Source organism: Dipteris shenzhenensis, chromosome 31 (assembly GCF_047967505.1).
Source record: "Dipteris shenzhenensis isolate YYH24624 ecotype China chromosome 31, Dip_SZ_1.0, whole genome shotgun sequence".
In the NCBI taxonomy this organism is placed as follows: domain Eukaryota; kingdom Viridiplantae; phylum Streptophyta; class Polypodiopsida; order Gleicheniales; family Dipteridaceae; genus Dipteris; species Dipteris shenzhenensis.
The window spans coordinates 37361173-37505351 of record NC_141626.1 but is presented as its reverse complement, the minus strand read 5'-3'; the positions used below and the strand labels follow the sequence as shown (position 1 = coordinate 37505351).

The 144179-nt window shown below is 42.9% G+C and overlaps 3 protein-coding genes and 1 pseudogene across 7 annotated transcripts in view; 2 read left to right on the top strand and 2 right to left on the bottom strand.

Annotated features, from left to right (window-relative positions):
* Nucleotides 1–9924: 9924 nt before the first annotated feature.
* On the bottom strand, nucleotides 9925–11151 carry LOC147881416 (endochitinase 4-like). Its single transcript, XM_087369677.1, has 3 exons — nucleotides 10598–11151; nucleotides 10408–10513; nucleotides 9925–10314 (listed from the first exon to the last, which is right to left on the bottom strand). Exons 1-3 carry the CDS (start codon nucleotides 11031–11033, stop codon nucleotides 10008–10010), a joined length of 849 nt encoding a protein of 282 aa, XP_087225803.1. The 5' UTR covers nucleotides 11034–11151; the 3' UTR covers nucleotides 9925–10007.
* Nucleotides 11152–41398: 30247 nt separating this feature from the next.
* Nucleotides 41399–108824, top strand: LOC147881414 (serine/threonine protein phosphatase 2A 55 kDa regulatory subunit B beta isoform-like). Of its 3 annotated transcripts, none has more exons than XM_087370085.1 (14): nucleotides 41399–42376; nucleotides 48735–48838; nucleotides 49055–49150; nucleotides 49362–49481; nucleotides 50928–51143; nucleotides 51408–51499; nucleotides 76892–77010; nucleotides 82457–82580; nucleotides 82719–82842; nucleotides 90333–90401; nucleotides 106831–106922; nucleotides 107105–107182; nucleotides 107366–107436; nucleotides 107606–108824. In XM_087370085.1, the coding sequence occupies exons 1-14, from the start codon at nucleotides 42268–42270 to the stop codon at nucleotides 107725–107727; spliced, it is 1536 nt and encodes a 511-aa protein (XP_087226211.1). In that variant the 5' UTR covers nucleotides 41399–42267; the 3' UTR covers nucleotides 107728–108824. The 3 variants fall into 3 exon arrangements, with proteins under 3 accessions (XP_087226211.1, XP_087226212.1, XP_087226210.1); XM_087370086.1 differs by having other exon boundaries at nucleotides 50928–51146; nucleotides 107105–107178; XM_087370084.1 differs by having other exon boundaries at nucleotides 50928–51146.
* On the bottom strand, nucleotides 52652–66932 carry LOC147881415 (uncharacterized; annotated as a pseudogene).
* Nucleotides 108825–143184: 34360 nt separating the features above from the next.
* LOC147881413 (uncharacterized) overlaps nucleotides 143185–144179 on the top strand; it is a 2444-nt gene continuing 1449 nt past the window's right edge. Inside the window, exons 1-2 of one of the 3 annotated variants that reach the window (XM_087402431.1) lie at nucleotides 143185–143283; nucleotides 143889–144179. The exon at nucleotides 143889–144179 is cut by the window's right edge and continues 1449 nt beyond it. In XM_087402431.1, the coding sequence (XP_087258557.1) occupies nucleotides 143895–144179 (285 nt within the window). In that variant the 5' untranslated portion in view covers nucleotides 143185–143283; nucleotides 143889–143894. The other 2 variants (XM_087402430.1, XM_087402432.1) reach the window with 2 other exon arrangements.

Genomic DNA, 144179 nt, shown 5'->3' with positions numbered 1-144179 from the left:
AGAGCAAATGCTTCTCTAGAGTTGGTGCATGTTGACTTGTGCGGTAAGATACCTACACAGGCCTTGGGGGGATCTTTCTATTTTTTATTGATTATCGATGACTATAGTAGGAAGATGTGGGTGTACTTTCTTCACAAAAAGGCTCAAGCTTTTGGTAAATTGAAAGAATGGCTACAGCTTGTTGAAAATGAAATAGGGAGAAAAGTGAACAAAATAAGATCGGATGGTATGGTGAGTTTGTTTCTATAGAGTTTGGAGATTTTTGCAAGAGCAAAGGGATCAAGCGACAAACGATATCACCATGTATGCCTCAACCAAATTCGGTCATTAAATGCCGAATGCGGACCACCGTGGAGATGGGGAGGTGTATGTTGAAAGGTGCTGGACTGCCAAACCACTTTTGGGTTGAGGTTGTCAATATTGCGGTTTACATCCTTAACCATAGCTATACAAAGGCACTCAAAGGTAAAACACCACATGAGGCTTACAGCAGTAAGAAGCCATCTCTTCTACTTCAGAATGTTTGGGTGTGAATGCTGTGTGCATGTACCAGACAAAGAGAGAAACAAGATACAACCAAAAAGCACCAAATGTATCTTCTTAGGCTATTGTGATGAGAAGAAAGCCTATAAGTTGTATGATCGAGAGGTAAAGAAGATCATAGCGAGCCGCAATGTGGTGTTCAGGGAGCAGCCACATGCAGTGGAGGTAGAGAAGAGCTCTTCCACTTTATCATCAAGTGAAGAGGTAATTCACTATGGACCTGTCCCAGGAGCTATAAAGGAGGAGGAAATATCAGATGATGAAGGTATAAGTCACAAACTTGTCGTTACACCACCGGAAAAGTCATTGCTGCGATGGGTAAGGCAGCTCTACGACCATGATAACTAGATGCCTATGTCTATTGAGCAACATGCAAATGGACCAAGGCGGTCTCAGAGAATCGAGGAGCAAAGGAGGGCTTCTGCTCACATAGTCAATATGGCCTTGATGGTTGAGATTATTGCAGAAGTAAAGGAGCCTGTGAGTTTGGAGGAAGCACTTGTAGATCGAGATTGGAAAAACGCTATGCAAGTAGAATATGCCAGCATTATGAAGAATGAAACTTGGGAGCTGGTAGATCAGCCACCTAACACAAAGGTTATTGGAACCAAGTGGGTTTGGAAGGTAAAGTACAAGGCCAATGGGACTTTGGAAAAGTACAAAGCTAGATTGGTTACACAAGGATTTTTGCAGGTTGAAGGGTTTGATTTTTAGGAATCTTTCACTCCGACTGCCAGAATGACCACTATTCGCACAGGACTATTGGTGGCTACTCATAAAAAGTGGCCAGTTTATCAAATGGATGTTAAATCAGCATTCTTGAATGGTGACCTCAAGGAGGAGGTGTACGTGGCTCAACCACCTGGGTTTGAGGCCCCCCATTCTAAGAACAAGGTATGTAAAGCTGAAGAAGGCTCTGTATGGGCTGAAATAGGTCCCAAGAGCATGGTACCAACGGATAGACAAATTATTTCATAAATTAAACTTCAAAAGATGTGCCTCACATGCTAACTTGTATGTGTATAGGAAAGATGTGCCTCACATGCTAACTTGTATGTGTACAGGAAAGGTGGAAAATTTGCTATTATTGTTCTATATGTGGATGATCTCCTTATTACAGGTGACTATGAAGACATGATCCGGCAGACTAGAAAGGCGTTGAGCATAGAGTTTGAGATGACAAACTTAGGCTTGATGCACTACTGTTTGGGGATTGAAGTTTGGCAAGAGCCAAGCAAGAGGCTATCTATGGAGGATGCCTCACCACTAGCAGACAACAGGAGGTACATGAAGTTGGTTGGCAGTCTCATTTATCTGTGCAACACCAGATCGGACATCAGTTTTGCTATTGGCGTTTTGAGTAGGTTCTCCAATAAGCCCCAGGAGAATCATTGGAATGTAGGGATGCGAGTGCTCAAGTATGTGAAGGACACTCTTGATTATGGCATCACCTATGGTACGGGCACTTCCTTGGCTAGTCATTATGACTCAGATTGGTGGGTTGGAGATGTTGATTCTAGGAAATCAGTTTCTGGATACTGTTTCTCTTTAGCTTCAGGTATCTTCTCTTGGATCAGTAAGAAACAACCAATAGTGGCACTGTCTTCTACCGAGGCTGAGTACAAGGCAGCATGTTTTGCTGCTTATGAAGCAGTGTGGTTGAGGAAGATCTTATGGCATGGGAGTGCAAGAGGATGAGGCAATTGTGTTGAGGTCCGACAATCAAAGTTGCATGGCCATTGCTAAAAATCCAGTGTTTCATGCGCGCACAAAACATATAGAGATTATCACTATGTGCGTGATTTGATTGATTTGATTGAGGACGATGGGATAGTGGAATTAGTCTAATGTCCAATAGAGCAAAATGGAGTAGATATCGTCACCAAGGCACTTGGGAAGGATCAGCTTCAGGGTCATCTTCAGAGACTCGGCATTGGGCCGAGAAGGTAGTTTAGACATTAAGGGGGGGTGTTAGATATGCTCAATGCCCCACCCTCCTGGTAACCACCAGTGGTCCAAGGTGCTCAAGTTGTAAGGCCCCCATATGAGGAGAAGCCACATGTGAGCCTGGGACATTGGATGGATCGTGACTTGCATGTCATATGAGGTCGATCAATGAGACCATTGATGGTAGAAAGGTGATTGTGTGGGAGCACCTTACTCTTGACGATATAGGAAATATTCCCTGAATATTCCATGGATGACTAGTTTGTTCCATCGACTAGGTTGACTGGTCAGCTTCACCGACTAGGTTGACTGGTCGTTTCCATCGACGACGTTGATCCGACTACCGCCCTCATAGTTATAAAGAGGCGACCTCCCCAATCCATTGTACTAGATCAGATCTTCCAATAGAGATCTTCTAGCTAGTAGCTCTTCACCTAGTATCTGTATCGATACACCCCCTATCTATTGAATTCGACAAACTCTTTTCAATATAATAAAATGGTGTATCTATACAAACCCTATATATTTAATTCCACCAACTCTTTCCATATATTGCATATTGAGTGGAGGTGCACAATATTTTAAGCTTTATTAGACCATATTTGTGTGGGGGTGATCCATTTTTTTGCATTTACCCATGATATGTCGAGTAGAGGTCACCACTTACAACCTTGGGGAATTTTTAGCTTATTATGTGGAACTTACACATCTAGTATTCCCAAAATACCCTCAAAATACCCAATTTATGAGTATACTAAGTGATATTGCGTGGAGGTGACTAGTTCAAAAAAAAAGTCCAAACAAAGAGAGAAAGTCCAAAATTATTGAATACAATGTTACAAGAGATATGGCACTTGGCATTCCTAAAATTTAGTTTCTAGGAAAAGTTTGTGAAGCATGTTGCTTTCGAAAACAAAAGAAAACCAATTTTGGGAGAAGCAACTCTCAAGTAAGAAGCATTTTTTGATTTGATACATACAGATATATGGGGTTATACACACCGTAGCATCAACAGTTCACTTTACTACTTGACTTTCATTGAGACTACAACATATATTGTTGGCTCTATTTTCTCAAACAATATCTGAAGTGTTTTCTAGACTTCAAGAATTCAAAGCCATGGTAGAGAGCTAGACAAGCAAAAATATCAAAGACATGAGGTCAAATAGAGGACGTGACACATGTCTTTAGCATTCATGAAATTTTGAGAAGTAATGGCATTCAAAGACAAGTCACATGCGCAGATACTCCTTAGTAGAATGCAATAGTTGAAAGGAAGAATGGAAATTTAGCAGACAATGCTAAAGCAATACTTAGTGAGAAACATCTTCTGAATTAGTATTGGGCAAAGGTAATTCACACTACAAATTACTTGCTTAGTGGGCTTCCGCGTGAATTAATTTAGGGTATGATACCTTGTGAGGCCTTCATTAGATACAAGCCATGCATTGGGCATCTCCTCATGTTTGGTTGCATAGCATATGCCCACATACATAATGATCATCACACGGAAAGTGGGATGTCAAGTCACATAAATGCATCATAGTTCTCTACAGTGAAGAGAGTAAAAAACACAAGAGATAGACACATTGATCACTCAGTCACCTACAGAGAAGGTTGATGAAGAAGAGCAAGAATTACAAGTGAATTCACCAAAAGAGCAGCAACTTAGATGGTGTACAAGAGAAAGCAGACCACTAGCCAGGTTGACATATGTTTAGAAAGGGAGATTGAAACATCCAATTATGTTCTTATGACTATCGTCATGGCTATAGAAGAGATAGTGTACTTTGAGGATGCACTTGATATGCCAAAATGGCAAAATGCTATGAATGAAGAGATACAAGCTTTGTATAAAAACAACACTTGGGATTTATGTGACCTTGAGATTTATGCGACCTTCTACCTAGAAAGAACACGTGGGATAAAGACAACACTTGGGATTTATGCGTACCTTCCACTAGGAAAGAAGGCAAAACAAATGGGTTTACAAAGTGAAGTAGAACCCAAATTGAAGCTTGAAAGATACAAAGATAGACTAGTTGCATAAGGTTTTACAGAGCAATATGGTCAAGATTATGATGAGACTTACGCTCCAGAAGCAAAGATGGATTCCATATGAGTTTTGATATCACTAGCCACACCCAGTAGATGGAATGTGTACTCGCTAGAGATCAAAAATGATTTTCTCAATGGTTACCTAGACAAGGAAGTCTATATGCAACAACTAGCAAGGTGTGTTGAACCAGGAAAAGAGAATCAAGATTGCCATCTCAAGAAAAGTCTCTATGGCTTAAAGCAAGCACCTAGAAGTTGGTACAGTAGAATCGACAAGTATTTTTCTAATCTAAGATACATCAAGTCCAATGCAGATCATACTCTCTACTACAAAGTTCAAGGGGAAGATATTACTATTGCACCTTTGTATGTAGAGGATCTCATTGTCATAGGAAGCAATGAGAGCTTCATAAAAAAGCTCAAACAAGACTTATTTACAGAGTTTGACATGAAAGATATTGGACTTATATACTATTGTTTTGGTATTGAGTTTTGGAGAGACTTGGACAGCACCTTCATAAACCAATAGAAATATGTGGATAGCCTCCTAAAGAAGTTTCATATGGCACATTGCAAGATTGTAGCCACTCCATGGAATAGAGATTGAAACATATCAAACATCTAGAAAATCCTATAGTCAATGGCAAGTACTATTGGCAGCTCATTGGATCTCTAATATATGTGACAATCACGAGGCCAGATATTTGTTATGCAGTTAGCTCACTTGCACAATTTATGGCAAATGCAAAATAGCCTCACTAGAATGCCTCACTAGAATGTAACCAAGAGAGTCTTGAGATACATCAGAGGTACAAGACAGTTTGAAATAGAATATAGAGGAAGTCATCCAAGGTTGCATGAATATTGTGATAGTGACTATGTAGGCGATCATGAGACCAAGAAATCCACATAAGGATATGCATTTTTCCTTGGTGATGATGCTATATCATGGTTGTCAAACAGGCAACCAATTGTTTCTTTATCTTCTAGCACAATGGGTGCATGTGAGACTATGTGGCTCAGAATACTATTGTCAAAAACAGATTACTTTGACAAGACTAAGCCAACAATATACTTTGATAATTAATCGGCTCAAGCATTACCCAGAATCTAGTATATCAGTCTAGGACAAAGCACATTGATGTCAGAGAGAAATTCATTTTAAAAATACTGTTAGTTGGTGACATCACATTGCAACATTGTGACAATAAAGAGAAATGTTGTAGATATCTTTAACAAACCACATGGGAAAGAGTTTTTGGAGAGACACCAATAAGCTCTTGGTTTGATGCAGAGGAAGGACATTCCCATTAAAAGGGTGTGATGGAATGTAAGGTTGAGTCCTTCTTCAATTCCCCATAATCATCATCTTGAGGGAAGTCCTACTTTATGATGTTGATCTTGAGGGAAGTTGTAGAGGATTCATCTCAACATCTCATTCATGTGTTATCATATGTGCATAGCACTAACACATAGAATCCTAAAGATGTTTGTATATATTGATTCTTTTCTACTAATCTAGTGTAGAATTAGCTATTTATGGTGTGCTCTCTAGTTGTGACCTCTCTACTCATCTCCTCTCCCTCTCCATATTTGTTCAGTCCCATCGTGGTGGGAACCCAAAAGCACCGGGAAGGTCTTTCTTCCCTAGGGTCGGGACGAATTTCATTAATAGATTTTTGCATCAACAAGGCTGAGAAGGTTGGATTCTGGTTACCGAAAGATTATATAAAGAAATAATTAAATATCTTACTTTTCATCTTTATTATGATATATGACTTATTGCACTATAAATAAAATAATAAAGACCATACCTAGATTACAAGCATCTATATTATGTGTTTCTATGTGTTTTGGGCTTGCATAAGATAGAATATATGCTCACTCAATTAGGCGCACAAGGTGCCTCAATACTTACTCGGCCAAGAATTAACATAATGTGAACCAACTCATGTCTCTTGAAAGGCTATGTCAACTACAAGATAAACATATTACCTCTATGAGAGAACCGATCTCTTAGTCACCATAGTTATATGATTTATTATGAAAGTTATTTTTGTTAACTTATGGTATGGCAGAATATATGTACCATAGACAAGGTGTAATTCTTTTGTGTTGTTTGAAAATGGGGGGTACCAAAGACAACTTGAGTGATAGTGGGGTGTTCTAAGTGATAAGGTTGGTAATAATGATGATGGATTTGATGCAAAAGGTGTGGGAGAGATATCTTCTGCATGTTTTGCATAGCCTATTGTGTTGGAACTATTTCTCTTTGAATCAGAACTATTGTGTAGAAACTAGGGCCTCTTTGGAGCGCCAAATTGATGTGTGCTAGTGCACATTTAAAAAGGGCTTCAAAAAGCCCTTGTTTTTCACCCATTTTGAACCATTTGTTTTGCCAAGAGGGCCAAAGGGGGGAAAAGTAGGGGCCAAGCCCCCATGAAGGAACATAAAAGCAGGGGCTCTTCAGAGGTACAAAAACCCATTTAAAAAATCACATGTATAAGGATTGAACTAGGTTTGAAACTTCCACACTCCACTTACAAATGTATACCAGGACTCAAGTGATAACTAAAACTACTACACATTAATTGTGGGGGCATACTTTGGATCCAACTGATTACTATGGTCCATTTGGAAGTAGTAACGTGATAAACTTTCCATAAATTTTTATCAATAAATTAAGTAGTTAATTCATACCATTGATCCTATCAATCTATAACCTAATCTAAGAGACCATCAAATGAGCTCAAGCTATTTTTACAACACCCGTAGAAGTTATATTAGTTGTTGGCTTCTGTGGCATATCAGCTTCTGTGTTGCCCTTTGTTCTTACCTTGTGCTTATGTATGCTTATCTTCATGAACCTTTCAAGAAAAGCATAGTTTCTATTCAAGCAACCTCACCATCTAGTTGCATGTTAAGCAAATGCAATTGGATAGCCATAATACGTGTAAAAGATCATGGTGTCAAAATGCATTCTTAATTGGACATACAACTTCAATACTTCAATACTTTGCAATGCTCATTGGCACAATGGGTGATTTTTCAACCTATCTAAGTCTTATTTACATGAGAGCAAATGCTATATGTGGAATACCCTCTACATAGGCAATATTATATACTCAGATAACATTAAGACCATATCCTACAAAAGTACTCAACTTATTGATGGAAATTTGACTCTTTTGCTCCTCTTTGGTTAAGTAGCCTTGCAATGCTTATATCGTCTATTTCCGCTCAACACACACACACACACACAAAGGGCTCGCCCTTCTATTATGCTTCTTGCAATCACATTGTCGGAGTCAAAACTTCGCTTCAAAGGCAACCAATTCCAATGAACGCATGAGTACCCAACTGCCAGGGCAAGACTAAGGCCTCAATGGCTGTGCCAACTAAGTGTGACAAGGCATCAAAGCAAGTCCCCAAAGGTGCGCAAATAGCCTCAAGGCATTCAAATGCAACACAAAACTGGACCTCTGGCTCCTTCCCAAGCACACCTTCTGTAACTAAGTGTCTTTTCACAACCTATAGGGCCGAGAGAGAATTTCAAACAACAAAATGCATAGCAATCACCTCAAAAATAAAAATGGAAATCAAAAGGAAGTCAGACTGACTATGTGCCTTGTTCGTAGAAGAGGGGCGAGCTTTGTCCTCTCAACTATCCTCTATCTAGGCCCCTACTGATGTACAGGTGACTTCCAGCCACCATAGGGAGAGAGAGAAAGAGACAATGAGAGACTGGGAACTTAACTGAGAGGGAAGGGCAAGGCTCAGGGATGCAGAGGCCAGGGGCAAGAGAAAAAGAGCTAATTTACCATGGCAAAGTCCACCTATAGCCTACAACTGATCCATACAGCCTCAAAGAATAGCCCTGCCTCGAGATGCATGCAAAAAGTAAACTAGTGACAATTATGGTCCATATAATAGTAAAGCATCTTGAGGATGCAAAAAGTAATCCAATAGCTTAGGATGTGTGCAAATAGCAAAGCAGCATCAATTATGGTCCATACAATAGCAATTATGGTCCGTACAGTAGTAATGATAGTCTGTACAATTTAGTGGCATACAATAGAGTTTAATGCCCATACAACAGTAACATACAGTCCATACGGGAGCCTTGGAAATGGCGCCTGTAGTCTATACAGATGTATGGACTGCTTCAAATTTTGTGAAGAGCCAAAATGCGGGGAGAGCAATGAATTTTGGGATGCGTGCCAAAGACATTAGCTACACTTATATACTAGATTGATGGAAATTTTCACTCTTTGGCTCCTCTTTAGTTAAGTAGCCTTGTAATGTGATTGGAAGTAGATATTATAATATGAACAATATGTCAAGTGGAAAAATCATAGTCTCAAACAAACTTAAATAGAACCAAAGGTGTAAGGAACACTAAAACGTGTAATACTTTATACCAATCATATCATTTTACATTTGTAAAGCCCTAATGACATGGTGGGAAAAGAGGTTTTATGTGTAAAACTAATTACCCATGTCAATTATCATAATGTTTGATGGAAATGGGGTGGAAATGTGGCCCCCAAATGCTCATAAAGTGTTTCTTTCCACAAAACTATTGACTTTGGGAGCTCAATAGTTTTATGGGGAAAAGATGGGGTACCACATGCCGCCTTGGTATTAAGTAACCATTCGCTACATAACTACCACAATGACATATGGCCTTAAGTTCTGCATTTGTAGGATTGCATGTACCTTGTTGCACACTAGTACATCCGAACAATCATACTTTCTTGTCTTTCATAGTTATGATTGTGTGCATGACTAAGTGTAAGTGTTGGCTAGGTTTATTTCCTCATAAGATTAAGCCTTCTTATTGGAGATAATTATGACATTATCAAATCACAACTTAAAGCAGGGTGTGTTCTCTAATTAGCTTATAAATATACCTTTTTCCCCACACTCTTTGTGGTTACACATGTGTGTGTTTGTGTATGCACACACACATACACTTGTGCTAGTGTGTGCATGGGTGTTTTCTAGGGCAAAAAGATTTTAAAAAATAGTGAATACAACAAGGTGTGAATCTATTAAGTGATGCAACTACTCAAGGACGCTGCGACAGCCCAGTGGTAGGGCTACCCAGCCGACAGCCCTCATTCGATCCCGAAGGGGAGTAGAGGTAGGGCCGTGGCCCCTCGATAGTCTCAACTGTGTGTGTGAGTTGGGTGGGTGAGTTTTTAAAAAAAGGAAAAATTTTTGATGCAACTACTAGTCACCTGCCTCCAAATATTATTACACCCAATTTCTAACATAAGGTTGCCTCCAAATATTATTACACCCAATTTCTAACATAAGGTTATAGTCTAATAGAGAAGTTTGATTTATTTGGCAGTGATAAAATGCCTTTAGAATATCAAAGGAGTTTTTCGATGCCTTATTGTTTCGTTTTTTTACGAGTCGAAACATGGATTTCTTATTATCGCCATTGCAATCTAGCACGAGAGATTGTCTCCTGGCTGCACTCCTAACACAGAGCAAAAGGAGGTGTAGAGATTGATTCGGTCTTGCTGTTCCTGTACATTGGCTCCGCTGCCGCACTCTATCCCTCCGTTGATAGCGTTAATGGTGGCGCCGAATCCTTGGTTGTTCACCATGGCGTCGTGGCATGTGGGCGATTGCTGCGTCATCCAAAACCAAAGGGCTGTCTTGAAGGAAATGGTAGCATCCTGCGCTACAATCTCCGGGTCGTTGATGCCGTCGAACCCGAGGGCTTGTCCTGCGGCTTGGTAGTTGTAGTTCCTGCACAATTTACGCCGGCGTGCCATCAGTTCTCACGGAAGCATGTATCAATACTGGAGATATGTACCAATAGGAGTTGTGTGGCATGCATACCATGTTAGCTGAAGCGGTCCGCGTCCATAATACTGATGGCCCGAGGCACACGGCGCCGACGAGCCGCAATAAGTGTCCTTGGCAATCTCCTCGACGTAGCACCCACCTGCAGCAACAATCGCTGTTATGTTCGAACAGATATGCCATAACTGCCGGTGAAAAGTTGCAGCACCATGGGTCCATGACTTACTTCCAGTCTCGTGCGCGACGTTAGCAAAGAAAGCTGCTAGCTCTCTTTTCTCGACGTCCGAACCCCCGGAAGTTCCAAAGCTGCCGTAGGTCGCACAAGCCGCAAGGAACGCGTCGTAAGTGTAGAATCCATTGGAAGGGCAGCCTGAAGCGCTGCGTTGCGAGAGGAACTGATCGAAGATGCTACTGGTCACAATGCTAGACACTCCGGATCCGGATCCGGATCCGCTTCCACTTCCTCCACTGGTACATGGCCCGCTTTGACATCCGGATCCGCAGTAGGCCGCGTCAGAGCCGCAGTAACCAAATTGACTACAGCAAAGATTGTTCGCGCAAAGTGCGCCTCCCGCTTGGCTCCCGCATTGCTGTGCCAAGATGCCACAGCAGAGGTGGTACAACACCACCATAACCAGGGCGGTGGAAGCTTTTGCGTCCATGGTGAACAATTCGCAAAGGAGAGGGATCCCAAGTCGGATACTAGATGCAGGGACTCGGGAGGTCGCACAATGACAGTAAAGATTGGGAGCGTGTATGGGGAATTCGACGGAGCTTGCAGGAGTGTATAAATCGTAGGATCAAGTCTAGCCGTGGTTCTGAACGCGTATATATAGCGAGTATATAGCACATGAGGGGCAGCTGCAGTCCAAAGATCTCATCACAACTTACAAGTCAAGTCGTGCCGGTAGCATCCAAAGGGCCTAGTCTTAGTCATAATGTGCACAGGCTCACAAGTTCACTCGTCAGGACACACAAGTCAAGTCGTTGACGTCTTCACAGGACAGTATCCACAAAGTCTTCTGTCACCGAAGTATCAGTTACACGTTACACGCTTTTCAGATGTGGCGAGCTCACTCCGTCATCGATATTAGAGTGGATAAGCTTTCGGGAACGAAAAACCAGATGAAGCAGTCTGTGCGTTAGCTACGCCTACCTTTTGAAACTTTTTCGAGTTGCGTGGTTCTTCATCCCTTCGGTAAATTAGTCGCCTTCCATTTTGAGAAAAGCACTATCCACGGATTTTCTATCCACGAATTTGAATCTAAGGGTTAAAATAACGTGTGAAAAAGTTGGTCCGAAGTTGGCATACTTTGAATTCTTTTCCTTTGACCAAATAACCTTCTAGAAACCATTACATCCATTGATATATGGGCATCCATTGTGGCAATCCATCTCATGTGTGAGCAATGATCGTCCACCTGCTCGAAGTAGTGCAAAGGTCAAGTTGAAATTTTTATAACCTTCCCATTGAATTTTATTAGGTTTCTAGCCTCCAAGGCTTTGGCCTAGTGGTTTGGACATTGGGCTTCCAAACCCCAGATCATGGGTTCAAATCTTGGAGGTTGGGGGCCTGAACCTCCTAGCATGTGGTTGGGGGTGGGGTGTGTGGTGTGTGAGTTTAGCACAGCTATGGACCTTGTGCCCCCAGTCTAGGGCGGGTGCCCCCCGACAGGACCACGTGTGGGTGAGCGTGATGTGGGCACGTATAAAAATTAAAAATAATAATAATAAAGTTTCTATTTTTTTTAAAAGGAGCTTGTCTCAAGATCAAGAAAATACCATTTACAAAACTCAGCTATCATAAAGGGGCATGCTCATGGCCTACACCAATAGATCATAGAAATACTTAACCGTTTACATGTAGAAGTGCACACCATGACTACTCACAGGGTCCTTAACCCCCCAGCATCCACTTAAAATCCCTTAGGTTAGCTTTGATCATAGCTACCAAAACACACTCTCTGAATTCGAGACCAACCTGCACCTTGAATCCTTAGTTCCCAAATCGACATGAAGACGGCAGCATGAACATCGAGCCAGCAAGAGGCAAGGGTTGAGGGGAGGCAAGTCGCCTCTCCTAGTAGAACCAATCTAATTCGCCTTAATGTAGAACTTAGCCATTATGCATGCCTTCCCAATGGCACATTCCACCTTCATCCAAATTTCTCGTGTGACTAGACATGACCAAAAGAGATGTTTCAAGGCTTCAACAACCTTTCCACACAGTGGATAAACCGGCTAGTTTGGGATATGTTTTGCCAGCAAGCCTCTGACTGGCAACCACTCGTTCAGGATCTTCCATAACATGAAGCTCGCCTTCCCGGCCGAGCATAACTTCCATGTCTCCTTGAATCTTTTCTGCCACCAGGCTGTACCTCTTCTGACCTACCATTTTTTGTTAAGGTCGCTGAGCGAGGATCCATCCTTGATGTAGTTAGTGGGCTAGTGGTCAGGGACCCGATCTAGGATGGTGAAAAGCAAATCCAACTCCCCCTGGTTAAGGGAAAATTTCATGCGAAGTTGCTCAAGCGGGCACCAGTCAGCCTTTGGTCCCATCCCATAGGTCTTTCCATGTCTTAACACCCTTTCTCGAATAGGCTCTAAGCTCTGGGCGGGTCATGGACATCAAATGGCTCTTTCCAGAATGCAATGCTCCACCAAATTGACTCTGCTAAACTGGCATCGCCACGAAGCCCCACTCGGTCTTCCCATACCATATAGCCACAACACTCCTTTGAGACTCCTTTCACGCCGTAACCATTCCTAAGATGAGGTCAGGCCCCACTACCTTCACTAGGAATCCTAGGCACAATCTAACATACCACTGTAAACCTTTCCAGGAGCCTGCCACTTTGGATTTTCATGATTCGATGAAGTGTAGGGTGATCTCCACCCAAGGGAGTGACTTTAAAAGAGCCATGGCATCCACTTACCACTAAGCACCACATTCCTACTCCTAATGTTAGGGAGGCCTAACCCCCCCCAACCTTGGGGAGTTTCAAAGGTCCCCAAGGCACATAGTGCATCCGCCTCTTCTCTCCTTCTTTCACGAAGAGTAAAGCACGAAAGAGTCTTTCGACCTCCATCCACTAGCATTTAGAGAAATGCCAGATTGAGGCAACATAAGTTGTCGTTCATGATAGTATGTGTTGGATGACCAAGGTTCATGCATTTTGTCCTAGGCTCACTCCATGCCATAACTTGAGTTTCGCTTTAATCTTGTCTAGAAACCAATTAAACCTTTGTCACAAGGTTTAGCCCTACGCCTATTTGGCACGAAGGTGCCTTACTATGTCACTCTTCTTAATCAATTGCAACTGCTTATCCTCTAGCTAGGCGGGGGGGGGGGGTCCATCCTCAATTCTAAGAGCAAATGTCTTCTACCAACTACAGGTAAAACCTAATGCCTTGCAAAATAGGTTGAGAATCTCGAACAGTGTCGCTACACTTTGATTGTCTTCAGTGGAGCATTCAAGCGTGCCGTCTACGAAGAGTCGAGTACCAAATTGTTTACCTGAGCGAAATTGAATTCCTTCAAGGAGACCCTCGTCCACTGCTCCTTTGATTCCGTGGATTAGAGGCACCATTCCAATCATAAAAAGGAGAGGTGCCAAGGGGCAACCTTGGCGGATCGACTTCTTGAGGTCAAAGCACCCAACCGTGCTGCCATTTAGGCAGAGAACTGCAGATGCATTTCCAAACAGGTTCATGACCATTTTTCCAAACGCTTCACCAAATCCTAGTTTGCTCGAGATTGCTAGTAGAAAATCCCACTTGACTCTGTCGTAAGCCTTGTCCAGGTCAAAGCCAAAGAGCAAGACTTTTTGGCTAGATTTCCAAGCATAGTCCAGCGTTACGGAGACAAGCTTCTCTTTCTTTGATGAACCAACATTGCTCTAAGTCAATAACTAACATACAAACTTCATGCACTCTGATGGGCGATTAATGAAGCGATGGATGGTTATGGCTCTTTTGGGATTTTCTTTAAATGGCTTTTTATTCAAAAACATGTTTTAAATTAATTTAAGTCCATTTACATGGCTTGAATCATTAAAGGCCTCTACTTTTATTTGCAATTAGTTAACCAAGGATATACCACTTATATCTTAGTTTTTGCGTTATATACGATATACAATTATTTATCACATGATGGTAAGAAAAGCATGTTTTGATAAGCATTGATCACCAAGGGAAAAAAATCCTTGATTGAGCATTTAAATAAAAAAATGATTTTATTTAAAGAAATCAGTTAACTCAATTTAAATCACCATTTTAAAACAAGTAATTTGAATCCCTTGAAAATTGTTGTGGCTCTTTGACATGAAGTCCCGCATCATTCATGTGATGTAATGGACCATGATTTGTTGTAGACATGTGGCACTCCATGGTGATTAGAAGAGGTGGCTATTGGTGCATGGCTTTAACATGGCTAACTCCATCGACCAATTGAGTCACAACAACTTGATAGAGGAAGTTCTCTAGAGAAATTGCAATAGCTGTTTATCGTGCCTACATATATAGGGCTCAGTACTTTAAGCAATATCTCTTTGTACAAACTCTTTGGATTCGGGATTGTCTTCTTATTCAGCTCAGAGTACTTATAGATGCCATTGGTTAAGGTTTTTCCAGGAGTCTTGTAAGCCCACAAACCCGTAGGGTTGAGGCAGCCCATCAAGGTTCAATTTGTCAGGTTGATTTCATGTAATTTGAACTAATTAGTTTAGAGTTGGTATAATCACCACTTAATTTGAGTGTTGTTCATGTATAAATTAGTCATGGTATTACTAGATGTGATACAAAGCAAGTCGCAAGGGACTGCAAAAGATTAAAAAGGAGTCATGCAATTTGTGAGGAGTGTTTTTGAGAGCCTAGTCATGTAGAGATTTTATCGGTAGAGGCTCAACTAATTTTTGTTAGAAATTGTCATGAGGTTCATGAACATAGTGAATAAGGGAGTTTTGAGAGGTTCATAAGAAATCTCATCAAATTGACATGAAGGCTTTTGACAGTCATGGAGTCCTCATGATTGTGAGCGATGGATATTTTGGTTACATTTGACAAAGTAAATTTTATGTGGAGTGACCTTTCAAAGAAAGAGAAAGAAAGAGAAAAATCTAAGGGGTGTAAGTTAGTAGGAAGAAGGTGTTAGTAGGGGTTAATGTAAGATCCTAGTGGTGTTAGTGTTAACTAGTAGAGTTAGTACAGTGTATTCTCATGCTCCTCTCTAAGTTCCATATTTGCCTTGAATGGGGCTTTTATTGGATTCTCATTAGACTATGTCTTTGCATGCCATGTTTGAAAGTCTAGTTGTGTATGACATTTTGTCTTGCTTCTCTGAATTGAAGTTCTTTTGATATCCATTTTATGGATTATATTTCATTGAGGGATTTTCTTGGATGTTTTTTGGCCCAATAAGCCTTATGGCACCATCTAGAACTTTATTTGTCTAAGTCATCAAATTTAGAGGAGTCTGATAATAAACCATACAAACTCCTGAAATGAGGACATGGATGAAGAATTTTATAGCATCTTGGGTTCTATGAAAGTCCTCTAAATTAAAATTGATATTGCATTCAGAGGCTCAAATGGCTAAGTGGTATTAGTGTTAAGTATAAAGAAGAAGAAGACATAAAGAGAGGAGGGAGATTTGGAGTTAGCTAATGAAGGGTTAGTAATGAAAGTCAAAATAAATCTATGAGATCACAAGAAAATCATCCAAATGCCATCATGCAATCAAACTCATCATTTGGAGTTGGTGGTGTAGAAGCACGATGGAGGAGTGCCATGGGACAACATTGGGGGTTGGGGGTTGATATTTCTTTGATTGGGCGTAAAGCTTGATGAAGTAATTAGGGTTGCATACTATTTTGTTAGTGAGGAGTCTCTTTCCATGGTAGCAACATGTTGTTAAGGTCTCCAGTATCTTCTGTCACATAGCAGGTTCTTATGGATATAATCCATTTGTAGTAGTAGGTTCTTGTGGATCTTCTTGTGTATCTTTTGTCACGTAGCAGGTTCTTGTGGATCTCCATTTGTAGTAGTAGGTTCTTATGGATCTACTGCTATGGAATTGGATTGAATGCCACATTGAAGGGGTGGTTTTGTATTTCTACGTGGGAGAATTAATCAAGGCCTTGAACTAATATTGCCTTGCCCTTGAAATAGTATTGAACTAGTTCTTGTGGATCTACAGCTATGGAGTTGGATTGAATGCCACATTGAAGGGGAGGTTTTGTATTTCTACATGGGAGAATTAATGAAGGCCTTGAGCTAGTATTGCCTAGCCCTTTGGGGGCATTGCAGTAGGTTCTTGTGGCACTAGTCCATTGTTACTAAGTAGGTTCTTGTGGCACTAGTCCATTATTACTGAGAGTAGGTTCTTGTGTAGTTACTGCCAGTGTATTCTTGGTGTTCAAAGTTATAAGCTCGAATCTCCATCTGACTTTTGTGGCTCTAAAAGGGTGAAGTTGACCGTGATACAAGCACGAGAAGGTGGGCAGCTATGTCGATAACGATTTGGGATCCACATTACTGCATATTGCCATAGTTCCTTCCTAATCCCATCTTTCTGGTGCATTTGTCAATTACATTCTCTAGCCTTTCACCTTCCATTGTCTCACCATGATAAAGTGATACATGTCCTCTACAAAAAATGTGAAGTGTCTCAGAGATCTTTGTTTTTGTTTAGCCCAAGTTGCTTCTGAGAAAGTTTCCAATGAAATTAATTCATCATTATTATTGGAAGGTTCTTGTGTGACTTGCATTGTGTTTGGCATGGTTGGTGTGACATATGTAGCTGTCACAAAGCTTGATGCTGAATTTTGTACTAAGGTTCAAGGTTCTTGTGTAGCTCCCAAAGTACATTTTGTTCTTGTCTTGGTAGATTCTTGTGTTATTGTCGCTTTTTTGGAGACAGGTTCTTGTGTAATCGCCATTTTCCATGAAGATGATGCAGTGAATTCAATGGCTTTTTGATAGACTAGTGGCCGAGTAGGTTCTTGTGTGACTGTCTCTCTTTTTGAGATAGGTTCTTGTGTAGCTACCCGATAGGAGGTAGTCTTTGTGTGTGATCCTCCTTTATTGGTCCTTTTCCCTTGTCCTTGTGAGTGGGTTCTTGTGGTTCTACCTTTTTCAAGGTATGTTAAACAATTGGTTAACAATATGCCACCATTGGTTAGTGATGTCATTTGATGGATAGTGGCATGTCCATAGAGCTAGGATTGTGCCTTGGATTCAAATAGGCCCAAGTTGATTGTAAATAATGAGGGAAGAGAGTGGTATAAAGAGGTTAGGGTTGGCCCTCCCTTCAAAAGGTGGCATGTATAAAAGGCCAATTGGTTGACTTTAGTCTTCACTTGGTAGTTGCACACATTGGAATACAATCTCTCCTCCTCCTCTTTGGGGTTGTCTCTTGTTACCTCAATGCTCATAGTGCCTTTCGTGAATGCCATGTTCTCTTCCCCCCTTCCCTTCTTCTTCGTGTCCTCCTCCTCTCCCTTCTCCACTCCCCTCTCCTCTTCCTCTTCTTTCCTTATGGATTCACGATTGCTACAAGCTAGGAGTCATTAGAGTGACACTAGTGGATGGCATTTGTATCTATTACTCTCAACTAGAGTAGCACGGAGGAGTACTCCATCAGCATTCCTGTAAGATCCCCACGACACATGAGTCACCGCAGGAGACTACACATTTTTGGTGCCATTGCCGGGGAGTATTGCATTTGCTTCTCTTGTTACCCACCCATTGCCCAATGCTGGGCATTGTAGAGAAAAGTTGTTGGTTAAATGGTGTATAGGAAGGTGTGAGTGAAAAAAAGATGTTGAAAGACATTTGGAGTAATTTTAAAGTGATTTTGGTGTTTTTAGTGTTTAAAGTTTGCAGAAAGGTAGATCGGGTGATTTCTAAGGTGTGTATGACAGCAAATCCCAACAAAAACACCAGGAAAAACACTAAGACATAATGTTAAGAGTGATTTCCAAAATGGTTTGAAAGGGAAAACTATCACTTTTTGTAAGACACCCCATTTGTCCAAAATTGCATGTCTGTGTGTCACTACGTTAGTCTTAACACAAAAGGTCGTCCAATTTTTTGCACCAAGGAGGGCACCAACGCCCTCCTCTTCACACACTTTTGGGCACAAAGTGTTTATCGGCGCCCTCCTCTTTACACACTTTTGGGCACAATGTGTTTTTTCCTCTCTCTCTCTCTCTCTCTCTTCCCTTGAGGCATCTAGGGTTGTTCCTACCGCATTAAAATTGCTCTTCTTCTTCTTTTCACTCTCTCTCTTTTCACTCTCTCTCTCTCTCTCTCTCTCTCTCTCTCTCTCTCTCTCTTCACACTCTCTCTTTTAAAATTACTCCCTCTCTCTCTTTTCACACACACTCTCTCTCTTTTAAAATCTCTCCCTCTCTCTCTTTTCAGACACACTCTCTCTCTCTTTCTCCCTCTCTCTCTCTCTCTCTCTCTTATTCCCTCTCTTTTGCCCTTCTATTCTATTTCTTTCTATCACTCTCTCTCCATTTGTCTTCCAAAAAGGGAATTAATTACACATTAAATTTGATTTGTCAGAGATTTTCTATATAATTTCCTCCATCTACCCTCCTCCCCCCCCCCATGTCCCACTTTTCGACTTGACTGCTCACTGCCTATCTCTCTATGAACGTCCCTCGCCATCAGACATGCTGTGGAGAGAGAGAGAGAGAGAGAGAGAGAGGTGCACCTCCCCCACATGAGCCCAAAACTACCTTCAAAGGGATGGTAGGGCCCTTTTGGCCAATTTTTCTTCTCCCCTCCCTCTTTCTAGGGCCTCTGCCCCCCACTGTTCTGGTCCAGCCTGCCAAATCACTCCATTTGAACCAAATCCCATGCATTTTCCCTCTTCCCCCTCTTTCTCTGCTCGCTCCTGCTCTAGCTTGCTTGTTGTAGCTCCTCTCTCTCTCTCTCTCTCTCTCTCCCCCCTCTCCCTCTCCTGTGCCTCTATTAGAACTGCTCTATCCCTCTCCTTCTCCCTCTCCTGTGCCTCTATTGTTGCTACTCTATCCCTCTCCTCCCTCTTTTGTGCCTCTATTGGAGCTGCTGTGTCCCTCTCCTTCTCCCTCTCCTATGCCTCTGTTGCTACTGCTCTGTCCCTCTCCTTCTCCCTCTTTTGTGCCTCTACTGGAGCTGCATTGCCCTGTGTAGGAGTCCCATTCTTGCTGTTGCAACCTCTGCAAGCATGGTGAGGAGCAAGGCTACAAGACCACACAATGATGTGACCTCTTGTGTCTTCCACAACACCAAAAATGCATTGGATGAGTGGATCCCTTGCACCTATAGCTTAAATGACTGGATAGTGATGAAAGGATCGGCCAAAGGTCTACATAAGCTTCCCAAGAGCAAGAAAGGTGAGATCTTGCATGAGTGGAAGGGATGCATCTTGAAGTTCAAGTTTGGGAAGAAAGGATCGCTCGCAAAAGTGCAACATGTTTACATGGGAAAAGATGTGCAGCTTCCTTTATCATTCAATCAATCTAGGATACCATCACACTGTGAGCCTTTCTATCTATGTACCTTTTTCACCTATAAGTGTCATGAGTCCATTTGGAAATTTTGTGTTTGGTTTCTAAGAGCTCTTATTCATGGTGGCAGATGTTTTCCCTTCGGACTTTTGCATGGGCTGCAATTCGTGGCTCCATATTGGCCTCTACATGCCATTTCTTATCCAATGTATGTGTGATGAATGGCATAAAGAGCATTAGATTGCTGATGTTTTTGCATGGGCTTATGTCTTTGTAGAAATAGTCAGCCCAATTGGTCTTGTACTGCATATGGTCCGATAAAAGAAGCAGAAGATTGGGCACAACTATATTGTGGTGGTCTACCATGTCCACCTTCGTGAGAAAGTGAAGGATGCATGCAGACACTAAGTTCTTAATACTCTTGTGTTTTCAGCCATCCCAATCAATGAGACAAGGGAGCTTAACTTCCAAGCTCTACACTTTCATGAACGACTCTATCATCACAAGGAAACCAAAAATTGATCGAATTGTGTCAATGCTGAGTTGGAAATGGTGGGTCTTCCCTCTTCGTCCACAAAAAATGTGACCCTTGTGTCATTGTTGAAGTTATCAACAAATGGTGCCACCAGCTTGAGATCCAAGTAGCAAGGTAGATAGTCCACCGGGGGCATGAGCCCAACTGCCTCTAGATACGATACAACTTTGAGATCATGGAGGGCTTGATAGCATGGGACGATGTGATAAAATAGGAGGGCATTGATTGGCTTGCTACTACAAGGAGTGAAGTATGACTCCTCCAAGAGCTTCTAGCCATTGATGTTCGAAGGGGGATGTATTGCCAATGGTCACGGCATGCTCCATGTAGAGAGCTGCTGCTACAATTGTTGTCTTTCTTCTATTGGTCGGCCTCGTGGTGGATTATTGGCCCAACTCTTCTAAGGTTCAGGCTTAGGATTGAGGTCTTCTTTTGTAATGGGGCTTGGCAAGGGAAGAGAGATGGAGGGATTAACTGATGAAGCTGGATTAGTGAAAGAAGGGGGGAGCTGCAATAGTAGATGGAGTGGTGAGGCTAGTAGAAGGAGTGGCAAGGCTAGCCATGCCGTCATCATAAGGTGTCTTGGAATCCATCTCATCAAAGGAGTAATAGATCTAGAAAAGATCACTGAGGGAGTCATCGAAGCTTTCAAAGCTAGAGTTCATAAAGATTTGATAGATACTCGGTGTTGAATGATTAATCCCACGTGTGCTAAATTAATATTTCAATGGGGCGCTAGGTTATTATCTCAGTGCGCGCTAAATTAGCTTCTATCTATACAATAATGCCCTCAAAATATCACTCAGATATATCTTTTATAGTAATATGCCAAACCAAGCAATTGTCTTATCTTGTCATTTGTTAGCACCAACTACTGCTCTCAAGGTCTATGACTTTTATATCAAATCCAATGACTCCTCACTCGTTCTTCCACAACATCAATCCCCAATAGGATAGCCAAATGTTTCTGATCTTTCCTCTTCATCCCTTGATTTGACAAGTAAGCCTAGTGCTTGGTGTGAGTGTGAGTGCACAGTGCTAAAACGTAGGTAGTGCTCTAGTGGAAGATGCCCTCTCTCGCACTCCGAGATATGCTTGGTATGCAAAACCTACTTGGTGCCTCTAGGTATAGCCTTGCAAACTCACTAATATGCTAAAATTTGCAAGGGGATTTAAAACTTATGAGCAAATTGCCATTTAATGCCCACAATTGAACTTTCACTTCCTCTGGCAAGTGAGGGATAGTGGCAATTAGGAGTTCTCTCAAAATAATATGGACCATGGCAAGTTGCTTGTGGTGACAAAAGTTTTCAAAGTCAAGGGAGTTCATGGAATCTTGGCAAAGTGGTAGCAAGAATAAACAATTAGGTGATAGGATTGCCCTTACTCTCTTCTTACTCTCTTCTTAACATAGCCCAATTAGAACTATTAATCACCATGATAATTGATTAGTCATTAAGTTGGCCATCACTTTCACTCACTATTCATCACAGATTACTCCTAGATTTGACAGAATGTTACAATGCCTCCCCAACGAATCCACTACGTAAGTCAAATTTTGAATGATCTAACTCTATTAACCCTACCAATTGTTTTGCTTTGATTCATGGGAGAGCTAATTCCAAACCCATGTGTTTGAACCATTAATGGCTTAACAAGTTTCATTATCTAGATTCCATAAATCTTTCAATGTAGAATCTAGTTTGAAAAATCCTTGAGTCAGTAACTATCCAAATGGAAAAATTCCTAGAAGCACTCGCTATAAAATAACCAGTTGCTGAAGTGGAACCTTGTATGCCCAAAGTTGCCGCAGTCTTTTCGACAAAATTTATAGATATCATAGTGTACAAGGTTGATCTCTAAATAATTCATAGTGTATTATTTGCCATGTGCATCCCTTTCACTTTTGCATGCATGGGTATTCACAAAATATACACATACTATACTCCAAGATGGGTATTCATGTATTATACTCACATCCCTTTCACTTTTTCATGCATGGGTATTCACAAAATATACATATATTATACTCTAAGATTGATCTATTACAAAAAAACAACCAAATTCATTTCTTATTTGTTATGTCCTTTTCTAGTTACTTTTTTAGTGTCTACATTTGAACCAATAAGAACAATGTCACTCTTAACTTTTAGAGACATTTTTTCATTACACATATGAGTTCTTTTTATGCAAGAATCATCAATATTACATACATAACATTACCCTTAAGCAAACAACATATCTATGCCCCTTGTTATCTCCTTTCACCTCAATTCCTAATAGAATGGGTATGCATGTAGATGTTCTATGCTTATGGTACAATTGATATGCATGTGCTACTTTGTTTAGATGCTCAAATAATTTTTTTAGTTAGGCCTTGATAGATATGTGAGCTTTAAACCTTAAAAACTTTCTAGTGCTTGTGCTTATGCAGTAAAAAACACCTAAGTGGTTCAGACATTTTACTATGCCAGTAGAATCTTAACAAAGCATGAAAAGAACTATGCAGTCTCACTGAGAGGGAAGCACTTGGAATGATATATGCATTGCACAAATTTAGGCATTATTTATTGGGCAACAAAGTGAATTTTCATGTAGACAATCAAGCTCTCATTTACTTCGTGAATAAACAGCAATTAATAGGAAGATTGGCCAGATGGATGCTCTTTTACAGGAGTTTGACTATAGCATTGTGCATAGGCTTGGAAAGCAACATGCCATTGCTGATTACTTGAGCAAGCTATAATCAGGGGAAGCTCCAACAAGTGTACCAGATGAACTTCCTGATGCAAGCATTTTTATGGTAAGAATTGAAGAACCACCAAATTGGTATGGTAAAATGTTGTTCTTTCTTACTGATGGTTTGATCCCTAAAACATTAACTAGGGATCAGAGAAAGAAACTTGTTTTATAGAGCAAACGTTTCCCAGTAATTGTTGGTGTTTTGTATAGAAGAGGAATTGACCAAGTGATCAGAAGATGTGTTCAAGATCATGAGCAGAAGGAACAAAACAATTAGGAAGATGACTAAAATGCACATGATGTTGCATAAAAGGTCTACAGCCTATTACCCAAAAGCCAATGGATAGGCTGAGAGCTCCAAGTGTATAGAAGAACAGTAGTAGCTGATCACCCAGAGGATTAGGATCAGCACTTGGATTCAGTGCTATGGGCACTTAGAATAGAACACAAGGTTGCAACTAGATTAACACCTTTAAGATTGGTGTATGGCTGTGAGGCAGTAGTGCCTATGGAATTTCTTGCAGTAGGTAGCTTGAGAGTGGCAATAGATAATATACTATCCCCAAAAGATTCCATCAATGCCAGATTAGAACAACTTCTACAATTGCATGAGGATAGGCTCACAAGCTCACATACTACTGATATTATTTAGAAAAGGAGGGCAGCATGGAATAATAGAAACATGAAGTTTAAGTTGTTGAAGAAGCGTGATTTAGTGTTGATGTTCAACACAAAGTTGGGAAAAATGCTAGGGAAGCTTAAGCTGAGATATGATGGCCCATTAAAGGTACTTGAGGCTTTGATCAAGGCACCTTTCAATTGGCTGACCTTCATGGCAATGCATTTGACAGACCAGTGAATGCTTTCAGGCTAAAACCTTATATTGGGCCTGACCCCACTCAAGCAAAGATAAATACAATCTCTCTGCAACTCTCTACTGACATCAATCAAGATGATGTTTGTGTTTTAGCTATTCAGGTTGAAGGATTTATGTACAACAAACTCCGACAGAAGTTCATAGACAACCTTACTCCAACCACCACCAAAATATTAGGGCTCAGGCAACATACAATTCTGCTTCAGCAAAAACAGCAAAGAATGACTCCAAAGAATACAACCAGCAACCACTTTTGTGGGTTGCAGCTTATTTCCATAAATTACAATGATACTATATCAGGTCACCATGTTTTACACAAGGTGGCAATGCATACACAATCTCCACTACAGTTCCTGAAGGCAAGCTCAATGACAAAGCTGAGCTTCAAAGAACAACATTTTAAAAAAAAAAGGATCCAACCAAAGTCCGACGCCAGTCTGACAAACACAAAAGAAACGAGTTGTCTCATATCCAACAAAAGTTTGTTATGCTCTAAACCATATAGATATAATCACATAAGTGGTGAAGTTACACAAGAGTTAGCAGGCATGGCCACAGTGGAAAGCTTGGACCCCAACGATGATCCGACGCTAGTCCGACCACAAAGGGTCCAACTCCAATCCAACTACTACGATGCCCACGACTGGTAAATCCGAGTATGATCCCAATCCGACTAGTATGTCTGACTCTAACTCCGATCTGATGAGTCTTTCTGATTTTGCTCTGACAACACAGTCTGGACTCATACGTCCAATTCCAATCCACTTTAGGGAAAAGAAAAGACTGCGCATCCGATCAAACCACTAATTCGGCATCCAACCCAGCTCCAATGTTCAATCGAGACTCCGACAATGCCCCAACTTTCCACCAAAACCAACACAATCTATGCCATGCATACTGGATTCTCCAGACTGACCAACAAGATATTGGAAGTGTAAAATGTCAAAGGTTGGGAGAATTTGAAGCTTAGTTGTGTGAGTATGGAGGAAACCAAGCCCAAAAAGCAGTCATTACTATAGTTGGTAAAGGTAATATCATTGGAAACCTTATTATTTAGGTGGATAGAACTTATTTTATCTCATTGTTTTGCTTTTCATGCCATGAAGCAAGTTCGTTCTTTTGATCCTATTCCTCTTGTAGTTGTTGCTTGAGCTCTGTCAACTATTGTTGCCAAGTATTCTGAAATTCATGCATTAGTTGAACATGCTCTTGAAAAATAGTCTTTAGTTGTTGCAGATCTAGTGTTGATCTTGCATTTGGCACTATGGGTGTTATACTCCATGATGCAGTTCGTCGGGCAGGGGTCGACAAGGACGATAATTGTGGTAGTGAGAGCCTTATCCGAGGGAAAAGGCTTGTCAAAAGGACTCAGGTTAATACCTCATACATATTCTAGTCTTTAACATTCTCATCTTCTATCTCACAATCTCCACTCCCTCATTTCTATCTCACACCCTTCACTTCTACCTCACAACCTCCATCACATTCTAGTCCATACCTATCTTATACTTTTAGTACTCCGTACTACTTGCAATGGGCTTTCCTAGAGGCACCTCACAAAATCCCTTATCCACCCTTTGAATTAGTAAGAGAGAAATTGATTCCATTATAGTAGCCCCTAGATCTTATCACATCACCCTTTATAGTAGCCCCTATACAACATCAACTCACCTAACTTAATGTTATGAATTAAAGGCCTACACACACTACATTTTATTGTAGCAATCAACTTTCCTATCATAGCCTCTAGACCTCATTTTTCCTAGACTAATGCATTGATTCAAGGGCTTGCTATTGTGACACAAAATTTATCGTTGCAATCTGAGAATACCCATTGATATCAAGGGCAACTTCACCAAGACAAGGCATCATAAAAAAGCACCTCCCTTTCAAATTTTTTTCCTTTGCCTAAGTCTTTAAATTCTATTTCTACTCTCTTTAGCTGCACTAAAACTTGTGTTGTCCCTCCTTCAATCAATACATTTTGTGACACCAATTAGAAATCTTGACTCTACTCCGAATTATGATCACCCTAGCTATGTGAACACAATGAGATGTATGAGTGGTTAGTCTTTATGATGGTGGCATTGTAAAAATTGATTTTGTAGGAAGAAATTTTGTGCAAATGATGGAATAGCTAATGGATATATATAAATGTTATGACTTGTCAATGCATGTCTAAGATCCAAATTAAAAGTGTCTAATACTTTAGCTATATCTATTGTCATGTCTTGTGTAGACTTCATTCATTACATTGGAATTTTTACATGTAAACCCTTCACTTATGCATAATTCAAGCTTCAATTTAAAGAAGCAAAATATTCAAGTTTAAAAAGCTTCAAGAGGAGCCACTGTATGTTATGGTTAAGAATATGAAATTTGAAAGTATTGAGATAGTAAGGCTGATTGGTGAACTCGTCCCTAGGAAGTTCACAAAGCAGTATGTAAGATACCATGTAATGAAGTGTTGCCAAGCAAATGACTCTTAAAGAAAGAAATATAGGAAATGGCATTTGAAACTAGCAACTTATCATTAATATTTAAAAACTCTACATTAGTGGAAAGACTGTTGTCACTTTGTCTCCTAAGTCCAGGTACTAAGGGTGTTGGTCACCTATAGTCGTATCGTTGCTCGTTGTAGCATAGGTGTTCACAAGTGTAGCATAGGTCATTGGGTCGTATTCTGGTGAGAGGTGTAGGTTGAAGCATGGAAAGCAACTCTCGTACTCACATAGCTGAAAAAGAGGGTTGGATCATAATGATGGGTGGAGGCTCTTGCCTCCATGGGAGTTCAAGGGTTTAGAAGGGGGCTACAGGGTTCAAAAGGGGGATAAGGTTGAGAGAGCTAACTAGGAGTTACATGGTTCAAAGAGGATTGTAGGGTTCAAGAGGAGTCCAGGGTTGAGGAGTGGAGAGCTAGTCTCCTTCGCAACTTCAAGGGGTAAAGGATTGAGAAGGAGGATCAAGGAAGGAGGGAGGAGGTGGCAGGAGGAGGAGGAGGAGGAAGGAGAAGAAGGGTGGAAGAAGAGGAGGAGGGAGGAGGATAGGGGAGGAGGAGGAGGAGGGAGGAAGAGGAGAAGAAGGGGGGAGATGGGAGATTGCAAGGTTAGAGCATGCTATCACACGATAGTGTTGAGGGAGCATGGACCCAAGGGAGATCAATCACATGAACATAACAGTGAACTTGAACACTGAACCCCAAAGATTGGGAGCCTCATTCCATTGAGAGAGATTTATACATGTTGGTCTCCACACAATCTGCTCTTTTGTAGAGGACCTTTTGGACAAGGGTCCCTCCATTTTTTGGGGGGGGCTCTTGGGTCTCTACACAAAGTGGGGGAACCTCATTATTCCATCCACAAAATGGGGGGAGCTTTTGGGTCTCTACACAAAGTGGGGGTACTTGGAGTCTCCACAAATTGGGGGAACTTCAAAAAGTGTAGGCTTTTAGTCGTTCTCTCTCTAGTTTTAGTCTTTCTCTCTCTAGATCTTGTTTTTGCAAGTATGATTAGATATTTTCTAGATAGGAATTTGGCTATCCCCATCCTTTAAGATTCATCATACCATCTTTCAGGTTCAAGATATTACAAGAGGAACTTTGCCGCTACTCTACACACACAATGATCTCATCTTCATTGCTCTAGAATGTACTTTTGTCCCTTGTTGCCATAGAGTGAACATTCCCCCAGATCGATTTGAATACCCATCCTCAGGTATCCAATTATTTGATTGGGGATAAGGTTGCTCTGATGTACCTTCTTTTAATGTGAATTTGTCATCGAACTAGTCATGTCTTATTGTTGAGTGTGTGCAAAATTTTTCTTTTCTTGTAGATTGCATGTGTACTAAATTTTTCCTTCTGATAATGCTTGTCATTTCTCATCTTTGTCTTGTACATGTAGATGCACATGTTGAGAGGCCTTGTCTTTGATTACCTTATCATGCATCAAATTTGGCTCACAAAAGCATACTCTTTTACTTGATGCATTCTTTTTGTATAGAATGTATGTCTCCTTGGATCTTGGAATTTGATTCATTATTTTTCAAGAGGATTCCTTGTAATAGAGAAAGAGTTGAGTGTACTTGGTTTGTACTAATTTGCATTAATATCATATATGTTCCTTATATCAACTTACTATTGTCACCTAAAGATTGTGAAAGTGCATGCTTGGAGCTTGTTGGGTGTCTTGTGCTACCTAAAGTAGATATTCAATATGAATACCTATTCACCTAAGGACTCTTGAGGACTATGCCTTGATTTTGAGATTGAGTGCTTGACATGTTGGTGGCTTTCCTTTTCAATGGGGTTTTATTTGTACATCTATCGTGTCTAAAATGTAAAATCTTGTGCATGCGTCTATGGACCTAACCTATGTGTCTAGGTGCCAACTTACAAGGCTACAAGATTTGAGAGAATCATATCTGCAAATTTTATTCATTAATGCCATGGTTGAGAAACCCTATTATTATTCATGGTTCGGTCCCCAAATGGATTTTTACTAAATGCCACTACTTTTTTTGTTTTTATCCTTTGTTCTTTCAAAGACCAAAATCATCATTGGGAACATGTTTCTTGGAGAAATTTCTGTCATGTTGGCCTTTGAATTTTATTGAAACTTTTCTATTCTTGTACTTGAGTCGATAGACATGATGGCAAACTGGACTAGTATAGAGAGTTGACACTTGAGTTCATATGTGGGTATGCATCTTGCAAAAGTGCAACTGCTTCATTTTGTATGATGGATGGATGGATTTTGTCTTGTCCTTTGATGACACGTGCCTCTACTGAGTTATCTATATTTGTTGATGCATGTAGCCCTACATCTTTTGTACTTTGGATCTATTTGATTCTTTTCCTATGTTGAAAGTATTCCATTGTTGACCAAGATGGTATGTAGCTCTTTTTGTTGAGGAGCATTTGTAATTGATGACTTCATGCACGGAGTCACTCTTTGTAGGCTTTGTACACTGTTGTCGAGGTACCCATATTTCTTATATCCCATTGCATGGTCTATCAATAGATGCAAGTATTGTTGGGGTCGAGGGATTCTCAACTTTTTGATACATCTTTTGGGGATTCACGCCCACCTTAATCTTCGATCCAAGTGTTGATGTTTATTCGGTACAAAGCAATGCACATCTATATTTTTGTATCCATATATATTTTGTCTTTGGTTGTTGCTATTACACCCACTTATATGTACTGGAATGCTCGTTCTAGCTAAATTGCTCCTTCCTTTCTCGTTGATGGGTCCATGCTGACATTTTCTTGTTTTGCAATCTAACTATGTGATTTTCTTTGGAATCCTCTTTGATCTTTATTGTGGAGGATATCCTGATGTGAGATCTAATTTTAGAAATGGAGATTACATTGTGACAGATCTCACTAAATACAATTGCTAGAATTCCCAAGTCTAGTTGTGTGTGGAAGCGTCCTTTAAGTGCATTTGGTGAAGCTAGGACATTGCAAAATAAAATTGGGAGCTAACACGATAAATCATGAATGGCTTTGGACACTATCCCTATGAAGCATGGCAAACATACAACATAGACCAAGTTTCATGCTCCTCCAAGGGCTACATAGATGTAGTGGTCATACAAGAGTACATACAATGAGGTGCAATTATTGAAAGCTATGTGAGTTGAGGTTGTCTAGGGGCTACTATAAGGGATGCCTTGACAAGATCTAGGGGCTACTATAAGGGAATCATTTGTTGCCATCTATTGCTCTTGTTGATTCAAAAGGTTGGATAAGTGATTTTGTGTGATGCCTAAAAAAAAGCCTATCATAAGTACACCTGAGATTTTATTCTTATTTTTTGGAAGATTTTGTTTCTTGACTTGCTTGTTTATTTTTGTTAGTCACCTTCTTCATTTCTTCTGTATTTCTTGTTTTCTTTCTCTTTTGTTTATTTGACCTATTTCTGAAAGCACTGGGTTTGCCCAAAAGTCTCAGTGGGTCTTTATAAACCCAATATAGGTGCTTATGCTTGGGCACTGATGACATAAGTGTTTCTTTGCTTGCTAAGTATGTATTCCTTTTGTTTTTCAAAAAAGTTTTTGTTACCTCTTTTTTCTTCTTTCTTTTTCTCTTTTATTTTATGTGTAGATTTTTGAACTTTAGAACAATAAAAGTTCAAAATTTGTATGATTGGACCTATTCTAGTCTTACAAAGGTATATTAGCTAAGCTCTTGTATACATCATCTAAAAGAGTGACGAGGTGCCACTGCCATATATTTGTCAAGTCACCCATGTTGGGATCAATTAAATCCATCCATGTACAAGAGTATGAGGCAGCTGCCTAGGATTTACAAAGTTAAAGTCGTACAAATTACTAAAAGGAAAAATAGATATGAATTAGAATGTGATGGAGGTTATGAGATAGAAGTGGGGGAGTAATATAGAAGTAAGGGAGTGGAGATTGTGAGATAGAAGATGATAGAGTGTTAAACCCTAGAAGATGGAGAAGATGAGGGTAGCATCAAGAGGTTGGAAGTTTGAAGATGTTGAAGGTTGGGAGGATTTGAAGTTTAGTTGGGAGAGTATAAAGGAAATTGAGCCAAAAAAGGAGTCATTATTGTCATTTGTAAAGCTACTATCATTGGAAACCGTTATTATTTAGGTGGATAGGGCTTGTTTAAAAAACGTATTTCTAATTTTAAAATTGAGATTACATTACGACAGATGTTATAACTACAATTGCTACAAGCCCCAAGTCCAGTTTTGTATTGTGTAGCTTGGACATAACTCAACAAAAACATGTTGACACAAAATGTGAAAGCCTCCTTTAAGTGCATTTGGTGAAGCTAGGATATTGCAAAAGAAATTGGGAGCTAGCACAAACTATCATGAAGAAGAATTAACCTAGAGGGATGGAGGATGACTTAGGTGGACATCCCATCTTCTCTATCCCCCAACTTGAAAAGCATGCTTAGGCCCTTAGAGAAAGATTTGTAGACCATTAGATGCATGGACATGACAAGGGTGATGTGACTTCTCATCCCCTTTTGAGACAATGAGTCCTTTGAGGCTCCCACTGATTTATTTTCTTGGGAGGAGGAGTTAGATGATGACCATTTTGTTTTCCCTCCCCTCCATTACAACTCTCTTTTCATCACACATAGACTTCCTCGTTCGCTAAACTTCCTCATCCTCTGCATGGCAGTTTCAAATGTTCATGATGCTTGGTTCTTTGATAGTGGTGCTAGTGAGCACATCACTTCATGTAGGAAGTTATTCAGTGTTGGGGTAAAGGGCAGTGTGCCTACCCACTTGTACAGTGCCCATGTATACTCATATATAGAGGAATAAGCTAGAGTAGCTTTTGTTCCACCATATATGGTGTCTCTTATCCCTTCCTAAGTGCTCCCTCGTCCCCCTCAACTGGTATCAGAGCACCAGGGCTTTGGGCCTGTGGTGTGTGTGGGCATAGGCAGCGCTACGAGCTTCGAGTCGAGGTCTTTCGTGAGGAAGACGGGGCTGCCATAGCCGGAGCATCGGAGCTTGGATGAGCTAAGAGGAGGAGAAGACCTCTAGAGTGCATATCAAGGCTGTATTTCAGCACATCAGGGCATTTCAACCCATCATGCTGTAACATAACACTATCATGGTCATACATCTGGCATATTTAGTATAGAACTCATATGCATGGCAGTCTACACCATGTACACCATCCTGTACTTACAAGTAGACTGACTTCGAGAGTGATGATTGAATGATAGAGCATGCTTGCTCATCCATGTCATCCCAATCACTCTGATTAATGCTATTAGGCTTAACACCTTTGCATTGAATGGGCTTATGCTGCCTTTTCTGCACTAACACATCATAAATCTGCTCTTTCCAATACTGAAAGTTTGATCCATCCAACCTCTCAATATCAAAGAGGGCACTACCAGCTGTAGATGCCATATCTGTGGCACAATAGCTCACAACCAAAGAGCAGTATAGTGCAATAGGCAACCCAAATGACCAAAAATATAGTGTTGTCCAAACCAATCAGGTCTCCAAATAAACTGGCTGATCAAATGCTCAAAAGCACTCAGCCATAAAGAGGCATAAACAAGAATATATGCATAACCTACCAATGCCTGGCAATCCAAGTAAGAAATGCACTGAACCAAATGAGCAATGCCTACTCAACCAATGGCAATAGGAGCCCAGCTCAACTATCTATAAACATCAGTGCGGCATCCACCAATCCAAATCCATAATGCATTGAAATGGCATTTACTACATCACCAATGCATCACCTCAAGTGTGCAATCCTTTGGCAACAAAATCACGCATTCACCACTTGCCAAATGTGCCAAAGTGACTTGCCAAAATGCCGATAATGCCCTTGGACTGAAGTGAGATCCCAATCACTTTTTGTAATGTATTGTTGTGCAAGAGAAATCACATCCAGTTTGGGCAAGATAACACGTTGTCCTTGTCTTTGAACAATGATATCTTTTCACTGAAAGACCGGATGCCAAAGCTGTAAACAGCAAAGTTGTAGCTTTAGAAAGATATACAACTTATCAGTTGACCTCAAGAGCCAAATCCTTGTGGATTCTCATATATTCTCACCTGAAAAATAGCTTCCTGCACATTGGTCACAACTAGACTGCAACTTTTTGTGGTTTTGCAGAGGCTGTAACTCCTGCAGCTTATACCGGATCAACTTGCTTCCAAAAGCAAAGTTGTAGTATGTTCTGTGAACTACAACTTTCTAGTTTGGCACAAAGTGCAATTCTGCACCAGGAAAGAGATATTCAGTCCTGAAAATGACTGTTTTGTCATAAAAACAGCAACAGCAGCAATTGTAATGTCTTGACCAATGGCAAACACAATGCCATAAAATCAGCCCTGAAACAGCTCCAAACAATGCCAATCTGACATAGGCAAATAACCATGCATCAAATGAACTGTCAATGCATCTCAACTAGGCATGTACCATTGTCAAAGCATGTGTGAACTTTCAAGCATCTCATCAAGGGCCTCCTGCAGAGAGAGCACTCCTAAACTCGTGAGTCTCAATGCCGACCTACTGTGGCTTGAGGTGCCTAACCATACCCCTAGCCAAGCCAATCACGGAAAATATTGCCTATCTAGGTGTCCAACATGGACATAAGCACCAGAAAGATAGGCAACATGCCTCAAATGCACTGATTTGACCACGAAGCTTTACCATGTAGGGTGACAACTATAGCCACTGATGACCGACTCCTTACTGCTCTGCCATACAAGCGACTCCTACAAGCACTCCACATAGAACTGCAATCTCTACGACCTTACTCACCCATAGCCTGTTTCGTGCCATCCTCTCAAGGGCCCCTCTAGTGTCCACGGCTCCATTAGCCCTTACAAGTGCCTCAGACTTCAAATACTCTCCTTCTCACGAGCCATCTGCAGCAGCTGCATCTACAAAGAGCTTCCCTACAGCCCTCCATGCAACGCCTCACCTCCAATGACGAGCAAGCCTCACTTGAAAGGGGATCTATGGCCGCTCCACGGTTCTATAAGCTGGCAACACACGACATCATCGATGATCTCCATCGACAGTCTCCTTTCAACGCTAGGCGATCAACTCCACAACCCTTCTCATAAATGAGCTCAAGGGCTCACAGGCAATCCGAAATGCCACCACTAGCTGCTCAACAAGCTCCTAGACGGCTTTTGAACAAGCTCTGCAAAATGGCAAAGAAATATGCCCAAAACAAGACGTGAGGAGCTCCAAGAATGGTAATGTGCATGTTCAAGGGGGAATTCCATGAGCAAGTCTAGCTCTTGGACTTGTGTTAGATGTTTCTATTGTGGAATGTATGGCCACATGAAAAATTATTGCTGGAAATGGCTAAGAAAATGCAAGAAGAAGAGCAAGGTTAAGAATGATAGGAAGGAGGAGAAGATACATTTTGAGCTTCAAGGCGTGGATGCCAGGGTTTCCACTGACAGTAGCAGTGATGAAGGCATTCTTTTGTCTATGTCTGACACATCCTTCTTGGCCATTGATGTACCCATTCTCGGTGATTGGATGCTAGATCCATGTGCTTCATGTAATATGACCCCTCATAGGTCATGGTTCAGTGCATATCAGGATTGCATTGTGGAGAGTGGTTTGATGGGCATTGATCATTCTATGGATGTCTATGGTTATGGGGATATCCACCTTGTTATGGCTAGTGGCTCTATTCTTAATCTACAGAGGGTTAGACATATACCAAGACTTGCTACGAGCAAGATCAGTATTGGACAGTTGGTTGAGGCAGGTTATCATGTCTCTTTGGGTGATCATGCATGGAAGATTGCTAGAGGCAATCTGGTTATGGCTAGGGGATCACAAGTTGGATTCCCTTATGCATTGCATGTATCAGGTGTCCAAGATAAGATGCTTATGATTAGTAAACAGCCATCAGTTAGTCTATGGTATGCTAGACTTGGACATATGTCTACTGCAAGTATGGAAGCCCTTACAACATTGAGATACAATCCTGTTATGGATGTCTCTCAAATTTTATGTCATGATTGTGATGACGGTCAGCAGTCAGGATCCTCTTTTGTGAGAAAGACAATCAGTGAGAGGTATGTTGAGCCATTGCAATTGGTTCATAGTGCAGTTTGCGGGCCTATGCCTACCGTTTCACTGGGTGGCACCTCTTACTTTGTGACATTTATTGATGCTGCTACAAAGTACATATGGGTATATCCGATTCGGCAGAAGCATGATGTATATGATACATTTCAGCGCTTCTTGGGTAATGCTGAAAATCAGTCAGGAAAGAAGCTATTGAGCTTGATGACTGATGGTGATGCAGAGTTTACCTCTTCTAGATTTCAGCATCTATGTGATACACTTGGTATCAGAAGGGTGTTGACCACTCCTCATCTTTCTGCTCACGATGCCTTGGCAGAAGGCATAAATCGCATTCTATTGGACAGGATTGGTAGCATGCTACGGTATGCAAGTCTTACCGAATGCTATTGGGCTGAGGCATGTAAGACAGCTGCATACTTGATTAACAGGTCACCCAGGAGATCTCTGAATGGTAGAGTGCCATTTGACTTCTTGACAGGCAAGGCACCATTTTATGAGCATTTACGTGTGTTTGGCTGCGAGGCTTATGCTCATGGTTCCCGATCGAGGAGGTGTATCTTCCTTGGATACAGTGAGTCCAGTAGGGACTACAGGTTATGGGATTCTTCAACTAGAGAGTTGATACGTAGCCATAATGTCTATTTCAGAGAGGATGCTATGTTTAGATAGCCCAGGACTATGGATAGCAAGAGAGTGGTGTTCCAGGAGGGTGTAAGTGCACTGATACCTCCGAATTCTTTGCAGGGGCAGCCCATATCCCTTGGAGTGGGAGGTTTTTCCCATGGTGAGTAGGTTATAAAGTTGGGACAGCCACGATTACTTTTTTATTTTGGTCAGAGACGGTCAGATGTCTCGAGTATACCACAAGTTTATACTCCTATGGAGATTGTTGATGCATCTTCTATGGACAGTTACAGTTTGCTCCCAGGATGCGGAGTGCCTCTTGTAGATGAGGATGAGGCTATGCATGGTGAGGAGGATACCTTGGCTAATGATGCCTGGTATGATCCATTGGTTGGTTATGGCAAGATAGATGTGGTTTCTACAGTTATTGACTCGGGTCATATTGCGCATGGGCAGGAATAATTGATATGTTTGCTTTGTAAGTGCCTCCATGGCCATAAGCAATCCCCTCGAGCTTGGCTTCATAGGTTTGATACTGTTATGAGAGCTTAAGATGTGATGCGCATTGAGACAAGTTATGGTCTCAGTATTTAGGAGGTTGCTATCCTTTTGAGGTTACTTGCCATATGGTTCCTCATGGACAGAGATGCTTTGCAATGGGAGCTGCATGGTCTTGATGATGTTTGTCAGATACTTGGTTGTTTTAGTATGGAGAGGGGGAAGTTACTGAGTACTCCATTGCCTGTATTGGCTCCATACTTGAAACACAGTAGGTTTGACAATCACAGATTAGTTGAGCAGCAAGTTATGGTTGATATGGCAGCCATAGTACTTCATGCATCCATGACTGTGTTGAGACTTGGTTCTCACATGTTTACCATTGGGGCTACACTTCTGGTTCTTGCTTCCGTTGCAGTGGGAGTTGGTAGCATGATTATGGCAGATTTTGGTAGTAGGGAAGCGGTTGTGGACATCAGGTCCTTATGCTTCCAGGAGCAGCATGCAGGCGATGCAGGTTGGGTAGACTAGTAGAGGTCTGTTGTAGGTCATGTGCTTATGGTCACAGGTGGTACATAGACATTTTCTTTGCACAGTGACAGTTCGGGTGCTATGGACTTAGCACAGGAGCACATGGTGGTGAGAGTTCACTCTCCCAATGAGATCTAGCATGAGATCTTGGTTGACAGGCATCTACAGCTTGTCATTTTCTATCCTACAAACTTGATGGCTGCTAGCAGCTTATCCTCTATGCACTTTGCACATTGTAAAGTGCCGATAGGCATAGGATGATGGTCTGGTCATCTTGTTTTTCAGCCTATGGCTGATTGTATTATATGTGTACTATACTCCCTTAAAGGCACGCTGCCTTTAAGTGGGAGGTTGTTGGGGTAAAGGGCAGTGTGCCCACCCACTTGTACAGTGCCCATGTATACTCATATATATATGATAGAGGAATAAGCTGGAGTAGCTTTTGCTCCACCATATACGGTGTCTCTTATCCCTTCCTAAGTGCTCCCTCTTCCCCCTCAATTCAGCTCATTAGAGCATACATCTCAGGGGCAGTGTCACATGTTCCAATAATGCATCATATACCATGAAAGGTAATGTGCAACGGACATCAACATCCGTATGTCACCATTGTATTGGAACCAAAGTTTGCAAGGCCCTAAAGTTAAGCATTTTTTATGTCCCTGCAAAGCTCCACGTGTGGATGCTGAATGTTTTAGGCTTATGGATAGAATATCCCTAGTCAGTCACTTATCTTAGATTACTCATTCATTATTAAATTATAAAAATTATTTATCATATGATTTTTAAAAATTTATTTTGAGTTATAGTTTTATCATATAAAGTTTGAGATAACTTAACCTTATATTTAAACAATCAAATTGCCACTGTGCATCATGCACTCATCAACAAGCTGCTCTTACTTCTGTCTCTGGTGGTGTTGTCACTCTAGAGAATGTGCTTTATATTCCAAGCATTCGCAAGAACCTCATTTCTATTTCACTCATAGCCACATGTGGCTTTCAGGTTCTTTTTTATGGTGTTAGGTGTGCAATGTATGATGCTACACATGCCTTTACCCATTTGTGGCATAAGAGGTTTGGACACCTCAACTTTGGAGCTTTGGTGAAGTTATATAAGGATGGTATGGTTGTTGAGCTTCCCAAAATGCATATGCCTTCAAAGCATGTTTGTGAACCATGCTTGCTTGGTAAGATGCACTATGTTGCGTTTTCCAAGGATGGGAGAGTTGGTGCCTCATGCAAGCTTTATATGGTTCATAGTGATGTTTGTGGACCCATGAGGGTTGCAGCTCTTAGAAGATTATATTATTTTGTCACTTTTATTGATGACTTCACCAGGTACACTGGGACTTTTGCCTTGAAATCCAAATTTGAAGTTTCTTCACGCTTCAAGAATTTTATTGCCTTGGCTGAGAATGAGAGTGGGTTGCACATTGCTCACCTTAATACAGATTTGGGGGGGGGGGGGGGGGGGGGGTGAATACATGTCAAAAGGAGTTTGCTATTTTTTTTGCTTCACGAGGCATACATCATTGATGCACGGTGCCTTATACTCCTCAATAGAATCCCATGGCTGAGCGAAAGAATAGGTTAGTGATGGAGATGGCTAGGTGCATGTTGAAAGGCAAACATTTGCCTAACAAGTTGTGAATGGATGCCATCAGTTGTGCCAATTACATTTTGAATGTTTGCCATGCTTGATAGGAGTATTGCCCAAATCCTTTCATGGTTGCTAGTGTTAGCTCCCAATATCTTTTGCAATGTACTAGTTTCACCAAATGCATATAAAGGATGCTTCTACATTGTCTTTTTTAGCAAAAAATTGTTTGTATATATACTCTAGGCATATTGGTCATACAAGAGTACATACAATAAGGTGCAATTATTGAAGGTTAAAAGAGTTGAGGTTGTCTAAGGGCTACTATGAGGGGTGATTTTACAAGATCTAGGGGATACTATAAGGGAATCAATCGTTGCTATCGATTGCTCTCTTATTCATTCAAAATGGTGGATGAGACATTTTGTGTGATGCCTCTAGAAAAGCCTATTGCAAGTAGTACAATTTCTAAAAGGATAAAATCAATCTGGATTAAATTGTGATGGAGGCTGTGAGGTTGAAGTGGAGGATGTGAGATAGAAGGAGGGAGTGGAGATTGTGGGATAGAAGATTGTAGAGTAATAAAGCCTAGAAGATGGAGGAAATGAGGGGAGTAGCGAAAGTTTGGAAGTTTAAAAATGTCAAAGGTTGGGAGAATTTGAAGCTTAGTTATGAGAGTATGGACGAAATTGAGCCCAAAAAAGGAGTCATTAGTGGAGTTGGTAAAGATAATATCATTTGAACCCCTTATTATTTAGGTTGGATAAAACTTACCAAAAAAACTTTTCTATTTTAGAAATAGAGATACACATTGTGATAGATGTCACTAACTACAATTGCCACAAGCCCGAAGACTAGTTGTGTATTGCATAGCTTGGACATAACACTCAACAAAGACAAGTTCACACAACTAGCAAAAAACACCTTAAAGTGCATTTGGTGAAGCTAGGACATTGTAAAAGAAATTAGGAGCTAACACAAGCAATCATGAAAGGATTTGGGCATCAAACATGGCAAACATTCAATATTGACCAAATTTCATGCTCCTCCAAGGGGTATCGAAGAATATTGGTCATACGAGAGTACATGCAATGAGGTGTAATTATTGGAGGTTAGGCAAGTTGAGGCTATCTATGGGCTACTATAAGGAGTGATTCGACAAGATCAAGGGGCTACTATAAGGGAATCCATTGTTGCCATCAATTTCTCTATTGTTGATTCAAAAGGCTGGATAAGGATTGCGATGCCTCTAAAAAAGCCTATTGCAAGTAGTATGGAATACTAAAAGGATAAAAATAGATCTGGATTGGAATGTGATGGAAGTTGTGTGATAGAATTGGATGGTGTGAGATAGAAGTGGGGGAGTGGAGATTGTGAGATAAAAGATGGTAGAGTGCCAAAGCCCAAAAGATGGAGGAGATGAGGGGAGTAGCAAGAGGTTGGAAGTTTGAAAATGTAAAAGGTTGGGAGAGTTTAGAGTTTAGTTGTGAGAGTATGGAGGAAACTAAACTCAAAAAAGGAGTCATTATTATAGTTGGTAAAGCTACTATCATTGGAAATCCTTATTATTTAGGTGGATACAACTTGTTAAAAAAAGCATTTCTAAGTTCAAAAATGGAGGTTACATTACTATAAGCCCCAAGTCTAGTTGGGGCAGTGTATAGCTTGGACATAACTTGACAAAGACAATGTTCACACAAAATGTAGAAGCATCCCTTAAGCACATTTGGTGAAGCTAGGACATTGCAAAAGAAATTGGGAGCTAACACAAGCAATCATGAAAGAAGTTGGAAGCTATCACCATCAACGATATCAAACATTCAACATAGACCAACTTTCATGCTCCTTGAAAGGCTACCTAGGCATGTTGCTCATACAAGAGTACATATGATGAGGTGAAATCATTGAAAGAGAGAGAGGGAGAGAGAGAGAGAGAGAGAGAGAGAGAGAGAGAGAGAGAGAGAGAGAGAGAGAGAGAGAGCACATACACCTATCTTTCATGAAGTATTTGTGGTTGATTAACCTTTCTAAAAGTGATAGTGTTACAATCTAGCTAGATTTAAATTTGATTTAAAGGCTCCCATTCAATCCCTATTTTCTTACTTTAAGCGATGCTCACACTTGCTTATGTAAAGAGAAACAAAGTTAATAATGATAAGATTGTATACATCAGCATTTATATTTTATCAATGGATCTTCCTCTAATTTCATCATTTCTTGGTAATGGCTAAGGCCAAGGAATCCACATCACTTCCACAAATAGAATGGGTATCTACTATTCGTATCTTTTGTTGACTAATTGACTTAGTTGTATTGGTTCTCAATCACATAAAATGTTATTAGTAATGGGCTTTAACCCCTTGCATTTTCATCACTCAATCATTCCGTAAGATATGCTTCATATGCTTATTTTGTGTTCCAATGTAAAATAATATGACCTTGAATTGGCATAAAATTTACTCTATGATCATCTTATTTTGCATAACATTAACTATAAAACAAGGATGAGGCTTAGAATTTTATGATGAGATCCCTAAAATGGTTTGCCATTATCAAGATTTCACTATGATAGTTAGCCTTGGTTTTCAAACCATGCTTTTTTTCATCACGTGAAAGTTTTTCCTTTTGTTGGCATCACATCATGTGACGATTAGTACTGGAAAGTAAAAGTCAATTTGATGTAACAAAGAATAAACAAAGAGAACATGGAAGGGGTAAAGAATAAAGAAAAAGTAAGCCCATGCACCCAACTCCCTTTGTTGATAGACAGGGAAGCTAGATTGCTTTTGTCTACGACTTGATACAAGTGTAAGGGCATTGCTCTAACATTGTGTAGTGAATGTACCTTTTCTAAATACAAATACAAACTCTCTATCTTATTAGATGTAGTAAGGGAGCCACTATACAACTAGGTTGAATCCCTTTCTAATAAGCACACTCCTTCCACCTTTGAGGGCTACTAAGGGCACATGAGGGATGTTGTGATAGATAACACTTAAAGAACTAGAAGTAAAATGGTATTTGAGATATATATAGCATACTAATTTGGTAAGGAAAGAATATACAAAATGTTGGTTGTTTAGCATTTGAAATGTTTTGATATGGAAAAAAGAGAATAGAATGGAGAGAGAGAAGAGAAGAAGATGAAAAAGGAGGAGGAGGAGAATAAGGTATTCTATGTCACAACACACAAATCCATCACCTACATGTAAGAGTTTAGCATTGGAAATGTTTTGATATGGGATAGAAGAAGAAGAAGGAGAAGGAGAAGGAGGAGAAGAAGGTGTTCTATGTCAAAAAACACAAATTCCTCCCCTAAATAGCTACAACAACCTTTAACATTTTCAAAATTCCAAACTCTTGCTACTCCCCCTGGCCTAGCTATGGTTTCACACACTCAGAGTTGACACTGTCAACATAGTCCGACGAGCTAACTCAATTGACCATGGGGTTCAACATAGGGACTTGCAGGGAAGCCAACCCGCCCCTTCATTTTAGGTGCCCAGAAATGTAGAGCCACAAATCCACGCTCTTCTGATGCATGGGCAGCAGCAACAAAAGGAGGAGGGGGAGGAGTTGGATGCAGGAAAAAGCTTAGCAGGAAAAGCTCACAAACAAAATCTCTACACCAAAACGAAGACTCAAAACCCAGAAAGAGAAACATAACTTTTCTGCTACAGAAACTCCCACTGCTTCCTCATCTGCTTTCTCTCTCTGTCTCTGTCTGTCCTTCCCTGTCTTCTCCAATCTTTTCGCTTTCCAGCTTCATCAGCAGCTCATCAAAAGTAGCTCCATCAAAAGTCATATGGCTTCATCTCCTTCTCCCCAACGAATGGAGCAGTGCTCTTTGCCTCTCCCCTCACCACCCTCGCCTTCTGCTCCTCCGCTTCCCCTTTGGCCCCTGCCTTAGAAACTCCGCCCCACTTCCCTTCCTCTTTCCCCAGCCTTACCTTTTCGCCTCGCCCACCAAGCTTCTTCTTCTCACGGTCCTTCATTACTCTGCTCTTCAGATTGCCTCTCACTTCGCCATTGCTTTACCCATTGCCCTTTTGAAACTCGCATGCCCATTACCATTGGATTCAACCGTCTTCCCCCCTCCTGGATTTCTGTTTTCAATTGCCATTTTTGTCGTTTACAGTTTTGTACCTCAAACTGTTCCGCTCGCAAACAAACTCAATGCGCCTGCCCCATCTGACTTCGATGAATGATGCCGTTTAAACTTTTCACTGCTACTCGTTTACTGCTCTTGACAAGTTAAATGGATGCTTCACTTATTCTTGTGAAATAAATGGTTGCTTCCTTTACTCTTGTCTGTAAGCTGTAAATTTCTTCCGACTCGAAACGTTGGCTCCAAAATCATCTTCATTGGAGCAAACCTTAACGATAAAACACGCCAGTGAACAATCACGATGATGATCTCTGGGGGAGCATCGGGGCCTGGGCAGGTACCACCCGCTCTGGAATGGAAATTCTCACAGGTTTTTGGAGAACGCACAGCAGGAGAGGAGATTCAAGAAGGTACCCACAAACCATTTCATCAAACAATATTGTAACCTGAAGATTGAAGGCGTTTCTGACCTCTAATTGCTAGATTTCACTGCGGCTCCTCGAGTATTCTTTCTGTTCTTAGTCTCAAATCTCCAGACCTTCTCTTCCGCTCCTCTGCTGTCCCATAATCGTTTGTGCCTCTCATTCACCTAAGCTGGGTCTCCATACACAGTTTTCCAAAGCGCATTGAAGTTCGGGAAACGGTATTCATAATATGTTCTTTTGTTTGTTGCGACCTGGTATGATGCAACAAAGATGGTCTCCTTATTCTGTTATCGCCTGTTCATCCAAATCTGCCAAACGTATTGCCAAAAAGTGTGTCACTGCTTAGGATTCTCAGAAAGTATGAAGGTATATTAAGTTTCCATTCTGCACAACCAAAGCATCTGTAAAAGTTTGTGGAAGTAGTCTCTTGTTTTTTATATGTCGTCAAAATAGTCCCTTTGTCGTAATGCAGTCTCTTTTATAGTGGTGGTCAGAAAAATGACAGCTCATTCTTAGCCGTGAACCACAAGCAGCTTGATTTCCCCAATACATTTTAAGTTTATGTTCAAACAAGGTCGAGAAAAGCTTCGAGTGGTTCTTGTTCTCATCAAAACTTAAGTTGGACTCAACAAAGCCAATTGGAGGTCGCTCCTGGTGTGCCAATTTACGTGCAGATTATCTTAATGGAAGCTGAATCTTTTTCCTTTTTGTTAATGAAACTAGCCCGATGAGCTATAGTGTGTGTCTCTTACTATCAAAACGCCACTTTTATGTCTCTGCTGTGGTTCTGTATTTATAAAATTAAACGATGCCATACCTCTAGAACCAGTATTGAGCAATTATGCCTGCGGGGAACATTTCTGTGTCATGTTAATTTGTGTTAGGATTGCTACTGCACCATATTTCTGGTAAAACTAGCTGGAATCTGCATTTATGCTTGTCAAACACTCAGAAGTTTCTACAGTTCTCTAAAATTATAGGAGTAGTTCTTCGCGTTTGTTTACCAGAGTATCTCCACGTCATACTTGCTAATGACAGATTTATCGCTAGATTTCACAAGAGATATAAGGATTGGTGTTGTATTGTATAATTGTGAGCTGGTCCCTGCTATGCATGGTGGAATTTATGGTTTAAAACCTGATGGGTGACAGTCACAAGGTTAAAATTGCACCATCAGTTTTGTTTGTTAGAACAGATTCACGTGGATATATGTCGTCTGCGGTATTAGCAGACATGCAAATTTCACCTTGTGAAGTTTCTAAGTTCCAACTTGCTGATATTGCCTTGATTCTTTCTATATGTAGCAGTGTGTGGGCCTACCAGCTATCTTTTCTAAGCTTTTTGATTAGAATTGCTCGTTCGCGAGAGACCTGATACTCTTACCTTCACTGGCAGTTGTAGCTTGGATGAAGAGAATGTGAATTACTTTTGCCAGCCTTCTCCTTAGTACTAGCTGCTGAGTTTGCCCTTCACCAGAAGTGCTGATGGAGACTCAGTACAAAGACCTTTGTATAGATGGATGGTCGTGTGTGTGGATATGTGTACGTGTGAGAGTATACATTTATATTGGGGTCTACACCTACCATTGGGTACTGATGACATCTGCGGGACTGTCACGAGGTTGAAACTGCACTAGTTGTTTTGTTTTTAGAGGCAGAGTTTAGGCATGTTCCTAGATTGACCCCCCACCCCAACACACACGTACACACTTTTTTTTGGGGATGAAATCCATGTAGCTTTTTTTGGGGGTGAAATCAATGTAACTTTATATCACAACAAGCAGTTCGCTGCAATTACATCAGAAATGTCATTATAAGCAGGAGAATCTATCTGACGAGCGTGCGCTCACACATATTTTTTGGGGGTGAAATTCATGTGAGTATATATTACAAGCAGCAGTCCCCAAAGAGGGAACATGCAAGTACAGTATCAGATCGATGCAAGACAAATTTCTATCTGACAAACACACAGACAATCATAAAAAGATTGCCTGATTGACATCTGCAAGAATGAAACCTGGAAAAAGTTGAATCTCCAAAGACACTATGATTTCTGTCTTTCCATAGAGTCCAGAGTTGCATATTGAAATGATTGATTCTCTCGCTTCCTTTGTTGAGAGGGGGTTCTGTCTCTTCAAGCCAAAGATTTCCGGACCTGGATCGTTGACAGTGGGGGCATCCTGTAATATGTGTCCTTCTCCAGCTGGGCTAAAGGATTTTGTGATCTCTTCTGGGGATGTTTGTATCGGCGATAGCTCTGTCGTCAAAGCTCGTGGTGAAGGCAACCTCGACATCATTCCCAATGGAAAAGGAGGGATGCACTCTTCTCGAGTACTGTTTGTTCCCTTTCTCGGATGCAATTTGTTGTTTGTTTATGAGACTTGCCGCCTTGGTACCACAGTATTGTTTGATGAACACTTTGTCCGGGATAAAGCGACCAGTCAGGTGGTTTAGATTGGTACAGTAAGTCATGGCATATACACTTTGTCCACGCTTTCAACGATCATTTCCTCTATTCAAGGTGACCTGTGGCACTTTCACTTTGGTCACTTGAATGTTGATGTACTCAGATGTGGTGCTCGTGAACAAATGGTCCTCGGCTTACCTGATGTGGGCTGTAAGCGCGGTCAGTGCCGATCATGTATTCAAGGGAAGCAACACCGGGACGCATTTTCAAAGTAGGCTTCACGGCGGGCTTCATTACCTCTGGTGTTGGTCCATGTTGATCTGTGTGGACCTATGACTATTGCTAGTCTTGGCAGGGCTCTCTACTTCATGCTACTGGTTGATCACTTTAGCAGGTTCATCTGGGTATACTTTCTAGCCCACAAGTCTCTGGCTTATTCTCGTTTCCGGCAATGGTGTGCCAATACTGGGACCATGCTAGCTCACCAGGAGGTTCCTCAGTTTTTGGTTGAGGCCACTGTCACAGCAGTACATATCTTGAACCGGTCTCTGAGGTCTGCTGTTCCTAAAGCAACTCCTTTTAAGGCCTATTTTGGAAAGAAGCCCGATGAATCCTATTTCCGTGTGTTTGGGTGTGATACCTTCGTCCACATTCCGAAGAAGCTGAGGGGGAGGTTAGATGTGAAGTCAACCCAGACGATCTTTGTCGGGTGCAATTCCCGATCTACAGGGTATGTGCTGTATGACCCCTCCAAGAGGGAGATTATCTTGAGCAAGGATGTCATCTTTGATTAGCAGATTCCTTCTTCGATGGTTGATGTTGACCTAGCTCTTATCCTAGAGACCGTGGATGATGATAGTAGTGATGATTCTATTCTTGCACTGCCCCCACCCCCGGCAGCTGTTCTTGATCCTCCACCGGAGAGTGACTCCGACAGTGATCCAAATGATTCCCCACCTCCCCAGGCAGCAGGGGAAAGTTCCGGGCCAGGCTCTCTGAAAGTACCCCATTGGTTGATTGAAACCTTTCGTGACTCAGGTGTCACTGATATGCCTGCTTCATGGCTTTGAGAGGAGGACAGACCCCGTGGATCCGAACAGAATAAGGAAAAGGTTCTGGAGGTAGGTCAATTATTGTTTGATGTCCCACATCCTCAAAGACAAGGAGCCTTTGAATGTTTGGGAAGCACTCTCTCAGACACACTGGAAGCACGTCATGGAGCTGGAGTTGGATTCTTTTGAGTGAAATGGGACCTAGGAGTTAGTACCGTGCCCCAAGCACCATTCAGTCATTGTGTCAAATGAGTGTACAAGACCAAGTATGCCTCGGATGGTATTGTGGATAAGCACAAAGCCCGACTTGTGGTTAAGGGATACTCACAGCGACCAAGAATTGACTATGATGACACCTTTCCCCCTACTGCCAGGATGGCCACTCTTTGGATAGTGTTAGCAGTTGCAGCTCATGAGCAGTGGCCCATTACCAGAGGGATGTTAAATCTGCATTTTTTAAAGGAAGAGTTCTATGTTGCGCAGCCGCCTGGGTTTACCAAGTCAGAAGGCATGGACTACAGGTTACATAAAGCCTTATATGGGCTTAAGCAAGCTCCTTGAATCTGGAATCAGAAAATTGATGAGTTTTCTGTATGGAAGCATTTCCACAGATCACGTGCTGAATCCCAATTTGTACATCGTCCGTCAAGGGAGTCCAATTTCCCTCATCCTGTATGTTGATGATTTGTTCACTACAGGGAGTCATGCTGATCATATTTCCGAGACCAAGGCGGCTCTTTCCCAGGCCTTTGAGATGATTGATCTCGGTCTTGTGCACTTCTTTCTAGGTTTGGAGATCTCACAGGGGCTGGGAGGATCTTTTGTGTCCCAGATTCGTTATACTTAAGAGCTTCTGGAGGCTTTTCATACGACAGAATGTTGTGCCATTTCATCACCCATGGACCCCATTACCAAATTGTCCAACTATGACAATGATCCAGTGGATGCAAGTAGATACCGCCAGTTGATCAGCTCCTTGATTTAGCTACTCAATACCGGATTGGACCTATGTTACTCTGTTGGTCTACTGAGCTCCTTCTTGCAGACACCTAAGAAGACCCATTGCTGGTATGCGGATCCTTCGCTATCTTCAAGGGTCTCGCAATCGAGGGTTGTTCTATCAGTCAGGGCATGTTGTCTAATTACTTCTCTTCTTATGTTGCTTAATTGTTTTTTTTTCATCTTAAACCGTAAATCAAGTACTTCAAAATTTCATTTAATTATTGCATCATACAGTTTCAAAGCAATTATCTTCATAGTAGAGTTTCATAACAACTTCTTACTTTTTTTTTTTTGGGTGCGTTTCCAGCATCGAAAAGGTCAAGCATGAAAATAGACTTGCACGATGATGTAACTTCAAGCCCACCAACCAGAGAAAGGCTATCCAATACACCTCCTCTACATAGTAGCCAATCTAGTGTTGGTCCCATTGTGCCTTTAGGTGAGAACTTTGTTGTCGAAGGAAACTTACTTCCCACACTATCTATAGACCCTACTATCTGAGTTCATACGACATCGTTTTGCCTTTCTTCCGGAGACAACTATTGCATTATATTTCCCTTGGGCTTTGTCGACTATAAAGTCTGGTTCGGGCAATATTTCTAGTGTAGCTGGGACGATTGCATTCGTTGTGATCAAGGTTGACTCAAAGGGTGGCTCCAATGATCAAATTATTATTGCGGATGGACCTCGCAACAATGAAGATAGAGCGATCGTAAGTTAATTGAACTACTTCTAGTTGTTCATTGGCACCTTTGTGTTCTTTCTTGCTACATTCCTCCTAAAGAAATTAATGCCACTTTACTTTACTAATATAGTTTCTTTGAGTAGTTGACCTTTGTGAATGAGCGTAGGAGTGTACAAGCACAGCTTATTCAAGAATTCCATGACAATGACATAGCTATGCACACTCTCAGAAACGTCTCATATATGCATGCTCGTGATTCATTGTGTGTCTTTGACTTCACAATATTGGGAGATGTTCTTGAAGGCAATCAAAGGGAGGAACTACAGCAAGTCTTCATCAACCAATTCTCTGGACTAGGATATGGTCGAAGAGTAATATTTGGTTTGATTTTCTAAATGCCAATGTATTCTTTTGCTTCATACCCTAATCCATATTAATTTCTTGCCAGGTCCATGGTATTTTGCATTTCACTGGTTTAAATGGCCAACTAGTAGATTATGTTTGCTCTGTATGCTCTGGGAGCTGCGTCAGCAGAGACTCAGCCATGCCTTTTTGCTTCACATGTGATTCGCCACATGAAGTTCTATACACAGAATCTCTGAAGGGCAGAATTCCTGAATTGTAGTTGCAAGTCGGTAAACCCTAGTGTAAGTTAAAACTCACTCAACCCAAAACTCAACCACTAATTTTGGCGAGGGGGAAAAACCTTAGAAGGAAGAGGGGCCCTAACCCTCCTAACTACTTAATACATTGGCCACTGCCTTTAATATTACAATATTTAACAATGAATCCACTATTATGTGCTTGAAAACGTGCATGGGATCTAGACAATCTTCAAGTCTTTCCAGTACTTCAACTTAGAAGAAATGACCATGCTCTGAGTGCATAATACTTTTTCGATATTCTGAACTGAATGTGTAATACTTTTTCAAATTGATATCCATGGTATTGTTGGCAAGAAGGGTGTCTTGGGCTGTTTTTGGAATCAACCACATTGGCAAATTCAGGGTTATATCAAAATTTTCTGAAGTCAGTAAACTAAAGTATACTCTTTGTATCTTATTGCTTGTCTTTGCCAAATAATAGCAGTGTTATCCAAGACTTTCTTGTGCTCCAATGCTCCTGTGTTTTGTGAGGGTCTTGCAGATAATTTCTAATAACTGTAATAGATTCTGATGACCTCTTTTTGGTTGCACAGTGGATATCATATCTTCTATTGAGTTTGACAAGACGGGTGACCATTTGGCAACAGGAGATCGGGGGGGTCGCGTTGTTATTTTTCAGAGAGCAGATGGGAAAGACGTAAGCTATGCAGTGCTTGAAAACATTGAGAGTAATTTTTGAAGAATAAAGGATCAGAGTCTGCCTTTGGGCTTGCTATGGAAGGTCGTTTATGTTGTTTAATTCTGACGTTCTGTGATCTTAGAGAACCATTTGTGTTGCAAGATACATTTTAAAATTGTAATTGATTTTGAAGTATGAATAACTGCAACAGCATCATCTTGCAATGGTGTGCAGTTTCATCCACAAAAAGAGCTTGAAGAAGCAGACTTTTTGAATACAAAGCATCCGGAGTACCAGTACAAAACTGAGTTTCAGAGTCATGAGCCTGAGGTTTGGTTTTAAACCTCTTGGCGAGATAATATAATTTATGTTATTATTGGCTTATATCCTACCAAAATATTACCTGAATTTGCTTTATTGATTATTCTGAAGATGGAGGATTGAACTCGAATTCAATGCATTGACTGTTGATCCAAACTTCAAATTCATGTTGGGCCAGTTATATATGTATTAGAACAATGCTTTTTTGTTTCTTCTGCAGTTTGACTATTTAAAGAGCTTGGAGATCGAGGAGAAGATAAATAAAATCAGGTGGAGCCACACAGCTAACGGTGCATTATTCTTATTATCAACAAATGACAAGACCATCAAACTATGGAAGGTGGGATTTTCTTAAAGGGTGATTTAAAAAATGATGGTAATTCGGGCCGTGCTGTTTGATATTAAATTCAGACATGTTTTCTTTAGTTGATTTACATTTGAGAGCTTGCGGTGCTGTGCCGCTGAATATCTTGTGCCCATGGACTATTGCTTTGTGCATACTGTATATTATGTCTGCAGTTTGTACCATGTAGCAATTATAAGTAGCCTAGCTTAAAGCCTTATTTGCCTTATGCAAAGTGCTACAGTGTCTGAATAGATGGTCAAACTATTAAATGGATTAACTTTCTTAGCATATGCTGATGGAATTTGAATATAGAAGAAAGCTTTACATTCCCCTAAGAATTGTGTTTTGGAAGTGCAAGACAAGAACAAATGGGAATCTTTATCCCCACCCCCACCACTCCCCCCCCTTTTCCCACCCCGCCCCTGCGCCCTCCCCTTTCTTTCCCCCAAGAGATGACAAATACACCCTACCCACCTCAGAACACCCGCTCTAGACTTTGCAACCTTGAATGCATTCTTGCTCCTGGCAGTTTTGTCTTTCATGGCGGCTTAGTATTGCTAGCTTTTTCTTTAGCAAGGCATATCATAACTTCTGGAAATCTATCAAAATCTTGCGAGGAGCCTTTAATTGTGATTCAATTACTACGGATACTTCATTTTGTTTTGTTGCATTTCATCCTTTCATTGTTATCATTGAGTCATAGTTGTTTTTTAATTCCAGATCTACCTTCTACCAGCCTCAATTTTTTATGTTCAAAAATAAATTCTTATGTGAGAGAAGCTTTAGAAACTCAGCAGGTTGCTGTGTCACAGATAGGTCAGTAATTACAGTGAACCAGCTTTTCTATATGCAGTCTACACATGTTTAGGAGCTATGTCTTGTAATGAATTCATAGTGTCTAGGCATCAGTGTGCAACATACAGTCGAGGTTTTTTGGCTTTGTAGATCAATTCTGGTGAGCTCACTGTTGCATGTAATAGCTATGGCTAAAACATGCAGGCAGAGAGGTAGACTAAGCCTGTCATGTTTGAACTCTTTTGCTTTTTGCTACTCATCAAGAAAGGGAGGATAGCCCTTCTTGTCTTGTCTTACTGCATCTATCTCAGCTACTTGTTGGCAGGGCAATAGTTGTCCGTATAATATGTTATACAGAGACTTGGGCACCTGTTTTTTGTGTGCCTTTGAATATGTCTTGCCCAAGTTACTTGTTCAGCATTACAGATAGTGTAGCATCTTGCTGTCTGTCAATCTGTCCTACTGTACGTAATTTATTTGCAAACTCCAAGGCTGAATGGAAGTTACATGTTTCCATATGCGTTGAAACATGCAGGTTTATATGTGCCATCATGAGACCATGAAAACGAATATGATTTTGACTCTGTATCACATCATATGTTCTTGAGATGCTGGTTGAAAGCAACCTTTTCTATGTTTCAACAGGTGTTAGAGAAGAAGGTTAAAAAAGTCTCAGAGACAAACCTGGATCCAGTTGTTGGGATGAGCAATGGTAATTGGACTGGAGCAAAGCTTGCATTGAGTCCTAATGGTCATGCAGCCTGGTCCATTAATGGGGATTCAGATCGGTGCTCGTGTGCCGCTGCAAGCAATTGTGATGATGCTCTCTCATACAGACTACATTCCCTGCGCTTCCCTATGGTAGTCGTAACTGGTTCAAGTCTCACGAATTTTTTGGTTCTTAGGATGAGTGTTTGTGCATTATGTTCTTAGCTTTGGAACTCCAGATTTAGATCATGTCTTTTGGCATCTGCACATTTGAGATGTTGCAGGGCTATTGGCATTTACAGAAATTGATTTGTGTTGCACGAATGGATGATGAGATGTTGCAGGAACATTATGCTTCAGGCTCTCTTGGTTCTCAAGTAAAAAATCCTTATGAGTTGGAGTTGACTATAACTGCAGGTTTGCAGCAATGAAGTGGCACATGTGGCAAAGTGCAGGAGAGTTTATGGCCATGCTCATGATTATCATATAAATTCCATCTCGAGTAACAGGTGAAACTCAGTTCTCTGTGTGGAAATCGTCAAAGTGGCTTTTTTAGCTCTCTTGACTGCATACTTAGAGAACGTGTCATTTTGAGCGAAGGAGTTTATGAAAGGTCATTTCATTTAAAGCTCAATCATGGCAAACTGTCTAGGAAACAAACTGTTTTAGAGCAGTCCATAAGTTGGCATGATGCTGATAAGGAGAGGTTAGTAGAATATGCTTTTATACAGCAATGAAACACAGCTTTTGTGTGGATGTCTTTATTGAAATTTGATCAAATGGGAGTTCATTTGGATTGAATTTATTTCTATGCTTTGTCTGAAAACATGGAGGAAAAGGTCTCCTATAAGCAAGATGTGAACGAAGCATTCAGAGGACATCAAGTGATTGTTTGATGTCTTATGCCGCACCCTGAGAGAAATAACATATACATGATGAGAAAACAGAGTTTATACCACAGATTGTGTTGCCCTACAGCATGAGAAATCTGAAAGGTATTGAAGATGCCGCCTTTCATATAAAGCTTCGTAGACACAATCAAGTAAGTAGGAATATCTAGTACATTCATCTTGGCAAATGGTATGAGATTTATTTGATGTTTCTTTCCTGGTTCACTTAGCAGATTTCTGATTGAATATAGCCATGAATTTCTGTGAGACTACATTTTTAAAGGCCTTCCTGTTGTGATTTTCTGAATTTGTAGAATTAGCAGCAGATGATGGGCTCAAGGCTTTTCTTAAAGCGGCTCTATCAAAGAGGCACAAGAGGTTATAGGAAATTGCGTGACACTCAGTATCCTGTTTGCTTTGATACCTTATTTTATATGGCCTTCCTGTAGTGATTCTCTGAATTTGTAAAATTAGCAGCTGGTGGGCTCAAGGCTCTTCTCAAGGGGCTCTATCAAACAGGCATAGTACGTTGTAGGAAATTGTATGACACTGAGTGCTTCATCATGAAGCAACAATGGACCTAGCTCCTCGGATGTGAGTGATCTCATCCCTTCTCCAATGGTGAGAATCATCGCCAACCCTCGGTATCTCCTTGGATGCTTACTGACCAGGAGCATTGGTAGTCCACCTTGTGACCAATTGCTACGTGTTGATCCCTAAGAATCTTTACCTTCACCAGGAAGTCATGGGTTGACTCTCCTTTGTCTATCTTCAAGTTGAACAATCGATTTTGAAGCGTGATGATCCTCCCTGTATCTTGGCTTCATACAGATCTTGTAATGTCTTCCATGCCTCCTGTGCTGTATCCACCAGCTGTATGTGAGGTATCACCGAATCCACAGTCAGCTAATGATCATGGAAAGAGCGATTGCATCCCTCAGGTTCCACTCTTCACTTTATCTAAATCTACTAGAACTATGATCTTCCCCAAAGAGTCCAACACATCGATAGGTTTCGGCTTTGTGCCTTCCGTGATCTCCAAATATCCATAGCCATTAGATGGCTACAAACCTTCACATTCTAGATAGGATAGTTGGTTCCGCCCAGCTTCCAAGACTCTCCGAAGTTCGGAATGAGTGGATTGGATCCCATGGCCCAAAGTAGATGACCTGAAGCCTATTGACCTATTCTACAAGCCACACAAGAACACCTGAATGTGAGAGCTCCTTCCTCCTCTGCAAAGACTCCACCATTCAGCTTGAAGAAGGTTCCTAGTCTCCAATCTCCTAGGCCTCGAGTCACAAGCAAGGCCATTCCCGGACGATAACCTTTAGCTCTAATAATGTTAGAAAAAAAGAGGTAGATGCTTGCTTGAGGGCAACACTCCCATGGAGCGGAAGGCACTTATTGGAGCAGAACATAAATACATGTGCTTACTTAGAAGTAAAGAGGGCAACTCAGATATGAAAGAGAATCAGATGTAAAGCTGAGAGAAGCAACTCATGGTCAGCAGAGGACCACTTCCCTTCCTCCACATCTTCATCAACTCCAGCTGCAAACGGTGATAGTTCATTGGCAACTTGACAGCCTTGCCCGTCCAGTATGCCCAATGCTCACCAGTTTGTGTGATTTGGTAAATCCACATCCATGTAGACTTGCCATCGAGGGCCTACAAGCATAAAGCCCCTTGGGGATTTTGTAATGGGGCCTTGCCCCCAGGCCCCAACTCAAGGTGAGCATTGTCAAGTCCATGGAGGCCCACGACATGCACTAAGTCTATCACTTTTGAGAATACGGGCAGTCTAGAAACGAAAAGTGGATTATTTGGGATGTATGAGGTTAGCACAAATGCAAACTTATGCACCAATAAGATCAAATTCTAACAGTGAGAACATGCGTTAGGGATGCATTGAAGCAAATATGATTCAAATGAAGTTGTCCGACGAAAAGGATGATGGTGATGGTGATGGCGAGGAGAAGGCTCTCATAGCAAAGAGCAAGAGTGGCAAATGGAAGCCACAAAAAAACAAGGATGCCAAAAAAGACGTGGGGACACTCTTGATGGTGAAAACAAGAAGAAAAGGAAGAGAAAGAAGAAGTGATTCTATGGCGGCACGCTTGGATACTTTGCTAAAGATTGCAGAAAGAAGAAGGCTGATTAGACAAATAAGGGGGACCAGTCAGACATGGCCTTTGCGAATGTGGTAACAAAGGAACTATTCTTAGTGACGACACCACGTCCATTGAGATAGAGTATGCAGACCCAAGGGTGGCGGTGTACATAGCAGACATTGAAGAGTGGTAGATATGGTGGTGGAGGATGGAGAATGTTGCTCAATCATGGGGTCTGAGGACTAGTCCAGTGCGACCTGCAAAAATGGAAGAGCACACCTAGAGATGGAGCTTGATGAGCAAGAGATCACCAAGGAGAGCATAACTATAGGGTTACATATATGCATGGGAGATCACTTTTGTGAGGTACCTGGCTTGCTTCGATGGCAAGAATTACCAAACGAAAAATTCTAGGGTATGTGTTTTCACAATGTTTTTCTGGTGTTTTTTGTAGATTGCTTTAGGACTAGTGTTTATACAACTACTCTCAATTGGTTGGAGAGTGGGAGGTGAAGGCCTTCCATACAGATAGAGGGAAATCTCTCATTGCGAAGGATTTCGAAGCGCGTTACAAGATTGCTCTCAAGATTAGTGACAAAGACTTCGACAAGTTGTAGTTGGAGGTGATCACGAGGCTTCTTGTCAGAGTCGTGCAGAGTCCAGTGTGACCAGAAAACGCCTGGGCTCCTTTAATAGGGCACGACATGATCCTCGGGATTCAGTGGTTCCGTGAGCATGTACCGACGCTTGATTGGCGGCAAGACACCTTCACTATTGTGGAAGGTTTACCTGAGCCCGCCGTGATACGCGGCGATCGGAGCATACCAAGGATTCTGTTAATCTCGCATATTCAAGCAGGTCGCGCCGCTCGCAAGGGCGCCATGTGTGTACTTGTTTACGTCCAGTGCCAAATCACGGCAGTTCAAGCTGCTTCTCTGATGGGGCAAGCAATGGTGGATCTACTCCAAGAGTTCCAAGACATCATGCTCCGGGATGATCTGCCACCCCAGCTTTATCCCAACCGACAGGAAGACCATCGCATTGATCTCTACTTCCAGACTCGATACCTCCAAGTAAGTTTCCGTATCGACTTTCCAAGTCTATGGAGGGGGAGTTAGAGTATCTCAATTATTGTGCGCAGGGCTTATTAGACCTTCTTCTTCGCCTTTTGCTGCACCCATTCTATTTGTGGCAAAGAAGCAAAAGTCTGCACGACTGTGCGTTTGACTACAGAGCACTCAACAAGCTTACAGTGAGCAACAAGTTTCCTATGCCCTGCATCAAGTACATCTTGGAACGCCTCAATGGTGCAAATTTTTTCTCAAAGATTGACCTCAAGAGTAGCTACCATCAAGTTCGGATTTTTGAAGCTGACATCCCAAAGACAGCTTTCCGAATAGAGCGAGCTTATTACGAGTTCGTCGTCATGCCCTTTGGTCTGAAGAATGCGCCACCAATATTCAACAAGATGATGTCATGGGTATTTGCAGAGTATATTGGAAAGTGCCTGCTCATCTTTCTTGATGATATTCTTATCTTTTCCGCTACAGCCGAGCAGCATATTAAGGATGTGCGATGTGCCCTACAGTTACTACGTGATAACCAGCTATATCTCAACGCAAAGAAAAGTGAATTCGGATTGCTGGAAATTCAGTATTTGGGCTACATCATTAGTGCTCAAGGGATTCGATTGGACCTTGAGAAGATCCAAGCTATCACAGGTTGGGATGTCCCCATGACGGCCGAGGAGATCCGGTCCTTTGTGGGTTTGTGTCAAGCGTACAGCTCGCACATGGAGGGTTTCTCAACATACGCAACCCCTCTTATAGATTTACTCAAGGGGGTAAAGACACGCAGACAAAAAGTTCAAGTCACAGGCACCATGACTTGCAACGGTTGGCCACGACAACACCAGTTATGAAGATCGCCTCTTAGGATGATCCATTTTTTGGTAATCACAGACGCTAGCAATGTCGCCATAGAGGCAGTTTTATAGCAAGACGATAGGCCTGTGGCATATTACAGCAGAAAGCTTAACGATGCTGAAAAAAATTATCAAGTGTATGATAGAGAGCTCCTCGGTGTCATCCAGGCATTAAAACATTGGAAGCCTTTCCTATATGGATGGACTTTCACGGTTAAGACAGATCACCAAGCTCTTAAGTGGCTTCAGACAATGCCTAGTGCACAATGGAGCAATCGGCAACAACGGTGGAGCCATATATTCCATCAGTTTGGGGGAATGATTGAGTATGTTCTCGGCAAAAACAACCCCGTTGTAGGCTCAGTACGCGGAGTCAACAGAATTTGGCACGCAGCTCTAGTTAGCCACGACGCTTGCTCCAGGCCATTACTCATTAGAGGATGGTTGGCATTGCCAATCCCTGACAGTCCTTTTCAAGACATAGGTATGGATTTCTTGGGGCCACTTTCAGCATCCGCAGGTACGCGTAATACTCAATGTCTTACTATTGTTTGTCGATTTAGTAAATATTGTATGCTTATTCCCTCCAAACAAACGACCAGCGCTGAAGATGTAGCTCGTTTTTGGGATATTATATGTCCCAAGTATTTCACTTCTTTTGCAAAGAATTCACATTTGGATTCTTTAGCAAAGAGTGAATTATCCCTAAGCACCTGGAACACTTTCCGCAAATGCTCCAAATGCTTTTTCCTGGTTTTACTATAAATAAGGATATCGTCTAAAAATACTACAACAAATTTCCCTAGATATGGCCTTAAGACACTATTCATGAGTGTCATGAAAGTTGCTGGAGCATTTGTTAATCCAAATGGCATTACTTTAAGTTGATTACTTCTTTCCATTGGTATCCCATTGGAGGGTGCCAAAGACCATCACATCCGACAGGGACTACAAGTTTACGTCTAACGTTTGGCGAGCCTTGTTTGATAATTTTGGTACTAAGCTGCAGATGTCCAGCGCTTTCCATCCGCAATCGAACGGCGAGACAGAAAAGTATAATGGTATGGCATTTGATATTTTGAAATCATATTGTCATGATGCTCAGGGAAAGTATGAGCAGTTTCTTCCGCTTGTGCAGGCCATTCTGAACGATACCTATTCTTTGAGTATTGGTCGCACACCTTATGAAGCGGCGTTTGGACGGTGGTTTACCTCGCTCCTCACCCGGATGGTGTCTCCATCTCTTGAAGCCAACAAAACGACTGAATCAATGGCAGAGATTACGGAGTCCGTGAAAAGCCGTATCGCCAAAGCTTAAGCATCGTATACGCGCCACGCTAACAAATCCAGACGAGATGTCTAGTATAAAGAGGGTCAATGGGTGTATTTGCGCATTATCAAGCAAAGATTGAAGCAGGTGGGCAAGCGATGCCCTAAGCTGTTCTTCAAGAGCTTCGGACCATTCCCTATTATTCAAAATATCAACGATGTCTCAATGAAGTTACGCCTACCAGACAGTTGAACTATGCACAATGTGTTTCATGTAGCTTGGTTGAAGCCATATTTTAGACCTTCTCTTTCAAAGATTTCCGACGAGCAACAACCTAAAGTTCTTGATGAAGCCGAAGTTTTGCAGCCAGAAAAGATCCTTCTTCATAAATTCAAGCATGGGTCAGGACGCAGGATCCGAGAGTTTTACACCAAGTTCCGTGATCGAGGTACCCATGAAGTAGTGTGGTTGGACGAAGATTTTTTCCAGGAGTTTCCCTTGATATTGGCGGACTACTTGGAAGCAATGAACCTACCGCCAAGCTAAGAAGGAGGGAATGTCACATGCACCCGTGCACTTGGGTGCAAAGTGACACACTGGCTACATCGACAAGTGCGTAATAGTTCCCTAATAGGAGATTTTGTTGCATGTTGTGACCCCTTTGTGAGCCCTTGTCCAGGGACAGTTAGGCACAAGCTACGTAAGTCAGTCTCTTAGCCTTAGGTCAAGTTAGAAGATCAGTCCTTGTTCACTAGTACCCACTGGAGAACCGTAGGGTAGTGTTTCCGTCTTAGGTTTAGGGATAGGTTTAGGTCCAGCCTAGGATAGGAGCCCTTTTGGGCCCTCTCAGGGCTGGAACAAGTGAAGAGAATGGCAGGGGAAGGGCTGCCTTTATAGGCTACCCTGCACCCCTCCCTAGGCTGCCATTTATGGGGACTAGGGCTGCCTTTATGGGGCCTAGGGCTGGCATTTATGGTGTTTAGGGCTGGCATTTATGGGGCCTAGGGCTGGCATTTATGGGGCCTAGGTCTGCCATTTATGGGGCCAGCCAACCAGTCCCTAAAGCCCTATAAATAGAGGGCCTCCAGGCCCTCTTTCCTCATTCAGTTATCCCAGCACTTCAGCCTCCTACAGCTCCTCCTCAGCCCCCTCTGAACAGCCTGACACTCACCCCTAGTGGCCCTCTGACCAGCCTCAGCCTTTGGCATGAGTTCAGCGTTCACGCAGCGCATCAGACGGGGAGTCGGGACAGCGAACGAAGTAATGTTTGGGGTCTGTTTCAGCAGCTCTTTTCAGTTATCTTTTATAGCTTTACACAGCTCACTCTCAGCTCTATATTTCAGTCATCTCTGAGCTCTCTCATAGGATCTATCACTCCTAGCTTTCACTCTCTTACTCACGTAGTAACCTTGCATTCCGGTGGACAGCACAAGCCTCTTCCTTGCCTTGCAGAAGCGTCCTACATCGTTAGTGTGGACAGCATCAAGGTCTCGGTATTTGTCGGCGTTGCCTCTCAGGTCTTTGGGTCTGCTATACGCATGCACAGTGAGCTTTAGAAGTGCGTTTTCCATGCTCTCTCGAAGAGTGTTCGTTGTATTTCTCAGTTCTCCAAGTATAAAGCAAATTCTCCCTTGATTGGGGGAGGGGGCCCTCAGTGGGTACAGGGACCCAATCGGTTGTCGACTCTACTCTCTCTCTACCCTCATCTCCTTTCTCTCTTTATGGTAAACAACGCTAATTCTTCGCTAAAGGTTTAAAGAAGGTCTTGCTGTGAATTACACGATCAGATTACCGTTGCATGTTACAGTAGACCCAGTGTATTTTTATATTCAATGATGCTTAGCCTCACTACAATGCCAGTACGGATCTTTATACAAAACCCATTCTGGAAATCCAAGAGTCGTAGACCAAGACTCAAGTATGGGACCTCTACAAAGACACTCCTGTCAGAGATGGAGCTCCAAAATACAAGAGACTGAGACTAATCCAAGAAGCAACCACTGGCAGTCCCTGGAAAGTTCTATGTGAACATAGCCATGTGAACAGCTTCAGCCTTCTCCTTTATCGCTGAAACACAAGCAAAACAGGTTTTACCCATTAGGGTTAGCATAAACAAGTCAAAACCCTAAATAAGGTAAGTTGAGTTAAATGGTAGCCATCTAAAATAACTAGGCAGTCAGAAAACGAGATTTATACAGCAGGCTGATTGTACAGGCAGGTCAACTTCTCACCTCAGCTTGGCAGGTGAAAGAAACAACAAGATTGCCAAGAAGGAATGCAGAGCAGCAAGAAGATAGGCAATCAATAGGAATCAATAGGATGAAGAGTGGAATTGCTAGGAGTTAATTGTGTGAGAGAGCAATCAATAGGAAAGCGAGAAGGGTAGATAGGGCAGCGAAGGTAGAGCACTAGGGCAGCACTTTCAGCAGTGCAGCAACCTGGAAGAGCTGTCACGGGGACGTGAATTTCACGTGTAGCTAACTCCGTGGCTACTTTGGCTGAGGGGACTGGCCTAGAGGAAGCACCCACTTCCTAGAAGTCCCTAGTCCATTTACTAGTGCACCCACTAGGCCCAAATGCTAGGAAAGTGAGGGGTGTAAATGTTGGGCCCAAGGAGAAACCAATGTTTCATTGGTTTTAGAGGGTTAGGATTTTAATGTGAGGGGCAAACCAATGTTCCATTGGTTTGGAAGGGTTAGAGCTTTAATGAGGGGCCACGTGGCATCCCCTCATGCACTACCTACCACCTCCTTCTCCTCTCCTCAACGTTGCAGGATGCTCTCTTACGTTTCTTGATGATAAAAGGCTTGGCATGTTTTCCAAAGCTCCCTGCTCCATGCATTTCTTGGGTCTCCATGCATTTCGAGGCAGTCCGTACAACTTTACGGACTGCAGGCGCTACATTCAAGGCCCCCGTACGGACTGAACGGGCCATTAAAGCTGCTGTACGGATCTGCACCCCTGCTGTACGGGGATATGTTCCACGCTGTACGGGGTCCTAAAGGCTGTTGTACGGGCCTGTTTTGACGCTGGTTTGCTACTTGCACACCTCCCGAGACATCCACACGTACCTCGAGGCTGCTGCCCGCATCCGGAGGTGTTTTTGATCGCTGAATTGCTGCTGCACGCTTTCTGAAGCACTCATTCTGAAGTAGGGCTGTCATTTGAAGCTGCACGGGTCAATTCCAAGGTGTAGGTGGATTTTGCCATGGAAGTTTAGCCCTTCTTCGCTCGCCCAAGACTCTACACCTGTTAGCCTTGCTCTTCTGTCTGTTTTCAGCTCTCAGAATCTGTATCTCTTACTTTCTCTCTCTTTCCCCTTGGTTGGAAGCCTTTTCTACACCCCTGGGGACTTGGGCTGAGGATAGGTGCAGGAAAAGTCTTGCCCCTCTCCCATGGACAACGGGTATGGACATTCTGATTTCCTTCTGGTTTGCTTTTGCTATCTTGGAAGTTTGTTGCTTTGCATTTTGTTGTATGGAGTCCTTTTTGGGCATTACAGGCTGTAAGCAGGTATCAGTCACAGAGGGTATGCCTGGTTGGTGCCAGAGGAACAAATTGGTTGCAGTTTCATGCCTTGATGCAATTCGAGCATGTCTGGGGATTGGAATTGATGCCTTGACACAGTCAAGTGACACAGCTGATGAGAAATGCCTTAGTTTTGACCCTGACACTTGGGTACTAGTGGTGTATTGGAATTGGATGTAGGCAGAGGCCAATTATTGGCTCTGGTAGTGGAAAATGCAAGCAGAACAGTATAAGGGTGCACCCTTGTTGTATCAGTGCATCATCAGCTGACGAAGCACAAAACACTGCTGTCTTGGACACTTCTCCCACCTCAGATGAGGTATTGCACTGATTTTATATGCATAAACCACTTGTCATACACTGTTTTGTTCACTGAAAAGAGGCTCCAAACACTTCAGCCTGTCACAAACCTGCAACAAAGAATGGGACAAATCCCAAGCAATCACCCTTCTACCAAGGGGATAAAAGGCATCTGAAGTCTCAAACAGTAACTCAAGTGCTCACAAGCAAAATCTGGGCAAAAGCCCCTTGATTTGACACCTGTACCAAGTGAAAAAACACCTCAACACAGAGGTAGCATACAAAATACAGCGCTCTCCTGGCACTTTCACCTGACAAAGTAATGCATAAACTGCCTGTGTGCACAGTGGCAACATAGATCCCAACGTACAAACACCGAAAAGAAGATCTTTTGAGCACTGTCAACGATGGACAGTTAGGGACCGAGTAAACTTGATGCGCCCTGGCCAAGCGTGGCTCAACTGAGATTTTCAAAGTGTCGTACCCAAATTGTGACCTGCAAAGAAATGTCACTGATACACTGCGGAAAACGAGACCAATGTGGGCACCCTGGCTCCACACTGCCTCAAGGCATACACTGCATACACTTCCAGGCAAAAGCCCTATGAAATTGTCACCCGAAAACTGAGATTTGCACTCAGCAAAAGCATAAAAGCCCTCTGCAAAATCAAGGCATTTGACCTTCCCGAAACAAGATAACTGTGCAACCACCACACATTGTGGCACTAGTCACCTCAAGCACGAGGGACACCAGGGTACTTGCTGTACCTTCAACACACAGTTTTGAGAACTGAACAACCGGGAATGAAGAGCAGAGTGCTCTCTCTTTTCTTCTTTCCCCTAAAAAAAAAGCCTGCTGTACCTGCTGTACCTGCGCAGGGTACAAATCCCAAAGACAAAGAATCCGAACTGTACCTCTCTGACGCAATGACCGTACGGCGGCGTTCGTACAGTACGGCCACTTGTACGGCGTCCGTACAGTCGGTACGGACGACTGTACGAAAGGCTGTAGCAGCCTGTGCTGTGCGGTGCGCAGCTAGCAGTAGCTAGCTAGCTGCTGCGTGTGCCAGCTGCCCCGCGCTGCCCCGCGTTGCCCGCGTGCGCTGCCCTGCTCTGCCCGCGTGCGCTGCTTGCGCGTTGCCCTGCTCTGCCCGCGTGCGCTGCTTGCGCGCTGCCCTGCTCTACCCGCGCGCGCTGCCTGCGCGCTGCCCTGCTCTACCCGCGTGCGCTGTCGAGCTCGTTGTTGCCGCTGCTGAGGGCACGAGGCCCGAGAGGAGAGGGAGGGATAGAGGGAGGTGTAGACAGGAGTGGAGAGGGAGAGGTGAAGGCTCTGATACCAGTTGAGAGGGAATGAGAGGGAGTGGAACCAAGGGGAGAGAGAGAGAGAGAGGGGGAGACACAAAAGTGTGGGTGTGAAGTGTTGAGCCACACCACAAACTCATAGGTTTTATTAGGATTAGGCTTTCACCCTATGACTGTCTTAAGACAGTCATAGGCTTTCACCCTATGACTGTCTTAAGACAGTCATAGGTGTCATATCTTTAACAAAAGGGTGGCAATGTGCCTTTACCCCAACAGATGCTGCTGAGGAGGGAAGACTAGAAACCACGGAAAATCCGATGCAACCAAGGAGTTCCACAACCCAAAAGTGTAGCCCTTGATTTGCTCCGGCACATAGATTATGTGGCCCTCTTCATCCATAGGAGGCAACTCAGGAAGAACCTGGACATGCTATCCGACATGTGGTTTCAGCAAGGATACATGGAAAACATTATGGATCTTGGAGGTACTGGGTAGTTCCAACTGATATGCTACCTGCCCAACTTTGCGGATGATTTTGTAGGGGCCATAATACCTGTGGGCAAGCTTTGTGTTGGTATTACCTTTCAGCGAGGAATATCGATTCTTATGGAGACGTAAATGCACATAATCCCCTTCTTCAAAAGATAAGTACCTCCTTTGTTCATCCGCATACTTCTTCTGCTTGGCTTGGGCATCCTGCATATTCCTCTTAGCCAACTGCAGAAGGGCATCCATACTCTCCAAATCATTCCTTGCTTGCTGATTTTTCACAGCCAAGTCTGCAACCCCGGAAGGCATTCCCACTTTGCATCCATACATAGCCTCGAATGGATTCATGCCAATAGAGAGGTGTTTGGTGCTGTTGTAGCAAAATTCAGCCAATGGTAACCATTTGTCCCAAGACTTCTGCGTGTCATGACAGTAATGCCTTAGATACTCCTCCAACCACTTGTTCACCCTCTCTGATCCGTCTGTGGATGATAAGCAGTACTAGGCGCAAGGGAAGTACCAACTGCAGTGAATAACTCCTGCCAAAAGTGACCCATAAATTTAGCATCCCTGTCACTGACAATCTCCTGAGGAAAACCATGGTGCTTGAACACATACTCAATGAATTGCCAGGCAACCTGTGAAGCGGAGTACCGAGTCCTAGTCGGTATGAAATGGGCCTGCTTAGTCATCCTGTCAACCACCACAAATATGCTATCCCAACCCTTATCTGTAGAAGGCAAGCCTGTAATGAAGTCCATGGCAATGTGAGTCCATTTGCCTTCAGGAATGGGTAGCGGTTGCAGAAGGCCTGCGGGTAACCGGCTGTCCACTTTATTTTGTTGGCAGGGCAAACATTCACTGACAAACTTAACCACATCTCGCCACAAACCATCCCAAATAAAGCTCTCCTTGACTTTTTCATATGTTTTTGTGATACCCGTATGCCCTGACATAGGGGATGAGTGCATTTCCTGTAATACCATCAACCTGTACTTGGAGTCTGGCACAAGATAAATTCTGTCCCTGCACCATAACAGTCTGTTGTGGAGCTGAAATCGAACATGTCCTTGGCTGGACGGACTCTGTAACTCCACAAAAATAGGGGCTGCATCAGAATTTTGCATGTATTCCTCCTGAATCCCAAGTATCCACTCCTGATGAAGCGTGGAAATGGTAGACAGTTTGCATGACCACATCCTGGACAAGGCATCAGCAACCACATTCTCTTTCCCCTTTCTATATTCAATGTCAAAATCATAGGACTGAACTGCAGCCAGCCATCTCTTCTGCTTCATGGATAAATTAGGCTGCGTTAAGAAGTACTTGAGTGTCTTGTGATCCGTTTTGACCTTAATCTTGCTACCGTACAGGTAGTGGTGCCATTTTGCAAAAGCATGCAAGATTGCCAGCATCTCTTGATCATAAACATGATAATTCATTTCCCTGGCATTAAACTTCCTGCTCTCAAAAGCAATCACACCATGCTCTTGTCTTAGGACAGCCCCTAAACCTTTGCCACTGGCATCCGTCTCAATAATGAAAGACCGTGAGAAATCAGGGCACACCAATACAGGTGCATTGCTAAGGGCATCCTTGAGGTTATCAAAGCTGAGTTGTGCTGCTTCTGACCATTGGAAGGCATCCTTTTTCAGCAAATCAGTGAGAGGGGCAGCCCTTTTGGTGAAGTGCCTAATGAATCTCCTGTAAAAAGAAGCAAGACCCAAGAAACCTCTGAGCTGCGTGGTATTTTGTGGCTGCGGTCACTCCTTAATGCATTTCACCTTAGCTGGGTCTACCCTGATTCCGTGCCTGCTTACAACATGACCAAGATATTCAACCTCCTCTGCCATAAATGTGCACTTGCTGGCCTTGGCATAAAGCTGATGCATCCTCAAGATTTCTAGCACTTGTCGGACATGGTCAATGTGTTCCTGTGCATCCTTACTATAAATGAGAATGTCATCGAAAAATACCAGCACACATTTGAAAAGAAGGTGGTGTAAGATCTTGTTCATGAGTGCCTGGAAGGTGGCTGGTGCATTAGTCAAACCAAAAGGCATCACCTTGAACTCATATAATCCTCTTTCTGTACAAAAGGCAGTCTTATGCTCATCACCCTCTTTCATCCTGATCTGATGGTAACCTGACCTCAAATCAATCTTCGTGAAATACTGAGCACCCTTGAGTTCATCTAGCAGGTCATCAATCCTGGGAATAGGAAACCTGTTCTTAATGGTGGTCTTATTCAATTCTCTGTAATCAATGCACATACGAAAAGAGCCATCCTTCTTCTTCACCAGGAGTACTGGAGATGCAAAAGGCGAGGTGCTATGATCAATGAAGTTCTTCTCAAGTAAATCCTGCACCTGTGTTGCCACTTCTTCCCGTTCAACCTTAGAAAGTCGATACGGGGCCTTGTTTATTGGTTTACTGCCATGTTCCAGAACTATGGCATGATCAACATCTCTTTTTGGGGGCAACTGAGATGGCATATCAGCAAACACATCCCCAAATTCTTAGAGCAATTTTTGCATTTCACAATTATCCACATGGGGAATACCACCCTCTTGAGGTACAGAGACATTCAATGCATAAATGGCACTTTCGTTCTTGAGCTCCCTAGCTAGCTGCCTTGCTGAAATGACCTGTAATTTCTGATTCACAATGCCCTGCAATGTAACAGTTCTACCCTTGTGGCAAAACTCAAGAGATAAAGCATTCAAATCTATACTAATTTTCCCCAAGGATTTCAGCCAATCACAACCCAGGACAGCATCTATGGGCCCCATATCCAATGCCAAAAGATCACCTGCAAACTCATAATGATCAGAAAACTTGATCCTGGCATCCTGGCAACAATGTCTGCTGATCATGTGCTGTCCATTCGCGATCTCCACTTTCAGACCATGGTCTATCTCTGTAGCAACTAATCCCAATCTTTGCAATGTTCTACAATTAATGAAACTGTGAGTGCTACCACTGTCTACCAATACATGGACAGATCTGCCATTAATCATTCCCTTCAACGTGATTGTGTCAGCACTTTTGGCACCCATCAAGGCATGTAGTGAGATGGTATACAGTGTAGACTGGGCATCCCAATAAATCTGTTCATCATCCACAGGAACATTACCATTAGCATCACCTCTGACATGAAAAGGCATTGTAGGTTGATGCTCCAACACAGAGAGTGTTGGCTTACGGCCTTTCCTGCTACACGTAGGCTGAATATCAATCTCATGCATCACATGAGAGGTTTGCTCAATAGCCCCACCCGGATCAAAAGGAAAAACAGTCCCCTTTGTGGCATCTGTGTCAGGGGACTCATCTGCATCATGAGCTCCTGTCAATTCCTCATGAGAGACATCATGGGGGTCTGCTACATCAGCCACTTCATCATCATCAGATAATTCAATTATCATGCTGAGTTTGGCTGAGCTGACATTCTTCATTTTGCACACATCTCGGTGCTCAGGTGTCCATTTCTCTCCACACCTAAAGCATAAATTTGCCTTCTTCCTACTGTCCATTATGGCTCTGGAATGTTGTTTAACTTCTGATTTGCCAAAACCAGCACTGGTTTTGACACCTGTCTTTGCATCCATGGGCCTGTATGGCTTTGCATATGGCATCTTACTTCCAGAAACCGTTGGATATCGTGGGAAGGAAGCAGCTGCTGGTTTCTTATCAATCCAATCAGCAGAATTTGTCTTCCTGTCAGCATCATAAGCAGTACCATAGAAGCTATGTGACACATGCTTGTACTTGCCAGCATATTTTGGCTCAAACACCTCAGCAAGCTGGGCTGCTCGCTCAATGGTTAGAGGATTGTGAGCTCTCACATCAGCAGCTAGAGAGGGATCTAAGCCTTGTATAAAACACAGCAACTTCCCTTTCTCAGAAATATCCTGTACAAACAAAGAAAGTCTCCAAAAACGCTGCAAGTACTCCTGGACCGTACCTGTCTGTGACAGTGCATAGAATTCAGCAAGGTATTGTTCAAGGATCAGGGCCGAGACGAAGGTCGTGACCATAAGCTCCTTGAACTGTTTCCAGGTGGTAGGCTTCTGAGGTGACTCTCGCATGTAACGCCACCATGTATGTGCATAATCCTGTAAATGCATAATCCTGTAAATGCATGCCAGCAAAAATGATCCTCTCCTCATCATTCTTAGGGTAAAAGCGGAAATAATCTTCAAGCTTCGTGAGCCACTCCTCCAACTCATTGGGAGTGCGGGTGTCACCCTTAAACTTATGCAGAGAGATTTTATCTTTCACATCTTTGGCTGCGTTATTCCTATAGTGACTACCAGCATACTCATGCTTGAAGCTCACATACTGTGAAAAGGGCATCCCATTACGAACATCCTCAGGCAAAGCCCTATATGAACGTAAGGCATCTGAAAGCATATCATCCATGTTTGCATGCTGCCCACTTCCACTCCCCTGATGCATAAAGTGCGTCTGGCTGAAAGCATTACCTCCCTGATACGCAGGCTGAGTCTGACTGAATGTATTAACAGGAGGTGTCATCGAAGCATGCAATCCCTGTTGAGTCTGCCTGCCATAAACATCTCGGTGGGTGGGTGGCATAGAAAAAGGTTGAGAAGGGGACTGGCCCCTCTCCCAACTGCCCTGAAACCCAACACCCAATCCAGGCATGCTCGCCGTTGGCAAAAATGTGCCAATGGGCCGGCCCAAAATGGACGAGCCAATGAAATATGCGAGCCAAATGGAGGCCTGGAATCAATAAGAGAAGTGCTTGGCGGCACGGGCAAGGCATCACCAGAATCAACATAATCCCCATGCTGGGGTGCATGCATAGAACCAACATCATAAGTGCGACGGCCATCAGCCATAAATCCCTTGTGTGGGTCAGGAAAATCACCCTGGCTATCCGACTGATCCCCGTGCTGGGGTGCGGGCTGCTTACCCTTATCGTGCATACTGACGGCGGTAGTGATCTGTTGCCCAATGTTCTTACCCATCTGGGTGATAGCTGTATCGTGCATAGCCATAGCAGTGGTGAGCTGCTGCCCCAACTGCTGACCCATCTGCTGAAAAGCCCCCTGAAGCATCGAGGCCAATGCATCTAGAAACTGTGTGTCGGTAGGCATAGCAGAAACTGGCTGTGAAGGAGATGCACCCTCTGTGACCGGCATCTGCTCCTGCTGAGCAACATCGTCACCGTGCTGAGATGACTCATCCGACCGGGGTGCACGCCTGGGTGCCATGAGTGACACGAGGAAAATGTGCCAAGTGTCGAAGGCTCGATGTAGAGGCTGGAGAGGTGTCAGTAGCAGTCGTTGAAGAGGTTCGAAGAAAGCTCGGTGAAGAGGCTGGAAACGGGGCTCAAAATGAGCCACGAAGGTGGCTAAGAAAGGCCCAGAATAGGGCTGTAGGAGTACCCTAAAAGAGGTTTTTTTTAAAAAAAAATATAAAAATAAATAGTACAGCTCAAGACCTTTAGGACTGTTAGGACAGTGTCTTAGGCCAACCTAACCCAACCTTTAACCTTAGTTAGCACTAACCTAACCTAGACCCAAACTAACTAAATCTTAGCTAACCATACCTACTAACCTAACGTGACCTGGACTAACCCTAGTTAAGACCTTAGACTAAGGTCTAAGGTAGATAAGGAAAAGAAAGGCCGGCAGCAGCGGCGAGGCGGTGACCTAGCGGGTTGAGCAGAAATGCGGCGCGGCGACAAGTCATGGGAGGAGGACGACGGGTCAGTTGTCGACGGAGGCAGATGGACAGATGAAAAAATCTCGGGAGGAGGAGGAGGACAACGAATCGATCGACAGAGGCAGATGGATATACGTCGAGGACAGGATCATTGAAGGCAACGGGGGACTGTCGCGACGGCTAGCTCATGGCGTGGGCTTCGAGCACGTCTGCACGTCCTAGGTTGCATGTCTGCACGAAAGGGTGTAAGGAAAGGTACCGTGTCCTGAGCAGGTCGGAAGCTGCCAAGCGACGTAGTCTAAAACCAGACGTAGGAGCATCCGGATATCAATCAACGTGGAATTGCTTTGGTCGGACAGTTCTATGCTCCCATTGTGGTAGCCAGCTCTGACGGGTAGCATTGCTTAGGCGTTCGTGAACCAGGCCGAAGGAATCCATCCTTCCATCAAGATGTCCGCCCACAAGTGAACGATACTATAGTGTAGAAGCTGGTTGCGGCCAGTCACAAAAAACTAGCGACGACCTCTTTTAGCACGACGAACAGACTGATTTATGAATCGGAATGGAAGCAAGAGGTGCCAGATTCGTGCTCTGATACCAATGTAGTGAAGGTGAATGGGGAAGTGAGAGAAAGCCACGGAAGGCAGGGGGAGATAGAGAAGGAATAGGGGAGGGAAGTAGAGAGAACAAGACTGGAAGTACACAAGTGATGAAGGAAGCAAGGGGAAGTGGATTAGACGTCAAATCAATAGCCCCTTACAATCCTTTTGGGTTGACTTATATAGTCCCCCACAGTTCCCACATTTCCCCTACTATTCTCCCATCTATTTCCCCCTTAAAATCCATCTTTTTCCCACCTTCATTACAAAAAGCAGGAATTGGTGGAGATGATGTTGAGTACAAGCCACACTTCACGAGTATAGAGAGTGTGGGATGTTGCTAGCGATTGAGAGGTTGATGAAATATATAGCTTATGGGCTCATCTGGGATGCTTTTATAATGTTTGTGTGTTGAAGAGCTATTCTAGTGGTCACTCATAGTCCCTCGATTTCTCTTATCACTGTTGTGGCCGGAAAGGGTCATTATTGGTGGTAGGGTCCTCAAAGGATCAGTGGAGGGACTAGTGAGCAGAAGGACGATTCTACAGCCACCGCGTGATTTGTTCCAACTTCTAGTAGCACGAGGCAGGATGTGCTGCGAGCAGGTTTTCTGGTTCCAAATGGAGGATTGCTTGCTTGTATGTGGCAACGGGACTTGTCGGACAGGCGAAGGAATCTTTGATCGAGGTAGGCTTTCAGGCATGACCTTGAGCCACGATGAGTTGTACCAGTTGGATTGCTGTACTAGTTGTACGAGGTGGATTATGGTACCCCACCAAACCTTCGCCGTCGCCAAGCCCTCATCGTCGCCGTTTTTTGCCAAGCCCTCATGCGGCTGCCGCTTGTCGCCACACTCATGCCATGCCCTCGCCGTCGTTGCCCGTAGCTATGCCCTGCAAAAAAAAAAAAACCTTACAATTACCTTAATTAACTCCCAGGTTAGTCTAATCAAGGTTAGTTAGGTTGGGTTTAGTTAGCGGTTTAGGTTTAGGTTTAGTTAGTTGGGGTAGGCTAGGTTAGTGCTAACCAGGGTTATGCTATTGGGTTAGGTTAGACTAAGTCAGTGTACAACCTGTCATAGAGGTCTTAGGTTAGTGCTGTCCTAACAGTCCTAGGTGACATAGGGGCCCCCCCACACGCAGAAAAAAAAAAAGGGGGAAAAAAGTCAAAATTCCAGCCTCTTTTAGGGGCCTTTCACAACCCCGTTCGGAGTCATTTCGACTCCATTTTGAAGCCTCTTCATCGATTGTCCTCTCGAGCTTCGCCATTGGACTTTTTAGTTGCTCTACACACTATATCAGGTACTCATTACAGCATGGTTTTGCTGTCTACTTCTCTGAGTCCATTTCATTGCTTGCATTCGAGCTTCTCTCTCTCAGACAGCCACCATGCCACCCAAGCGTGCCCCTCAAGATACATTGCATGATAGTGATGAGGCTACTTAGCATGAGCAATTGCCTTCCACAGTGGGTGCATCCACTAGTGGTATAGAGATCCCTTCTCTCCCCTGCATCTCGAGAAGCGTAGGCAGCGCAGACAGAGTTTTTGGATACCCTTGCTTCTATGCTCCAGGGTGCTTTCCTCGAGATGGGACAAGAGTTCAACCAGCAGCTTAGCACGGCCATGGCTACGCAGGATACGGCTCTTGCCTAAATGGAACAGTAGCTTGAGCAGTAGATTGGCAAAAGGCCATGCAGGACAAGGGCAAGCAGCCTGCACCCCAGCAAGGGGACCACTCAGATAGCCAGGATGTTATTTTTGCTCTACGCAAGGGTTTTATGGCAGATGCCCGCCGTGCCTATGAGCATCAGTCTTCTGGACCGTTGCATGTATCCCAGCATGGGGATTATTTGGACTTAGATGATGCACCTTCTTGCAGGATGTCAAGCCATCTTTTGGCTCAGTTTTCTGCATCCATGCAAGCTGAGCCGTCTCTTTTGGGCGGACCTATTGGTATGCATCCGGTTAGTGCTCCTTTCACTGCACCAGCAAGTATGCTTGGAGTTGGTTTTGGTTTATATGGCAGCCCACACCCCTAGGAGAGAGGTCGGTCCTTTTCTCAGCCCTTTGGCGTACCATCATTTTGGAGAAATGCATTTGGTAGAGAGACCCAGCCAGGGGTTCATGCACCTATCACTCTGCCAGTGAGCACATATAGCCAGACGCAGCCAGTGCATCAGATGGCAGTAGCTACTACGCAACAGGGGGTTAGTGGTGGGCAGCATGCCACTTTTGATGAGAGCTGGCAGATTCCTTGCATTCATATAAGGCCCTACCTGAGGCCATCAAACTGGAGATGTCTTTCTTTGATGTTGTGAACCTCAAGCGTGATGATGCCCGCACTTCTGGTGGTAACGCACACATGAATTATGCTGCCAAGGATGTCAAGGACAAACTCACAGGGCATGAGCTAGAGGAAGTGGCCGTACAGGTGCGGGAATTGCTTGAGAAGAACTTCATCTCTCATAGCACTTCTCCTTTTGCCTCCTCAGAAGAAAAATGGATTGTAGCGCTTGTGCATTGATTACAGGGATCTAAACAAGGCCACTATCAAGAACAAGTTTCCAATTCCCAAGATAGATGACCTATTGGATGAACTCAAGGCTGCTCAGTTTTTCATGAAGATAGATTCGAGGTCTGGTTACCATCAAATTAGGGTGAAAGGAGATGAGCACAAGACAGCCTTTCGCACGGAATGGGGCTTGTATGAATTCAAGGTGATGCCTTTTGGATTGACTAATGCACCAGCCACCTTCGAGGCGCTGATGAACAAGATATTGCAGCAACTTCTTTTCAGATGCGTGCTAGTTTTCTTTGATGATATCCTCATTTACAGCAAGGATAGACACGAGCACATTAAGCGTGTGAAGTAGGTGCTGGAAATTTTGAGAATGCATAAGCTTTATGCAAAAGCCTGTAAATGCACTTTTATGGCAAAGGAGGTTGAGTACGTGGGGCATATTGTGAGTAGACATGGCATTCGGGTGGATCCCGCAAAGGGGAAATGTATCAAAGATTGGCCAGAGCTACAAAATCCCTCGCAGTTGAGAGGATTCTTTGGTCTTGCTTCCTTCTACAGGGGCTTTATATGGATGCCCCTTTGCAGTCGGCAAAAAGAACATACAAGAAGCCCAAGCTGAGCAGAAGAAATATGCAGATGAACGTAGGAGATATTTGTCCTTCAAAGAGGGTGGTGATTATGTGCATTTGCACTCTCCATAAGAATCATTATGCCTCGCTGAAAGGTAATACCAACACAAAGCTTGCTCATAGGTATTACGGTCCTTACAGGATCACATCCACAAGGTTGGAGAGGTAGCATATTAGTTGGAGCTACCCATTACCTCCAAGATCCATGATGTTTTCCATGTTTCTTTGCTGAAACCACATGTGGGACAGCATGACCATGTCCTTCCTGAGTTGCCACCTATGGATGAGGAGGGCCACATCTCTATGTTCCAGAGCACATCGTGGGTTTTAGAGACCATGTACTTCGCAACAAGGTGTACATAGAGTATCTTATCAAGTGGCGGGGACTCCCTGAGGATGAGAATTCATGGCAGCCAGAAAGCATTGTCGAGGACCACCCCTATCTCCTATCGGGCTGATTAGTAGTTGCTGTACCTTTTTGGGCAGCCCTTTCTCCTACTGGGCCGATTAGTAGTTGCTATTTGCTGCACTTTTTTGGACAGCCACGCTGCGAAATTTTGAGGGAAAAATTCTATGGGAAGGGATGGCTGTAATGAAGGGGAAAAAAGGGCAATTTAGAGGACCTTTAGAGGCCTCTTAGGTGGGAAATGTGGAGGGACCCTTTACTACCCTATGGGGACCTACGCACAGCCTTATTGAAGGGCTCCCCTCCTGCCCTATGTGGGCCGACCACCTCAGCCCTAGAAATAGGGACTGACACACAACCTATAGGGGCTGACCCCCTGCCACACCCCCCCCAGCTGAGGGCTCTACAAGGCTGACCTCCCCTTGCCTTGGTGTGGTGTAGAAAAGGAGGTAGAGCAGATTTGGAGGAAGGGGGATAGAATAGCAAAAGGGACCGGAAAAGAAAGGGGGAGGAGAGAGGGAAGGATGAGGGGTAGAGAGAGAGAAAGTGAGAGTAGGGAGGAGAGAAGGTGAGAGAGCGTAGGGAGCAGGTAGCACGAAGGAGGTAAGAGAGTAGATAGGATTAGATGTCACATCAAAAAGTGCACAAATAGGGGTGTGAAAGATAAGGGTGTGGCTCAAATAGTAGGAGAGCAGTGGATATACTTGTATCTTCTCACTTGCTGGATAAGAAAACCACAGGACTGGCTATTTCTCTTTAGATGTACCCCAACACTGGGTGAACCATGTATATCATATCTCTCTATCTTTCATTTTGTACGCTTTTTGTGTTGTGTATTTTATTCACTTTGCTTCTTAAGTTCTTGATGTTTATCACATTGCTCCTAACAATTGTATCAAAGTGTTTTTTTAGCAATGCCCGTTTGACTTGTTTGGAACGAGGTTCCTACTTTGAGTGAGAGCAAGGGGGGTCGGCCCACCTACTGTAGGAATCGGCCCACCTACAGCAGGGGTCGGCGCACAGACCAGCCTACTAGAGGGGGATGAACTGCCTATATATAGGGTCCCCTGCCACACTTGTTTTGCATCTCTTGTGGAGCACTTGTGCCTATCTATACAGCAGAGGTTTTTCCCACCATATAGGGGTTTTGTCCTGAGATCCCTTGCAGTCTCTTGTGTTTTCTCCTCTCCTTCTCAGTTTGGTGCATGTGAGGTTTGCTTTGTGTGTGTGTGTGTGCGCGCGTGCTACTGGGCACTTTGGACTCTATGGATGGACAGAAATCATAGAGTCTTTGGTGATCCTACTTTTCCATCTTTTGTTTTTTTCAAACGATCTCTGCGGCAATCGTTTTATGATTGCTTTCAGACTCATTTGTTTGATCATGATCTATATATAGCTTATACTGAGATTTTCGGCTGAGTAGTAGTCACTCCGCTTTTGGGGTACCTATGAATGTAATTATTTCACAGCAATAAAATATTCTTCTCACAAAAAAAAGTGTGTGTGTGTGTGTGTATGTCTCTCTCTCTCTCTCTCTCTCTCTCTCTCTCATTTCTATCCAGATCCGCTGCACTTCTCACATTAACTTGGCACTTCTAGTACTTAACAACATAGTCTTGGAAGTTCTTATTCATACCATGTTAAAAGAACTGCCGTTTCAAAAGAGTAGAAGTCTTTAAAATCCTCGGACATCCTACACTCAAACTATCATGACACTTTATGAGTAGGTAACTATCTACTTTTTCCATTTTCTATCCTTGCTCAGCAGCAACTACAGGTGTTTCGCCAAGAATAGGCGCATTTAGTTCATCTTGGAAGGCATTACCACTTCCACTAACCTTTGTGTGCTTGTACAATAATGCCAAATATTGATATTTAAACTATAGAATGGTGATCATCAATAGTTGAAACTCTCACAACAAAAAATCTAAATTTGTATGATTGGACTTATTTTCTGTGTAGATTTTTGATCTTTAGAACAACAAAAAATCTAAATTTGTATGATTGGACTTATTCTAGTCTTACAAAGGTATATATATCAATAGTTGAAACTCCCACAGGAGAAATCATATTTGGAGGCAAAACAATACATTCCGGGGGCCTTCATGTTCCTTGGTTGAAGGCCCCAATGGTTTGGATTTGAAACCTCCATTGGGACCCTTTCACTAACCACTTTCTAGATTTTAGAGTAAAAGTACATCTACTCTTCAAGGATTCTAGGAATTCATTATGAAGCTGAGAAAAACTCAGCTCATTTATATAGGCATCTGATTCAATGCATCGGCTACCGAATCATACTTTCCTTTATGATATCTTAACTGAATATTAAACTTCCGCGTTTATTCAGCCCACCCAGCCTTTTGGCCTTTTAACTTGGGCTGATTCCATAACCATTTGCTACTCTTGTGATAAACGAGAATCTTGAACTTAGCATCGTACAAATAGTGCCTCTAGTTTTCAAAGCATGGATGATAGCATAGTGTTCTTTCTCATATTTTGAGAAATCGTTTTGAGCTAGGGTCTAGTTTCTTGCTTTCAAAAGCAACGGTCGTCCATGCTAGTTCAAAACAACACCCACAGCCCTTACCACTTGCATTAGTTTCAAGTATGAAAGGCTCATTAGGGTCAACCACTCTAACAACTGGGGCAGTTGCTATTGACTATTTAATAAGCTGAAAACTTCATTCAGCTGTCTAGTCCAAATAAAGGTGCTTCGCTTTCTCTTAAGCTGATCTATTATATGCATCGAAACCTTAGGATAATCTTTGATAAATCTTTGGTAGAAACCAAAAAGACCAAGGAATATTTGAAGCTCGTCGAAGATAGTGAGGCTTGGCCACTCAAGAAATTCTTTAACTTTATCAGGATCCACATGTATCCCTTTCTTAGAGAAAATGTGACCCAGATACATACTTGACTTCTTTACAAAGAAGACAGACCTAGATTGTTTAGCATATAACTTATGCTGCTTGAGCAACTCAAAAACTAACTTTAAGTGCTCCAAATGGTCTTGCTTAGTCCTAAGTGAAGATATTTGCTATTTTCTTGATGTAGAACAATAGCTAGCCAACTCCTTAAAAGATGGGAGTTTCTCCCGCGCTGCTCACATAAGATTGGAGAGAATGATTCAGCCTATCAAGTACAATCTAGACTAATCCAAATTTATATAATTTTAGAAAGCTCATTCTGGATCTCCTTGATATTTGAAGTAAATTAAGCAATGTCCTCAGTCTCTCGGGAGAAAGCTTATTCTTTAAAGCAAGAACTGCAAGAACACAAGGTGTATTCTATGTTGCATACAAGTCTCTCAAGATTTTCCAAGTAGCATCAAAGTGGCTACTACTTCATCTTGAGAAATAGCATGCTCTTGTATTGTGAGATTGATCACCTTTTTCTACCTTTTCACCAAGTTTGCTTTTTCTTGTAGCAGTTGTCTTTGGATTTGTTTTTGTGCCATCCACAATCTCCCATAGCTCAAGAGCTAAGAGACAATTATCAACTTTGCGATTTTAGGTACAGTTTTTGGAAGAATCCTCCAAATTGTATGTATCATTGATCATTTGATAAGTGATGAAAGCATCTTTGTGGACATGGAAATTTCCTTAAAGCATGTCCTTAATTTGACTTAGCTTGAGGAAAGTAGCACACTGCAATCCCTTTGAGCAATTCAAACATAACTTTTGGAGTTTGAGCCACATCTAATTTGTTCATCGTGCTTTTTGAATACGAACATTATATGGAACAAACATGCTACTTGTTCAGGCCTCCATTTGATGCCCCAGGATTCTTTCCCCCCCCCATGAGTTCCTTCAATAGTCTAGAAAATGGCCTCAAGGTATATCATGTCACCTTTGGTAGTCCCATCTTTGCAGCTGCATGTGTCGCCATGAAGAAAAATCTTTTTCTAAACATGCTTGCTTGTGTGAAACATGCATCCTTTTAAAATTAAAAAGCCATGCATTTCTTACTTCATATTCTTGTCTTTAAAAGCTTCTAGTGTGTTTCATATGCATGACAACTATGCATGCTGACTTGCCTTTGATGTTGTTGATGATTGGTCCAGCAGTCATGTTTACAATTATTCCGATTCCAAAGTCATGTGTACAATGTCCTTTGAGCACCAATTGCAAAATTTCGGTTGTAAAAGGAACTTTGACAATATCTACCAACAAAATGTTAGATACTTGATCTGTTGTAGAAACAAATCTTATTGTATGTGTTGCTTGAGTGGTGGTTGTAGTGATGGAGAGACTTACATTTCGGCTGATGATTTGAGGATAAATTTATGGAATTTGGAAGTTAGTGATCAAAGTTTCAATATCGTGGACATCAAACCTACAAACATGGAAGACCTTACAGGTAGATTTGCTGCATTGAAATTGCAAAAATCTATTTAATTCACAACCTCTTGATGGCCCTTTCATGGACAAAGCTCTTTTGATTTGTTTCGAATACGAAATGTTAGTCTTCTTGAAAAATACGGTTGTAGACTTTCACTTTGCTAGAGCATGCAAGCATCTTTTAAGACAAGACAAAGTATTTAGTAGAGTTATGAATAGTAACTTCGGGAAAACCACAAGACAAATTTTTTTGGGAAAAGTGATGAAGTCAAACTTTGGGTAAAGATTTAGGTGATTGCTGGAGATGTTATCCGTGCTATTCAGAATGCTTGTAGGTGAATTTGTCATTGTTGTTCAAGTTGATTAAAGTGGGGAATGTTTATGCTTGTGGTGCAATGCCTTTGGTTCTTTTCTACTAGGTTATTGGTTTTGGCCAAATGATAAATTGGACGGTTGGATAGTGAGGTCACGGGTACATGACCTCACTATCCCACCTCCCCCCCTTGGTGCTTCTTTCAAATCACCAGGTTCTGGGAGATTTGGCCGTGTGGCCAAATCAAGCACTAGGGCTTGTCACTGGAATTGATAAGAAGCCCAAATTCCAAGAACCACCAAGGTGCAGACAAGGTTGCAACATGGCACCAAAGGAACGAAAAGGCCATTGGACTGCTGGGAATGCGCATTGGGGATAGATTACTTCCACCATCTTGATGTTACAAAGACTACTACGGAGGGTAATTTTAGCTCTTTTTGGTGTTGGATGAAGCGCTCCAAAGCAGCTTTGAAGTAGGAATTGTTTAAACTTCAGATGGGTGAAAGTGAGAGCTTATGCACTTATCTCAATCGTATGCATGCATTCCTTAAACAATTTCACGTCCTCGGTTCAAAATTGATGAAGATGATAAGAAAGCGATTTTGCATGCAAGTCTACCTCCCCAATATTCAAAAACTGTTAGAATTTTGAGGACGGATGATGACCTGGATTTTCTGGGTGCTGTGTCATTGTTACTCATTGAGGAAAGAAAATAATAAACCTTGCAGCCAAATGGTGAGCCAACCTATACAATAGAAGATAAGAAAAGCTCAAGGAAAAATTAGCGGGGTTGTGGCTACTGCAGCAAGTCGGGCCACATGGAGGAGCATTGTTGGATCTACAAAGGGATGAGCAGTTTAAAAGTTCGAAAAGCAAAGCCTATGTGGTATATGATTCAACTTTGAATGAACATGCTCAATATGCTGCAATCATGGATGAGATTAGGCATTTTATTCTTATGGTGCTTCTATTGGCACTTGTCTTGAATTATGTTGGTTCAATTCCTATGGTGCTTGTTTTGACGCTTTTCTTGAATTGTGTTGGTTCAGTTTTTCCTTTTGCTTATTTGCGGCAATGTTAGTAGTTGGTTGAGACCTCTCGGATTGTTTTCCTCCCCCATTTGGCTTCTGGGGGGGAATGTTGGAGAGAACCCATCATTGGGAGGTTGATTTAGAACTGAGTTAAGGCTAAGGCTTAGAGCAGTGTTACACTTGTGAGCTCATTGGCAACATGAGATGGCTGGTACTACGTGATTGGATGCATGAGACTCGTCACTCCACTTGGCGTGTGATACTTGCGTGGCTAGCGAGGGGTTTCTAATGTATGCTTATGGGGGTGATCGAAGGTCTTCTACCCTCTCGTGGTTCTCTGGTTGGCACCTAATACTTGTCTGATGGACCTCTTGGGTCTTAAGCATGCACACTATACGGCATTCCCTCCTAGCCACCACCTGACCTCTCACAGCTTCCCGCCCACTTCTTGCGCATTGTTCACCACTGGTAACGTCAAACTCATTGCTCTGAAGCTATATAATGGCCAAGCCAAAGATCATGAGGGACTACATACTAAATACATTGCATATAAATTAAGTACCCCGATCAATGACGCGGTTTGCACCAGTTTCCCCCATACTTGGACCCTTAACATCATTACCCCCATTCACAAGGCTAGGAATCCCATAAGCTCGAAGAACTATAGGACTATTATGATGCATGCCATGTCCAAGATCTACGGGTCAGTGCTCGATACACAGATTAGCCAGTATGCAGAGGTCTAGGGACTCAAAGCTGATGGACAGGCATGATTCTATGTTGATAATGTGACTCTAGATTACATGCTCACACTCTGAGGAGTCGTTGAGGAGGTCAGAGCATGGGGACATAGGATTTATTACTGCTTTGTGGATTTTCACAAGGCTTTTGACATAGTGCCAAGAGATGCCATAAGATGCTTGCAGGATTTGGGGTACATCAAGGAGATCATTCAGGCACTCATGGCGCTTTATGAGAGGGTCTCAGGTAGGTTTGGATGCTCATAGGGTGGATAGGAAAATCAAGAGTACTATTTGGGTCAGACAGGGGTGTCCACTATCGCCAACTCTGTTTGGCTTCTACATCGACAAGCTTGAGACCTTCATTGGAACACTAGGAGGGGCAGGGTCCTCTCTCGCATGCTCCTTGATTCAGATTCTCCTCTATGGAGACGATGTGGTCTTACTCCCTTCTTCAGCTCGGGACCTCTGACGACACTTGAATGCACTCCATATTTTTTGCAAGACATGATTTGAAGGTCAACCTTGGTAAAACCAAGGTTATGATCTTCAAGACATCAAGGGAAGCGCCATGCATAGAGCATAGTTCACCGTGGATGGATTACTGGTGGAGGTCATCGCATCCTACACATATTTTGGAGTTCTTTTCTCTGCTTTGATTTTCATGATGAGACCAACAATGCAAGCCTTAGTAAGCAGAGGACACATTGCACTTGCTAGGCTTGTGTTGCAGTGCTTTCACTCTCATTTATAGGAACCTCGGACCAAGTGTCTTCTCTCTAACTCCTTGGTTCACCCAGTGGGAATGTATGCATTGGGCTCGAGTGGAGAGGCTCTTGGTTCTCTTGTTGTAATGGATGATCTGTGGTAAGCCGTTAGTTCCATATTAGATCATTTTGGCTGAGTTTGGGATCCCCCATTCTAGCTTGATGGAGCATACTAGGTGATCACATACCTTCACTGTGTGAGGGATTATGGTTCCTCGACCTCAGGCCGTGCAAGTTACCATGGCTTGCCCTACATTAAGCTAAGGGCGATCAGAGGTGTTGCTATGCCTGTACATGCAAATGGATAGAGAGCCTGAGGATCTTACATAGCTACACTCATGAGGGCTTGGTTAGCCCCTAGCGAGCTTCCCACTTAGGTGCTAATTACGAGAGGGTTCCCGGCAGAGTTCGAAGGGGGGGGGGATGGACAGATGAGATCATGAGTACCATTGGGGTCAAACAAGGTTGCGCACTTTCATCGACCTTGTTTGGCCTTTATATAGCCTAGCTTAGTCTTTTATGAGGACCCTAGGAGGAGGTGGTTGCTCTCCCGCCGGCTACATGCTCCAGATTCTATTGTATGCTGATGATGTGGTGCTCTTATCGTCGCTTGCTGAGGGCTCTAGAGACATCTAGATGCACTACTAGCATTTTGTTAGTCCCATGATTTGAAGGTCAACTTGGGTAAAACCAAGGTTATGATCTTCAACATCTCTAGGGCAGCCGCATACAGAGAGCAATTCACATTTGACGGGGCACGAGTTGAGATTGTCTCATCATACACTTACCTAGGGGTTCAATTCTTTGGAGTCTGGACCTATCTTCACGATGAGGCTGGCGATGTAGGCCCGTCTGAGTAGAGGATATGCTTCCCTTGCCCGACTGGAGAGACAATGCTTCCATTCACATTTTCAGGACCTATGGACCAAGGTTCTCTTTGTTGACTCCTTGGTCCGACCCATGGGCATGTACGGCTGCACTTGTTGGGGGCCAGATCTATCCGACACAGAGTGGACTCAAGTGGAGTGATTACAGGTTCTCTTGTTGTCACGGATGATCCGCAGCAAGCCATCTGTTTCTCATTAGATTATTCAGGCTGAGTTCGGGGATTCTCCATTGCTCTTAGATGCGGCATTTCAGACTCACTTATCTATACCGCGTGTGATGATATGGCTCGTGTACTGCAGGGCAACACAAGCTACCTTGGTTGGCATTAGCATCCTCTATGGCATTGGCAGCTTAGGGTGATCAGAGATGCTGGTATGCGCACACATGTAGATGATTTGAGAGACTGGGTTTTCATATAAACAGGCTGCCATCCTTTCAGTACAGCATTGATGCCCCGTTTGTCCCGTTTCGGGGCAATGAGTTCAACTGGATCATCAGGGAGGATCTCTTACAGCTACATACATTTAGGATCTGGTTGGCACAGACAAAGCTTCTTATGAAGCTCAGTTTCTATCGAGACCATTGCCTGCACATTTTTGAGGAGAGTTTCATTATCCCACCAGGATTCACCGAGATTCACCTACCACACTCACTTAGGATTGCCATTGGACAGTTCCGTGTGTCATTGCACCGACTCCGTATCGAGAGTGGGCGAGCGGATGGGATCCTCAGAGAGAGTCGTATCCACACACAATGTGATCGGCACGACGTGGAATCAGAGGAGCACTTTGTCTTTCATTGCCCAGTCTACTATGAGATCCGTGGACGATACCACTGCCTTTTCAGAGATGGATTTGAGGGCCTCTCTAGACTTCCCTTATATCAAGATCAGAGATGCTTGGTTGCTTTCATTCACGAGGCGGTCCAACATAGGGAGCATCTCATCAGATCACGGGGACAGGAGCGGGAGGGCTTACCCGGTCCATCCCAGAGTGTGATTGCAGAGTTCTTCCAGTCGGAGCATGTTGCCTCCCCGGCCAGATAGCAGGAGAGGCAGTGATCCCGAGATCGAGATGCGGCACCCTCGATAGAGGACATATGCACAGACCACACTCACCAATATTTCTTCCATTTTCAAACTTGGGATATGGCTGATCGAGGTTACTGCAGGGCTTGTCAGGTGTCGGATAGCTACCAGGAGGGCACGACGGTCCACTCATCCAGATAGCAGACATTGATCTATCACGGGCTTCTTGCCTACACTACGTAGTCCATGTATCTTGATGTTTGATCAGACTGCATCTTCCATGGGGATGATGACGCCAGGGATGTTTTATGACTAGGGTGACATGTATGATAATATAATTGACTATGTCTATACAGTTTTCTCTAGCATGGGTTAGGATGCTCGCTTAGTAGCTCCAACCTTTTGCTCATTGTATCACAGACCCATCGGTCTTCAGAAAACTTTAATAAACTTTCTTTCTTTCTTTCACTCTCTCTCTCACGCACTCATGCACGCACGTAGGGGTGTGCACACACATGTCAGTGTGTGTTGGTATACAGTTGCATATATCAAATATTCAGGAGCTTCTTGGTCCTAACTGTTCTACTTGGCTTGATTGTTCTTTCCAGTTCTGCTACAATTTGGATTGGCCTTTGAAGGGTTGGACAGAATGTCTGGGAATTCACCTTTGGTCTGGCTTGTTTGGTTTCTTGTTTTCAGAGGTGATAACATCTGCAGAATTTCACCCAACTCAGTGCAATACTTTAGCATATAGCAGCTCTAAAGGTACTGTTCGCCTATTAGATATGCGGCAGGCAGCTTTATGTGATAGACATGCAAAGCTGTAAGAGTCTCAATTTGCTAAATCTTTTTGTCCCCCTTTCTTCAAAACAATCAATATTTCTTTCCTTGGTTTTGGACAATGTATACCGTTTTATATTGTCTAGTTCTATCTAACCTAGTTTTTTTACTGAGATTCCAGATTTGAGGAGCTGGAAACTCCTGGGTCACGGTCCTTTTTCACAGAGATTATTGCATCTATTTCCGATATTAAATTTGCTAGAGGTGGTCGTTACATTTTAAGCCGTGATTACATGACCCTAAAGGTAAGCGCGTTGGTCTGCTTCAGACTTAAGGTATCTTCAATCTAATTGGGTGTCCTTCAAGTTGTCGAAACAATTTCCTAATTTGATGAGTTAAAGTCACTTTCCTTGATCTGGATACCTTTAAAATATATGCATGTGCATTGTTTTTTCCGATGTGATACGTGGACAAACTATAAATGCGTGTGGATTACCCCTACCATTTTAATAGAATGAATAACAGATTGAAAGGTTCTTGTTCAAAAGGGTATACCCATATTCTTTTTTGGGGGGGCGGAAGGGGGGGCGTGTTAGTGAATTTCTTTTGCATTTGTGTTGTGCAAAGTAGTGCAAAAGTATACCACAAACCTGCGCTTTCAATACGTGCATAGATGATTCAACACGTATTGTGGCAGTTCAATTTGCAGGGCCATTGTTATACAGCAAACGACATGTATCTGTATAAGTGTAAGACTACTGAGCTGAAGGGATGTAACCAATGCCTGCCTCCTTTTATATGCTGATCATGTCATGGGCATTTGGCATGGCTGCCTACGTTGAAGTCTGCAGTTCAGTGAGTTGTTTTTCTCACAAAGGGCCACATCCTTGACATTCTAAAAGCAATCATGGGCTTTAGAGATTGCATTTTCACAAAAATATCTACATCGAGTGCCTATAGAATGGAAGGGCCTTCATGAAGATGAGAAATCATAGCAGCTTAAGAGCATTATGCAGGAGCACTCCCATCTCTTGGCAGATTGATGAGCAACATTTTCAGCCTTAGACACTCCTTATTGATTGGTGTAGAATGGCTTTGACATGGAAAATATGGAATTTGTGAAGGGTATCCTCTGGAGCTTACACCTTTCATTTGAAGGCTTCCAATAGAGTAGTTGATTGCTAGAGCCTCATCTATCAAGTCCTATGAGTTGATCAACCTCTTGATCCAAGAAGAGGATTGATGGAAGGGTGTAGGGATGACTATGCTGAAGGTGCAGAAGTAGCCAAGATGCATGGTATGCAATTCAAAGGCAAGAAGCCTCAAACAAAACATAGCATAGTGGCTCTTTGCCCAAGCAAATCCAATAATCTCAAGGGTCTAATGCTTGACAAAAGTCACTAGCGAAGAGCAAGTTGCATGCCATAATTTTGGCAACCTAGGCCACATTGCGAGAGATTGTTGTAGCAAGCTTAGGAAGGTATAAGACAATGGACTGAAACAATTCTAGGCAAATATAAAGCTGCAAGATATGGTCTTGAAGGGTTCGTCCATCTCTCTCTCTCTCCCCCACTGCTCCTCCCCCCCCGCTGGGGCTGCGCCACCTGCATGTGCCACTTGGGCTGTTGCGCCGGTTCTGCTGCTAGCAGCTGCTAGTAGCTTCTCAAGACAGCTGCCTTGCGCCGCCAGCAGCAGCGCTAGCAGTAACGCCAGTGCCACTGAGCAGCAGCAGCGCCACCCACAGCAGCGCCAACACCACCACCACAGTGCCACCGACAGCAGCACCACAGCGCCACCGATTGCATCACCAGGAAGCCCCCCGCCCCCCCCTCCTTCAATCTGATTCGACTGATTCATTCATCTTATTTAATTTGATTTGATTTGATTCACGTGAAGAAGTATATACATCATGGAAAGCCCGGACAGAAAGACACGAGGGGAAAGAGACAGAAAGATCAATGCCATTTGGGCCAAGGGGCAAAACATTTCAGATGCGAATACGAAAGGATGCATGAATGCAATAAAGGAGGTTGTCAAAATGCTTGAGAGTGATATTGAATCACTACAAAAGAAGGGATCCATATATGCTGATTGGGAAATACAAGGCAAAAACTATGAAGCAGAAAATGAGCTCCAGATGAGCAAATGGCACACTGAAATGCAAACATCCATAGGGAATATGCAGGCTGAAATAGACCTGAATGCCTCAAAAATACACGAATTACAAGAACACCTCCAAAAGCTTCAAGAGGAAAATGAGTCACTGAAATCAAGGCATACAATGGAAGAAGGGGAGATTCAATCATCTATCCATGATGAGCTGAATTCACTCCGGGAACAAGTCAAGAAATTAGAGAAGCAAAAGGAGAACCATGCAGGATCATCGGGGGAGAATGATAAACTCATCATTGAGCTGAAATCTGAAAATGCCCAACTAAGGAAGGAAATGAAGGCACTACAGGCCAATGTTAGTGGAAAACACGCTGCAATTACACAGCAAATCACAAAGGGGAAGGCTGACATGCTAGCGTGGAAGGACGTGGTAAAAAAGCGTACAACAGCCCCCAAGAGGGAGCTAATTTCTGAAACCCTAAAGGAGGAAAAGAGACGGCATAGCAAAGCATTGAATGTACTAGTCCGAGGGTTAGATGTAGGAGACACTCCAATGGGGGATGCAAAAGCTTTATTTGAGAAATGGAGATAAATCTCACATGCAATTCAGCCTGGCGCGTTGGGAAAGAAGACATGCCCAAGAGACCTATGGTTATCAAAATGAGGACAGCCACAGACAGATCCAATCTCCTAGAGGTGAGGGCACGATTGAAGGGGACTAGAATCTTTCTAGATGATGACCTAACACTACTACAGCAAGAACACAGAAGAGAGGGCATGGTCAAGGTTATGGCTGCGAGACAAGAAGGAAAGTGGGCTGTGTACCGAGATGGAAAAATCATTATTCGGGACAGAAATGACAGCAAAGAGGGGACAAGTGGAGAAGTGAGCAGAAATGACAGCAAAGAGGGGACAAGTGGAGAAGTAAGCAATGCCAGCCGTGACAGGAAGGGCAAGGAGATAGTGAAAGACAATAAATGACGGTGTCTATCGGATGGAGGAAGAGACTTAGGACAGCTACGCATGGCTGTATGGAACTGCAATGGCACGCTTTGGTCCAATCCAAGGGGGTTCCTAGAGACATACAGTGACCGAGATGTTATTTTTACACAGAGACACATGAGAGCCCAGAGAGAGGGCTGCCTGATGTGGTGGGCTACACATGGGAGTCGACCCATAGGAAAGAAACCCAGAGAGGGAACGGAGTCCGTGGATTATGTTATGCTCTAGCCGAGATAGCATGACCTCGGAAAGATCGGTGGGCATTTTCTCTTAGATGACCGACTTCTGTAATATTTTATGTGCGTAAATAAAATGGTCAAGGGAAGTAACTGCCAAGGTCCTAGGTGAGGGTGTATTGGCATCGACTAGGTGGTTCTGAGTGCTAAGGCCTAAGTGCACCTAAATGTGTAAAAATGCCAAGGGGCAATTGTTTTAATTGTGCCCCAAGAGAGGGGTAAATGGTGTACCAAGCTAAAGGTCTAAAATGATGACATGTGGTAGGGGGAACCATTCAGGGAACTGAGGGCTTGTGGATAGGCATGAAGGAAATAAAGTTACGTATCTTTGTGAGTATGAGATGCATGAGATAGGCTGGGAGGATATTCGTGATGCCAACGCCTGTGATTGCGTGCGATTCGAATGAAGGAACAGACAGTAGAATTAGCCCGTGAGCTGACGAGAAATAATCAGAGATCTATTGAGGAGCGTAATAGATTAGGAGGGGTAGCTGTCCTATTCAGAGCACATCTCTGACCATGCATATCCATAGTACAGAGAGAGGAGCATGCACGATACATGTGGATACGATTACAGTCACCAGGGGCCGTGCACTTTACATAGCAGTATGTTACTTTCCTCCAGATGGTTTCCCTTATGCAGCTGAGGTCACGACAGACAGACATAACCCATTTGAGATGATCCATGACGACATCATTGAGTTCTCTAGAATTGGGGACATTCTTCTTCTAGGGGACTTCAATGCACGTACAATGGATCTATAGGTGGGGCTACTAGATTTCACACATGAGAGGGACCCTCACATGATTCTAGAGCTAGATACCACCGAAATGGGGATATTGAGACATTCCGCAGATGCCTTGAATGTGACTGTATACGGGAGACAGTTACTTGATCTAGGCGTGATACATGATTTGATATAACGGTCTCCAGCGATGGCCATCATTAGGAGGACTCACATGCTTTCCACACGGAGGGGGGACAAGTACAATAGACTATCTCCTCGTCTCACTAGCCTTCACATCGAGGATATCTGACTTCACGGTGCCTCCACCCCCACTTGGAGCTGATCACACATATTTGGCATTCAGTATATCAGCTGTTATACCTCACATGGATCGGTGCCCTCAGAGACAGCCATGCACCCAGGTTCATTTTGATCGAGCCCTCGATCTGGTCTACACCAGTCATTTGGCTAGAGAGCTCTCTGACTTACTCGGAGATGGTGGAGACTTGGATCTGACTTAGGCCTCAGACACACTTGTTACCGTTATACGAGATGCTACCAGTAGATCCTTCCCTACGACCCGACCCAGACAGGCACGTGAGGGGAAGATGCCACAGAACTCATGGTTGATGATGAGTGTAGGGCGGCCAGAGCACACCTCACACGGGAACATGCATTAGGTCACATGCCTACACATGAGGCACAGAGGGTCTTCCGACGACTGACACGCCGTAAGAGGCGAGCTTTCCTTTGACACAGAATGGAGAATATCATCAGCTCATTTCGAGGAGGTGACCCCACTACTGGATGGGGGTTCCTGATAGACAGGAAGCTGCCTATCCCTATCACGGACCCATCTACGTGGCACACTTATGCATGCTCCCTATATGATGTCCCCGATCAGGCTCAGCCTGATATGTCATCTATGTTGAGGCCCACACATTGTTATCTATTCACTACACGGAATATACAGGATGCACTGCGACGGCTGAATAATCGGAAGGCACAAGATCATGAGGGACTACGGATGGAACACTTTGCACATGGCCATGAGGTTTTAGTCCCGATCCTAGCACGGATGTTTAATCACGCAGTATGCCACGGCTTCCCACATACTTGGTGCACCACCACCATAGTCCCGATACACAAAGTAGGGGATCCTATGGACACGGGGAACTATCGTACTCTCATGATTCGCCACACATTGGCCAAGATCTATGGGTCAGTACTAGAGAGGGTACTTAGCCACCACACACAGCTCCATGGGTAGCGAGCACTAGGGCAGGCGGGTTTTCGGAGACAACTCTCTACTTTGGATCATATCTTTACTTTGCGGACCATCATCGAGGAAGCCAAAGCCCAACACCAGAAAGTCTACGCTTGTTTTGTAGACTTTCGGAAGGCCTTCGACACTGTCCCATGAGCCCGTCGTCTCATCATGAGATTGCGCGAGCTACAGATCCCAAAGACGTTGATTTGGGGGGTTATGAGCCTATATGAGTCGGTCAGATGAAGAGTCCGAGCCCCAGGAGGTATATCAGATTGGGTTGAGAGCACGATTGGGGTGAAGCAGGGTTGTCCTCTCTTGTCGACCCTCTTTGGACTCTACATCGATGAGATCACATTCTTCCTAGACCAACTGGGCGGAGAGGGCTCACCATTGGTTGACCTCGTGATTCAGATATTACTATATGCCGACGACATAGTTCTTCTATCTTCATCGGCCGAGGGATTATAGAAGCATCTGGACGCCCTTGAGGTGTTCTGCGGAGAGAGGGACCTGGCTGTCAACCTTGGCAAGACCAAGGTCATGATCTTTAATACCTCACCTCCAGCGCTTCTTCGACACAACTTCACATACAGAGGGGAGCCAGTGGAGATAGTACAGTCCTATACATATTTGGGCACGGTCTTCGCAGGACCCATTTTCTCGATGACCCAGGTTGCCAGGGCACGACTCACACGAGACCGGAGCGCTTTGGCCCGACTAGAGAGACAGTGCTTCGAGGCACTACCAAGATGCAGTTCTATTGTGATCACTTCCTCAGAGTCTTTGATGACGGTTTCATTATCCGACCTCCTTATCTAGAGGACAGAGGAGTCTCACATGCACTCCGGATTGCCATTGGCCAGATGTGAGTTTCCCCCCATCAGATTAGGATTGAGGCGGGCCGAGCTGTAGGTCTACCCAAAGAACACAAGATCTGCACAGTATGCGACATGGATACCGTTGAGACTGAGGAGCACTTCCTATGTATCTGCCTGGTTTACTATGAGATATGAGGGCGATATCACTGCCATTATCAGGAGGGGACCGGCTTCGGCCTGCTCTCTCGGTTGATACACTTCGAGGACCAGGTTTGTAAAGGGTTGTACTTGATGGAGATGGGCCAACACCGAGAGGCACTAGCCAGAGCACTATCAGCACCGGATAGACTACAGGATATAGAGCCAGACCCAGCTCAGAGACAGGTTATAGACTTCTATGCCTTCGAGACGGCTCTTGGACACAGTGGAGTTGAGGATGAGGAGATTGTCGACATGAGAGCAGCTTGGATCAGCAGTCGGTCACACCAGACTCTTCGGACTACTAGAGCGCACTACCACCAGAGCGCACACCATTGAGGTTCGTCCCATCACAACACTACTTGTAGGGGACCGCCAGAGCCAGAGACAAGGGATCACGATCGACGTAGCCCGACGGTTATTGAGATCGAGGCGATCGCGGCCACCACCTAGACGCGAGACAGCCCGACAGTTACAGATACGTGACATTTTCATGGCCCAGCGGAGAGACCTGACTTGACTTGATCTGGACACTCCTGACTCTTGATTCAGATTCTGATTTTGTCTCTATTCTATTCTTTTTAGACACTAGATTAGTACTTGTCAGGGGCTTTAGCTCACCCCTTGCCCTAGCCCACAGAGGCTTGTATGAGTTCTTTTTTGATGTTGTATCACTCTGTCCCATAGACCCGCGAGGTCTTCCGAGGACGTTAATATATCTTTCTTTCTTTTTCGTTCTCTCTCTCTCTCTCTCTCTCTCTCTCCCCCCCCCCAGAGGCTTGTATGAGTTCTTTTTTGATGGTGTATCACTGTGTCCCATAGACCCGCGAGGTCTTTCGAGGACGTTAATATATCTTTCTTTCTTTTTCGTTCTCTCTCTCTCTCTCTCTCTCCCCCCCCCGCCCCCCTTCCCTCAATCTCCTTCCTCTGCTGCTGTTCTAATTCTCCTATTCCCCTTGTAGCTTTCCTCTTCCTTACAAACGGCAATAATGGATGCTTGTATAGCTTCTAAGGGATTGAAACAGCTTTGTCTTCTTAATGGGCCTTACAGAAAACATCTTGATAGACTTCTTGATCATTTGCTTTTTTAATATACTATTGTTGTAGGTCTTGTGTTCACTTTGTACTAGCATTTTTGATAATATGAGAATACAATTGTCAATTTGGTTCATGAGAGTGACATGGAGGGACCAATAATAGGGCTGTATTGCTTTGTTGGATGATCTTGGTGTGTATATAAAACGAAGAAGCCTCACGAAGTTGATGAAATCAAGAGTCATGTATACTTATTTATAACTTACATTGGTGTTCAATTGAGGATTGTTAGAATAAAATCTTCCGCAAAAGATGCATGCAAATGTTTTCTCTTTCTAGTCAGCTTTTGTTTGCACTTTGTATCTTATAGCTTTTGACAATCTGATGCTTTTACAGCTTTGGGATGTAAACATGGAGTCTTCACCGATTGCGACATTTAAAGTGCATGAGCATCTTCGTCAAAAGGCATGCCATCTATTTTTTATCTCAAGAATGTGATATATATCTTCTTTCCCCTTTAAGGTATTTTATAGTAGCTTAAGATATATTTAATTGTTTCCTTTGTTGTAGTGCTGTATTTTTGTGTGGTTATGGTGAACCATGCTGATATTGTTTTCCTTAGGAAATCAGCTTTCTTCTCCTCTTGACATTGCTTCTGGAAGGAGATTAACATGAATTCCCCCCAATGGCATTTGTCCTCATTGGGCCACAGACATCACTGTGTACTAGCTGCAATTTCCTTTGTGAGAGTTTTGGACAATTCTTTTGAAAAGGAAATCGATGCATCTTACCCAAAAGACAACCCTCACACACATGTTTGGGAACTGTGTGAGTCTGAGGTACATCATTTGCCATCTGCTGTGAATGTAGCTTTGCAAGAGCTCTATAATTGAGATGGCCCATTCTCTCATGCCAAAGATGAGTTTCAGCAAGCTGTGAATCTGAAATAGCCAATGCTTCAATAGAAAGTGCAGCTGGATGATGATCAAGGTGATAAAGCCCTTTTTGCAAAGTGCCAGTGAGAACTATGGCATTGTCATCACGAAGATCATATACTAGGCCTCTGTAGCCATAAAAAATTACTCTGAAACCTGAAGTAGCAATTGCTGAAATTGAAATCAAGTTGACTTCAATGCCAGGCACAAAAGGAACATTTGTCAGAGTGACAAGATGGCTGGAAATGGATGTGACCTGCGCATCTCCAACTCCTTTTACAGCATATGAAGCATTATTAGCACATGTAACAGTCCCCCCTCGAGGTGCATCAGCTAGAGAATGAAACAACTGTCTACAGGATGTGACATGCTTGGAAGCACCACTATCAAAGTACGAGGACTGAACATCATTAGCAGTAAAGAGTGCATCAGCTTTGGAGGGATCAAATGAGCAATGGACAGCCCATGACCAATCATCCTGAAGAGCATGTGCATGTGAAGCATCTGCTGGCTCATGGGATTCAATAGCATGTGAGGCATTAATTGTCAATCCTGCTTTCTTTTTCTTCGAATCAATGCGCTTCTTGCATTCTGAAATGTCATGTCCAGGCTTGCGACAATAGTTGCATCTTTTCTTCTTTCCCTTAACTGCTGTATTTTTAGATGCATGGGAGGAATTGCAGCTGCTATGCGCAGATTTTGGCTTGCCCATAGGCTTGGAAGCCTTGCCTCTTCCTGTCTGCTGTGAAGCAAATGCATGATCAGGAATAATGGCTTGTCTGTTAGCTCTACTTTGCTCTTCCTGCAAAAGCAAAGTAACTAGCTGGTCAAAAGAATAGTGGTCTGGATTACCCATGGCCACTAATCGAAGGGTTGTAGCAAACCCTTGATATGTATCTGGCAGTCCATTCAATGTGGTACTAACAAGCTGTGAATTTGGCACCACCTCATCAATGTTGGCAAGTTGTTCCATGAGGTCCTTGACCTTTGTCAAATATGCATCCATTGACTCACCTTCATTCATATTCACTTCCTGTAATTGCCTTCTCAAATATGCAACACGAGCTTCATTGCGAATCTGATAGAGAGAAGCCAATTTATCCCAAGCATCCTTTGCTGTCCTGCAAGACCGGATGTGTGGAATAATGATTCTCTTGCATGATAAAGCAATGCATGAATGTGCATTTGCATCTCTTGCATCCCATCTTGACTGTTCTTCTTGAGTTGGAAGAGCAGCAGCAGGAGTGCTAGAGGAAGAGGCAGCGAATCTGATAGAGAGAAGCCAATTTATCCCAAGCATCCTTTGCTGTCCTGCAAGACCGGATGTGTGGAATAATGATTCTCTTGCATGATAAAGCAATGCATGAATGTGCATTTGCATCTCTTGCATCCCATCTTGAATGTTCTTGAGTTGGAAGAGCAACAGCAGGAGTGCTAGAGGAAGAAGCATCAGGAGGAGTACCCCCTGCAAAAGGACCAGCAGTAGAAACAACCACTGTAGCAGTGGCTGGCCTCATATCAGCCTTAGAAACAATATTCCACAAATGCTTTGCAACAAGAATATGTTTCATGAAATAAGACCACATCGGATAGTTGGTGCCATCCAACTTATCATCTTCACGAAGAACTCCAAATAAATATTGATTGTTCCCAGCCATAGCAACTGTGATACCTTGAAAAAGACCTGAAAACCCAAAAGCCTCAAGGCTATCACTGCAAAAAGCTGGCTGTCCCAAAATATCTGCAAATTTCTGACCCAAATCAAAGGGCAAATGCAGATCTGACCCAAATTTGACTTTGACAGGCAATGTTCACTGCAAAAACAGCAAATTTGGCAAAAGCCCCAAATTTATTGAGGGCGAATAGGCCAAAAAGAGGGCAAATGCAGAAAAGCCCCAAATTTTGCTGAAATTTTTGCAAATGTGACCCAATGTATGCAAATTTGACTCAATGTCTTGCAAATGTAACTTAATGTCCTGCAATCTGACCCAATGTACTGCAATCTAAACAAGAAATTGCAGACCAAATCCCAAAACTCCAATATTTTTGTAAGAAATTGCAACCAAAGGAGGTGAAAAGAACTAAAAAGCCCCAAATTTGCCAATATCCTGCAAAAGTCCCAAATTTCACAAGAAGTTGACGGCTGATCTGCAGGTGATACCACTGAAGGTACGAAAGTACGGTGGCTGTACGTAAGTACGGCTGATCAGGTACGGAACATGCGCAATGTACAGATCAGGTGCGACGCTGTGTACGGTACGACGTACGGAAGTACATGTACGGAATATGCGCGATGTATGGATCAAGTACGACGCAATGTACGGTACAACGTACGGCGATGCAGGTACGTTCCACGCGTAGGTACATCGATGCACGTCTGCTCACGTACGGGCTGTACGGCGCAGGTACTATATGCAGTACGGGACAGGTACGAGACCTTTCGTACGCTTGTATGACTGTATAGAAGGAAATGCAGTTACACCTTTGGAGGGATCTGTAAGAGGTTGTGGAAGCTGGACGCCTGGATCTTGGGCAGTAGCTGAAGAGCCTCGAACAAGCTGGAAATGTGACGACCAGCAGGGCAGCAGACTCCCAATGAGCAATGGAGGACTCGGGGGCTGAGGAGAATTGGAAGACAAGAGCAATACCTGCTCTGATACCACTGAAGGTGCGAAACGAAGAAAGAGAGAGTGCAGGTACGTAACGAGTTGATAGATCAGTGGTCACGTCAAGGTTTAGATAAAAAGAAAATACACAAGTACAAAGTACTTGTACCTAGACCTAGGACTAAGTGTTCTAGGTGTCACATAGGACTAAGTGTCCTATGTGGCCTAAAAGGCACTAACACTATAAGTGCCTATACTTATGCCTACAAGGCACATACCATGGCCTATAGGGCATCACTAGAACCACCAGAAGATGGCCTACAAGAATTTAGAACACATTTCTTGCCTCTTGACGTAGCATCTCGAGCTTGGGATCAGTATAGGAGTCTTTGTCAGTGGCTGAATACATTGATAAATTTAGAGAATGTGTAATGAAGATTTATGAACCTCTTCCTCAGTGGGTGCAAGTAAAGGATTTCTTTTGGGGACTAAATGATAGAATCAAGATGGAAGTTTGGGCTAAATATGCCAACACTCTAGATGAAGCAATAGCCATAGCCTTGAACTATGGAGATGCCAAAGGTAACAAGCCAAGAGGGTTTGTACAAGATGGGACTCGGTATGAGTACCCAAAAAAGAGTGGGTTTAAGAAGAAGTGGATTAGTAAAACTAGCGTCTCACAGATGCCACACTATTTCAAATAGATGTTGTTCCAGATTGGTGTGCAGATATCATCTGCGCAGGATTTGATCTTTTCCCATTTTATAGAGTTGGCTGACTATGAGTTGATAGGGTGCAGATTTGATTATGAGTTTTCTGGCTTCAACTGGTCGCAATTCTGGTGGGGCTTCTTCTTCAACTTCCATTGCTACAGCTTTGTCTTTATCCATAAAATCTTAAGTCTAAAAGGTTTAACTCTGCCTGGGTTGGTTGGTTTTGTTTTTTTTATAAACATTGTCTGAAATTATATTTACAACTGGAAATCCCAACCTCCGATTAACTTGGAATGTACAAATCAGCAAGTAAAACTTCAAATGTTCAAGACAACAGCTATCCTGGCATATACCCAGATGCAAACCATGAATACTTTTCCCTATGCTAGTGAAATACCTGCAAATTTTAAACTAGCTACAAACACCGAAAACTGTAACCTGAAAAACTCCAAAATTTGAAAAGTTTAAGAAACTCAGTCGAGAAGTGAGTAGAGAGCCCCCTGGTGAGATGATCCTTCAATATCAGTTAACGGAGATATCCCTGCAAGTCCGTGAAACTTATAATTTGGAACATCTTGCCATCACAGATCCTTTGCCGCGAACCGGTCTTCTACCGAAAACCACCCATGCTGTTATTCACCTTCAGACACGCATTATCAGGGGTGGTTTGCAATAAATTTCCCACTCATGCTTTGTAGAGCTCTCACACGATTCAAATAATTCTATCGTTTCATTTCATCTATGTTTTTCTGTAGAGCCCCCAATCTCCCTAGATGAATCTAGATTACCACATGTCCATTATTAATGCTTTTCTAGATGCCCCTTTTTACCCCCTCTTGGGATTCTTTAAAAATAATTTGCCCTAGGCAAAATATTTGAATAGGAACACCTAGGCCTTTGGCCTTTATATTCATCTAGTCATGCAAATCACCCTTACCATCGACAACCTTGACATTAAATCCCTTTGATTATATACATAAAAGCGTAAATACAATTTCCTTACAATTGTCGGTCCTCTAAAGGGAAATGCTGATTGACCCTTCCAAGGTCATGTTATCTCGACTTGAGCATAACATCTATGGGACATTACATGATATGTTTGGCTAACTGCCTACAAGAACCCATGAGTAGTTACAAGGAGGCAGTTTAGGAACTATACGAGCATTGGATACCTTGATTTGCGATTCAATAAAAGGTTATGCCTTGTGAAAGTTCATAGTGCGCAGATGACTTCTTATGAGCGTCCTTCTTCCCTTGCTTCTAGTTAGAGCATAGGTTTTTTTTTCCGCAGAGAAAAGAATGTCTATTAATGCTTGAAAAACCAACCATACAAAGTCAGAAATCGATGAGTCGCTGATCATGGGAAACCAAAAGAAAATTGGCTATCAACCAGCCTGTTTTCAGAGAACCCAGCTCACTGCCTAGGAAGTCTCTAAATCAGAGCCAATACCCAAGGTGGAGGAATATACATCTGTGAGAAGTGCAGCAGAAATGAACGGAAGTGAAGAGAGAGAGAGCCAACCTTACACACACCAAACAAGAAAGGAGAGAGAAAGGTGAGAGAAACTTAAAGTGATCTCAGGAACTGCTCAACCTTGCTCAAGAGACACCACACTGAGATGCCAAAATACCAATGAGGGCTCCTTCCCTATAAGATGGGCTGCAAGGGGCCCATATTTGGGGCAACCCTCCTGTAGACCCCCGACCAGCAGGTTCTAGAGGGCGACGACCTGAGGCCCTACCATATGGGCTGAACACAGCCATAAAACGAGCTGCTCCCCTGCCTGAAACATGCCCACCTTTGCTCATGTCTAGGTCCCCAGGGTTGGGGAAACCTTTATACCCTACCCTTTGCTCACATGTCTAGGCCCCCAGGGTTGGGGAAACCTCTATACCCTACTCTTTGCTCATGGGGGCGGGCACACCCACAACAAAGTCCCTCTCTCTCTATGGTGACATCAGGAGATGTTGACCTCCAACAACATCCACCGGATGCCTTGCTTGATTAATACATAGAAGACACCTGCAAGCCAAACGTCGTAGAAATGTGCCGCCTCTTAACGGTTGCTCTTGAGATCTTGACATCCCACTCTCCCATGTGGTGTGTCGGTTGTAAAGAATGTCTTGCCAAATGGCAACTAGGGTGGTTGTCAGGGGAACCTAGATGCCACCATCACAAAGCTGCAGCGAGAAATCAAGATTTCCAAGCCTTGCCGAAACATGCGCACTTCTCAGTGATCGCTCGAGATCTTGTCGTCCCATGCTCCCATGTGGTGTGCAGGATGTAGATAATGTCTTGCCAGATGGCAACTAGGGTGGCTACCAGTGGCCACCATCACAAAACTGTAGCGGGAAACCAAGATTCCCAAGCATTGATGCTGGACACTGTCTCTCATAATATTTTCCATAAGCTGTCCCTTCGCAATGGCATAAGGTGCCGTGGAGAGGAGGCGTGCATGCTATGTCTCTAGCTGAAAGACCGGCTGACCCTGGATCCTGTAAGTGACCCCCCTACGTCGGCCACATAGCCATCCCCTAAGTGAAGTCCCGCTGCATCCTCTGTGTGTTATGCTCTAGCCGAGATAGCATGACCTCGGAAAGATCGGTGGGCATTCTCTTAGATGACCGACTTCTGTAATATTTTATGTGCGTAAATTAAATGGTGAAGGGAAGTAACTGCCAAGGTCCTAGGTGAGGGTGTATTGGCATCGACTAGGTGGTTCTGAGTGCTCATGCCTAGGTGCACCTAAATGTGTAAAAATGCCAAGGGGCAAATGTTTTAATTGTGCCCCAAGAGAGGGGTAAATGGTGTACCAAGCTAAAGGTCTAGAATGATGACATGTGGAGGAGGGAACCATCTAGGGAACTGAGGGCTTGTGGATAGGCATGAAGGAAATAAAGTTACGTATTTTTGTGTACATGCAATCCACAAGGAGGCTGGGAGGATATTCGGGATGCCAACACCTGAGAATTTCGTCCGTGAATCGACAGAAAGAATGTGAGACCAGTTGTGAATGTATCATTTGGTATCAGAGCCTAGGCTCATATCCTTTCAAGGCTGTGACGATCCTAGTGAAGGAAGCAAGACGTCGAACAACGGGAATATGCATTTTTCGTAAGGTTGTAAGAAACCGCATGGCGGAAAACGAAGGCTTGAATCACAAGCGTGGGCGTGTAACACAGGCGGGAATTCTCCTTCATCCCTTGCCTCCTGGATAATTCGTTGCTTGCAAACCTTACACCAAACAATGGCGAATTCCTTAATAGCGGTGTGCGAGCTGCTGATGAAGCCTAGGACGCATGACCCAAACCAAAGCATGCACTGCCAGATGAAAGAGGTGCACGACGGTGCGACTGACGGAAGCCTTGGGTGATAGTGATCTCCCAGCGTAGAGCTGCTGATGAGAAAGGGAACCTTACGCTCCTGCGACAATTGATAAGCCACGCATTTTTGGTTCGGTTGACGAGAAAGCAAGAGAGAGGGAGATAAGGAAGCGTATCATTTGGAGCACCCGCTTGAAAATATTTGTACAGAATGTAACTCAAAGAATGCGATGGCTGGCCACTCAAATGAGCTGTATGAAGGAAAAATCGTTTCGAAAGAGCGTGTCTTCAGTCTGGATGACGTGCGATCCTTTTGTCAGCTTTGAAAAAAACACAAATCCAATCCACTTCCAACCTGCGAGTGCGAAAGCTTTAGGATTCTCAGATTCTATAGTACCTGAATTGCTATACGTTGGACGACGAGATTAGAAGGGAGCGTTTGTGGTCACGTACATAACCCGTGGGCTGAGGCTGATTCCGAAACAGAGAGCAGGCTTGGATTTTCGAGACTTGTAAAGGCTTTGGCAGAAGAGGGAAGTTCGGACATCTGCAATTCCTGAAGGAGCATCATTTTTTCCTTCTGTATAAAATTTTAGTTTCCAGTTTGCAGCCGATCTAATCCTGTACAGCAGAGTTTGCAGTCGATTTATTCCTCTACAGTAGAAGGAAATTCGAAGTGAAAAAAAAAAAAAAGAAAAAAGAAAAAAGAAAAAAAACCTATTTTTCCTTTTTAAAAGAAAAAAGGCAGAGGGACAAGATTCTAGGGTAAATCCTGGTGAATCTAGAGCACGATCTACGCAACAAGTGTCCCATCACATAACACCTACCCTGGTGGGTAGGATTTCTGTATTAGAAGATGCCTTACAACAGATCATGAACGAGCAACTTCAAGTGAACGCTGGTCAAAATGAAATTAGGGAGATGGTGCAAGCCTTGTCGGCTAGACCATCTAGAAATGAAAAGGGCAAAGCTCCAGCAGAGCGAGAGCCCAGTATACACTTATCAGAGCGTGTGAAGGTCAGGGTACCTAATATTGCCAACTATAGACAGGAGAAGTACGCTGGTTGGATGACCGAGCACATTTCTGATGTGATCGAGGTTTGGTTACACAAGTGGGAAGAAGCCTTCGCCATTTGTGAAATTAGATCTGATCTAAAGAAAATCCGCGAGACCACTCACTTGTTTATTGAGGCAGTGGATAGGTGGTGGATCAAACAACAGAAAGATCAAGTTGCCCCTACCACCTGGGAAGGGTTTAAGGCTGAATTTAAGAAACACTTCCTTCCACTTGACGAAGAGTCCCGAGCTTGGGATGCTTATAGAAACCTTCGCCATAGGAATTTGTCGGTGGCAGAGTACACTGACAAGTTTAGGGAATGTGTTATGAAAATAACAGACCCTCTCCCTATGTCGGTTCAGTTGAAAGACTATATCTATGGACTGAACGACAAGATTAAAATGGAAGTTCGGGCTAAATATGTGACTACATTAGATGAATATATTGCAGTAGCCCTGAACTATGAGGATGCCAGAGGCAGACCTAGTGGGTTTGTGTAGGCAGGGACTCAGCATGAGTACCCGAGAAAAGGGGGATTTCAGAGGAAATGGACTTCAAAGGCAAGTGTCTCGCAGCCAAGTGGCCAAACCAAGCAGGTGAAGCCGGTTAGGTGAAGCCGGTTGAGGGACAAGCAAAGACAAGTACCACCGTTGGGGTGAAAAGGAAAGTAACTCCAATGGCAGCCTGGGTTTGGTCAAAGTCCTCGTTGACCCCTGAGCAAAAAGAAAATGCTAGAAAAGAAGGATTGTGCTTCGGCTGCCTTCAGCGACATCAGTGGAAAGATTGTCCACTAAACAAAGACCGTCGCACGGCCAATATGATAATATCTGAATGCGACGCGGAAATGCAGGAGAGTCCCAATGCGGAACATATGCAGATGCAATTGGCGGGACCTTCTCAGAGGTTAGTACCTGTGTTGTTAAGTGTGTCTGTTACTAAGTTAGTAAGCGGTGCACCTGATAACATCCTTTCAAAGCCCGCAGCAACGGGGTATACAGTCTTCGATGAGCCCGAGTTGATTAAAATGAAAAGGCAAGTAGCCAATCATGATGTGATTGTGTTGTTCGACTCAGCGTCAACACACAATGTAATTAACTCGAAGCTTATTAGGAGGCTCAAGTTGAAAACTAGTCTGTCTGATTATGCTTATACGGTCAGGATGGCGGATGGAAGTTCAACTGAAGTATGGGACCAAAGGGTTACCCAGTTGGAACTTCGAATACATGACTATGTTGAGAAGCTGGACTTTGAGTTGACCAGGCTTGCTCACGCAGATATAGCGCTAGGTATGGCTTGGCATTTTTGGAAAAATCCAGCCATTGATTGGAAAAAGCATATTTACCAGCTCAAGATGAACGAGGTAGAATATGTTTTGCGAGGTGAAAAGGATTTACCTCGAGGACCATTGATTTCAGCCATGGAAATTCGGAAGACTCCGAAAGAGTTTTTGTGTCTGTGTATAGCATCGGTAGAGTTGATTGATGATGCATCGGCTAGCACTGAGGCTACCCAAGATGGGGAAATGGCCGAGTTGGCTAAAGAGATATCGGAGAAGTTCTGTGATTGTTTTAGGGATGAGTTACCTTATGGGTTACCTCCAGAGCGGAATGTTCAACATAAAATTGAGCTTATCCCGGGGGCAAAACCTGTAAATAGACCTCCCTATAGATTAAGCTTTACAGAGGAAGCTGAGGTGCGAAGACAACTGGAAGAATACCTCAAGCTGGGGCAGATTCAACCCAGTTTTTCACCTTTTGCTTCGCCAATGATATTAAAGAGGAAGAAAGATGATACTTTTCGCCTCTGTATAGATTACAGAGCATTGAATAATATCACTAATAAGCATAGGTATCCGATGGCTCGGATCGATGATTTGCTAGATGCATTACATGGAGCCGTAATTTTCAGTAAGATAGATCTTAAGTGTGGCTACCATCAGATCCGTATTAGAGCCGAGGATGTGTAATGAACCTGAAGAAGGTACCCATACCAATGATGACTCAGATTTTCCTTGGGACCTTGAAACAGAGGCTGCGAATGCTGCAATTGAAGATCAAATCTTTGATAATGACCTAGCCATTCTGCATGCCCTAATGGCAGTTGAGCTCCCAAAAGTTGAACCTCCACAGTTGCATAACAGCAGACGATCCCGCAAGAAAACTGCAGGAGGAAATCGCAGAAGAGCCAAGGCCGAGCACTTCAATGAATTCGAACGAGTCCAAACACGGATTGTGGAATTGTATCTTGCAAAGGCAGTCCCCTCAAAATCAAAACCACCACCTCTTGAATGGTCCCCTGAGGGACTGGAAGGAGTATGTGCAGCACATGAACCCTTACTTGGAAACACCTTACCAGTGGAAAAGTTACCCCACAGTTCCCAACGTAAGAAGTTTCGGAAATATAAGCCACATGTGCGGATGAAGCTCGATCAAGAGACTTCAGAAAAAGAAAGGAAAGAAGGGCCTAACAAATTACTAAATGCAACTATGCCACCCAGTACTCATGACACATCTCAGGCTAGTTCAACCCCATCAGAGGCCGATCTTCGAGAAGAGGGCTCCACTCCAATAATCATGAGGTCCATGATCAGGATTCGTTTCCTCCCAGTTGTTGGGCAACTCTTCAACCAAAACTTGATTGACTGGGGCGATGCAAGTTAGTGGGGGTTATGGACCTAGTATGGGTGGTGGCAGCGGAGTTGGGTCAATGGTCCAGCCCTTACCCAGGTGTCCTATTACCCTGATCTTTGCCCTCAAGCAAATCCATGGTCCCATCCAACTCTAGGTCTCTATTTATCTCAGGTTGAAGAAGGCCTTTGAGCCCCTCTCTTAACTAGATCCTCAAGGCACCCCTGTCCTAGAAACTTACCCATACTAGCGTTGGGGGGCTGAGGCTTTGGGAAAACCCTCCCACCAAGACTCTGGGATGGCAAAGTCAATCTCCAATGTTCGAATATTGCCCTCCTCAGATGAGAGAGGGAATTTACTTGTGCCTCTGTCTTGATGGGGAGTCGGCTCCATGCTCTGAATGAACTGGTTGGGCCACTATCCCATTGTGCCCAACCAATATCCGTCCACAGCCCCAGCATAAAACTCTTCTGATGTCGAACCTCCGGGTGCCAGAGAGGGGCTGTCGTTGAAACTCCTCACAACACCCATGGCTGAGCTAATGAGTCCTTTAGACCAGCGCTGTCAAGCTGTACAGAAGATTCCGCATCAAGAGTGAGCTCTTCGATGTGAGAGGAGCCTTTCTAAAGATCCACTTGTGGGACGGTTGCCATTATTGGCTCTGTTCTTGAGAAGCCCTCTCTAGAGCAAGAGCCTCCGGAGCTACGAGCTGGAGTGAAACCCTGCAGTACCAACTTGCCTAAAAGGGCTCTGCTCTGCATCTCAGAGTCAATAATACCAAGTCCTCCCTTTGCTTGGGGTAGGATCACCGTCTACGAATTGACCCTGGCTCTAGTGTTTCCTTGTGCAGTCCGATGTACCCACAAGAGATTGTGCATTAAATGCCTAAGTTATCCCATGCATCCCTTGTGAAAACACCAACATGAGAGTTTAGCAGAGATCCAATGTAAAAGCTTGGCCAAGATCCAATATAAAAGCTTGGCCGCACACTTTCCAACAATTTCTCTCTTGGGCTCCCTAGACCCCTTCTAGGTTTTCTGCCATGCAGGCCCATGCCCTCCACAAAGAGTGCCATGCCATTTACAAAATTTGAGTCCAGTAGCTTCTCCTCTTGATGGATTGGGAGCTGCAGCTCAGTGAGGCCCGTGACATGGGGCACAGAAAATAGCCTAGTACCTTTGTCACAAAGAGAGGCAAGAAAGGCACAATAGGGCAGCCCTTCAGTACTGCGAGGGAAAAGGAAAAGCCTCCCCATGTGACCCCCAATAAGCATATGGCTGGCACCCCTTGAATACGAGGCAGAGAACCCCAAATCCATATGTCTGAGAACCCATTCTCTGCATGGTGGCGTTCAGAAAACACCACTCCACTTTGCCATATGCTTCTCGAAGGACTGCGATAGGCTAAGACTCCTCGCAGGACCAATCCACTATCTCCCAAAAGGTAAAGATGTTGTCCAGGATATTGTGTTCGTGAACAAAAACTGTTTGCGTGTCATGTATGATATTGGCAAGATGGAGTTGTAATTATAGGCTCAAGATCTTGGCTAAGATCTTGTAAGTGCTATCCAACAAGGTGATCGGATGCCATTGTTGAATATATGATCAATCCCCCCCCCATTTGGGATCAAACAAATCCACCCTCAACTCAATGACTGGGCTCCAGAGCCAAAATTGCTTTGAAAATACAAACACAGTGGAGTGTGAATATACTCCCTAAAGCACCTAAAGGACGGTGTCAATCCATCCTCTCCAGGGTACTTCTATGGAGGGAGGGCCTTGAGGGCCTCCAAGAGCTCCTTATTAGTGAAAGGAGCATCCACTTGTCTACTCATGCTCGGGGATACCTTTGATAGGATGTGGGCCCAGGTTGCCTCTCGGGTTGAAAGGACCTAGAGACTTGTCCTCGGACTGAAACATTTACTGATAGAAAAGTCAAAGGTCATCTCTAGAATCTCTTGGGGGTCTGAGTGCATCTATTCACTCTCATCTCACAACTGCTGAAGCTAAGTCCTTGTTGAGCGAGGACCAGTGGACCCAATGTGCCCTGGAGGAGTGATATGGGAACTCTTCCCTACAAATCTTTGTGGCCTAAGGTCTAGTTGAGCACTCTCATATTGGTGTGCTAGCCATTGTGAGGCTAGGTCTTGCTCCCTAAGATGCTCTATGGAAGCCAAATCTTGTCTCAACTCTCTCTCTCTCTCTCTCTCTCTCTCTCTCTCTCTCTCTCTCTCTCTGAGAAAATGATATTGATGTAAAGCTTGAGCCTAAAACTCCTCAATTGTTCCTTGTGAATCGCCTTGGCTACCCAAACAGCCCAACCAACCTCGGGGGGCTCTCCGGCTGCTTACCAAATCTTTGCTACGGCTTGCACCTCCTTCTCCTATAACCAAGCATGATAAATGTGGACCGCCTTTTTGTGGGAGTCCACGACGGGGCTGGTCTAGGTGCATCACAATCGGGGAGTGATTAGACATCGTCATCCTTGCCAAAAATACTCCGTGGCACCCCCTCTATGCATTGCCCAATCCCCCACGTTGAATCTGTCAATTCTTCCAGTAGACCATCATGCCACCACTAACTGGAGGAGTAGCAAAGACTATCGGCAAGTCTAGAGAACTCCGCCTCTCTCGAGCGGTCACGACCATTGATCGTGAAGATAAACAGCTCCCAAGTACTCTGCTCGGTAGAGGGCATTGCCGAGAATGAGGCTCCACCTCGTTTGGTGAAGTATCAATTGATGTGGTTGTTGCCGTGCCTGATCATGAAGGCCATGCATGTTTCAACTCACCATGGCCCAACTCATGGGCAAGTTTTTTTTGGGGGGGAAACAAGGCCTTCCTATGCATGAAGTTTGTGTAACGGGTGTAGACTTGAGTTTTTGGAGGGGGATTAGATGTTTTAGTAGTGCATGTCCATGCGACGGTGCATGAGAGGCATGAATGGCTCTATGCCTACCTTTAGTGCCCATTGCATTGAAAAGGAGGTCTCCACGCCTAGCTGACTGGCGCATGGGTTTAGGGGTCAATGTGCAACCTGCCTGAGCTGCTCCTCTGGACCTAAGCAGACCATGGCTGCTACAAGGACCAAGCCTCGCTTGCTGCTAGAGAAAGCCAACTAGAAAGTAGGCATGTGTCCATGCGTGATCCACAACTCCTTTCTCTGCTGCCCCAACCACTCCTCCATGATCCATCATCCTAAACATCTGATCCTTCATCATTAGATCGAAGAATAAGGGGGTCCACTGCTCCTCCCCTGGGAAGCAAAGTTGAAGCCCCAGAAATACAGAACAGGTTCCCAACTGCGGCTGCCTAGTTTTCTTCATTCCACTTGAGTCTAAGCCTTCTGGGAAGGCTCAACCCAAGGAGCCTGGGTCACATGTTGCTGTCTATTGGAGAGTGGAGGTTTGGCAGCATGGCCCTCTCGCTATTGTTCTATATGAGGCGATGGATGGGTATTGGGTCTACCTGTATGGCCTAGGCAAGCTCTTGCAAGGTGTCCCATCTGCCTGCAGCGCATGCATTGCCTTGGGAGTCTTGAAACCTCAACCCTCCGACTAATGTAGGATAAATAAAACTAGATGTGGGCCTAGGAAAATTAGGCTCTACACCACTAGGGCCTGGGTATAGGGTAGAGCTTATGGCAACCTATATTGGAATGTGTTGTGGAGCAAATGGATGCAGAGAACAGGAGAAAATATTGATTGGACTCTCACAATCAGAGAGGTACATGACGTACATGAGTGTGTAAGACAGTAACACAAAGACAAGACAAAAGTAAGCCTATGTAGACAAATTAGGGTTTCTATATGCTTAGATGACATTGGTAGTGCCACATGGTAGGCAACATTTGTTATAGGCCCGTTACATAGACAAGGTCCCACCTGAGCATAATTGACGTTCAAAATTTGAAAGTGACTAGTGGTTGGCACATCAATGGCATGAGAAGTATGTAAAATAGAGCACGAACTTGCTTAATGCGCAATTTATATGCTGCAGCCCAAGCTACCTGGTCCAGATCCTGATGCCAAAGGCATTAGTGGAAATGGTCAATGCCACGGCAATCAATGAAGGGTTTGATTAAAGATATCATGGGGTTATGCCTCAGTGGACTGGAGACAATTTGATACTCTGAAAGAGGAATGACGCTCTCAAACAAAAGTAAAGTGAGCCTCCGACGTCAAAGCGTCGGAGTGGAGCTTGGAAATTTGAGGAGGAAGGAAGAGGAACAAGCCTCCATTGACTTTGCACATGAAACTGAGATGCAAGAACTCAAAGAAGGGGCAACAAGCCTGGACTCAAAACACTCTAGAATCTTTAAAAAGCGAAAATGATGCCTTGAGGAAAAGCTTGGAAGGGCTAAAAATGAGCCAAGGGTGGGCTACGGAGAAATCCCAAAAGATTTGATACAAAAATTGAGGCATGCCAAGGACACTGAAGAATAATCTCAAGTAGTTTAGAGACGTAAACCTTATTGTTAGAAATCGGGGGTGAGGTTGCTTGGTATAGCCAACGCTCCCCGCAAAGCAGAAGTTGAAACAAAGATGTAGTTCCCAGGAATCACACAGTTCTAATTTTAAATCAAACTTCTTTCCTAAGTGTGTACTAGTGTAGAGAGAGAGATGTGCAGACAGTAAATGCACTGAACTGAAGAGAGAGAGTAAATTTGTCCGAAGATGTACCAAACCATATACAAAATGAGGACACAGTGTGCCACCATCTATCAGCAGGGTGCTGCCTAGATGTGTGTGACTCCAAAATCTGTTTTCCTACGTCCTCGTGGGCACATTCAAAACACTTCAGCCTGTGTGCTCTCGTAGAGCCTCTATGGGCTTTCTTGTGACACTCCTTACTGCTGCTCTTCCTGAAGAAGACCTGTAGATGAGTGTCTGTTGCTCTGGAACAGTGCTCCACTGTTTGAACAAGCTCTGTAGAGGAGTGCTCCACTGTTTGAAGAAGACCTGTAGATGAGTGCTCCACTGTTTGCTGCTCTGGAACTGCAGCCAATTTCTGAGAACCTGTAAACCCTAATCGCAGTGTACTGCTCTGTACCCTGTAGGTGATCTGCATGCTGTACTGCTAAGCATCTGGATGATCCCTCAGCCTCCCTGTTGCCCTGGTAGACAGCCAGAACTTGGTCGCTTGATAGAATGATAGGATACAGTAGTCTCAAGACTGAGGAGCCTTTTATAGGCTTGGAGACTCTCCTGAAATACCCGACCAGTGTGCAGACTTTCTCTGGCCTATCTTTGGTGCCTTGCTGCCTTGTGGCATTCCAGCTCCAGGTGCCTTTGTTCCGCTCTGCTCTGACCTGATTGTGTGCCCCGACTTTTTAAGTTCTGTGATCTGCATACCATTTGTACTTGTTAAGGGTAGAGTGTCATCTATCTTTATGCCAAAATCAGAATGAAAAGATCACACATCTAGGATTTGGTATCAAAAATGGTGTTGAGATAGGTTTTGATGTGAGGCATCTGGGTAAGACTGCTGAGGAAGCAGCAAGCTGGTATGTTCGAGCGGGGGTGGCCTACGACATGGCTATTGTGTGGATTGCTTATATGATGGTTTCGTGGATTCTGATGTGGCAATCTACGTATATGTATATGTGACAAGAGTGTCGCCTTTGCTTTGCAGTTATGTGACCTGTATGAAAACGACTCGATATTCGACAAGTTCGAGTGTTGTCTGAGTGGAGATGGCCTCCGGGTAGCAACAGGCTCTTACAGGTTTGCTACACATGCATGCACACTCAACTCTCTTTCTTTTCTCTGATGACTCCCAAGATACATAAGTTGCTTTGTTCCTGTTTCAAAGGTTCAATGTGAACATAATAGTATATGTAAAGGCAAGACTTAACACCAGCTTATTTGGGACAGGCGTGGCTTGACATATTGTGGGTTCATTGCAGTAATTTGTTCCGTGTTTTTGGGGCTGTTTCTGGCAGCGAAGAGGCAACTACTTTGGAAGCCAGCAAACAGCCAAGCAAGTAAAGAGTAAAAAGCTTTGCTATGAAAATTGGTTATTGTTTATTAGATTCTGAAAGGCTATTTACTTGATATGACTTATACTAGGTCTTGATTTAGCTGAGAAAAGTGGGTTTTACATAGGTGTCTCTTCTGATATGTTGGATTGATTGCCTAAATTCATTTTTCCATTCTGTTACTAGCAGATGGCAGCATTTACAGACTTCAACACAACCTGCAAGAAGTCTGACAAACTTTGCACGACGTAGTAAAAGAGGTGCATGATTTCTCAATGCTTTTTGATTAAAATTTGAATGCTATTGACGTTTTATCTCCCTGACGTGATCATTAAATGTATCCTATGATGCCTGGGATTGCTTAAAATTGAAATTGCACCTTAGCCCTTCTTTATCTGATGGCATATCGAACACGTGATGAGAACTCAGGCAGCGAATTTAATGGGGGAGCATATGATTTTAAGTCAAAGCTTCTGCACATGGCCTGGCATCCGTATGCGAATGTAATAGCCTGTGCTTCATCAAACAGCTTGTACATGTACTACGCATAATCCTTCCTCCATTCATAGTTCACTGTGTCCACGATTTGTGGAGTCGATTTGTACCAGTTCATAGTAAAGGCAACAGAAATCCAATGTCAGCAAGTGCATAGGGTTGTGTCAAGTACCACTCCCTGACACCACTATCCCTGTCAGAGCTAGGGCCCTCTATATAATTTTCATTAAAAGTTGAAGGGCTATCTTGTCAAGGGCAGGTTATGTGCAAACGTTTAATTCTTTTTAGCACGGAAGGAGTTGGAATCTCACAAATGAAGGACTGAGGAAATATATGCGACTGGTTACTCCGCTCTCTCCTCACTCATTTATATAAGGGTTTGTGCAAGAAGCGGGAGCATTTGCTGTGCTCTGCACCCCTGATTCGTTTTGTATTGTATATCATGCAAGGCACACAGGTGGTTTGTGGCCATGAAGTAAATCGTAGTGTACCTTTTGCTCTCCAAGATTTGAGAAAGTTCATGAATAGTCTGCAAGAATGCTTGAGATGTAATGTAGGTGTATGGACTCTTACTCAATACTTGGCGGATCTTGATGCAAAAGCAATAATGTTAACGTCTATAAACAAGGGTTGTTAATGGGAAGGTCCTTGTGGTATGGACTTTCTCAAATTGCAAATTGAAAGAGTCATGATCTATAAGCCCGCAATGAAGTGAGACTTTTTTGTTTGATGGTTGGGTCAGTATGAGTGGTACATGCCCAGCTTCATGCTTGTCATTGACAAGGCATGACAAGTCCACTCTTAGTTTTTAACAACATAGTAATGGGCTAAAGACCTTGCTTGTCAAGGAGACGACCTTTTGTATGCAGTGAAGGGGCTGTCAATTCTTCTTTCCAATTGGGTGCCTTTCATCGATGCTGCTAGGCTGTACTTTGGATTTTGGTCTTCCTATAATAATGGTATCGACTTTATAGCACCCTATGATGCAGCATTGCGTCTTCAGCTCTAGCAAAAGGTAGGCCTTATTTGATTTTCTCTCGAGCAACCAAGTCTTTGTTATTATATGAGGCTTTGACTCAGCATCTCCTTGGTATCAATATTGTTAAGAAGAGATTTGATTCAGGTTTCAGGCATATTTGTAGCTAAATTCAGCCAAAATTCACGTGGGCTAACATTTAGAGTCTTAAATTTGATAAATTTAACTAGAAAATTCTAGTAGGGCTAATATACATTGGGGATAGATCCATCCAATGACCTACACTTCCATAACTAAGAGGCTCTCTTATTTTTTACCTTGCTGTTGCAATTGACAAAATATGTCAAAGTTAAATATGCATTTTGAAGTTAAATCGTTGAAATGGTCATCATTGAGTATATGGCGATCCCATTTGGCAAATGTTTAGGAATCTACCATGTCGCCTTCAAAGCTAAATTGTGTGGTCTATCTAGCTTTCTTGCAGGCCATGGGGTGTTGCATGATATCAATATGAGTGGTTTGTATACATGTATGTAAATGCATCTCAAATTGAAATGTTTGTCTAATTTAGTCCATAATACATTTGAAGTCACATTGCCATTTCTTAAAGTACCTTGTGGAATAGATGGCTATTGAATGAATATCATGTCCATAATGTTGGACTACCATATCTAAAGGCTATAGTTGAACGTGTGTGTGTGTGTGTGTGTGTGTGCGCTATGCGTGCGTGCGAATATTAAGATTTTCATCTCACAAAAAAGTGTGCGAGTGCGACTCACTCCATTCGACCTTGCATTTCATAGTGTGCATCTATGTATGTGCACACATTTACACACATGCATGTAACCAAAATGAAACATGTATGTCCATTTATGTATACGTACATGTATTAATACATGCATGTAATCATAACACAACATGCATTGTTCTCATGCAAGTTAATGATATCGATCATGCACCAACCATCACAAATTCACACTGAGATTTTCTTCTATCTAGTTACAGATGTGGCATGCACAAATTAACGTACACTTGATTCAATGTGTGTATGACACATCTATGATGCAAGATGTTTGATTTCATGATGCATTCATCATTGCATAGGTTGCATGCAACACAAGTGTAAGCCACTTACGATTCATTTTTGCATGCTAAGTACTAGTGGTACTCTTGATTTCTAAATTATTATAATCAAGATGAGTTTATGTGGGGTTGTGTCCATCATTATGTGAACATATGTTCATGCATGTAAATCATGTACAAAAGCCACACAATAACATGAATATGCATCTCTATTTTTACAACATCCTTGAAGGACAATATGTGCACAAGTGATGCAACTCTCCAAAAAACATAAGGTACGGTTGAAAATCGGCTCAATTTTCAGGGGAAAGAAGATCCTCGTAAGCCATCTCAATCTCAAGTCCCAACTTGAAATGTGGCAAAGTAGGCCAGATTGTGAAAGGATGTCACGACAGCCCAAGAATGGACAAGGAAGGGGAGAGCTATCATCCAAATATAGCAAAGGTAGAATATGCTTCAAGAGGGTCAAACAAAGGGACACATCTAACACGTGTTGTGTTGGTGGTAAATGATTTTTTCAAGGGAAAGAAGATCCTCATAAGCCATCTCAATCTCAAGTCCCAACTTGAAATGTGGCAAGCTAGACCACGCGAAAGGATGTCATGACAACCTAAGAATGGGCAAGGAAGGGGAGAGCTATCATCCAAATATAGCAAAGGTAGAGTATGCTTCAAGAGGGTCAAACAAAGGGACACATCTAACACGTGTTGTGTTGGTGGTAAAGGATTTTTTGGTGGAAATGGTGTGCAAGAAAGACCATTCAACAGTGACACATGTTGAGATTAAACCTCAATTGGGTAATAACAAGATAAAAAGTGTTGGTTGGGACATTACTTTTTTAAGTGCATTTTAAGTTCTTTCAAAATAAAGAAAGACAATTTATAGTGCTTTTTGGGATCCTCTTTCTTAAAAAGCATCAAAAATTGGTTTTATGACTACTTTCAATTGTGATATTTGGTTTAAAATTGACCATCTCTTAAAGTTCTTTAAAGTGGAAAAAATCCGCCACCTTACCTTGCATACACTTAGCAAATGGTTTAATATTCCCTCCCCCCCCCCCTCTCTCTCTCTCTCTCTCTCTCTCTCTCTCTCTCTCTCTTGCATGTGTGGAAAATATGACATAACAACTTTCACTAATTTTGGCAATGCCTAGGTGTCATGAAGCTATGGTTCAACATAGCTAAATGGATGAGGGCAACAAGTTTTAGAATCAAGATTACATGGAGGCATTCTATGCCGAGAGACATCAATGCCATCTCTTCAACAATTGCCACAGTGTGGCTAGCCATGAAAGTAGCTATCATCTCTTATTTGTGGCAATCTAGAAACTAACTTGTGTCTAGGAAACCGGGTGCCTCAAACATACATAGCACGTGAGTTGTTGTTGAGCTAGTATGTAGATATGTTCAATCCTAGATAACTAAAGGAAATAAGGAATGACAACAAAATGTTAGATACCTTGGGAATCACTTGCCAACATGAGCAAGATACTACTTCCAAGCCTTGATAAGGCTCTGTGTAAATCTTGTTGTTAGTTTAATGTAAATCTCTATTCTTTTGAGAAAAAAAAGGAGTGACCATTTAAGGGAGATTGAAACATTCAAGTTTTACTAAGATTAATGCAACTAGACTTTTTTTTGCTCAACATTGGAAAAAGGAGATTGAAATATTTATGAAATCATTATCTAGAAGAAATACATAATCATGACAACATATTAAGTCATGAATCAAAGCATTATGAGATGACATGACAAGGAGCATACTTAAATTCTTACATGAGCATGTAAGGCACAAATTTGGCTACTAATTGACTTTGTTCTTAACCAAGGCTCATGATTTATAAATGTACTGACTTATTATCTCACATAATAATTCCCAATCCAAGAAGACATCAACTACATACTATCCAAGGTGGTGTCATGGGTCCATGACTAATGTGTGAAGCCAATATTCCCCAAGATAATAAATGAGCATGTAAATCATGAAATTGACATGCTCAGTGCAGATTCCACACATATGGAGATGGAGACAGGGACGGAGATCTATAGGCTAGATTCCCCCACCCACCACTTAGACCTGACTTTGGAAAAGACCTTGGAAAATACCTTGATGAAGACATGGAAGAAGAACAGAAGGGGCGGCTTGTCACGTCTGGATCTTCGATCCTACCAAAAATGGTAGGATGATTTGACCTAGAAGGACGCTTTCCCTCCTGAACTTGCCAAAAAGAAATCTTTCTCAGCCGCACACTGCCAGACGTTTCTGAAAAGCGACACAGGGGCCCTTAGGCAAGACAGAGCATCTTCCCTCTTGAAAGAAGCTCCAGCACCACCTGACAGAAATGGACACTACCCGTCAGCTCTCCGAGTTGGGAGAGGGGGGACAACGATATCTTACACGACAGCAACTTAGAAAGCTAGAGGCGGTTTCTTCTTCCTTCTGGCATGAAAGGATACTCCTTCTCGCTTTGCCAATTCAGGACGGACAGAAGTCAAAGACACAGAAAGATGAGACATCCCCAAAGCAAAGCAATAAGGCACCAGGGAACTCCAGCACAGATTTCAAGAACCCGATTGAGGTGCAAGAGGAAAGGGAAGAGCCAGCGACAGAGAAGGAGGTAAAGAAGGAACCATTAGCTCCAAGCGCAAGCGCAAATCAAAGATGATTGGGGGCGTGGGGGAGAAAATGAAGGAAAAAAAAAGAACCTTCATGGCGAGAAAGAAGAGAATGACCCACAGATGCCAGGCAACAGCTCCAAACCTCCTGAAGAGAAAGAGGCTACTGTTGGTGAGAGCCAAAAACCCTCAAGAGGTAAGCAAATCGTCGCCTTTATCAATGAAGATATTCTATCTTAATCTATATATTGGCTTAGCACTCATGCTCTGATAGGATTCTTCCAGTGCCCAGACCTCCTTTAGCTTTCATTGAGAGTTACGTGAGAACAAATTGGGTAAGGCAAGGCATCAGTGTTACCAATGTTAGGTTTTTGAGGAAAGGTTTCTTTGCCTTCCTCTTTGAGTCTCCTAGCATGGCTTCCAAGGCTCTCAACTATACTATATGGACTATCAGACACCAACCTCTCTACTTAGAGAAGTGGAAACAAAACTTCAATCCTGATCTACCTAGGTCCACCATTACCCCTGTGTGGGTTGAGCTCCCAGATTTGCCCCTCTCTCTCTGCAACCAAATTGCCTCTCTATGCAATGGGTTGGGAGAGATAGTGGGTGTTAAGAAAGAAAATTTTATTAATACTAGAGCTAATCCTCAGGTTTGTATCAAAATGGACATTGTTGAGGATCTGCCCAGCACCTTAGTAATGGTGAATAGGAATGGTAGTGTTTATAGAGAGCAGCCCCTTCTCTATAAAAATCTCCCAAATTCTTGCTTCCTCTGTGGTCTGTCAAGTCATGCACTTAAAAACTGCCCACAGAGGAGAGCCAGAGATAAACCCAAGGATCCTTCTACACCTAACAACAGTAAGCAAACTGAAAGATGGATCCCCAAGGTCCCAGCTACTCCTGAAAAAATCCTCCTTCAGAAGGAAGGCCCTGCCAAAACCATACTCTCTCTTGACAAAGGCAAAGGGAAGCTAGATGACTCTCTAGCATTGAACAATGCTTTTGATGCCTTGGCAAAGAGTGAGACTGAAGAATGGATTAAAAAAAATCAGAATATGGATTTGGATTCTTAGATAGAGCCAGGATAGTCGAAGGATTTTAAAGAGGACATCAATAAAGAGGATGAGATGACCTCTTCCAAGATCAGCGAACGAAGACTTAGAAGATGATCAAGACATGGTCACAACTATGGAAAAGGATATTGTGGTTCAAGGAAAGACTTTTACTCAAGTTCAAAGCAAGAGAAAGCTCTCTTAAGGAAAAAGTGCTTCCCCCTTAGGTTAACAGCCCCAATCCCATGGCCAGAAAGGGAACCCAAAAGAATGCCAAGTTAAGCAATAGCCATCCTCTCCCTCAATGTTAGAGGACTCACTGGCCCAGGCAAAGGAGAAGAGTTAGCTTATTGGCTGATAACCAATAAGCTTTCCCCTACTTACACTACAAGAAGTTAAAGTCTCTGGACCCTCTCTTTAGAATAGACTTATAGCTATTGACAAGAGAAGAAAATGGTTCTTGTGAAAGGCATTGAGTTACCCTCTGGCAAGCACCTTATCTGCCAACAGTTTGCTGATGACACAAACTTAACCCTCAGGAATGAGACTTATGTTATTAAAAAGGCTATGGACTCCTTAGAGATCTTTTGTAAATCTGATGGATCAATGGAAATTCAAATTTTGCTCCATTTGGTCACCCTGACAAACTGTCTGCCTTGCTTTAGCTAATAATGCATAAAGCTGTGTGGACTAATAACAGAGGACTGAGAATTGGAAAGGGAAATGGCAAATGCATGAGGTGCCCCTCTATAAATGAAGATACCTTCCACCTCTTTATTTCCAATCCTGTTGCTAGAAAGGTGTGGAAAATAGTACAATTGGAAATAGGGGAGCCAATAAATTGGAAGGCCATACTACCAGGAGACTCTGCAAGGACAAAATAGGAGTTATGGACACGTATCAGAGCACATGCACTGTGGTATATTTGGATAACTAGAAACAATTTCTAGTTTAATCAAATAGTGTTGCATGTTGACTTGCTTTTTCTCAATTGGTTGCATAGAACCAAAGGAAAATTACAGAAATGATAAACTAGTTTAGAGCTGATGCTGCCCTCTTCAATGCTAACCTACAAGACCATGTTCAAAGATGTTTTGGGATGGACAACACCACTCCTTTTGAAATCCCCCCTGAGTTTACTAGTTTTCTTAAAGATGTCCCCCCTCCAGCTGTAAAGAAAGAGCCAGTGTCACCTAGTGAAGCCCAAGCTGTTGCCACATATGACTGACAATTCCGGTGATTCAGAGAACTTCAACTACTTTGACTACTTTAATGATGATGACACAGATGATACAAATAATTCATATGTACCTCTCTTCTAATTCTCCTGCTGCTGCTATGACAAAGTCAGAAGTCGCCACGCTCAGGAGTGTCTGTTAGAAATATTTTGTTAAAGAAACTTCTCCCCATTAGGGCTAGCTGTTCTATGCTAAAGAACATGTACTGTGAATATTTATGATGATGTTATAATATAATACAAACTTTTTTTCTACCCAAAAAAATAAAAATAAATGAGCATGTAAATGATTGGGACACCAAGCTTTAGATTGTAGTGTGAGCACACAAAATGGCCTTATAGTTGACCATTAACCTTACAACTTTTCAATGGGAATTCAAATTCAAAGCCATTATCCAAATGAATTTCTTATAATACAAGAATTACATTAGGTTTGTCAAGATGGTATGCTAGCTTTACTGCGAAACTTGGATAAGGACCTAAGAAGACAAAATTGCATATAACGAGCAAGCCTTTGAAGATTCTTGCATATGCATAACAATGATACCTTGTCCTTACAAATTTATATGAATGAGAAAGCCTTTGAAGATTCTTGTATATGCATAACAATTATACCTTGTCCTTAGAAAATTTATAGGGACTACCTTTGCTCGTAGACTTTGTCATCGTGCCTTGTAGAGTCACAAACTTGACCGACCACAACATCATCTCTTTGGTGTGTGTACACTATTTGTTGCACAATCATCTACACATGTCATCATGTGGCATCCAGTGCCACCAATTGTGCACACACCTTCACGTCAAAGGTAGGATAATTTTGGATTGCCAAAAACTTTTGATCCCAAAGGATTCCTTACGAGTTGCAAAAAAGAGAACTGCTTGTTTTTTCACGCTCTTCATAGTCGTCCCCTAGATCTAAGATTTGATCCACTCTTAGTATAGATTTGACATCTAAACCTCTTCATAAGAACTACTCTTGGTTAGATTTGGGGACGAGCATTTTCTGAGCGAAATCTTCCGAGCGTCCGAGCGAAGGAAAAAAAAAGCTTCCAACTATGCATAAATATGGCAAAAATTGATCAGAAGAAAACATAGTTTCACTTAGAAATATGCAAAGTATTATAGCAATGCCTATTTTATACAAAAATCTTTAGGTGAATCTGTAGGAATGGTGAGAGCATAATGGGATGGCTTTTGAAGAAACCCACATGTAGAGTAGACTTCTCTATGAAAATTCCCTTATGATCCTTCTTATAACTTTTACTTAATAGGGGGTGACATTGAAAACCCTCTCTCAATCAACCTATCTTCATGAAAGAGTTTCTTTAAAGAAAACTCATTGAAGCAAGCCATCCAAGTAGTTTCGCCAGCGAAACCCCTTTGAAGCAAGTCTCCCAAGGTAGTTTCGCTGGCGAAACTACCTTGGACAGCACTTTCAAAAGAGACATAACTTTCATATCCAATGTCCAAATATAGTCATTCAACCACTCAAATTGATCGGAACACCCCATTTGAGCACATCTAAGGAGTTATATTTTGGAAAATCTTTCATATATAGTATTAAATATTACATGTATTTTATGAGAGTGATATATAAGCCCAAGTTAATACTTATTTATAGTAATTTAAACTTCTTTAGAAACATGTCCATAAATATGCTATAAAAACACTAAAAAGATATTGCCATATGATATAAATGTGTTAATAAGTAATTATATATGCATAGTATTATTACATTGAGAGTGATTATGAGGAATGTTTCTTAAAGGAATCAACACTTTTTTAAGGTAATAACAGGGGTACAAAGGGATGTCTCTAAATAAGAAAATTATGTTGTGTAAAAATGAATGAGTGACTAGTCTGTATATTTTTATGATAAAGGGATCTAGTTCTAGTGAAAATAAAAGTGTAAAAACCATGTTTCCTAAAGAAAAACATTTTTAAAAATCTCTTGAAAAACACGCTCGGATAAACCTGCTCATAGGTTTTTGCTCGTAAAATTGACGCATCCGTTAGATTTCAATCACTCCAAACCCAACACATAAAATAATTAAAATAAAAAATACTTTGCTAATTTTTTCTTTAAAGCCAATTGACCCTAGCATCACCATTCCCTTCAAATACTATCTTTGCACATACTTTCACTCACATGCCATCAAGTCACCAATTGACTAATAGGCACTGGTTCCTGCACTATTTGCATATCAAGCATGGTAAAGCCTTTGGCAATCACCAAAAACTTGTTGCTATATATTAAATATATGTTTTGATTTTTTGTACATAGCTATCTTATTATGGCTAGAGCTCGTGATGATGTCATTTTGGTAGATACAATAGCAAGCTGAATAATAACAATCATGGAAAGTTGAAGTTCAAATTGGTCAACCTTCTAGCTAAAGAGGTTGTGGGATGTCTTCCCACTAAAACAAAGAAAAGACCTTGATCCTCCATCTACAAGCTCAACCATCCACTCACCTTAGATAAGACTCAAGTACTCACAAAGTGACAATCCAATTGGGATGAAAAGTCTCGGCTTGCATTGAGCATCATAAAATTTAATGTGAAAGATTTCATGTATCCCTTGAGGTCAAACATGAGCCATGGTTGCTTGGAAAGCTGTTGAAGATGATGGAACATCAATGGAAGCATGGCAAGTACAAACAATGAAAGGAAAGAGTTGTTTATTGAATAGTAGAAGTGGCCTTATTTAGGCAACTGATACAATGCATGTGCCCAAGAGAGAGCATCTCTAGATCCACTAATTTCTCCACTGATCTCTCAATTAGGTACATGATTCTCTTAATCACGCCTACTAGAGCCTACTACCACCTAACCTGGTGACACTAACCACCATGTCGTCACACACAAGCTCACACTGACCTTTTACTCCTTGGTATCATTCCATTACATCAATTTGTCCCAACAATCTCCCCCCCAAATTTATGACCTCACCCAGCAATAGTACATGGGAAGCTTCATAGCTTGTTCACACCTAATAACAACACTCATGACCCCAACCTATGACTCACTCTAGGTATGGCTCTTGTTTTACAACTGGGAGAATGGTCAATGACTATGCATGGGAAGTTCCCATAGGCCTGACAAGGTAAAACTCACACATAAGACTAATAATCATTTAAGGGGACATCCCAAGGCAGAGAACCCTTATTGACCATAGACAAAACAACTTAGAAGATAAATGGGTCATCACCCTTATCAAGATTGACTTGGGTGGTGAAAGCAGTGAGAGAAGTAGTCTCCTTAGTTTCTTATTATTCTTTTCCTAATTCTTCCATAAGATTTCTTGAGAGCCTCTTCTTTGCATAGCACTCCTTTTCAAAATGACCAAGCTTTCCATAGGAATTGCACTGTATTTTGCTCTTGCTTGTAGATCCTTTGAAGTTGCTTTTGACTAGATATGCCTCACTTTCTTTATAGGTGTAGCCATTAATTTGTTTGATCTTTCTTTCTTCTTCCAAGAGGGATGCCTCAATATCTACCTAATTTGACTCTGGTATGATTAATGAGAGTAGTCCAATAGAAAATCCACAATATCAAGCTACAGCTAGTCAACTTCAGCATGGCAACATACAACAACTTAACAAGGTTCTAAACACACAAACAATAGTACAAGCTTCTGCCAATAGGAGATGTATTCCAAAAGATAAAAAGGATTTGCTAGCCAGAATCTTGGACTCAGCAGAGCAGAAAAATAGTGATGACAGAGTCAAGCTGATAGAAATAAAAAAGGAATAGACTGTTCCAATTCCAGACACCATACTCAAAAACAGAAGTTAGATACAAGAAAAGGCCAAGCATGAACATGAAGATCCCACACTATTCTTTAAAGAGCTTTTGGATTCCAAATCTCAAATAACATTGGATCAACTTCTGAATCTTGTTCCAGCTTTTAAGCATCAATTATGTTAGAATTTGCATTTTATCGACGCTCCTCTACCCACAAATCACCCACAGAGTGATGATCAAGAGGAAACCCCTGGTATTTACACATCTAGTATTGAAGATGTGGATTATCAAGTCCCACTCATAGATGTGGATTATAAAAGGCAAAGGATCCCCGAAGTACTGGTAGATGGAGGATCAAGAGTTAACATCCTCTCTCAGGATTTATTAATTTTTTTTTGTTGCAATGAACTTGCACCAGCACCATTTCAAGTCAGAATGGTTGACCAAAGAAGGATACAACCTCTTGGAATACTAAGAGGATAGGAAATTACTATTATGGGACTATCCTTCACAGTTACATTTGTGGTACTCAGGATGGAGGAAAGAGATTGTGCATATTCCATGTTATTGGGGACGCCATGGTTAGGAGCTTGCCAAAGTAAAACAAGACTGCGGATCAAAGAGAATCACGATCAGGAAAGGCAAAAAGAAGTTTAAAATCAATCTCTCTTCAAAGAGAAGCTTCCCAAAACAAGCTCAGCCACTACAAGCAGAGGATGATAGCTGAATTTGAGGAAGATGAGGAGGAAATTTTCCTTAGGAGAAATCCTATAGTTTTCCCCATATTTGAAATTGATGTAATCAAAATTAATGATTGCTATACTTGCTCAAACCAATAAACAAAGCCACCCGACCTACATCTGACCACAGTAGAATAGAACATGGTCGAAAAATAGTCGGACGTAGATTCTATCAACCACAGTATCACAAGTGATAATCATGCCCACCCAGATGACACACTACATGAAGAAAATTAGAAATCAGCTACACAGGCCATCCTAGAAGCTGAAGCTCAATTTGAAGAGCACATGCAAAAGAGTGCTGGAGTGAAGATGACTTGGAGAAGATGAACCTTGGAGACCCCCACAACCCCAAGACAGTTTTGGTAAGTATAGGTCTCCCTCCACCTTTTAAAATGGCTTTAAAAGACTATTGACAGAGTATAAGGATGTATTTTCTTGGCAATATACCGATATGAAGGGACTAGACCCTAAGTTTTGTCAACATAGGATCAACTTAAAACAAGATGCTGTCCTAGTGATGTAGGGAAGGTACAGAATGAATCCCAACTATGCAAAACAAGTTAAAGAGGAAATTGATAAGCTATTGAGAGTTGGTTTTATTTATCCTCTCACCCATGCTACATGGCTTTCACCTATTGTGATTGTGCCCAAAAGAATGGAAAACTCAGAATATGTGTGGATACAGAAAGCTCAATGCTACCATGACTACTGACCCTTTTCCTCTACCATTTTGTGATTCTTTACTAAATGCTGTAGTCGGTCATGAAATCAATAGTTTTCTTGATGGTTTCTGTGGGTACAACCACATAAGAATGGCACACCTGAAGATAAAGGCAAGACATCATTTGCCACTGAATGGGGAGTATTTGCTTCTAATGTTATGACATTTGGTGTTAAGAATGCTCCTCCAACATTTCAAAAATACATCCAACAAGTATTTGTTGAGTACCTGATATCTTTCATGAAAGTTTTCTTTGATGATTTTTTAGTATTTGGGAAAAAAATGGAGCATCTAGAACATTTGAGTTTATGCTTTCCCAAGTGTAGAATGGCTAGTCTAAGCTCAAACCCAGCCAAATGTGCATTTGCTATAAGTAGAGGAATTCTACTAGGACACATTATCTCACAAGATGGAATGGAAATAGATCCAAACAAAGTTTTAGCCATTCAACATGCCAAACCTCCCAAAAACATCAAGCAGCTTCAAAGATTATAGGCCAAATTAAATGGCACTGCAGATTTCTTAGACACCTTGATGACATTTGCTATCTTCTCACAAAACTCACACGGGAAACATAGCCATACATCTGGGGCAATGCATAGCAATATGCTTTTAATATCCTAAAGAAGATGATGATAGCTCCTATACTGCAACCACTTGATTGGACTCTTCCATTTGAGGTTTTTGTTGATGCTTCTAATGCAGCAGTAGGTGCAGTACTTATGCAGCAAAAAACACCAAAGTGGTTCAGACCAGTTTACTATGCCAACAGAATCTTAACTAAGCATGAGAGAAACTATGCAGTAATAGAAAGGGAAGCACTTGGAATTATCTATGCATTGCACAAATTCAGACATTATTTATTGGGCAACAAGGTGCATTTTCATGTGGGTCATCAAGCTCTCATTTACTTAGTGAATAAACTACAATTGACAGGAAGATTTGCTAGATGGATTCTTTTGTTGCAGGAATTTGACTATAGCATTGTGCATTGGCTTGGAAATCAACATGCCATTGTTGATTACTTGAGCAGGTTGCTATCAAGAGAAGCTCCAACAGGCATACCAGATGAACTTCCTGATGCAGGCATTTTTATGGTAAGAATTGAAGAACCACCAAATTGGTATGATAAAATGCTATTCTTTCTTACTGATGGTTTGATCCATGAAACATTATCTAGGGATCAAAGAAAGAGACTTGTTTTACAGAGCAGACCTTTCCTAGTCATTGGTGGTGTTCTGTATAGAAGAGGAATTGACTAGGTAATCAGAAGATGTGTCCAAGATCATGAGCAGAAAGCTGTCCTAGCTGAAGCCCATGGAGGACTAGCAGGAGGACACTTTTTTGGAGACATTACAGGTAAGAAGATTTTGCAAGCTGGTTTATGGTGGCCTATAGTTTTAAAAGATGCTCACAATTGGGCCAAAGCATGTTTGCCATGTCAAAGAGATGATAGACCACTTGATAGTGATAGGATGCCCCATCAACTAATTCTCCCCTTGGGACCTTTCCAGAAATGGGGACTAGACCCATCAAACCTCCAGCAAAGTTTTCAGGTAATTAATATATTTTGGGTGCCACTGACTATTGTACAAAATGGGTTGAAGCTATAGTAGTCAAAACATGCAAAGTTAGAACTGTGGCACATTTCCTTTATCACAATATTGTCACAGGGTTTGGTGTTCCTATTGAAATAGTGTCAGACAAAGGAACACATTTTATCAAAAAAACAATCAAGAAGATGACTAAAATGCACATGATGTTGCATAAAAAGTCTACAGCCTATTAATAACCCACAAGCGAATAGGCAGGCTGAGAGCTCCAATAAATTAATGAAAATGGTCTACAGAAGAATAGTTGCTGATCACCCTAAGGATTGGGATGAGTACTTGGATTCAGTATAATGGGCACTTAGAACAACACACAAGGTTGCAATTGGGTTAACACCTTTCAGGTTGGTATCTGGTGATAGTACCTATGGAATTTTTGGTAGGTAGCTTGAGAGTGGCAATAGATAATAGATTATCCCCATAAGATTCTATCAATGCAAAATTTGAACAACTTGTGCAATTGGATGAGGATAGGCTTACAAGTTCACATACTGTTGATATAATTCAGAAAAGGAGGGCAGCATGGATAAATAGAAACATAAAGTTCAAATTGTTCAAGAAAGGTGATTTACTGTTAATGTTTAACACAAAATTGGGAAAAATGCTAGGAAAGTTCAAGCTTAGATATGATGGTCCCTTCAAGGTGCTTGAAGTTTTTGATCAAGGTACCTTCAAATTAGCTGATCTACATCGGAATGCATTTGACAAACCAGTCAATGGTTTCAGGCTCAAACCTTATAATGGACCTAACCCACTGAAGCAAAGATAAACACAATCTCCTTGCAACTTTGCAAAGATCTCAATCAAGATGATATATATGTTTCAGCTATTCAGATTGACAAATTTCCCTTCAATAGCCTCCAGTCCACCAACACCAGTTTGATAGACACACATGAAACATGTTGTTTCATCTATAGCAACATTCAACTAAGCTCTAATCTAGACCAGCCCAATCTAATCAATGATGCAGGTACGACAAACTTAAACGAAGCACCCATAGTGGTGAGCCTAGCCCCAACGATCATCCACATGAGGAAAGATCTGACTCTGACTCTGTCACTAGTCTGACAAGCACCCGCAAGTGGATGAATGACTCTCTGGACTCTGATCCGCCTGACACGTGTGACATCACTCATCCCATCTGACCCCACTCCGAGTCGCATCTGACTCCAACATCTGCTTTTGCTCCGCTTCATGCAGTAGGGAACACTCCGCCTCCGACCTGACTAGTATTTTGCCATCCGACATTGCTCCGACGTACTGAAGAGTTTTTGACAATGCTTCCACCCTACTCCAACAATGAGGGAATCTGTCTCATGTGCACTCAATTCTCCATACTGATAGGACAACCAGCGGACGTACATGATATGAATCGGACCATTGTCGACAAGCTTGTTCACTCGGATGAGGCTCATACTTCCACATTAGCCATTCTCCGTGACCTCTCCTTGATGAACTCCATCATCACAAATACATCCCGCAGTGCTAAATGCAAGCTAATAAAAGCAATCCCTCACACACGTTGAAAACCACTGCCAGTTCATTGCATGTGCCACTGACAAACCGTCCATTGCAACACAAGATCGATAGAAGCTTTTCCCACGAGCCCCCTCTACATATGGCACCCAAATGTGGCCATCGCTTCACATTTTGTAGCACATCCAAAGAGACCGAATCCAACCTCCAACCTCCAACAGTAGTGCTCCTTGATGCAACCATGGCTCCTAAGCGATCTTTAACCCCTGTTGGGAAAATCCCATGCCAAATCCTGACCATAGAGAAGATTATCAACATACTCGATCCAGAGGAGATGGAATCAGTTGACGAACCACCTATTTTACCTTAGAAAAAGCCGATACTCACAACAAGCTTTGCAAATTTTAAGGTCTCATTGGACTTGTCAAAGCATCAGAAACGGTTGAAAAATATTGGCTTATTGCAGTACGGAAGCCTTACCTGGGCATCTTGGAAAGCTTCCCCACAGGCTCTCACATAGTATGAAAGTTTCCAATGCAGCAGAGGTATGCTCATTGGAAATATCATGCTTTCCCCTGAGATTATTGCACAGGTTTTTCATCTTCGAGTCATAAGAAAGGAGGCTGTCTACAAAAAATATGTCAACTCTGACATGCAGGAGTTCGCCCCCTCGGAGACACAAAAGAACTACTTTTTCATCAACGTCCAAGATTTGAGGAGATGATAGCAATTTGTGTGGTATCTTGAGCGTATGCAATTCCTCATCAAAACTAAAACTATGAATAGAGATTCCTATGCTACCCTTAGTGAAGTTGAAAAGGGGACCAAGATTTCATGGGCTCATCTCCTACACTCTCGACTGATGAGTGAAATTGCCAAAAAAGACTTGAGTGCCTCCAATGCTCATTTAAAGATTGGGCCATTTATTGCAACCTTATTCGAATTCGCTAATCAAATGGATGCAAAGGACCCAGAGATAGTCCAAAACTGTAGTGGAGATCACACCAAAGCAAAGCAGGAGAAAACACCCGAGGAGGACAAGGCAAAGAGAGACATGATGCAAGCCCTGGAAGATGCCCAATACTCAAAAGAGAAAGCCACTATGGCCAATCCCTAATGAAAACGACTGTGGGATATGCCTCTTGCAGGAGAAGAGTTGCTAGCGTCACCAAAAGACCCGAAATCTTCCAAGAAGATCAAGTTAAATCTTTGGAAGTCTGTGCTTCAAAAGCAAGAGAGCTAGAGCAAACCGAAAAATAACATTGCTAGCATTCTCCTTACAACACCTTCCAGGAGCTCTTTCAAACAATTCTCCCCTGTTCATAGCATGGCCGACTTGCAGGTATCCCCAAAATAGAAGCTGAAGAGTCTGACTATGGAAGGGGTATAGGCCAGCGGGGAACCAGAACATGCACTGAGAGTTTTACAGAACTATGTTGATGAACTGAGGACAATTCAGTTAGCTAAGGCATCAAGTATAAGAATTGACAGAAGACAAGAAGGCTGGCCATGAATACATGCTGAAGCAGGCCAACATGCAGAAAAAGCTACATGCCACATAGTTGGAGTTCGAGGAGGTCAAGAGGGAATATGCACAGTAAAGAACCATGCAAGAGAAATAAGTCTCCAAACTCACTGCCCAGGTGAGAGTGTAAAAAGAATGCCCACTTACTATCACGACTTAGTTGGGAGAAATGAAGGCAAAGTTTTTCCTACAACTGGATCGAATGGGAGCAACCCATTTTGACTTGAACATTGAGAATCTGTTACTCAAAGAACAGATAAATGCCTTAGAAGGGGTTGATAATAAGAAACTCAGGGAAATGGCAGAGGAAGTTGATGGTATTTTCTCTCTATTTTCTTAAGCTCCTCTAATCTCACAGATATGAAGACACAAGTAGCCAAAACATCCCAGGACCTATGGTCCAATCTTAAGAAACGCTTGTTTGTTATTGCACAATGACCTTATGAGGCATTTGCATCTACTGCTTAAGCGAATGAGACTATGGCACAGGAATTGGAAACCCTCAAAGTTGCAAGACATAATGCTAAATAGAATCAGATGCCATTGGATGTTGACACAAAAATTTTTGACCTAACAACAAGACCATTGCACACAGTTGTTGCAAAGCATGCAACTTTCAAAAATGAAAAATATCATGATACAAAATTCATAGCTACTCTCAACTAGGCCTTAGCCCCTACTCTAGATGTTGAAGAGGCAGAGATAAAAATTGAGAAGGAACCAAAGTTGAATGACAGTTGCAAGGCAGACACAGAGGAAGCTGACCCAATTGCTGCCAAGGTAGCAATAATCGATCTAAACTCAACCCACACTATCAAAGTCCACATGATGGACTATTTCTAGTAAGGGTTCGAGTCTTCCACTTTTTGTAAAAAGTTTTACCACCGGGAGTACCAAGTGTTAACATCCACTGAGTCTAACTGCCAAATGCAGGGTAATCAATGAGTAAAGGTGACCAAGTAGAATGATCTACTTCAACAGGACAAGCTCAAGGGAGTTTGATACCCAAATACACCAAGGTCAAAGATTGCAAGCAATGTGCACACGGAAGGAGTATAGCTCAAACTCACGGAGTTTGATCCCCAAATACCCTAAGCCCGCCCAACAATCCAAAGCTGAGCCACGAAGAGTGCATGCACCTTGCACTTTCTAACTCCACATCCACAGGAAATAGTGACACCAATGGAAATAGCCATGAAACATTAGGAAAGAAGGGAACTCATTTTGGGGCCCTCTAAGAAATTCACTATTTACCTATTTTTATTGCACTCAAAATATGGGAAATGCCATAAAATATGGATACTTACTACAAATCCAAGGCCGCGCCGCTTGAGTGACACTTGCGGATGGCTCGTGCTATGCATTGCTCCCACAAGGAGTAGTCGGGAGTGGAAGCTCCATCGGCATATCTTCAACTACCCCATGACACGTGAGTCACCGCTGAGACCCACCACACCAGGTGTTGAGGATGACCTCTCCACCCACATGGACTTCACCCAAGGAGGGTTAGTACACCCCCAGTAAAGGGAAGTTACATTAGTAAGTAGTGGATAATTTTGTAATTGTAGGGACAATTATAAGTATCCCTAACAACCAATAGTAGTGGCCTTATCCACCACATCATGTTTTTAGCTATTTTTGTTTTTGACCGACTGAAGTCGGATGATGTTATAAGATGATCTTCACCTCCTGTATGAGGGTTATTGTGATCTGCTAGAATACAAACCATTAGCAACATTTCTATTGTACACACAGTTATCTCAGTTCTTTGTATGTTTTGAGTTATCTTTTCATCTTCGCGACGTTAGTTAGACGTAAGTTCGACCCTGGCACTACCATTTCCAAGTGTGGATATGTGTAGGTGTTTTCTAGCCTTTTGGAGACACCACTAACATCATAGTTGAAGTGCCTCAATGTCCTATTCTCACCAACATGCTATAGGCAGGCTATGCAAATTGGCCAGCTCCTTATAGAAAAAGGGTAGCAATCCGCGTCGATGTCAATCACAGCTTCCTTGTGCACTTTTTTGCAATAGTTCTTAAAATAATGACACATGGCAACTTGATTTATTTTCTACCCTTCTTAAAGGTTCTCATTAAAGTCCTAATACAAGTCAACTATGAAAGTTGACTCTATCTTGTTGGGATTCTACGGTGTACATATCCCATTTTGAAGGACCTATAAAAAGAAGAATATAGAAAAGAAGCATGTAGAGAAGTATTTTTTCATCGAGCCCATTTTTCAGCATTGTTTAATCCATTTTGATTTGTAAAATCAGTGGTTTTTTGTAAGGGATTAGACACTTCAAGGTGTTCTATAAACCCCTATAAGACCTTGCCATGGCCAAGCAAACTATTGTGGTGGATAATTTTGATGGAATGGGGTTCCATACCTAGCAGGGATCAATCTGATATCTACTTATATCCAATGCAATGCAATGCTACATTGAGGGGGCGTGCTAAAATATCCCTCTCATAGGAACCATTCCTTAGTAGGCATGTGATCTAGATGTATGAACCATGTGGTCTCACAAAGGCTTATCCTCATCCTTATCTTGAGGGAGATATCTCCACTCATATGGGCTGAAATTTGATTGCATCTTAATCCCTTTGGATATCTATTGTGTGCAATCGCTTCTCCTATCCTCTCTTCCTACTCTACACTTAGCCTTCCATTGCACTCTATACTTTGTCTACATCTCTCCTCCCCACAAATGTTGCAAACATGTCTTCCGTTGCCTCTCAATAATGTCTTATTTCTTTCCTTGCCCCACAATCTGCTCCTTATACATTTTCAGTTGTCCTATCTTGCAACCTCTGGCTAGTTCTTTTGCAAGCCATGACAGGCTACATCTTGCCATAACAATAAGTGAACCACCAAAATAGAGACCAGATAACTTGTGAAGCAATAAAAAAAAGGAAGATGATGAGTCCAACTTACCCAAATAAATGATGGAGATAATACCAAATGAAAGTGTGCATTGAAAGGAGCTACATTGCACTATAATAGGTTGTAAGAAGATGCACTTATTCATCCATTTTAGGGTGAATAGAGATACCAATATGGCCAAAATTGAATTTTTAAAGATGGCCATGTTCTAGTTCCATAAGTGTGGATTCCATTTCTTTAATCCTTTTTAGTTTTCAGCAAATCAAACAAAATTAATGGAGCATGTCCTTGAATGGGTGTGCATGGTTTTAGTACAAGATTGGATGCCCCTTAAATCTCACCAAATATTCTCAATTAGGTGTGTCCTTTGGTTAAGGTTAAGCTAAAGTAGTGCACTTTTGAATGGTTACATGGTTGCATGTATGTCTAGAACAATTTTTTGATGTTTTTGAATACATGGATGTATCCTATACAAATTATGATACATGCTTCACATGCAACATAGCAATAATAATGATTAAATGATCTCATTCCAAATGTTAATTCCATATTTTTTTGGTATGACCATATTTAAGTTTGGAATGTGTACTATTTCTTTGAGACCAAATTTGTCAAATTCCACTAGAAAATGCATAAGTTATGCCAGGTTAAGCAAGTTACCTGTATACCAAACCTCACAAATTGGCTTCACCCAAGCTTGCACTCGTTCTATAGTCACAGGAGATCATGCACTTGAGACCTTGTCACATCGTAAGAGTATAGATTTTGGAACTTACATATGCTGCAGTGAGAATCACTATCTCAATTTGCTCATTGGCAAGATGTATCTTGATTGCTGTAGCCTCCCTCAACATGGGGATGTAGATAATTGTCCTTTAGCAGCTCCATTGTATGCTCATTCTAGGGGATAGCTATATCCAAATCATATAATTTTTCCTGAAGTGTCTCAAAATCATAAGCAACCTCTACATAGGCATTGTACACGATGGTTGCTCTACCCTCTACTTCAAAAAGTTGGGAGGACTGCCTCCAAAACTATAGGTTTGCCATCACTACTTTGGTTTTCTCATTATCCTTTTGCTTTTGATCTATCATGTCATCTTTTTGAATGTTCCATGCACTTTACATGTTGCAAAGCCGACGGTAAAGGGCTTCCTTATTTACTCTCTAAGATTCAAGAGTTACTTCCATGGGCTTGAGCTCAACCTTTGCATTCTTTGCATCCATTTTAAACCCTAAACCTCGGCTTATGCTTGCTTTGGTTGGATTTAGTAGCCTCCCTCATATGTCACTCATATTTCATAGTCTACTTTACTTCATCAGCTTTCCACTTTGCCTTTCTCAACTTCTCATCCCATTGGTGAAACCATTTCTTCTCGACTATTTGTTTAGCACGCTTCTGAAGGTCACCTTTGAATAAGAGACTTCACCTCTAAGGATGTCGAGTACATTGTCAATCATGCTTCATTGATGTAGATTCTAGTATTCCCACAAAAGATTTATCCCTCCTTTGAATTCACTTCTTGCAAACCTTTCATAAAGTGGGGAAGGGAGAGAGGAGTGGATGCATTGGATGTTGTGATTTTGAGACTGCTGATAGAGAGCTAGTTGGCAGGGTTTTGGACCTCAAAGTGTGCAGAGAGATCCATGATATGAGGAATGAACGTTGCAAGGAGTAAACTAAGGCTTGTAGGGATGATGATTGAGGTGCAAGGATTGAGGGAATAAGCTCAAGAGAGATGACATGGGAGGATTGCAAGGAAGAAGGCGAACTACCTAAAAACGATAGTGCATCTCTGGGTTTAAAGGCCCTTGTGCCTAACCCTAGTTATGTGTATACTCAAACTATATATATATATATATGGATGTACTGAAGATTATGGTGTTGAAGAACCCACCAAAAATTATGTCTCTCAGGCTCCCTCTCCCTCTTAGCTTTTGTTGTGTCCTCACGATTGGTATCAGAGCTAGAAGATAAGGCCATCGCCAACTCACAAGAGGAAGATGCAAAAAGATAGTCTATTTTAGACCTGAGAGTATTGTGATGAATATATCCTTCTCTAGAAGTTGAATCTTGATTTGAGATCAAAATGAAAGTTGTAGAAGACTTTGAGTAATTCATTTTTTATTTTTACATCTCTCATCTGAGTTTTTAGTGAAAAGTTACAACCTATAGCTCTTGCAAAAAGTGAAAAAATTCATTCCTGCAGGAATTTTGTGCGTTAGATCTCCATATCCATGCCAGCATTTGCAGTTCTGACACTCTCAGTGGATCCAGAGCGGTCCAAAACTTCTACTTGTGAAGTTGCTTCCGATTTTGTGAACTTCTGAAGATGTGGTGAAGCTCTATCTACTCCAACATCTTCATTTCGTCATTTCCTATGTGAGTGGGATCTCAACATCTGGGACCTCCATTTGCAGGGATGTCTATCCTGTTGGATCTAGGACTTGCCTAAAACATATGTCTGCATTGCGTGAAGAATCGAGGGAGTTGTGATTCTTTGTGTATTTTTGTCATCTCTTTGCAAGAAATTTCTCAAAGTTCCCAAGACCACATGGTAGATAAGGGTACCCTTTGTGCTTTAATTTACCTACGGTTCATTTTTGCAAGTAAATGCAAGCATTGACTAGCTAAGATTTCAGAGTTGCAATAGAAGAGAGATATTTGCAGATTGTCTTGTTGAGTCCAAATATGCAGTGATGTCTGTATTCTGAGGCATCTCAGATTTGCTTTATAGAATCGGCCATTATCTTAAGGTCGTGATTTTTGGGACATACCTTATGCAGATTACTCTGGTTGTAGTCTGCTGAGCCGTGTGCGCTCATTCATGGTTTGCATTGGGTTGCAGTGGATGCTTTATAGGCCATTTAAATGCATTGCGATCCTTGTTGGATGCACTGATAGGCCCAGATTGCCTTGTGGGATGCTTTATTGATGGACGTTTAGCACACAGATGCTATTTTATGATGAGTGACGGCTTTGACACATTGCATTTGATGCACTGATAGTGCAACGCTCTCTTGGATGAGCCATTATTGATGCTTATACCCATGGACGGTGTTTATGCGTGTGGCATTTAGCTCTTATTGGCATTGGGTTTGCCATTGTTTTGTCATTGCAGGTTGACTTTTTCTTTTGGGCTAGATTCGCTCATATGGATGCATAGTATATGCACATGAGTCAGATGCATTTTGATGCTTTGAGCTTTGAGTTTTTTGGTGATACTACCCTCCATTGTGGCATACATATTTGGGGCACCTGGTATTTGGTGTGATTCTTTCTTATAGGCACTAGCATTTGGGATTTTGCTTTATTTGCATCATGGCATCCTCTTCCATGTCTAAAAAGGAGTTTTTCAACATTTAAAAGTTTGATGAGACAATTTTTTCTCTGTGAAAAGAATAGATAAGGGATGTGCTTATTCAAAAGAAGCAGATTAAACCCTTGGAAGGGATTGCAGCTAAGCCTGCAGCCATGTCTAAAGATGATTGGAATGAGTTGGATGCATTAAGAAAGTATACTGTTAGACTTCATCTTGTAGAGTCAATTTATTTCACACTCATTTCACAGTAGTAAATGACCAGACTACAGAAGATTTGTGGAAGGAATTATGTGCCACTTATGTGAGAGAAACTGCCTCTAATAAAGTTTACCTCATGAAGAGGTTGTTTGAGCTGTAGATGAAGGAAGGGGTCTCTAGTGCTTCACTTGAATGAATTCAATATTATTTTCAGCCAGCTTTAAGCTCCAAAGCTGAATTTTGATGCAAAGACTAAGGCAATATCCCTCTTGTGTTCATTTTCATCCTCATGGGATACTTTCCATACAGTTGTCAATAACTCTGCACCTGGTGGAGTACTGAAGTTTGATGATGTTGTGGGCACTTGTTGGCCGAGGAGATTAGATGAAAGTCTATGGATGGCAAAAAGTAGGATGTAGCCTTAAATGTGCAAAGGGGCAGATCATTGTTTGGGGGGAAGTCCCAAGAAAGAGGGAAGTCTCATAGCAAATCCAGGGCATGGAACATTGAGTGTTACCATTGTGGCAAGAAGGGCCACATGAAAACGCATTGCTACAAGCTAAAAAGAGAGCAAAAGGATAAGAAAAAGAATGCAAATTGGGGTGCAAATAAGAAGGAAGAGAGTCCAAGGGTGCAAATAAGAAGGAAGAGAGTCCAAGGGAGGATAAAGAAAAAGTGAAGATTGAGGAGATCAATGTAGTTACTGATGATATAAACAATGACATTCTCTTCATGTCTAGTCTACTTGTCGAGTTGCTTACCACTTTAGATGATGCATATTCCCAGGATTGGATTTTGGATTTTGGTGCTTCATTCCATGTTACTTCCCATAGGGAATGGTTCTCCACTTATGACAGTGGAAAGATAGGTTGTGTGCATCTTGGAAACAACTATGCATGTGACATAATGGGAGCAGGTGACATAAAGTTTTCTTTTGCAAATGGGTCTGCTTTTGTTTTGAAAAATGTGAGACATGTGCCTAAGCTGACCAAGAGTCTCATTTTAGCATGTCAGCTGGATGATGCTGGTTTTTAGACCACCTTTGGCTTTCAAAGTTGAAAAAATCAAAAGGGCTCTATGGTTTTGGCAAGGGGTGCCAAGTGTGGGGCATTGTATGTATCAGGAGTGTCTGATCATATTGTTATAATAACCGACTAGCCAAGTACTTCTTTGTGGCATTGCCGGTTGGGGCACATGAGCCAGAATGGAATGAAACTCTTATGCCATTTGGGTTATGTACCACATTTGAGTTTTTTAGCTTTTGAATTTTGTGAGCACTGTCTCTATGGGAAGCAGACTAAATCAAGCCATAAAATAAGGGGAAAGAAAGAGCATGAAAGGCTTGATTTGGTGCATTTAGACGTATGTGCTCCCATGTCTACATGGTCATTAGGCAGGCTGAATACTATGTGACATTCATTGATGATGCAAAAAGTGTGGGCTTATGCTATAGCTCGAAAGAGCGATGTGTTCCAGGTATTTCAGAAATGGTTGGCTTTGATTGAAAATCAGTCAGGTAGAACACTTAAATGCCTATGGACTGACAATGGTGGAGAGTATCTCTTCACGACTTTTAGCCTTTCTATGATACACATGGGATTAAGAGGGAGCTCATGTCCCCTCATACTCCAGAGCAAAATCCAGTTGCAGAACAGATGAACCGCACCATTCAGGAAAGGTTGCAATGTATGCTTTCTAATGCAAGTCTTTTCGGTGGTTTTTGGGCTGAGGCAATGAAGACTACAATGCATGTGATCAATAGATCACCTAGTAAGAGTTTGGATGGTGGTATTCCTGAAGAGGCATGGAGTGGCAAGAAGCCCTCTTACTCTCACACATCAAGGCAGTAGTGCATACAGTATGCAAAAGCTTCTACTCTCGGCACCTTGATGACAAAGAAACGAATGCAATCAACAGAGCCCTTGGCTGAGCGCCAAGGCTCCATGCATGGCTGACCAAAGCAAGCTCTACCAAAGCTCATGGCCCATACAGCTCCAACCTACTACACAATGGATGACTTCTCACAACCGCCGAAGTGTTAAATGTTGTTGTGCATGGCTATAATCCGGTGTAGGCTTCTATGCTTCACTGACCATAGCAATGCCCATGGAGGCTGCCCACCACAGCACACAAGCTCTAGAAGATCACAGCCATGACTCACACAGAAGTTGACCTGAGAACTGGCTCCATAGCCTTGCTCAACAACTCTGCAACTATGTACCATGGGCGACACGCAACGAGCGGCGTAGCCAGCTCCTAGCACCTGGTCTTCCTCGACTCCCCAGGCTGCCTTCAACATTGTGACTGTAGCCACCTTTTGCTCACGAGCAGAGCATTGATGAGTTCACTAGGCGAGGTTGCAGACGAGCTATACGACCCATGTATTGGGCTCACGACCACCCACACAGGATGACCAAAGTAGCCCACAGAGCTCCAAGCTCCACATGCAGATAGTGAGAGTTGTAAGCATATGCCTACACACATATGCCTACACACGGCTCTAGTCTCAATGACCAAAGCTCCCCTAGTGGAGAAATCGAGCCCTGAAATTGTGCGCCTCTAGTGAAACAAACTTGGCAAAAGCTTCCTCAAAGAAGCCTCTACAGAAACTCCAAAGGTCTAGGTGAGCACTCGCATGCATCAACCTTCATCAATGTCATCTACTTCGACTCCAAAGACTTCATGTGGCCTCTCCAACACGGACCTTCAAGCCGTCACAAGAGGCGTATCTCATCGACGACCTCATCCTCTCCTGGCACCACAGCACTCTAGAATTGTAGCTCCTCCAACGAGCCCACAAGCAGCTTCCACACCAGCCCTCAGCATGCCACATGGCACAGCCTCTTTCTAGGCATAGTGTCACACAAGAAAATCCTTGCACACACCATGTGACCCTTAGTTTGCCACATCATCATGTGCCACCATCATCATTTTGCCCTCTCTTGTGATCAAAGTTTGGGACATCCTTCTAGGGGTCGTATCTTTTGATCCAGAGGGAATTTTGCAGTGCTCCAAAAAGCAAAATTGATTGCCAACTCGTGCTCTGCGCGTTGAGCACCTCAAATATGCCATTCGAATTTCCACAGGCCAGCAACATTGCATCCTCATTATCGAAACCACCACCTGATCATTTGCATTGCACCCACCACTTAAAATGAATCAAGATTAAATTCATTTGTTGCATTTTGTGATTCGACGTGTAGTCTAGCTGTAGACTAGCATCGCCATAGAGGAGATCCAACTTCACCAAGCCAAGTAAGCCATTGCCACATTACTCGATCAGTTCCCACCGGCATTAGTCCATGCGGTTCTATCATCGATGTACACATTCACACTGACACCAGTTCCGTACTCTTGGCATTCGGCAACTCATCACTCAGTGTGACACTTGGTAGGAAATCTTTCTCTCAAATTTAGGATGGTTGCATTCTTCTTGCATGCACATATGCCACCCATGTACATGCATGTTTGTTGACTATTTTTGACATTGGTTCCTACACATACACAGCAGTCTTGTACAGCATCTTGGCTATTCCTGACACTCAGTTGTCATCTTTGTTTCACAGGCTTGATCCTTTGCATATACATAGTTCTTCCATCACATGACTTGGTTTTGATAGTTTAGCATAAGCCCCATAGTGGCAGCTCTCATACAATGTTCTCATGGGTAGACACTTTCACTAGTACATGGGTAAGACTCTTGCACATCGCAACAGACCGCCTCTAGCATGGAGTTATCCATATCGCACAGTTGATGATACGCCAGTCATGACTCCAGATGAGGTTCGTGAGTGGAAACAGAACCTTCTTTGACCATTTATTACCACAGGGTATGTACCAGTGTAGTATGATGCCGACTCAAGCCTCATTCGCCTCGAAAGATTACATGTAGATTTACCACATGGTGGCATGGGTCAGCCCGTAGTTTTTGATCATGCACATTTTTTGGTAATCCCTCTGCATAAGGCACATTCGGCAGTAAGCCCTCAGCACGAGAAAAATTTCATGGTTAGTACAAGGTAGTCCCACTCACATTAGCATAGTCTAATTCCTATGATGTATAACCATCAATCTTATGCATGGATCCGACTCCATCTTTTGCCACAGATGCAAATACTTAGTAGGAGTTCAGTTATGATCATGTAGTCTTATAGCAGGTAAGTACTTAGTATGAGGCACTCACATCTTCTGCCTCATGCAGAGATATATGCCCCATCGCATTCAGCTCCTTAGGTGATTTCATTCCAGCATCCATCATGACTGATGCTTTCACCTTTGATACAGAGCTCATCACATACCTTGGGCACAGCTTCCTGCAGTTCAGATCAGCAGATCAATCTTCAGGACATTCCAGCATCGGCTCAGTCATGCTGCATTGCACCATTATGCCCACATATATCCCCCTCTTGAACTCCCACTCTAACATTGTTAAATTTTGGTTTTCCCCCCCCCCACACACACTCACACACACACGCACATGCTTGCTTCCCCATTGGTTAGTGTTGTAAACTATTGTCCCTACTTTATTTTTTAGCTTACTTTACTTTTTTAGTTCTTAAACTTATTACCCCAAGCTACCTTATTACCCCCTTGGATCCAGTGACACCACCTCTTTCGATCAGCAGATCATTCCTCAGCATGAGGATACCTATGCATCAGTGCGGTATTGCCCCAGTGTAGTGCACATCATCAAGTTCAACCATAGCGCAACTTGGGGCTCAGTGTTTCATCATGCACTTATGGCTGTCGTATATAGTCCATACTTGATGCAAACTAGTTGTTGGATCCATTTCAGATTGGTCCCTGCATCAGCATTCGGCACCTCATATGCCTCAGAGACATCTTATGCACTTTTAGTTGCACTCTCGTATGTCCCAACCTACCGGATCACATCGCCATAGCTATATCGACTAGCCTCACATTGGGATGCCTCTTCTATAGAGTAGCCGCACAGTCCATGATGACTTATCACATGTTCAACTTTGACATGTTTAGCATGTAGCCATACAGGACTTGACTTTCTGCATATTTCCTTCCTCTTCCTTTCAGCATATCTTTTGGGTTTTATTCCCAAAGGCAAAGGATGACCTACAACTTAAGAGGGGGAAATTCACATGATGTATATGATCGTAAGTTGTACTCATTGTACATGCTTCCATTATGTAGTCTCATTGTATTCACATATACACATACTACTCTCATTTCTTTTGAGTTTTCTTTTCATTTTTGGATGCTATCATATGCACCAAACAAAATCCACAAATAGGTCTTGTACATGCACCCTCTACTTACCCAATGCAATTTAAGAGGGGGTGTTAAGGATGGTGTAAATTGCACCATCTACATAGGGCATAGGGGAAAACCCTAACCCTAAGGGATTCACATGTATATCTTCATGTTCATGTTCAATAGAATTAGTGTATAGGTAGCTATATCATGTGCACTCCTCTCTCAATTCCGCTATCACTCAAGATAATAGCCTGATACGCCTAGCACTTTGTGTGAATGAGATGCTATTGGCTAGCAAGAACACTTATGAGCTGGATGCATTGAAGGACAAGTTTCATGAGGCCTTTGACATGAAGAATTTGGGACCTGCTGGTCATATTCTTGGTATGTGAATTACGCATGACCAGAGTAGGAAAATCCTTTGTCTTTCATAGAAGGAGTATGTTACAAAACTATTGTAGCGTTTCAATATGGAGGGAGGGAAGGTAGTAAGTAATCCATGCCTCCATATGTTAAACCGAGTCAAGCAAATAGTCCCAAATCAAATGAGGAGAGGGCCACGATGGCCAAGGTTCCTTATGCATCAGCGGTTGGGAGTCCTATGTATGCTATGATAGCTACTAGATAGGACATTGCATTTGTAGTGGAGTTGTTAGCTGGTATATGGCTAATACAGGAAAGCGGCATTGAGATGCACTTAAGTGCATCATGAGGTACATGAAAGGTACCAAGGAGATTGGCATTTGCTTTGGCAGAGGAGAGATGCGTGTACTTGGGTACACAAATTTAGACTATGTAGGGCATGTGGATAGCAAGAGATCCACTTCTGGTTATGTGTTCACCTTTACAGGTGGTGCAATGTCGTGGATGTCTCGCACACAGAATTGCATTACTTTGTCTACCATAGAGGCTGAGTATGTTGCAGCCACAGAGGGTTGAAAGGAGGCTATATGGCTTGATCAGCTAGTGGGAGATTTGGGGGTTCATACAGATGTACTGACATTGCATAGTGATTCCATGAGTGCTATTCAACTAGCACGAAATCCGGTTTTTCATGCAAAGACCAAACACATTGAGGTCAGGTACCATTTCATCAGGGAGACACTTGAGGACAAGCACATAGAGCTTGTCAAGTTTCATACAGATGATAACCCTGCAGATATGTTGATGAAGAGTCTACCTAGTTAGCTGTTTGAGTATTGTCGTGTATTCTCTCTTAAAGGCACATTGGCCTTAAGTGGGAGGTTGTGGGGTTAAAGGCCCTTGTGCCTACTAACCGAGGCCTAATTTGGTTATGTATACTCAAACTATATATATATATATATATATATGGATATACTGAAGATTAGGGTGTTGAAGCACCCACCAAAACTTGTGTCTCTTAGGCTCTCTCTCTCTCTTAGCTTTCGTTGTGTCCTCATAGTCTCAATTTTTGCCATTGGAGTGGTTTAGATGAGCCATTGTGGAGGATGATATGATCTGTTATTCTACCCACCGCGGCGGAGGAAATGGGCCACGATGCTGGTTCACATTTGTGGGTGGTGCATCTGATGTCTATTTTAGGTGGTCTAGAGTAGCAGCTCAGAGCTTGACTGGTGATGGGCAATTAAGTTACAGTGACTTCATTTGGTAGCTCTAAAAAAGTGGACAATTATAGGCACTAGGCTTGCATGATGGCCACCAAGCTAACATGTGTGTGACTTAATTAGCTCTAAAATGATGGAGTGGTGGGTACCATCTAATTCATTACAGTCAAAGATGTGGTCAAGAGGACAACCTTCACAGTGGAGGAGATAAGTGATGGCCACTGGGTTGACATGCATGACTTAATTAGCTCTAAAATAGCTCTAAAATGATTGTGTAATGATTGAGGACATGGTGGTTGTAGTAGATCAACTATAGCCTCCAAGTCCATGCGGCATGTCCACATAATAGATTTGATAGCAGTTATGGTGTACCTAAGAAGTTTATAGTGAGATGGCAATTGGTAAAAATTTAGTGATGGTGGAAATTGGGGCCCTTCAGATGTTTATGATCATGCTACAAAAAATATACAATGAGCAAGGGCTATTCCATCTCTTCTTGAGGTGGCGCCGTTTTGTAATCCCCCCACTAGTGCACGTCATAACATGCCCCAAAAGGAGCTCCATACTTGGCTACACTAGATTGTGTTTTGACCCTATTATGGGTCAAAACTATGGCTATATTAGGCATGCACATTTGCAAAGTATTCTTTAGAAAATTGACCTTTTGAGGCCTCGAGATAGAAAGTAGAATAGAAGATGAAGGTCTAATCTGTGGAAGGAATTGACGAGGATATCCTTGCTAAGTCGGAAACAATAAAATAGGAAAATTCTTATGTTCACATATTGAGAGGCATGCACACATTAATGACCTAAGTGGTATGCCACAATGTTTAAACAATGGATGAAGGGAAAGGTTCAAGTCTCAACTATTATTTACGATGAATGCATGCTTAATAATCCAATATCAATCTTAGTAAGATCCCATTTAGAAAAGTCTTTTTTGGGGGTTTTTGACCGTTAAAAGAAATACTTATCAATTAGTTCCTCATGTGATTTGTTTACTCCCATATATGCTTCAAAATAGCTTTAAGAAGTAATCAACTTAAGTGGTCATAATGGGCTCAACATTGATATTTACCACTCATTGAGATTTGTTTTACGTCCAAAAATTTGGATCATTTTTAGTATTGCATCTATAGCTATATAGTGGTAGTGAAGTAAGGTATGCAAGTCACATGGCCTATAGTATTAAAATGTGTTTTGTACCTTACCTTCAAGTTTGATATATTTCTTGGTTTGGAAGAATGCGAACATGCTTTATGCAAGGTAATGATCCCTTGTAGGTATGGGACTTGGAGACCTTGTGTACTCTTTGGTTTTTATAGTATATGTAGACCTCTTGTTTTTGTTACATGTGGTTTGCTAGCTTTTAGGTTGATGACCTAAATCACATGGACTTGCATGTATATCAAATTAATAACTCCCCACTCATAGTAGTTACTTCTCTAACAGGCTCTACTAGTTTGACATGTGATTTGATGGGCTCCTAAAATAAAAGGAAAATAAAATGTGCAATGTGGTTACATCTTGATTTAAAAGGGTTCTAAAACAAAGAAACCCATAAACCTCGTAACAACGACCGGAGGGGTGGCATGATGTGAAGTTTTGGAATTCCAAGACAATGGTAAGAGTGATCATGACGAGCCAAGTGCGTAGTGATAAGAGGTGGTAACGAAGGGTGAGGATCTCGTGTGCAAATTCTGTCATAAGGTGGCATCGAGTTGTAAAACATACATGCTCAATAGCTTGGGGGAGAAGAAAGCTTGGTCGTGAGGAGGCAGAATGAAGTGACAGAGGAAGTTCTCAATGGGTGAGGTCCACAAAGGAGACGATGGGAGTGGCCATGTAGTGTTGTGCAAAGACGTTACATGTGAGAGGGAGGGGACCGGGGGGGGGGGGCTAAAACATGAGGTCGACCGTAGGATATGATTTGTGGATGGAGGGATGATGGATGAGGCATCAAAAGAGGGGAGCGGGAGGGTGGGGCAGAGTACGGGGGGGAAAGGGAATCATGAGAGGCAAACAGACGCAGGAGAGCAAAGCGCAGGGCGGCGGGTCATGGACTCATGGACGACGCACTAGCAATCATGGAATTATGGGTGGACCCGTCTCCCGCAGCTGGCTATTGCTGTACCCATTTGAATATATGCACACCCTCCCATGGGACTCCAGCGTCTCCACGGCTCCCTACCTGCTGCCGTGGCTCCCCCTCCCCAATCCCCGCCCTCCACGTCCCCCTATTTACTTCCACCCACCTTCGTCGGTCCCCCTGTCCCACTTGGAAGACGCCAGCTGAACAAACTACCAGGTCTGCCCTCTGCACCCTCGCAGGACCGACAACTATTATTCAACCTGAAAATCAAAAATTTCTGCCACCCCCATAATCTCTGATCCTCCCCCCCGCCCCGGCCCACTTTCTTTACCCCGATTCTCTCTCTGTGGCTCATCTTGCCTTCCGGCTTCAACATTTCTTTAGCTATCGGCTTTCTTCAACCTCAGTCAACCCCCTCCCTCTTTCCTTTTGTAAATTTGTACCCAAAAGCTTCCCCTCAATTATCCCCACTCCGATTTCCGGCTTTTCCACGTAGGCTTTTCCTGTTCTTTTGCTATCCTCCATTTCGTGCCTTCCCTTCGTGCATGCTTTCCCGTAGAATCGCGTAGATCCAAATTAGGTTGTGATCACCGTCCCCTCCGTTTCATTCCCACTACAGTCACCTCACTACAAATTCTGCGCCATCTTTAGTTCTAATGCTTATATATATTTGTTCTTGTCACGAATTTCCGTGGTCCGATCTTCTGTGCGCACTGCTCTCCCGGTTGTTCGTGGATTCCAAGTTCCCGCTCGGTGCTCCCCGAAGTCACGCGGGTGTTTGATTGTTCATGTTGTGCAAATGAATATCTCCCCTCCACCGCAAGTGGGACGCATTGTCCACCGGTGGTTCCTTCACAAAATTGTTTTTTGTTTTACACGCGCCTCAATACGCATGTATCGACTGATATTAATCTGCTCCATCCAAACTTCCTCTTTTTAATAATTTTGACGTGGCTGGTTGTTCCCGGTAGAAGCTTTACAGCCCGTCTCCACAGAGCCCACCGTGATCTCTAAACGGACTGGGCATTCAAATGGAGAGGCGCTCCTACATCCGCTTGTGGCGCACGCATGATTGTCTAGCTCGCCAAGGCAGAACTTACATCACGGAGCGTCATGCAAACACACCACCCTTTCTGATTTCTGGGGCGAGACCCGTTTCCCGGTCTGTACCAACGGGTCAGGGCAGTGATGCCTTCGGTTCACGACGAACTGCCAGGCTTTAAGAAGGAGATCCGACGGGCAAAACTGTGCGTGAGAGAGTGCATGGGTGGGAGGGAAACAAAGGGTGGACACACGGGGGGGTGTCCTGTCAAAGCATGGCGTCACGATAAGGGGGGGGGTTCTGAATGCTGATAAAGCGGGGCAGCGATAAGAGGTCTGAACTCTGAAGGTCATGAATGTGAAAAGGCCGAAGAAGGTGGTGCAGAGCACGCTGGCTGCGCATTACAATTCGCAAAGATAATATTAAAACGATAATGTCGTTGTTGTGGTTTACAGAAAGGGGGGAGCATAAGGAATCCGACGAATTTCGTAAAAGGGTGGCTATCCAATCCGTGTAGGATTGGTCCGTAAGGTGAATTTTCTGGGGGATGAAAAAAAGGGTGGGGGGAGCAGGAACACGTGGGAGCTGCACAAGGCCCGAGTCGCGAGCTGCCCACCAATGGGAGTCGCTATCGGGGAGGACAAATTAGCGGGACCCGCCAAAGATGGTGGTGGTGCTGGTGGGTCCAGCTCAGCGGACACTGCACGCGCCGCAGGCAGCGGGATTCAGGTCCCCTCCCCCCGCCCTCCTGTTGGTTCAGCCCCCTTGGGACCCCCATTTCCTTCCAGGCGCGTTCTCCAACGTGGCCTTGCCACGTTCCCCTCCTGCCCCTCTGCGATTCGCCAGGTATTAGTTAGAATTGCCAATCACCCCAAGTCATTTTTTAACGTTGCAAGTTGCATCTGGTTATATTAAAAAAACGGGGTACACCCCTACCTTGCATTTGGTCATGTGTGGCGACCTTCATTGTTGGACACGCTAGATAAGGTCTCATTAGGCCCATCGAGAGTCATAGCACGATGCATGACGCTGCTTGTGTTGCCTTAATTAACATGTTTGCAAAGTTTCTTGAAAAATGTGGTTTGAGAGTTGTATCATAATGGATGGGATGCTTGTGTTAGAATGGTTACAAAGTTTCTTGAAACTTGTTAATGTGGTTTGAGAGTTATAGCATGATGGATGAGGGTTAACATGGTTACATAGTTTCTTGAAACTTGTTAATGTGGTTTGCAATTGCAGAGGCACCTAATGATAGTAATGGGATAAGACAAGACTCTACATTGGTACAAGTTTTAAGTAAATGCATGGTTCTAGAAGGCAATTGAGTGCCCTTGGAGGCACTTTGTTCCTTTGTCACACCATGAGATTTCAAAAATTCATCACAGAGTAGCCTTTAGTGCCCGTGAAAGGCTGGGTTCGCATGTAATAGGATCTGTGCTGTTGGATCAAATTTTTTGAGGAATGGGAATCTTTAAATTGCCCGAAATCACTCCCAGATTTGCAGAATGATAGGTGGCGAGCTCCCCACGCCTTGGACGGCTGTGAAAAGGGGGGGTCCGCCTTTCCCCTTGCAAAATGGCTTGTGGGTTGCTCGCAAGCCTTTGATTAGCACAAGCTCTACACTTATATTGTTAGACCAAGCTTGAGGGCTTGCTTTGACATCAATTGAGAAAATAGGGCATACGGAGTTGCACTCTCTTGAAGGATGACGATACGATGGATTCTTAGTGCTATGAAGCTCTTGCTCATAGGTTGCAATGCGGATTTGCTCATGAATGTCGCAAGAGAAAATCGATAAGCATTTCATATACAGCAAAGGGCAAAGCTGAAGCATGTCATGGGGCTATGTGCTCTAATAGGTCTCTTGAGAGCCTTGAGGTTTCAATACAGGAAGTGATACAAAAGGAAGCTCTTTGTAACCTTCTTTAGTAGCATGGTAGAGGGAGTGATACAAAAGGAAGCTCTTTGTAAAAGTCTTTACTAGCACGGAAGGGAAATACTTCAATGTGATTGGGTATGTTGGATAGCCTAGAGCCCTTAAGAAAGACACCCACTCTCACATAGTGGAGCTACATAAAAACGACAAAGGGCGTCCATAGAAATTTGCGATGGCAAGGAGTGGGAAGAAAGGGGAAGGGGCGTAAGGCAAGGTGTTGGGAAGGCTTCACGAGTGCGTAGAATGGGAGAGTTAGGTGACGTGGTGGCAATGTGTGTGTGTGCGTGTGTGTGTGTGCAGGAGGGTTTTATACGTGATGATGTATAAGTTCAATTTTGTATGGTGGCCCTTCCACCACCTACGCCTGAGCAACCCATCCATCAATCACTCCACTCCACCACTCCCGTCTCTATTATATCCTCTGCCCATCCCCTCCTTTGCGCTCTTCTTCCTCCATCACCATCCTCAAGTTTGCTACTTCTCTCTCTCTCTCTTGCCCCTGTATTCCATCATATACCCACTTCCACAGGTAGCTCCTCTCCTCTCCTCTCCTCTCCTCTCTCTCTCTCTCTCTCTCTGTCTCTCACACCTGCTGCCACATCTTTTTTCGCTCATTCTCTTCCTTTTCCACTCAATTTTTCCTGTTCTCTCCTGCTATAAGAACTAACTTTTCCTCCGCGTACCCTTGTTGATCGAGACCATCCCCTCTACGGCTCCCTCCCTTTGTCCACCTTTGCACTCTCCCGATCGCCTCCTTTGCTCGCAGCAACCTTTCCTTTGAGCTGTATGGAAGCACCCGCATTATGAGCTTTGCTCCTTCTGGCGTCCCAGCTTCTCCCCGGACATATATGAGAGCATCGTCTCGAGCTTGGTTGGACGTGATGAAGCTTCTCAGCTTCTGACCTTGTGCTGCATCGTTTACTCCACCAATCCATTCCAATTTTAGCCTCGTATAAGAGTAATTAACTATCAAATCAATCTGTCGCTTCCAACTGCATGTTTCATCAATCATCGAACAAACCTAGCAACGACGATCGGAAAGACTACGTCTACACATTAATTGCTATCAGTATTTCGGTTGAATCTCGCCTGGTAGGATGGTAATGATACTAAGGCGTGTCGTTTTAGTTTCAGGTTATCATGCCGCAGCAGGATCCAGGAGTGAAGCCCCCAGATGACGGACAGATGCCTCCCTCTGTGAGGTTGGCAAATGACCGTAGACAGAAATCTAGTGCTCACGCAGACCCGGTCCAGAAATGCCCGCGCTGCGATTCCTTGAATACGAAGTTCTGCTATTACAACAACTACAGCCTTTCACAGCCACGGCACTTCTGTAAGAATTGCAGGCGATACTGGACCAAAGGGGGTGCTCTGCGGAATGTTCCCATTGGCGGAGGCTGCAGGAAGAACAAAAGAGTCAAACAG

What these genes read in the sequence shown, in the direction of transcription:
- LOC147881414 (XM_087370084.1), top strand. Translation starts at nt 42,268, where the DNA reads ATGATGATCTCTGGGGGAGCATCGGGGCCTGGGCAGGTACCACCCGCT. An exon ending in TTCAGAGTCATGAGCCTGAG is followed by an intron (nt 49,151 to 49,361) that starts GTTTGGTTTTAA and finishes TTTCTTCTGCAG; the next exon opens with TTTGACTATTTAAAGAGCTT. An exon ending in AGACCATCAAACTATGGAAG is followed by an intron (nt 49,482 to 50,927) that starts GTGGGATTTTCT and finishes ATGTTTCAACAG; the next exon opens with GTGTTAGAGAAGAAGGTTAA.
- LOC147881416 (XM_087369677.1), bottom strand. Translation starts at nt 11,033, where the DNA reads ATGGACGCAAAAGCTTCCACCGCCCTGGTTATGGTGGTGTTGTACCAC. An exon ending in CGTCGCGCACGAGACTGGAA is followed by an intron (nt 10,514 to 10,597) that starts GTAAGTCATGGA and finishes TTGTTGCTGCAG; the next exon opens with GTGGGTGCTACGTCGAGGAG. An exon ending in GGACCGCTTCAGCTAACATG is followed by an intron (nt 10,315 to 10,407) that starts GTATGCATGCCA and finishes TAAATTGTGCAG; the next exon opens with GAACTACAACTACCAAGCCG.